The sequence below is a fragment of the Podarcis erhardii genome (assembly GCF_964252035.2).
Source record: "Podarcis erhardii genome assembly, chromosome: 1".
Lineage (NCBI taxonomy): Eukaryota > Metazoa > Chordata > Lepidosauria > Squamata > Lacertidae > Podarcis > Podarcis erhardii.
Genome location: NC_138497.1, coordinates 52,140,404 through 52,282,832, shown reverse-complemented (window position 1 = coordinate 52,282,832; position 142,429 = coordinate 52,140,404). Strand labels below are relative to the sequence as shown.

Sequence of the window (142,429 nt, the reverse complement as noted above, 5' to 3'; positions counted from 1 at the left end):
CCCTCACTAACAAGCTTAGCCACAATATCTAACATAGCATCTACACACATCTAGTTCTTTTATTGATATAGAATGTAGAGGTAATGGGAAAGTACGCTATTCAATAGGGAAACATTTAAGATATGTAGATAAAGATAGGCATTCTCAGCAGGCTTCAACAATGTTTTCATTGTTCTGCCTTGCATTTCAGCCTGCATTAGGCACTCAGTTGTTCGTATCAGGGCTATTTATCGCAATTGCTCATAAATATCGGACAAAATGCACTATGAAATGAATGTCCTCCAACACTTTTGATAAATTGCTCATGGATGCACAAGTATTGCAAACTGGGGATTGGCTGGCACCCTAAACTTCTTTTAAAAGTTTCTTGCTAGCTGCTGTAACAAATTAAAATAAAGCAAACAATACTGTGCAAGAAAGATGTTTGAGTTCCATTACACATTTTTAGGGGCAATTGACACAGACCATTTTGCTGATGCACAGCTCAGTCATGCTCATTTCTACACCAAAGTAAATGTGGAGAGACACTGGGCCAAGAATGCAAGTTGCATGGATCCATGCAAAATTCAGGGTACGGTAGCCAGTGTGTGCCCAGCAAAGTTCACCTATACTAGGAGTTCCCAAACTGGTCCACAAACTTCAGTCAGGTGGTTTATGGCATGTTTGTGGATTTGCAGTTGAAAACGGAAAGCTGTACATCCACTGTATTAAATAGTCATCTTTATTTTTAATTGTGTGTCAATTTGTTCTTTTATTTCTTATACTGTATTTTATTGTACTATGATTTGAATAAGAAATAAAAGAAATCAGTACGAAATACAATTAAAAACCATACTGCATCTAGCTCAGTGCATTACAACTGCTATAACCAGCATTAAAATCAATTAAGTGGTCTACCAAGACCCACAGTGATTTTCAAGTGGTCAGTGCGGGGAAAGTAGGATCAACTGACCTATACTACACTGCTGCAGTATAGATACAATCTGAGTGTGCAGTGTATCTTTAAAGCACATTCAAAGCACATTCTTTCCCTTAGAGAATACTGGGCACTGCAGCTTGTTAAGGTCTTCTTGGAATTCCAACTCTGCAGGGGGTAAATTACAGTGCCTACAATCCTTTGAAGGAAAGAATGAGCTTTGAATGGGCTTTAAAGTTCTAATGTGTACGCAACCCTATCTTTTCAGCAGTATAAATGCACAGATATAGTAAATGTGGGCTAACGTTCAAGCAAGAGAATGGTGAAATAACCCACTACTAGACGCTGCGTCATAGGTTCCCCACTCCCCCCCCCAAAAAAAATCACATTTGTGACAAAACAGTTTACTTATAGTACCTGACCTTAAGCTTGCTGAAGAAAAGGAAATAAATGGTATAAGATGGACAGAGTATAGTATGCCAGGCAGAGTTGTGGTACCCAGTGGGACAGGGACATGTGTCATCATCACCTAGTTTGAAACATAAAACCAGAGGTTCTTGCATGTTTTGAATTTCCATGTTTGTGTACCTTCTCATGTTTTATTTGATTTATGGAAACCTTGCCTCTGCCAAAGTGCAAAGCACTTTATATACCTGGTTAAGGCACTGTAAGCATACAAAACTGAACATGGTAAACATCCATCCCACTTACCTGGCCACTTGTCTGAAAGAAATCTTGGCAAGACTGTAGCAGAGAATTGTGCAGGAAACAAGCTGTCGGGGTGGGGTGGGGGGAACAGAGAAGATTAAGATACAATGGGACTTTGCATTCTCTAACCTCTGCACTTACATTATGCTAATGAAGGGAAAGGACAATGAAGGGAATTAAATGAAAGATGTGAAAGCAATATCCAACTAGAATGCTATTGTAAGGAACATGGTATTTCTATGAAAGAGAGAAGGCTAGAATGCACTGTTAAAATGCAAACAGATTCATGCCTCCTGCCCACCCACCCGCCCGTCCTAAGCATTTGTTCCAGAGGATCCGTTTGTGAAATTAATGTGACATGTTTCTAGCAGCATACTGTTGGAATGAGAGACTACAGTGGTTAAGAGGGTGCGGTATAAGCCGGTCCCAAACATTAAAGGTGGGGTGGAGAAACGTTTCGTGGACCTCTAGGGCCAATAAGAAGTAGACCAGACCGCCAAGCCCCAAAATGCATTTTTATGTAAATTATGTAAATTAATTTCCCTGTATGGTATGTCTAGGTCTTAGAATCATAGAATTGTAGAGTTGGAAAAGAACCTAAGGGTCATCTAGTCCAACCTCCTGCAATGCAGAAATCTCAACCAAAGCATCAGCAGCAGATGGCCATCCAACCCCTGCTTAAAACCTTTCAATGAAGGAGAGTCCACCACCTTCCAAGGGAGTCAGTTCCACTGTCAAACAGAAGGTTCTTTCGGCCCTCCCCTCCGGAGCAGGAGGAAACAAGTTTGCTCCATCTTCCACGTGACAATGCTCTTTAGATATTGGAAGATGGCTACCCTGTCTCCCCTCAGTCTCCTCTTATTCAGGCTAAACACTTCACCGCATGTAATGCTCTGAAGGAAAATGTAATGAAAATGATATATAGATGGTACATGACCCCAGTTAAACTTGCCAAAATATACCATTCGTCTGATAATAAATGTTGGAAATGTAAAGAAAATGAAGGAACATTCTTTCACCTCTGGTGGACATGCCCTAGGGTGAAGGCCTTCTGGGAAATGATATATAATGAGCTGAAAAAGGTATTTAAGTATACCTTCACTAAGAAACCAGAGGCCTTCCTTCTGGGTATTGTCGGCCAGAAGGTGTTAAAGAAGGACCGAACATTCTTTATGTATGCAACAACGGCAGCAAGGATACTCATCGCAAAAAAATGGAAAACTCAAGATCTACCCACACTGGAAGAGTGGCAGATGCAGCTGATGGACTATATGCAACTGGCCGAGATGACTGGCAGAATCCGAGACCTGGGAGAAGAGAAAATGGAGGAAGACTGGAAGAAATTTAAGATGTATCTACAAAAACATTGTAATTTGGTTGAATGTTAAGAAGGATGCTAGATTATAAAAAATTGGCCACCACTAAATTAGATTTAAATTTGATGATAAGTGAGACTAAAGAAAATATAAAATTTTTTTGGAAGAATTGCTAGATCATATTTGAATGAGTGGATATGAGATTGTAAACAAGTTGATAATTTGTTTGGAAAAAAAACTTTTAATGATGTAAATGGGAGCGGGAGACGTGAGAGAGTCCAAAGAAGTGATGAAACTATGTTTGTGACAGAAGTAAGATTGTTTATTATTTGTGCATTTATATTTAAAAAACTTTAATAAATATTTATATATATAAAAAAAAATATTCAGGCTAAACATACCCAACGCCCTCAAGCGTTCCCCATAAGGCTTGGTTTCCAGATCCTTGATCATCTTGGTTGCCCTCCTCTGAACATGTTCCAGCTTGTTAGGTGGGCAAGTGACACAGCACAGCATAGCCCCATGAACCCTCTGTGCCCGTCTGCCTGGCACTACCAGCGGTGTGGGTTGGGCTTGCGCAGTGGGTTTTGTTTACCCTCCATGCCCAGCCCCTGGTCCCGCCTGGTGCATGTGAGCCCACACACAGTGGGTGCCAGTGAAGGACACAATGCTACTGAGCATTGAGAAGAGTCAATAATGCAGCAGTATAGGAGAGCATTTCTGAAGCAGGAGGAGGAGGTGTAATAATACACATGGAATGTGTATACGCTTGTTGCTGAATACAGCCACTGTAAAAGACCATTCTGGAGGGTGGCCTCATTCTAGATAGGTACACAGAAGGAGTAAAGTGGGGTGACACTACTGGCATTTAAACAACAACAACATACGGATCAGAAACCGGCATGTGTATGAGGCAGGGATGTGGGCCTTCAAAGCTACAAAAGAGTTTCCATCTCAATAGCAAGAACAGATCTGAGCCAAAGATGGAGCTGTTTGGCATTATGGAATGCATATTGTTTTATAACATATATTTGCAAGCTGTGCTGCTTTGTTCTTACAGATGGTGACACCAGTCTGGAACAGCATAACACATTACATATGCATTGTTTTCTTTTGTGCTGCTAAAAGTCACCGTTCCTGCTATGCTTGCCTGCCCTGCTGATTTCATGTAAATGGATGATCTTTGGTTAAGAGACTAGATGGCTCTGCCTGGATTAATCCATACTACTCTGCCTACTGTGGTGTATGGAATTGTTCTGTTATAATAAAAGGGTTGGTGCAAGATGGTTGCAAAATCCTGGATGTGTGCACTGAAGTAAGTCAAAATCTCCAGGCCTGATTCCCTATAAGCATTCTTCAGTCTGTTTGGGGGTTTTGGCTTTTGCAATTCTATTTGCTTTCGTGTCTAAATAAGTAGACTTAGTAGACTAAATAAGTAGCCTAGTAGACCATTTCCCAGCCTGGTACCCTAAATATGATTTAGACTACAACTCCCATCAGCCATGCTGGTTGGGACTGATGGGAGTTGTAGTCCAAAGCATCTGCAGGGCTTCGGGTTAGGAAAGGCTGCATTACTGCAAGACATATGACCTCTGCTGTACGAGCCTTACACGTTCCTCTTGCCTATGAAACCTGCTACTTTGGTGACAAAAGAAGCTGAGCAAAATCCACGCTCCTCCAGCAGTTTATATCTTTCTACTAACCACTTCCTACAGGACGGCTGCCCTCTATGTCACCACTTACCCTTATATGTGGGTAGTAATATCATTATCAGATAGCACTTTCATGCCCCTAGTAGAGATACAGCAGCACCAACCACACAAAGTTAAAGCCCTTTTACTTACATTGTTTAACCAGGTATGTGCCTGGACGGAGTGCAGCTCAGGTGAAAAACTCTGCCTCTTGGTGAGCTTGTGACCTGGTTATACATATAAACAGCAGACTTATAGGTCCTGTATATTTTTGAGCAGACTATTTGGTGTTGCTGGGAATGATCTCTACAGCTTATACCTGCAGCGCCACTGAATAGACAAGGCCCTTATTTATTCGCAATGCCACATGCAGAACACGAAGTTGGTGGAACTGCACCATGTGGTGCCAGGAGTTATGTCTCCTCCAGCATCAATTACCATCTTGTGACCTCTGTAACTGAGAAGGTAACTGTTCCATGTCAGGATGACCTCTTGTGCTATACAGTGGTGCCCCGCAAGACGAACGCCTCCCAAGATGGAAAACCCGCTAGACGAAAGGGCTTTCCGTTTTGGAGGCGCTTCGCAAAACAAATTTCCCTATGGGCTTGCTTCGCAAGACGAAAATGTCTTGCGAGTTCCTGCGGGGTTTTTTTCCCTTTTCCCCCCTTTTTCCTAAGCCCTAAGCCGCTTATCAGCTGATCCGCTAAAAGCCGCTAAACCGCTAATAGCACTAATCCGCTAAGCTGTCAATGGGCTTGCTTCGCAAGACGAAAAAACCGCTATACGAAGAGCCTCACGGAATGGATTAATTTCGTCTTGCGAGGCACCACTGTATTCACTAACCACCGTGCTCCATAGTAAATTGTGCTGTTAATTTACTCTCAAGTCCATCTAACTGTTGTGTGCTGTTCAGACATGTCAAACACTGTGACTTCCTCACAAGAGATATCAATATGTGGCATAATCGAAACTTCCATTTAAAAATGATATTTTTATAGTGATTGTCAGGGAACTGACATCAGAGAGAAAAGCGGAGGCAGGGCTCCAGAGCGATGCCGGAGAGGTAACCAGTCGGGGGGAAGGAATTCAGCGTGACACCAATAGAGAGGAGAGGGAGATGGAGGAATCGGTGTCAGGGCTCCGAGACCCTTCAACCGAGACCAGCGGAGAGAGCGCTGGCACGCCCTTGCCGTCCCCTTACCTGCGCAGACGCGTTCCGCGCAGGGAACATAGGCGGAGACTTGGGGTCAAACAGCTTTTATGATGGAAGAGATTCAAGAAACGCCCACTGACGGATTCTGCAAGTGACTAACAGGTCACAGAGGGCGAGCTCTAACCCTTAACATGGTTGAGCAAACGATCTAACTGAAGTGGAGGCAGTTTACACACGAGTAACCCACCCATAACCATCACAGTTATCATAGTGAACAGCAAACTGTCCATGTGTGTGTGTGTGTGTGTTGCCTGATTCTGGAAGAAAAATAAAAGGAGACTAAAAAGGATAAGAAGCAAAAGGGAGAATCATCATCACCTCCTTAGAAGAAAAGATGATACATAAAATATATGTAAAATATATAAAATAAAACAAATGAATGCACTGTGCAAGAGATCACGCCCAATCTGTCTCACTTCCTTTGCTGCCGTGAGCTCTGCTGCCAGTCATCAAGGTCCCGGAGGCAAGGGATTTGAACTGCAAGCTAAATTGGATATAAAGAACATGAAGCCCTCCAAATGTCTCTGCCCCATCATCCCTGACCGTTGGCCATGCTGCCTGGGGCTGATGAGAGTCTCACCACATCTGGAGGGCTACAGGTTTTGCCATCCATGCTATAAATTACAACAGAGGTCCTTGCTATCCCTGCTTATTATATATCTTGGGGGGGGGGGTGCTATTTGTAAGCAAACAGAGGTATATTTTGAGTAGAACAGGATCTAGATAAGTAGAAGGGACATGTGTTCATAATAAAAAATTATAATCTATGGAATTCATTAATACCAGATGTGGTGATATTGTTGATTTGCTGCTGCTGTTTTTCTTTTTTAAAAAGTTTAGACAAATATATGAAGAAGTGCTTCAATAGCCATCAGGAACCATAGATAAGTGGAACCTCCAAACTCAGAGATTCGATGTGGAGGGGAAAATAAACAAATAGGGAGTGGCCTCCTATCTTTACATCCTACCCTACTTGCAAGCTTCCCAGAGGAATCTGGCTTTCCACAGCTGGAGGCAGAATGCTGGGTTAGGCAAGGTGGGGAACCCCAGGTCCCAGAGCCTCTGTCCAGCCTTTGGGACTCTTCTCAGGCCACACCCCTCTCTGGTCCAGATCTACATCCTTGCTTAGCTGGTTTTTTGCTAATGTGGAATGTGTCACTGAACTGTGATCATGCCTCTTGTTTGTCTGAGTAGAGAAATGTGTGTGGGAGGGTGACACGTCTGGAATGCAGCCTGCTGCATGAGTCACATCTATTGCTCCATCCACTTTTTGCATCTGGCCCTGGCCTCTGGATTGTGGCCCATGAGGGAATGTCGCCCTGGGGCCAAAAAAGATTCCTTATCCCATCCCGAGCGAGGTGGACCCATGGCATAATGCAGAAGGGCTAACATGCATTCGTAAGACAACGGTATATCAGAAATTCCAGCCCTGCAAATAAGAGCTCAGTTTACACTATGCTGCACTCGTGATCCTACTTTCCTTGACTCAAGCTGCAATCCTGTGCTCATTTTTCTTGGAATAAGGAATGCAGTGGTGTTACCTCCAAGTGAGTGCATGCAGAACCAGGCTGCCACTCTTCTGAAACTTTCCCCCACCTCCTCTCCCTCCATCCTCAAATCTTCAGTGTGGTGTAGTGGTTAAGAGCGGTAGTCTCGTAATCTGGGGAACCGGGTTCGCGTCTCCGCTCCTCCACATGCAGCTGCTGGGTGACCTTGGGCCAGTCACACTTCTTTGGAGTCTCTCAGCCTCACTCACCTCACAGAGTGTTTGTTGTGGGGGAGGAAGGGAAAGGGGAATGTTAGCCGCTTTGAGACTCCTTCGGGTAGTGATAAAGCGGGATGTCAAATCCAAACTCTTCTTCTTCTTCTTCACACTGGCACTTACATCCTTTTCTGCGTAGGACATAGATGCACTGAAGAGATAGAAGGAGACGGGGAAATGTTTCAGTTAGCCGAACTGTGTCAATGTGTGTTCCTTGCTGGGGAAGGTCATTAGGGATTTGGAGTTTGGTGTCATCCACAGGCAGATGATACCCAGCTCGCTCTCCTTTCCATCTTTTTCTAAGGTCCTGAACTGATGCCTGGAGATGGCAATCGACTGGATGTGGGCAAACAAAATGAAGTACAATCCAGACAAGACAAAGATGCTCAATGTCAGTAGAGCATCAGCCTAATTCTCCATGAACTGATCTTTTAAAGGCATCCAAGTTGGTAGCCATCGCTGCCTTCTGCGAGGATTAACCAGTGCATACTTGGGAGTTCATCTGGATTCAACCTTGACACTAAATGCCCAGGTATTGACTGCGACCAAGAGTGCCTTTGCTCAATGGAGACCAGTGTGCCAACCGTACCATTCCTGGAGAACTCATACCTGGCCATGGTGACATGTACCAAGCCAGAGTCACATCATGTCTGGAGTATTGCAATGCATTCTACACAGGCCTGCCTTTGACAAGTACCCAGGTTGGCCCAGAATGTGTTGGTCAGATTTTTAAGGGGTTGCATATGGGGAGCATATGGTTCTGTTACTGAAATAGCTGCACTGCCTTCCCATTTATTTCTTAGCACACTTCAAAGTGCTGGCGATGACCTATAAAAGCCCTAAATGATTTAGGACTGCCTTCGCCCTGTTGAGACTGCCTGGCTACTGAGATCATATTTAAGTTTTTGCATTACTACTGTATTTCTGGATTTTGATTATGTAAGCCACCTTGAGAGCTGCACTCAGAAAGGCAGTCAATAAATACTTCAACTAAATAAAATATTCCGAGGCACTTCTACGTGTCTCCATCTTCCCTGTGATATGCTTGGTTGGAACCAGGGAGACCCGGTCCTCTTCAACCAGGCCTTTGGCTGACTAATATTCTATGGCCATTTAAAGGTGCTTGTGGGAGGTGAAGTTATTGTTTTGGTTCTAACTATTTATTTGTGCTTTTATCCTGTATTTTTATCTTGTGAACCACCCTGATATCGTCAGATGAAGGGCAGTATATAAATTAAATAAATAAATAAATAAAAATACTGAGAAGAAACTCCCAGTGAATTTAGCGAGATTTGTATCCAAACAGGTGTGCTTAGAATTGTAGCCTTAGGCTAACTTCCGACAGGAGAAAAAAAACATAACAAATAAATGTGTGTGTGCTTTCCACCAGCAGGGGGCAGCATGTGGCAAGCACCACAACTGCAGCCAGCTCTAAAATGCCTTTGTCAATGGCAGATATTTATTAGAATTCTGAAGTTAATAGCCTATCTGAAACCCATGAACCCATGATGGTAGTGCAGTATATCTTAAGGATATAGATAACCAAAGGTTCAACTAGTCCATGAAAGACATGATCAGAATACCGTATATTGTAAAAGTCAATAATGTATTTAAAAGCATGCAAGGGATTAGATGGATAAATAAATGAATGAAAGCACTGAACCATTAACAGCCATTAGCTTTGGTGGCTAGGAAGATGCAGCCATGGTGTGCATGTATCCAACTAGTAATCTGAACGGACTTGCCAAGTAATAAGGAAGTAAGTAGTAAGCTTCCGGTTTGCCACTGCTTGCTCACTTGCCAGTTTGCTCACTTACTGTCACGTACAATCTATCCTGTTTAAGGGTTGAAAATGGGGACTATGAATGTGAACACAGAATTGTGGCAACATTGCTATACAGTGGTATCTCTGGTTATGAACTTAATTTATTCCGGAAGTCTGTTCTTAACCCAAAACCGTTCTTAACCTGAGGTACCACTTTAGCTAATGGGGCCTCCCACTGCTGCCGTGCCACCGCCACGTGATTTCTGTTTTCATCCTGGGGCAAAGTTATTACCATAATAAAGGACAAAAGTGGAAAGGACCTAACAGAAGCAGAAGACATCAAGAAGAGGTGGCAAGAATACACAGAGGAATTATACCAGAAAGATATGGATGGCTCGTACACCCCAGGTAGTGTGGTTGCTGACCTTGAGCCAGATATCCTGGAGAGTGAAGTCAAATGGGCCTTAGAAAGCACTGCAAATAACAAGGCCAGTGGAAGTGATGATATTCCAGCTGAACTATTTAAAATTTTAAAAGATGATGCTGTTATGGTGCTACACTCAATATGCCAGCAAGTTTGGAAAACTCAACAGTGGCCAGAGGATTGAAGAAGATCAGTCTACATCCCAATCCCAAAGAAGGGCAGTGCCAAAGAATGCTCCAACTACCGCACAATTGCACTCATTTCACATGCTAGCAAGGTTATGCTTAAAATTCTAAAAGACAGGCTTAAGCAGTATGTGGACCAAGAATTCCCAGAAGTGCAAGCTGGATTTTCAAGGGGCAGAGGAACCAGAGACCAAATTGCAAACATGTGCTGGATTATGGAGAAAACTAGAGAGTTCCAGAAAGACATCTACTTCTGCTTCATTGACTATGCAAAAGCCTTTGACTGTGTTGACCACAGCAAACTATGGCACGTTCTTAAAGAAATGGGAGTGCCTGATCACCTCATCTGTCTCCTGAGAAACCTCTATGTGGGACAAGAAGCTACAGTTAGAACTGGATATGGAACAACTGATTGGTTCAAAATTGGGAAAGGAGTATGACAAGGCTGTATATTGTCTCCCTGCTTATTTAACTTATATGCAGAATTCATCATGCGAAAGGCTGGGCTGGATGAATCCCAAGCCAGAATTAAGATTGCCAGAAGAAATATCAACAACCTCAGATATGCAGATGACACAACCTTGATGGCAGAAAGTGAGGAGGAATTAAGGAACCTTTTAATGAGGCTGAAAGAGAAGAGTGCAAAATATGGTCTGAAGCTCAACATAAAAAAAACTAAGATCATGGCCACTGGTCCCATCACCTCCTGGCAAACAGAAGGGGAAGAAATGGAGGCAGTGAGAGATTTTACTTTCTTGGGCTCCATGATCACTGCAGATGGTGACAGCAGTCACAAAATTAAAAGACGCCTGCTTCTTGGGAGAAAAGCAATGACAAACCTAGACAGCATCTTAAAAAGCATAGACATCACCTTGCCAACAAAGGCCTGTATAGTTAAAGCTATGGTTTTCCCAGTAGTGATGTACGGAAGTGAGAGCTGGACCATAAAGAAGGTTGATCGCCGAAGAATTGATGCTTTTGAATTATGGTGCTGGAGGAGACTCTTGAGAGTCCCATGGACTGCAAGAAGATCAAACCTCTCCATTCTTAAGGAAATCAGCCCTGAGTGCTCACTGGAAGGACAGATCCTGAAGCTGGGGCACCAATACTTTGGCCACCTCATGAGAAGAGAAGACTCCCTGGAAAAGACCCTGATGTTGGGAAAGATTGAGGGCACAAGGAGAAGGGGACAACAGAGGACGAGATGGTTGGACAGTGTTCTCGAAGCTACCAGCATGAGTTTGACCAAACTGTGGGAGGCCGTGGAAGACAGGAGTGCCTAGCGTGCTCTGGTCCATGGGCTCACAAAGAGTCGGACACGACTAAACGACTAAACAACAACAATACTACTTCCGGGTTAGCGGAGTTTGTAACCCGAAATGTTTGTAACCTGAGGTACCAGGTTGTAGTATGCTGGAGGCTGAGATGTTGGTTAACTGTTACACTGGTTTGCAGGGGTGCCAACTTGAATAAAATATGGGGGGGGCAGGTAAGCCCCACCGTGCATGATTGATCACATCACAGAGTATGCACACCATTTGAATGGCAATGTCCATTAACTTTGGTATTTTATTAGGAGGGGGTAAAGGGATGAAAGGTGGGATATAACTGTACTAAATGAAAATAAGTTGAATTAAACAATAGCAGCTGAAAGAGAGAGGGGAGAAGCAAGGTTACAAAACATAATTTCTAGCAGAGCTCATGCTGTCTTTGAAGGCTGCTAGAGAAATTCAGCATGTGGACCCTTTCCAGGTGGGGTTGCAGTGATGGAAAAAGCTGTAGCTGCTGGTTTTCCTGCCTGCATAGCCAAAATATTGTTGGTGCCACATGAGCATTTTTCATTGATGGGTGGTACCAAAAGCTAGATAAGGAAGCAAGCAAACATCTGATCCAGGAAGTACAGGTTGTTGTTGCAAGAAGGCAGAAGAGCTGCTTGCTGCTTAAGTGAGAGGTGAGTGAAGGGCTGTCTGGGGAGTGGGTGTTTAATAGCTGCTGTGCCCTCCCCCCCCCCCCATACACAGTCTCCCCTCCTTGTCAGAGGGAGGTGGCAGAGGTGCCACTCAAAGCAGGGAAGCAAGTGCTAGTTGCAAGGAGCAGCAATCAGCTGTGATTCCTACATTGCAAGGGGTTGAGCTAGACGACCCTCAGGGTCACTTCCAATTCTACAATTGTATGTTGCCATTGGGTGCAATTCTCATGGCTGCATCGCTCTAGACAGCACAAGTGGAACGTCCTAGCTGCAGCACCGCCCAGGAAGACAGAGAGAAGAGGGAAATGAGAGGGTCAAGAGGAGCAAATAGGCATGGACACAGGAAGATACCCAGACCATTACTCTGTATGGTCCACACCAGGGTGGGGAACCTGTGGCCTTCACGACCTTGCATGATCCCTGAACACTGGCCATGGTGGCTGGGGCTACTGGGAATTATAGTTCAGCAACATCGGGTGGGCCACCGGTTCTCCACCGGGAGATGCAACTGAGTGCCCTTCTGCACTCAAGGCAACTGGTCCAAGAGCTGCGGCTCTTCTCAAACTCCCTCCTCTGTCCGTTTGCCATGCGGGAGCCTTGGCCGTAGCACCGTCCGAAGGGGGTCCTAACCGCTGTCGACCGGGAGGCACCGAGTCGAGGCAGCCTTGGGCAGGCGAGCAGCGGCGAGGTTGCAAAGAGCTGCTGGCCCGAGCTCTCTCTCCCCGTGCTTGGAATCGGGCCCACGGGCGGGGGAAGCGGGATCGGGAAGGCGTATCAAAGGGACATTGGCCCGCGCGGAAGGTGCCACCGGCGTCGCTCGGATGTTTCCCGATCTTGCGACAGGCGCCATCGCGACACGTCAGCTGCCTCGGTAAATCCGGAGCGCTCGGCGCCTTTAAGCCGGGGCCGGCCCCTCGCAGGCGGAGCCGAGCTCGGGGACTGGTGGGCTCCAGCAGAGAGGAAGTGAGCGAACGGGCGTCCCCTTCCCGGCTCCGGGGGTGAGCGCAACCTTTACCTAGGAAGGCCGGAGCCCTGCGCGTTGCTTGGAGGCGTGTCCCATTGATCGATTGCAATGGGTCCTCTTTGCAAGTAAAGTACGCTTAAGACGGCTGCCTGCCTTGCCTTTTCTCGCCGGCGCCGCCAGATCCTTTCAGCGATCCCCGAGATTGCCCCGCGGCTTCCTGCTCTCAGCGCGGGGATCTCGTCCATGAACCTGCCGGCGCTGCCCTTTGCTGGCTGCGGGGCCGTCGGGGCGCGAGTGGCCGCGGGCACCTCTTCCTCGTTCCTCCCTTGAGCTTCTTCCCCCCCTTCTTTTCCGCCATGAACAGGGTGCAGCTGAAGCGCTCGGCGATCCTCAAGATGGCCCTCAGCGGATCCTCGGACCCGCTGCTCCAGCAGCAGCACCCGGAGGGGGAGGACGGCGGCGGCGGCGGCAAGCAGCCTCCGTTCGTAATCCGGGCGCTGCGCATCGCCACGGTGGTCTCCCTCTACTGGTTCATCTCCATCACCATGGTGTTCCTCAACAAGTACCTGTTGGGCAGCCCTTCGCTGCGCTTCGAAGCGCCGCTCTTCGTCACCTTCTACCAGTGCCTTGTCACCGTCCTCATCTGCAAGGTCCTGAGCCTCGTGGCCTCCTGCTGCCCGGCGGGCGTCGTGGACTTCCCCTCCATCCGCATGGACCTCAAGGTGTCCCGCAGCGTCCTGCCCCTCTCGGTGGTCTTCATCGGCATGATCACCTTCAACAACCTGTGCCTCAAGTTCGTCGACGTGGCCTTCTACAACGTGGGGCGCTCCCTCACCACCGTCTTCAATGTGCTTCTCTCCTACCTGCTCCTGAAGCAGACCACTTCTCTGTACGCCCTGCTGGCCTGCGGGGTCATCATAGGTGAGTAGGGTCTAATGGTATGGCAGAGAAGCAACTTGGGGTGGTATGTTCTAGTAAGGTGGAATTTGCAAATGGAGAAGTGGGGGAAATAGAACAATTTTGGAGTGGGGGAAACTGGTTTCCTCCCCACCCCCAAAGTGGAAGAAACCCCAGGGTTTCCCCCGTTTTCTCCCAAACCAGCAGGGGAAAACTGGGTTCATGTTCCTAACTTCTCCCATTCCCTCCCTGCCCCCCAAGCCTTTACTTCTCTACAAATAACTGTGTCCAGTGCCTTTTGAGCCTATGCACTCTCACTTAGAAGCCCCCTTGAATCCCACTGGGATTTAATCCAAGAAAACAGGCCTAGAATTGCAGCCTTAGGGCAAGGATGGACAGAAGAGTCTATGGATGATTTGCAGTATGGTTTCTAACTTTCAGTTGTTTATCAATAGCAACTGAGGCCTGCCTTGGAAGTTTTGCTGCCTGAAAGACAATATGCCCCCCCGCCCCCAATTCGCTTCTCGGTCAGACCACATGCAGAAGTTTAATAGACTGGTAGTTGAATCTTGTTTCAATACTGGGATAGCATTCTCCACTACTCCTCTCAGCAGCAGTCTAGTGTGGGGCTGCAGAGCAGGTGGTGTGGTGTCCTCTATAACACACAGAGAGAGAAACTTGTTTAATACCTTTAGGACTAACTTTTTTGGAGCTTTTTGTTGTTGTTATTTTGTTTAAAAATAAAGCTTTCATAAGTGACAATCTAATTTGTCAGGTGCTGTCTTAGAACTGGGGAAGGTAAGGCAGAAAAGTCTGCTGAAAGTTGACCAGAAGGAAATATTCTGTAGTTCTTAAAGGAACAGTAATGAAGATCAATTCTTCATGGCGTGCAAAGGAACCATAGCCTTTGTTAAGACCTTAAGTTTCCGAATGAACTCCTGTTCGTCCCTGTGCATTCCATGATCACTCATGGGTCCCTTAGTGCTTTGTTCTTTATCTGATTTGTTACTGTGCCTAAAAAGGATAGGCCCTTTTGTTCAATGCAAACTGCTGTTGGACAATGTGGCATTAAGTACATCACAGGTGTAAGTGGCATGGGTATGATGGATGGTACTATTGGTTTCACTCACAGTATTACTTGTAAGGATTAGAGGGAACACTTGATGTTTAGGTCTGTTACAAGCTGAGAGATGCTTGCCTATTCTAATCTGGTAGGTAGTAATAGCATGTAAATTTCTAATCTCCATTAGTGATGGGGGTGATCATACAGTACTTATGGAAGATACATGCATACGTTTCAGTGGCTTGCACATAAACTTTTATTTTTCCACATAAAACTTTTAAGCTCTTATATTTATACAGAAAAACTTAGCAACATATGGTCACCGTCTGAGGAAAGAATTGGTAAGAAGTTGACTTGAGCTGAGTGAGGGAATACTGAGCAAAGATGTTGGTGTCAAAGCTAGAAGCTTGAGCAATTTCAGAGCTTATTATTTCTCTACAATTACCATTTCTTGCCCCACAAGTCCCATCTCCTCTTCCCACTACAAAGGTATTTATTTGTTCAAAAATATTATATGTCTTAATATAATAAAAATATCTAAGTGGCTTACATAAAAACACAACAACACTCAATAACATTTCCTAGAAACAAAATAAAAACGAAACACAATTGCCTCTCCCAAATAAAATTGAAGAGTTTAGAAAACAGAATTAAAAATCAAGAGTCAGAGCCCAATAAGAATCAGAATTACAGTAAGGGAGGGCAGCTGATTGAGCCAGCCCTAAAGATATTTAGCAGCAAAATGCTTACTCAAATGCAATATTGTGTTGAAATTTTGGACTTTCCATTAAAGTTTTAGAAACAAAAACACATTTCCTTGTAATCAGTGCTCTGTGGGAGTTCCCAGTTCTCCTTTTCAATGATCCCCAGAAGAATCAGGACAGTCTTGATGTGCCTCCACAAATCTCCAAAGATAAACAACACTAAGGGAGTAGAAACTGCTCTCCCCTCCTGAGTTGTCAAAGTCTCGCATCTTAAGGATTAAGTTGCTAATTCTGAGGCTCTTCTTGTGCTTTTCTTGCCTGGCCAGTATGTCACCAGTCTTCTTTGCTTCGCAGGCGGCTTCTGGCTCGGTATAGACCAGGAGGGAGCTGAAGGCACATTGTCCTGGGCTGGCATAGTTTTCGGAATCCTGGCCAGCCTCTGCGTCTCGCTCAATGCCATTTACACTAAAAAAGTGCTGCCTGCTGTGGATAGCAGCATCTGGCGCCTGACGTTCTATAACAACATCAATGCCTGTATCTTGTTCCTGCCGCTCATGTTGTTCTCTGGTGAGTTCCATACACTCTACTACTTTGATAAACTGGGGAGCCTCAACTTCTGGGGCATGATGACTCTGAGCGGGGTGTTTGGCTTCGCTATCGGCTATGTGACAGGACTTCAGATCAAATTTACCAGCCCGCTCACTCACAATGTCTCCGGGACTGCGAAAGCATGTGCTCAGACCGTGCTTGCCGTCGGCTATTACGAAGAAACCAAGAGCTTCCTATGGTGGACTAGTAACATGATGGTTCTCGGGGGCTCCTTTGCTTACACCTGGGTGAAAGGGCTGGAGATGAAGAAGGTGCAGGAGGAAACTATTCCCAAAGCAAACGAGAAAAATGAGACTGGTGTCTAAACTCGCCCCAGGCTGTACCTTCACTGTCTGCACTTGCAGCCTGAGTGCATAGATTCAGTGGAGCTTGGCTGAGGAGAGAGCCAGGGCTTGGCGTCTGCAAGGCTGGGAAATCCTGTGGCTGCAAATATGTGGGAGGTGGAAATTGGCGGGCGAACCAGATTCCTCCACAGATACAGTTTGCTGTGGTAATCGTGGTCAAGGGGGGATTTTCACAATTGGTTTTCTATCACGGAGGTGACAAGGGTTGGTGGTGGGGCTGGGGAGCTCAGATAAGGGACTTGTGGTCAGTCAAGTTGCTCCTGAAAAAATGGCTACTATCACTACTAGCTACTTGCCTTTGTGCGCCTTGCTTTTCCCTTGGTAAAAGGAAGGTGTGTGTGTTCTGTTAAAGGACCAATGGAAGAAGACTTGAAAGGAATAAGAGTAGAGGGATTCTGCCTATGTTTGTCCCAAGGGGAGTGGGCTTTCTGTGAAGGTGCATCTCTACATTGTCTTCCCACACAATGCAATCTGGTGTGCTTGCTGAAGGACTAACCTCTTGGTCATTAACCCCTTTTGCCCCCGTGGGGCAAATATGCACCAAGAAATAAGAGGGCACCGCCTTCCAACGGTGAGTGGAAATACCCCCAAGACACCAAAGAATATGCATTTGGGTTTAGTGAGGGTTGCGGAGGATTTCGAACAGCGCCATTTGTTCATCAAGTTCATTTCTAAGTGGAGTGTCATTGGGCCTCAGGGCTGACTCACGAGAAGGGGAGTTGAGCCTAAGGAGTTTTGAAAAGTGGTGGTCTGGCCTTCCCACAATTCCTTGAGAAATTCCAGCTCTTAACTGAGTAGCGGTCATGGTAGACCCGACTCGTCTCCCCAGGATCACTGATAAAAGAAAGTATGTCAGTGGCCGGCCTGACCTGCATTTAATGGGCTCTGAAGAAACTAAAATGGCAGCATGCCCACTGCTCTTCAGAGAGATAGGATTTAATGATACGTATGCACTCCTTTACTGAGTGACCCTCCCATGGGCCCCAAGAGCCCACGTCTCATTGGAATGTTTCACACATTTGCCTTGTTGCCTTTTTCTCATGTCTGTGCCCCCCCCCAATCTTCTATGATTTTGTATTGGGAAACGAATCTTCCACTGTGGAACTTTGATTGTTACACTTATTTAATAAAAGTATGGTTTACCATTATTATTTTGAGTGGCTTGACTGCTTCCTGGACAATGGTAAGGTGAATGGGATAAAAAGTGAAAGGAGGCCACGGATGGCTCCAAGCAGAGGATTTCATGTAAACTAAACCCTAGGCTTTTTTTTTCTTTTTCAAGTCTTAACTCACTTCTAGCCTACTGGTGCTAGCATATGTTATCTCAAGGATCGTGAAAGTGACCCCTTGCTGCTGGCACCAGTTTCTCCTTGCCCAAAATCTGCAGTGCAGGAGAGACTGTTTGCTCTTCCTGTTCAGCTCCTGCTTGAACCAGCACTGCCTCTCCTATACTGAACACACATCCTTTAAACATGCCCATATTTCATTGGATGCCAGAGAATTGATGCAAAGAGCTTCTCTCAGTGCCCAAGTGTGGTGGTGTCCGAATTAATTGGAGGAGGGGAAATGCCTGCACTTGTGTTTTTTTTTGGGGGGGGGGGTTGACCCTGTCTTTTTTCCTGCTCTTTTGAATGTAGCAGTCATTTTGTGCCAAGTCATGCCCTCCCCCCATTGGACGTCCTCAAAATTCCAAATGTTGGTGACCCCCTTTTAACATGTGTACCTACTAGGGCATTGAGAGTCCTGCCAGTGGAAGCCATGCACGAGAACTTCTGAGCCGTATGTTGATAGACCAGTGCCACACCTGAGTCAGAGCAAGGCCACTGACACTTCTGGAAGAGTCACATGAGTCCAACTCCCTAAAATCATAGCTCAGAAAAGCTCACGACATTTTGAACTTCTAATCAAATGACAGTAGGGATTCTTGAAATGGACATCCAGGGAAGTGAGATGTTGGAAGATGTTGGGATGTTGGTTACCTACAGGCATCTGGGAGAACAGGATGCTGCACCAGATGGGTCATTTGGCCTGATCCAACAGGCTCTTCTTATGTTCCTAAATCTTTCTTGTAGGTCTTAGAAACAACGTTCAAGAGACCTGTCATAAATTGGCAAACACTGTTCACTGGCCAGCGTCACTTGAGACAGCATTTTTCCACAGAAGGAATTAATGCAGATCAAATCTTTACACAGACTGTGCCTTTATACTATCCCACCCCACTTTCAAGCCCATCGTTAAGTAAGCATATAGCCATTATTTATTAGTTATTTACTTAAATCAACTTGCTTATATTTGCATATTGCCAAAACTCAATATAAGTTCCTTTTTGAGTGTAGGGAGAATTTACAATATCATGGCAGACATTCATACAAGGAAAAAGCATATTTAATATTTTTAACAGTAACACCAAAATCACCTTAAAATAATTAAAAAAATCTACATGCTGCAGATTCAGCTCTTCCCTACAGTATTATGTATTTGTTCTACTTTCTAAAAGAGTGTAGTGGCAAACCTACATACCAGAGTGCAGTGGAAAAACTACATACCAGAGGCAAAAGCAGATGAAGTAATGAATGCAAATTTTATCTTGGAACAGTAGACACACACCTCTAGCCTCTATCCAGGCAAGCAAGAGGCATGTTCAGACTTTAAGGAAACATCCCAGTTGGGTAAAAACACTCAGGGTGTGATCTGGGGGGTGTTTTGAGTGGCAAGAGGAGCACTTTCGTTCCCCATGCCTAAGGCTCCCTGGCCTAGGAGGGACCCACTGAGTAACCTCTGTAGCAGAACAGATACTTCCCTCTGTGCCCCTCTGCTTCCCTGAATTATTGGATGTGCCCCCTAAACTAGTCTGTGTGTAGTGGGTCAGTGTTCAAGTGAGGCTCAGCTGCTGGTGGGCTTCTGTGAATGGAGAGTGGGTGACAGCCTGTCCTTTGCCTCCGGCAGCAAAATTGCTTTCTGCTGGCTCTGGGTGCAGCTATGTATATCACCTGGGTGTATCTCATGTACGATGTTGTGTTCCTTGACATCAGGAATAAGGCTGGCAATTTTTGGAGTGGAGGCTGGAAGAGATCCTGCACCTTTAAGAAGGATGGGACAATCTGGCGTGTGATTACCTCACTACAACTTGTTGTGCAGCAGTTAAAGGTCCAACCCTACATTAGGAAGGGAATCCCTTTAGTTCCCATAGCTCAGACACTGCCTTGAATAGAACTCCTTTGCAATGACTCCTTGTTTTGCTGGAAGGAGAAGGTGCTACTCCCTGTTTTAAATGAGCCCGTATCACCATAGGAACAGATTACAGGTTACCAAACCAAAGGCTTAAGTAACCTATAACTTTGCTGGCAAATCACTGAAAGCCACTGGGTCCAGCCTCCAATCCTGAGGCAGGATCTTCCTTGGATTAGTTCCTGCATGGACTAGCACACATAACTCACACATGTGCCAAATCACGTGTTCACTAAACTAGTTTTCCTAACTTTTCAGACTGTCACTGCTTTTACTGTTTTTAAAAGCAGCTGGATGGACAGATATCAATAGGCAATAATGTTTCTCTCCATGCTGTGAAAAACTTCACCAGCTGATTCTGCACACAGAGTTCCTGTTGAAGTCACAAGAGCAAGCCAGGCAATTTGTTTTTGCTTTTTTTTCCTCTGGTCAGTCAGCAACCCAACATAAAGTAAATGGCTCCAGTTGCCTTAATTAAGCACATTAAGCTACTGGAGAAGACGAAAACCAAACTATTTTGAAAGACACTACAAAGTTTAAAGGCTTAAAATTGCAACCTAACAGTGTCAGCCTACACATGTATATTCAAGAAATAAGATGTGTTGATTTAAACGAGACTTATTCCCAGTGAAGTAGATCTAGGATGGCAATCACAACAAGCACAGGTCAGACCAAAAGGAGGGTATTTTTATATTTTTGTATTCACCATTAATATTTAGTTTGAAGTAAATTTCACTGGGATCAACTCCCAAAAAAGTGTATACGACAGGAAGACAGCCTTACTGTTAATGTGAAAAATGCCCTTAATATTCCAATCTAATTATATGCAAGTTTATCTGGAAGTAAAATATATATATATATATTTGTTTCATTAACTTTCAAAAAATTATGCATAGATCTCAGATATAACTATTTTCTTATGCCTTTCCTAGATACTGTTTTCTCCCCCCCCCCCAGCTCTGCACCCTTCCCTGTCCACATAAGGTACTGCACTCAGTGGCATAGCGTGGGGGGTGCAGGGGGGGCCGGCCGCACTGGGCACAACATCTGGGGGGCCGCACTCGCACTCGCAGCTCTCTGCCCCTACCTGGCTCACTCAGGGTTAGGGGGCGCAAATTACTTGCCTTGCCCCGGGTGCTGACAACCCACGCTACGCCACTGACTGCACTGATCACAGGAGTGCTACAGGATGTTGTGGTGACCTTATAACCAGCGTTTAAAGATTGCATAAATGCACGGACAGACCTGCTGCAGGCAACGAGCCAATGCTAATAGCTGGGAGCATAACCTCCATGTGTCAACAGTGTGCCTTTGAAGACCAGATGCCGGAGACAAACAGCAGTTAGACTGCTTTGCTTGTGTGCCTTTCCCCAGTTTTAGACTGTACACATGCAGACAGCGTTAGGCGCGCCCGCTTTAAGCACACCTCAGAACAGAAAGGAACTGAAAGGAGAAATGAATCAGCGAGGCACTTTCATGGGTTGCCTCATTTGTGGAAAAACACGCCGGTCTGTTGTTGAATCATAGAACTTTAGAGTTGGAAGGTACCCCAGGGGTCATCTAGTCCAACCCCCTGCAATGGCTAACACGGGGCTCGAATCCACGACCCTGAGATTAAGCGTCTTATGCTCTACCGACTGAACTATCCCGTAGGATGGATATTAATTCTGTGTCCGGGGCACGTTTTCACACACAAAACCGGCCCGATTTTCAACCCACCCATAGCTGTCAACCTTCCCTTTTTTTGCGGGAAATTCCCTTATTCCAGCGCCGTTTCCCGCTGCTATCCCGGATTGTTAGATATCCCGTAGACTGTCCCCGGCACAGGTGAGGCTGCTGAGATACCTTATTTTCGAGACTGCTGATCCCTTATTTTCAAATCTGAAAGTTGACAGCTATGTTTCAACCAGCGCTTCAGCTCGAAAAGCACGTAGAGTTCGGGATCTTGGAGGGGCTGCCCCACCTGCCTGCCCCGCCTGCCCTTTGGTAAGGTTCTCCCTTGTGCGGCGCGGCCTCCGCCCCCGGCCGCTACACGCCGCAGAAACGTGCCGCGCCGCATCCCTGGAACGTGTAGAGGGGGCCTGACCATGTTATGCAGCACGGGCGACCAATGGGCTTCGCGGGGCGGAGCTTCTGCGCGCGAGCTCCGGGCGGGAGGGGCCGCGCCAAGTGTGGCGGTTGGGAACCGGGCGGGGCACAGCGCGCCTGACAGACGCGGGCGGCGGTTGTGCTTCCTCTGGCGGCTGCGTTGCTTGACGGAATGGCGACTGCTTTCCCAATGGGCTCGGGCTCTCGGACCTCGGGCGGCCGCGACGCCCGCACCACCGGCGGCTGCTCCGTGCACTGGTTCCGCCGCGGCTTGCGGCTCCACGACAACCCCGCGCTGCAGGCGGCCATCCGGGAGGGCGGCCCCGTGCGCTGCATCTACATCTTGGACCCCTGGTTCGCGGCCTCCTCGGCTGTGGGCATCAACCGCTGGCGGTGAGCGAGCGAGGGGAGGGGGAGGCATCGCGAGGGGGCGCGCGGGGTTCGCGGGGCGGGGGGGAGTTGGGGGGGGAGAATTGGCGCGAGCTGGGGCGCGAGGGCTTAGGAGGAGGAGGGGGGAGGCTGCCTCGCACCCCCGTGCCCCGACGCGGAGGGTGTTGGCAGACGTGCCCAGGGGGGTGTAAAGTTTTGAGAAACAGGAGAGCGGGCTCCAGAAAAGGTGACGCTCCGCCCGTCAGTGGCCTAAAATACAGTGGTACCTCAGGTTAAGTACTTAATTCGTTCCGGAGGTCCGTACGTAACCTGAAACTGTTCTTAACCTGAAGCACCACTTTATCTAATGGAGCCTCCCGCTGCCGCCGCGCCGCCGGAGCACGATTTCTGTTCTCATCCTGAAGCAAAGTTCTTAACCTGAAGCACTATTTCTGGGTTAGCGGAGTGTGTGACCTGAAGCGTATGTAACCTGAGGTACCACTGTAAAACGCCCCAGACTTAGCTGGACTACAAGGCCCCCCTGCAGGTTAACTCGGTCGCCTTGCTGACGTGGAGCCCGTGGGAGTAATTGATAACTTAAGCGGCGCGAGAACTGCGCGGCAGGGCGCAGAGAATCGATAGGGGGCGCCGTGGGGGGGGGGGGTTAAGCCCAGTGGGGACGAGGCTTGAGCTTGGGTTCGGCTCCGGCCTGCTGGTGTTAGGAGCCGCGTAGGAGGCTCGCAGCGATGCCCGGCGCCCGGTTAAATAATAGGCGCGCGGAGTGTGTCGCTGCAGGCGGGCTCGTGAAAGACGTCAGAAAAATCGGAGGAAGGGAAGAAGGAGCAGAAAATGAGGGAAAACCAGCTGATGAAACAAAAGGAGTGTCAGCGCTGCATCTGTTTTCATGCGTCTGTTACGTGTGTGTGTTGGGGGGGGGGAGTGGGTGGCTCAGTGGTTTAGATTGGGCCTGCTAGTAGGAAGGTCGGCGGTTCGAATCCCCGCGACAGGATGAGCTCCCGTTGCTCTGTCCCTGCTCCTGCCAGCCTAGCAATTCGAAAGCACGCCAGTGCGAGTAGATGTTGCAACAGAAGCGGGTTACTCATGCTGGCCACATGACCCGGAGAGCTGTCTGTTGACAAACTTCGGCTCCCTCAGCCTGAAAGCAAGACAAGTGCTGCAACCCCCTAGTTGCCTTTGAACTTAACCATGGGGGCGAGGAGTGTTGTTGTAAAGATGACATCACAAGTACAGTATCCAATAGGATTTTCTGGTGTTTACACTTTGGATTTCTTGCATCATGTTCTTTTCTGGATTTCAACAAGTAAATTGGAGCATCCAAAGACTCTGTTCTTTTGCCATAGAGTACAGTGGTACCTCGGGTTACATACACTTCAGGTTACAGACTCCGCTAACCCAGAAATAGTACCTCGGGCTAAGAACTTTGCTTCAGGATGAGAACAGAGATTTACGGTGGCAGCACAGCAGCAGTGGGAGGCCCCATTAGCTAAACTGGTGCTTCAGGTTAAGAACAGTTTCAGGTTAAGAACTGACCTTCAGAATGAATTTAGTACTTAACCCAAGGTACCATTGTATTCTGTTTATTTCCAAAGGTAATATGCCTTGCGTCTGTTAAGGAAGGCCTCACTGCCCAAAGACTGTAGTCAGGTTATTGGAGCATGCTTGAAAATAAGCTCACAAAAGTTACTTGCAGGTTAAAAAAAATTACTAGCCATTTTGTGGGATTGGCAGCAGGGAAAGATGGAGCTGCATTGCTGTGTTGGGCCTGGGGAAAAGGGCTTTCCTTGTCCAGCAGCATGCTTTGTTTTTGTCCAGGACATGGATGAAGGACAAAGTGCTCTTGTCCTCTGCCAGCCCACTCACCTGCATGGAATTCAAAGCACTCATCTGCATGGAATTTCTAGTTGCCTGTAGCTACTAGGCTAGTGCCTAAATATAAGGCTGTTATTGAATGAATACTATTTCACTGATGCTGCCTAAAGAGAAGCTCGCCCCATCCCACCCCCCACAATTATGGAAACCAACTAAGGGAAGCACCTTACTTGCCCCTTCGATTGCCACTACCCTAAGGACAAGGATGTCTCTCCTCCCCACAACTGAATCATATCTGGCATCCTTTCTGACTGCCTAAATACATCAAAAGACATTTGGAGCAATATTTAAGCAACCATGGAGGCTATTAATCTTTTTATAACATATGACAGCAACAAAACAAGTTGAAACTAGGGGTGGGATTTGCCTAATGATACCCTTTAACAGAAACCCTGTCTTGTGCAAGGACTTCCCCTTGAGCTCCAGGGCACCCCCCTTCTCCCCCCCCCCAGCATCCTCCAAAATTGTATCAGAGGGTAAAGAGAACACCCAGAACAGCACATGGGGGAAAGGGGAGGTTGTTCCATTTGGCAGGCTGAAATGCTTGCAGGGGTGGGAAGTTTGTAATAGTACAACAATGAATCCTACCCTTGATACTTTTATTTTGCTTGTGCTTTTAAAGGAAAGCAAATATTATCATCTAAAAATGCCTTTTCACTGTACTAGCTGCTATGTTGTGTGGCTTTGTTTAAATTTCATTTAATCTTGAAAACAGGGAGCTTGTTAGGGTCGCAATACACAAAATACATCTCTGGAATAAATGGAACATAAACTAATTCTCTCCATACGTGCTGTAAGTTCAGTAGGCCATACCCATGTAAAATAATTTAGGCTGTTTGTAATTTGAGAGTAGTTTTGTGAGTAATTCCTATGTTACGTTTGTGTCCCCCTGTGTACTTCTAACAGAATAATACACTTTGAAAACCACCACTTAGCTGTGAATATGTTCACCCTCTAAAAAAATATGGAAAAAATGAGATTGCTGGAGCAGCTGTAAAAGGGAGTAAATCTGTTGTTGGCAGCTGGCATAGCTGCTGGAATGATGCTGTCATTTTAGGATAGGCTGCACCTTGTCTAATAAGACATTCTTGTTCTACTAGTTTGGAAATACCTGCAGTGTATACTTAATGTAGTTTCAACATACAGAACCCTAGGTGAAGAAGCTGGGAAAGCCCTGTTATGGCATGCTTAGTTTGGCTCAGGATTATTCTATGTTTAAGTCAGAGAAATACCTTGTGAGACTTGACATGTAATTTGGCTACTTTAAGAGAGTTCACTTGGGGCAGAAGAATATCACTTGCAACAGATACATAGCTAACATTTTGGACATACTCTTTTACATGTACATCATTAATATAGAAAGAGGCTTACCTGTCTTCCAGAATTTTTTACATAGTTTTTGAAGGTAAAAATTACACCCTGGCACAGTTTTTCCTCCAGATTTATTTTCTAACTAACAGCGAAAGGCTATCCCTGAAGCCTTTGGAGCGCAGCGGGAACTCGCGCTGCGCTCCAAAGGCTTTGGGTTCCTTTCACTGAAGCCAGGAGAGCAAGACTCTCCTGGCTTCAGCAGAGAGGGAGAGCTGCACAGCGCCCCTTCAGCGAAGCGGGAGGAGAAATGGAAGGGGCTCCGTTTCTCCTGCCGCTTCGCTGAAAGGCCGCTGAGCAGAGAGGGGGGAGAAATTTTTTTTCTTGTTCTCCCCCTCTAAAACAAGGTGCGTCCTATGGTCAGGTGCATCCTATGGAGCGAAAAATACGGTATATGCTGTGCTGCAAAATAAATTTTAAAACTCTCTAAGAAGATTAAATAATATAAAATAGTCATAGGAAAATACCCATAAAATCAAACTTAAAAACAAGTATACATAATAAAATATAGCTAAAATCAAGTCACAACAAATGTATATAATAAAAATACATGTTTTCATTTGATTGCGTGAGCAGAACTTTAGCAGCTATTAAGAAAGGTGCAATGAATGGGCCTTCCTAATATTAAAAGTTCCAGAGAGCAGGTTCTTCACACTAAAGGATAGATTCCTCAAAAAGCAAAATGAGTATTATATGGTACTTATAAAAGCACTAGTTCCGTAGATTAAAATGGTCAAGCAATTGGGCAAGGTGATCCTTCAAGTAAACTGATCCCAAGTTTTTGACAACTTTGTAACCTAACACCTTGAATTTGGCCCAGTAACAAATGGGAAGGTAGTGCAGGTCTCACTCCTGTTAGCAATTTGGTTCAGCATTCTATGCTAACTGCAGGTTTTGGACCAACCAGAGGGGAAGCCAGTGCCTGGACTATTGTAGTCAAACTGTCTTTGTCCAGGAAGGACTGTGGCTTATGTATGAGTCGAAGCTGATAAAAGGTGCTCCTAGTTACTGGGGCCACCTCCAGTGACAAAGCTGGATTCATAAGCCATCCCAAAATGCATACTTGCTCCTTCAGGTGGATGTAAACTGACCAATTTCTTGGATGCAGGAACCATTCACTCACCGTGTCTTAGTCTTGTCAGGATTCAAGCTCAGTTAATTTCCTTCATTCCTCTCACCACTCTATCCAGGCATTGTGTAATCCAGAGCCCTCATGGCCTCTTCTGATTCACATGTTACAACGAAATAGTGTGTAATCAGCATACTAATGCCACAAATTTCCTGGTGTCTGCTCCCAACATTGGGGATAAAATAATGCCCTGCATAACTGCCAGAGCGTCAGAAAGCACTCTCCCAATGCTATTCACTGAATTGTGCCACATAGGAAAGAATGGAGCCACTGCAACACAGTTCCGCCAATTCCTATCCCATTAAGCCAGGCCAAGGCGATACCATGGTTGCCGATAGTGAAAACTATAGAAAGATCAAGAAGCAGGAGCAAGGTTGTATTCCCCTTGACCCGCTGTCAACACTGGCCATCCTTCAATGCAACCAAGGGCAGCTTTGTCCCATTGCCACGTCTGAGCCCAAATTGGAATGGGTGTAGATTTCATCCGAGAGTGCCTGCAGTTGCCTTGCCATAACCATCTCTACTTCCCAGAATGGGGAATATTTGTACTGTAGTTGATCCAAAACATCAGCTTCAAGGAGTGGCCATACGACCACCTTTTTCAAGGTGCGTGCAACAACCAGTTACACAGTGAATTGTTACTCATGGTTCAGATACAGTCATGCTAGCTTGGGACAGGGGACAAGAAGACATATGGTCTGGTGTAGCCCTGCAAGCTGCTTGTCAACACCATTATTAATATTTTTTATTTATTGAATGTGTATACTGCCTTTCATCCAAAGATCACAGGGCAGTTCACACAAAAAAATACAAAATGAGAACATAAAATACACAATAAAACAAAATCAAACCAATAACCCCCCTACAAACACGATGCCCTGTTAGGAGACACTCTGTCCTAACTAGCACTGTCATTTTTAGAGGCAGCCCCACAAAATCTAGCTCTTGCCAAGATAATCTGCAGTTTATTTTTATCCTCAAAGTGCACACCCAGTTGATCACAACAAGGTCCTTAAGATTGGTATTGGTTTGGGGACATTTTACTACTCTAATAGCCATTGGAATGTAGGTTGGTAGAAAATAATATTTTGGTTAAGATTTTTATAGGCCTGGGTTGGTGTTAATGGCTTTATCAATGCTTCAAGCAGCAATCATGTGGATCTGACTGACCTTGCTTCTGCAAGTCTGTGAGGCAGAAAATCAATTAAGCATAATATCCAGTTAAAACACCTTCCCAAGATCTTGCTTTTGGCATAATGTTATATATTCTAGCATTTACAAGACCAGTTACCACCTGGGCTGCTGCCTTCTACTTTATTTAAATGTTTTACAATTTTATTTTAAGCTAAGAGGTGCATATTTCACCCTTTTAATTGCACGTGTTTACCTAGGATTAAAGTGCTGAATTTCTTCTATGTCTTTTAGCCCCATGTGCATGTACATACCATTGTTCTGTTCTATGATCTGATTTACAGAGAAAAGCCTAAATTAATACCAGTAGTTGGACTTTTCCACTCGAATACAAGGAAGATATGTGATGTGATTCTGAAATTCAGTGCTTGTGTATAGAGTTAGAACATGCATTCTAGCAAAGAGTCTTGCATTTCTACATTTTGTAATGTAAAATGTCAAAAATTAAACTGTTTATATTCTCTGTTTTGGTTTTAAGTGGAAAAATTCACCTCTACAGTGATAGATGTATGCAAAAGTGGCAGTTCGTGTGTGTGTGTGTGTGTGAAGTACATACTTCATTCCTGATTTAGGTATGCAAGGATTGAGAGCAAATTGTCACAGGGATCATTTCTTAGATGTAGCAATGGGAAAGAAGAACATAAACTTCTGATTCCACAACCTGGTATTTCTGATTGGTATTTCTGCCATATGGTTTTTTTCTTCTTAAGGAGAAGAAAATATAAAATGTAAGTGTTGGCAAAGGACTGCCAAGCACTGATAGATAAGGAGCTGAATTCTTTGCTTTGGAGTTTGAGGACCCTTAACTACTTGACCCAACAGCTGCTGATGCCATCTTATTTCTTCTTCTCCATAGGTTTTTACTCCAGTCCCTGGAAGATTTGGATAACAGTTTACGAAAACTCAACTCGCGCTTGTTTGTAGTAAGAGGGCAGCCTACTGATGTTTTCCCAAGACTCTTTAAGGTAAGAAAATTTCTCTGTGTGAAAAGCTTTTAAAGCAGGCTTCCTCAAACTCGGCCCTCCAGATGTTTTTGGCCTACAACTCCCATGATCCCTAGCTATCAGGACCAGTGGTCAGGGATGATGGGAATTGTATTCTCAAAATATCTGGAGGGCCAAGTTTGAGGAAGCCTATTTTAAAGGAAAGTCAATTTTCCTGTAAATTAGGTTTGTATTAAATGGAGCACTGAGGTGAGTGTTATGTTGACACATGGATTTCTCCTTGTGTGACAGAATGTTCTCCTGCACATTCCCTAAATCTGTTTTGGGGGTACCACCAACTCTCCAGAGCAAAGCTCGCGTGGGGGGGAGGGAATCTGCTTGCACTGCTGTTAATCCAGGAGCTACCTCAAAAAGTTGAATACCACCCTAAAATCCCATGCCTCATTCAGCTGCTTCTGACTAACATTGATATTTACATTGATTGTAGCCAGGCAAAAACATTTAAGGAGGGTTGAAATCAGGGCTTAGGGAGAGCCTTGGGGGCCAGATAGAAGGGCCTGGAGGGCCACTTTGGCCCCTGGATGATGTATAAATGTTTGGAAGTGATGGGAGAGCATGCAGCTGCTGTGCCTTCCATTCCTCCACTGATCACATCTCTGCTGCCTATTTTAGCAAGCAGGGTTCTAGTTTTGCCACATAAGAAACTAGACAGGGTGGGGGAACAGGGCACAACATCTGCATCTTTTGCTTTCTCAGTACTTTTCAAATTGTCAGTTGGAAATCTGCATCAAAACTACAACTATTTCTATCCTGATTTTGGCTGCTTAACCTAGTTCATTGATATCTTAACATCTTATCCCTAAGGGCTTATTCAGGGAACTGAAGTAACTTTTTTGAGGGCTTATGCCATTTCTGTGGTTGTAAATTTTATGTGGAGCAGAAAGTATCCATCTTTTGTCTACTGGTTATGCTGAAATTCAGTGTAGTGTACCATTCTGTTCTTAAGTTGTATATGTATATAGCGACATAGCATGATGAATGGGAAAGATCATGCATAATTTTGCATGCAGAATAGAGAAACCTTGCTTTTTTCAAGTTGAGGATTTACATGATAACTTTTATCCCAAATGGTTATATAAAGCAAATACGCGTTGGACTCAATTCCAAATAGTCTGTGCACCTGTTTGCCAAAGTTTCCACCTTATGCTTTTATCTTGATTGTACCTAGATCTTGATTTGTGTGAAGCAGAGTTTTCTGCATCATACACACTTCCCTTTGTCATATTTTTAGTATGCTTGCTGTGGCAACCAATTACATCTAACACATTTTGTCAGAGAAAATAGGCCATGTTTTTGAAGAGCAAGATGCTGCAAAAAGGTGTAGCTAAGGTTCTAAAGGTGCCTGAATTCTTTATCTTGTCCTTTCCAGTGCATTAACCATTCAGCTTATGATTTATTCATGATCTATCTAGTAACATTCAACTTTCATGTTTTAAAAAACTGGTCTTGTGAATAGACTGAAGGGGCTGCATCACACTCTGGGTATAAATTCTTGTACTTCTGTCTGTTCTGGGATGTTTGCTGGGTGCTTCATCCAATAATTTTCTAGGTTGTCTGTATATTTGCAGGGCCATGGGTCATATCCAGTGCTGCAGCTCCTTTTGCAGAACAGCTTCCTCTTCCTTTTCCTCTCCACTCCAGCTCACACTTGCCCTCAGAAGGGGGGAAGAAAGGGAACAGAAGTCTTGTTGCACCAGCTGAACTACACATGCAGAGCATTCGATGCAACACAAGCTTCTCAATAACTTAATCTGTCCAGTTGGGGACCTACAATATCAGAGTGGGGGCTCTTGTAGCCTCTTGATCCTTCTTTTATCTCTTAACTTGTAGTGTGGCCACTGTAATTAGATGTAGAACTTTACATATCTTGTAGGCAATTTTTTTAAAGAATTGTGACTTTATTTGGCTGACTAGAATAGGGGTTGCCAACCCAGCACATTCAAACGCTTTCATTGGTGCCCTTGGCAGGTTCCTCAGGATCTGAGTTTTCATTTTAAAAAGAAGTCAGTCTCTGGCTCTCCTAGAAAGAAAGGCATGGGGCATGTGAAATGAAAGTGAGTGTGATATGACTACCTTGCATATTTTTCCTGGTACTGAGGGGTACTCCCTGTTGTTGTTAGACAGCAACACCATCAGCGTGTACCTCTGTTTGTATATATAATCAGTATTGTGTGATTTCCACAATCAGTACATAGCTGACTTCCTATGGTAAGCATAAGGTTGTCTGGGTGGTTATCTCTCAAATTTTGTATTATGCCACACTTTCCATGGAAGCCATTTTGTGACTGGCACCCCAGCACTCTCCAAAATTTGGTATATTAAAATTTTAAAGCATGAGATCCTCAATTTCTTGTTAGATTCTGTGAAGCTGTCATTATATCCTCTGACTACTTTTTCTTGGCCTGAAACCTGTTCTCCTTTTCACTGGTGGAATCTTCTGCATGTGAAGCATAGGCTTTCCCTTGTGGTGTTTTCTATGGTTGATGCAAAGTCCTATATTGTGTTACTAGATTGGTCATAGATGGTGTTCAATATGCAAGTACAGTTGTACCTTGGTTGTCGAACGGAATCCATTCTAGAAGTCCATTCAACTTCCAAAAACATTTGACAACCAAGGCACGGCTTCCGATTGGCTGCAGGAGCTTCCTGCACTCAAGCTGAAGCTGCGTCGGACGGTCAGGTTCCAAAGAACACTCGCTTCCGGGTTTGCAGCATTCGGGAGCCAAAACGTTGGAGTCTCAAGGTGTTCGGAAGCCAAGGTACGACTGTACTGTGGTTTCACAATTTGATACATAATACATATTATTAACATGAACATGCAACTGGGAGCTGCAACCATGTTGCAGTGTTTCATTATCCCATAAAGGGAGTGTTCTGGTTCAGGTGTCTAGTTACCCTAGAACAGGTGGCTTATAGTGCTGTTTGGGATACACAGAGGCAGACTGGAATTATTTAAATAATGATTTGAACTGGCAAGAAAAAAGGTCAATTTAATCAAGTTTCTCGTTACTATGATTGTAATTAAACAATGTTGTGTGTCCTGATGTTTGTACATACGTATACAGAGAGGCGCACAAACACACACTCACACACCAGAAAGTCAGCAGCAAACCAAAGAGTTCCTATTTTTGATATTCAGTGAGGATAGCAAGGGAAGTGACCTGAAAGTAGACACTAAGAAACTACTCTTAAAAAGCAAAGTTTTTTTAATGCATTGTGAGAACAGCTGTTGTTAGTGGATTATCTTTTGTTTGTATGTGTTAATGCTTATTGTTTAAAATGGGATCCTTTCCCTAAATCTGTCTTTGGATTTTAGCCTCCCTTTAAAGTGTTAGTTCTCAGACTTCTATGGTGAGCTAAGAGTGTCATTTCATATTTGTAGTGGGGTAATATTGTGTGGTTTCTTGCAGGAATGGGGAGTGACACGTCTTACCTTTGAATATGACTCTGAGCCCTTTGGAAAAGAGAGAGATGCAGCTATAGTGAAGCTGGCTAAAGAAGCTGGAGTATCAGTGATAATGGAGAACTCACATACCCTTTACGATCTGGACAGGTAAGATATAGATCTGCTTAAGGAGATGCTAAGGTATTATGGTATCTGAGGAAAAATAAAACGCATCTGGTGATGATGTGGGAGAGAATATTTAGGATTTATTAACTGATCAGGGTTTCAATTCGTCCTATTGTACTACTATAGGATTAAAACATCTCAAGTTTCATACTGAATTCCACCTTTTGGTGTGGGAATTGGGGAAAGAGTTTATAAATTATGAGCTTATTATATTGCTGCTACTGCAAAGTGCTATGGAATAAGATCATTATTGCTGCAGGTTTACAATCTACTGAAGACAAAACATTAGGAAACAGATTCAGCTAACAAGTCCCACTAGCAGAAGCGAGGGCTTCTGCTAGCACAACAGGGCTTTTCTCCCCTTGCCTCCCCACAATTGGTGGTGGTGGGGTTTCCAGAAGAACCCATAGAACAGTACATGGAGGGGACCTGGCAAGCTGAAATGATTTCAGTGATAGAATGATTGCCATAGCACAACTTTGAATTCTTCCCTAGGGAAGGAGCTGAAGGTATACTTTGAATGGTGAGACTGGGAGAAGGTGCATGGGATATGTATGCATTCTGTCGGAGGGACAATGGAGCAAAGAGACTGTGAAACTGGTTGCATGAGACTGTTCAGTACTTCATTCACTATTGCTCTGTGTTTGTTCTTAAATGAAACATGATTCATTCTCTCACACACCTGTATTCTCTTGTGGCAAGGCAGCAGCACTTAACATCTATATTACGGTCACAGTTGTACAGGTTTGAATATAGGTGTTAAGCTGCATTGTATTGTTTAAGTGTGCAAATATGTTGTTAGTAATTGCAAATTTAAATTAAAACAGAAGTATCTTTGGTGTGGCACATCCTTTCTTATTATGATGGTAACTTAAATCCTGACATGCCCTTTACCCAGTCAGGTTCTGTTTTGTCAATGTCTTCCAGAGTCTGTCCAGCTTTGTAATTCTTGAGAGGGGAAGCTATTTGTTCTGCAGATGGAATTTTATGCAGTGCTTGCCCATTAATCATTATGCACAATCTTCATGTGGAATTCCATGCCCTGTTCTTCCAACTGTTCCATCTGTGCAAACATTGCAGCTTACCAAATGGGACACTTCCCCCCCCCCTTTCTCTCATGTGCAATTGTGGAGGTTGTTCTAGCTCCCCGATTGGGGATAGGGAGAGGAGTGGGGAAAGCCCTGTTGCATGAGTGGAAGTGCATGTACAAGACCTCTGATAGGACTGGTTTTATTTAAAGGTTTTGTACATGTTGCAGAAAATGCTTTTTTCTGGCCCTGCCTGTACACTTCTGAGCATTTCTGAGCATTTTAATTTTTAAAATTCTTTAGAAGTTTTATATTCTCCTTTGTGTCATGCATGTACTTATCTACCTACTGTATTTTTAAGTGCAAAACAGCAGCAGAGCTCTACCATATTGGTGCCTTGACATTAGGTGTCTTTTAGAGGCTATGTTCTTTGGAGGCCCATCTCTAGCCACTGTATTTTAAAAGGAATAATCTCAGGAAGCCACATTTGCTCTCTCCTCCTTCACGACCCCCTCCCCCAGCTTAGAAGCATGCTAGGCATACTGCTACTTGGGATCTATATAGTCATAGCACTCCCCTCCCCACAGTCTTGTGGCTGATGGACTGCCTGGTATTAGAAAAATCTGAAAAGCTGGGGCAGTAGCTAATTACCATATTAGCAAATGTGCTAGTTTTCCTGGTTTTATGTTATTTCATTCAGAGTGGCTGGGTTTGGATATAATGATAAGCTGGCTTTTATTATAAAGGAAACGGGACTAGGTAAGCCTTGGGCTTGCATTTCCTTGCAACCACACCAGAGTGGTAGTGTTGGAAGGGACATGTTAAGACCAAAGCTCACCAGGATTCTTTCCAATGATGAAAAAATATGGTTATTGTTATGCCCCTCCCCCAACACTTGGGATTTTCCCCTCCCATCCAGTATTAGTTCAGTGTTGTGTTTCAGGCAGTAAACATTTTACATCAATTCAGTGTTAGGTAATTTCAGTTCAGTTTTTTAGGAATTAAATTTTAGTGTGGATATGTGTGTATTTGCAGTATTGTTGTTAGACTTTAAACATAAGTATGCTATATGCCTATGCTGTGTATGAATTGGACAGTGGCTTGAACTGTTTTGTAGCTTGAATTGTTTGTGGATAAAGTAGCCAAAATAATTCTGCAATCACAGGATGTTTACATTTTTAAAGTATTTAAACTGCTTCCTAGTTTACTGCTGTTAGGAAGAGCCTCTTTCCTTTAGAATCTAGACATTTTATTCTTGGTAGACTGAAGGGTCTGAAATATAGGGCTGACTGAGATGCCCTCAGCAAATTCTGCAACCTGGTGTATTACTCAGAATTGTAACGTCTAGTCATTACTAAACATTCAGATACAATCAGGGAACTTCCTGTAATTAATGAGGATGAGTGAGCTTATTTCATCTGTTGCTGAGAAGCTGCTTAAAATGCTTATAAAAGAGCGTAAAAATATAATTTCCCCCACTATTTAAATGCAGAATTTCTATTGATGGGGAAATAATTGCTTATAAGGGCAGAAAGCTAATGGTGGAGGAAGAAAAACATTTATATGAACTACAGAGTTTGACCGTTTTGGAAAGGGGGAAATCATATGTTGTATGGCCTTCACTTTCTGTCTTTTAATGCTAAAAAGGTCAAATTTTCCTAACTATTTCTTCTCTAAAGAGCATATTTAATTTTAGAGCTCTATTTCAATTTAAAACTTATTTGCTGTTGTTGACTCATTCATCCTCACACAACATGTGAAAATAAGACATTCACATCTCTATAGTTAAGCTGGGGGAACTTGAGCTGGAGATTTATGTCCAAGTTCTGCTATTGAGCATGGCTGAGCCAGGGGGGTTGACCTTCTGTGTTCCTCCTGACAGCTGGACTATGCTGACTCAGTATTTGATCCTCTTGCACTGACCCAGTCAATTTTTGGAACCCTCACACTTACTCTTCACTCTTGGCTTTCTGGTTCACACAGTTTCATTTGCACAGTTCCTTTTGCTTCAATACGTAAGAGGGGATTGGTTTGTTGCTTGGATTCAATAGGTAGAGATATCGTAAGGCAAGGAGCTGCCTTCCGTTTTGCGGCTGTTGTGCATTGTTGGGAAGCTAGGTCACGGAGCCATGCATGTGAGTGTAGCTCTGTAAAAGCCTGGATGGCGTGGAGCTCCTCCCCTTTACACGTGCAGATGCCAGGGGAAAGGCAGGCACATGGCTTATGCTGAAACATTAGACTGAAAGCCCAACCCTTTTGCGTAAGTTGTTGACTGGGAGGACGTGGCTGCTGCTCTTGTAACTCCTAGTACACAAGCTGAGCAGGAAGCTGCTTTGGCTTTATATAAGCTTGCAACTTGGCTCTCTCACTGCCTCTTTAACTCTTTGCATTCTGGCTTTTGAGAGTCTTTAGTTATTTCTGTTCTGGAGGCTTTGTTTCACCAGAGAAAAGATCTGTTGCTTCAGGATCTTCTTAGCTAGGTGTTAACTTCTTTAATACAGAGGGTTCCCTTTTAGAATTGTACAGTATAAAGCAACTAAATGAATTCAGATCGCTTCTGTGTTCAAGCATAGCCTGAATCATTGGTGGGTGCCTGGATCAGAGACTGTCTGAACAGCATGCTCTGTGTGTTGTATGACTTTCAGGAAACCATTCTGTTTTTCTGGGAAACTTAAAGCATCTTCATCTGCATTTTACACCCTGCAGAGGCATTTTGGGTTCATCTTTAAGTTACATTGGTGGCATGACTGACACTGAGAGCATAAACAGTGTGGACTCCTAAACCACATATGAAATAATTATTTTAGTGGTGGAGATCTCTGCACAGTGTTTAGGCATTCTTAACCACATCAGTAAATTTCTTTTTAAGGCAGTCTTGCAGCTGTGATTGAAACTACCTAAGCACGAAACTTTCACAAAAAATAAGTTCTTGACAACAACCAAACCACAAGTTTGTGTTTCTCAGCCTCAGTTGGAACTAGAAAAGTGTCACCAGTATGCTGATGACACTTGGCTCTGACTCTCTTAAACAGCTGAACTAGGAATGGCTGTGCAAGGCCTGGATTCGTGTCTGGACATGCAAGTGAACTGAATGGGGCCAGTAAGCTGAAGCTGAATCCTAATAAGACATACATACCGTATGCAAGTGATTTCAGTGTCTGGGAGATAGATCAATTACCTGGCAGGATTGTGCTCACTTTGAAGAAGCAGGTTCATAGTCGGGATATTCCTGGATCCATCAACATCACTTGAAACCCAGGTGTCCTTAGTGACCAACTTTGCCTTGTTAAATAAATGCAACTGTTTTAGGGGCAGAATAACTTGACCAAAGTCAGTCTTGTGTTGGTAACCTCAAGCCTTTATTACTGTCTGGGTCTGCATTCTGGCTTGGTCCAGAAGTTGCAGTTGGTGCAGAGACACCTAGCCTCTTAACTGGAGTGACTTATTGGCAATACAATAGCACCTGTGCACTGGGATCTGCACTGCCTGCCAATATGTTACTGGAACAGATTCAATGTTTTAGTTTTCTTTTTTAAATCCTTTAACAACTTTTAACCAAGAGACCTGAGAAGTCTCCTTACCCCTTGAATACTGGTGCAGTCATCAGGGGACTGCTTCTTGTAGGGTTGCACATTCCCAAGGTCTGTTTTCTGGTGACATGGAGCAGGGTTTTTAGTGTAGCAGCCCCATGGTTGGGTATTGAGCTGCTGCTGACCCTTTTGGGATTTTGGCACCTGTTAAGGCATTTTTTATTCCACCAGACTTGCCCAGAAGGATAATTCTAGTCTGCCAACTGTTAATTTAGGAACAGTATGATTTTATAGATTATTATTAATGTATTTATTTTGGTCTGGTACATTGCTCTTGTGGGGTGGGGCTTCCAGGCCATAGATGTCATGAAGAAGAGTACTGAGGAATACTTAGAATCATAGAATTATAGAGTTACAAAGTACCCCAAGGGTCATCTAGTCCAACTCCATGCAATGCAGGATTCTCAAGTAAAGCAATCATGATAGATGGCCATCCAACCTCTGCTTAAAAACCTCCAGTGAAGGAGAGCCCCAATCTCCGGAGTTCGTTCCGCTGTCGAACAGCTATTACTGTCAGAAAGTTCTTCTGAATGTTTAGTCGGAATCTTCTTTTTTGTAACTTGAACCCATTGGCTTGTGTTCTATCTTCCAGAGCAGGAGAAAACAAGCTTACTCCCTCTTCAATGTGACTATCCTTTAGATATGGGAAGATGGCTCTCATATCTCCTCTCAGTCTTCTCTTATCCCGGCTAAACATACCCAGCTTCCTCAACCATTCCCAATAAAGCTTGGTTTACAGACCCTTCAGCTTCTTGGTCGCCCCCCTCTGCACACATTCCAACTTGTCAGTACCCTTCTTAGATTCTGGTGCCCAGAAGTGGACACAGTACTCTGGGAGTGGCCTGACCAAGGTCAAATGGAGTGATATTATTACTTCCCTAGACCCTGGACACTAGACTTCTATTGCTGCAGCCTAGAATAGCATTAGCTTTTTTTGCTGCTGCATCACACTGTTGACTCATGTTAAGCTTGTGGTCTACTAAGACCCCTGGATCTTTTTCACATGTTCCCCATCTTATATTTGTGCAGCTAGTTCTGCCTGCCTAAGTGTAGAACCTTACATTTGCCCCTATTGAAATTCATTTTGTTAGTTTTGGCCCAGTTCTCCAATCTCTTAAGGTCATACCAATTCTGTCTTCTGTGGCATTAGCTACTTGTTAGTGGCTAAAACTGGAAATGTGAGAGAATAGGATTGCAGTGCCTGTTTTGTGAGTTTTAGCCCTCCCACAAAATATCTAAAAGAGTGACTGATCCTAAATGTATTGAGGGAAATGCTACTTCCCTACACAACTTATGGCAGCAAAACTTTTAAAACTACTTCTTTCTCCAATCTGCAGGATAATTGAATTGAATGGGCATAAACCTCCGCTGACGTACAAGCGTTTCCAGGCCATCATTAGTCGCATGGACCTGCCCAAGAAGCCAGTTGCCACAGTTACAAATCAACAGATGGAGATATGCAGGACTGAGATCCAAGAAAATCATGACGAAACTTATGGCGTTCCATCCCTGGAGGAGCTTGGTACGTTGCAGAACTGCAGGACAGCTACACCAGCTTTCAATGGGCTTGGAACAGATGGACTGTAGTACTCTTCTTGCCTGGCCTGTTCTGGTTCTGTCTTTAGAAACAAATTTGAGATTATCAGTGCACCTTGGGAAAATCAGTGGATTAGCTGTGGATACTATGGGTACTATACCTTGTGTTGGGTCATTGTGATTATTTTTTACTGTAAGAAATTACTAATTACAGGCTGGTAATTGAAATAATTTATATATTGAAAATTGTGTCTAGAAAATAGAACATAGTCTTTCTTCTGTCCATGCTTTGTACCTTGGTTCCATACTAGTCCCCTAATATTGTTCCTAACCCATCTATGTCAGTCATTTCTTTATGAGCAGGCAGAAATCAGAGTGTTAATCTTTAACACACTAGATTGGACTGAAAATTTTGTTGCTAAGCAGGTTGTTTAACTTTAGAAATGAGCAAGTGGAAACGACTCCTCCATTATATCAGCTCTCTGGAAGTGCTCCAAGCTACATGGCTGTTGTTTTATTGAATTTTCTACACACTCTCTCTCTTCCCACCCCCCTCCATTTCAGTTTGAGGGTTGGTTTTCAAGGGTTATAATCAATAGTTTTGCAGAAAAATAAGTACTTAGGTTTTCCTAGGTTTTTTAGCATATGCTGCAGGGGTGTGTACCTTATGAAAACCTTTATTCAAAGGTGCCCTCTGCTGGTTGTCAGTGGTCATTTCATGCTGTATAGTGCAGAACACATTTAGTTAATACACTGCACAAGATTGAATTAAAGCCATATCTGTTGACTGAGTTCTATATTAACACCCTCTTCCATTCTCTTTCAGGCTTCCCCACTGAGGGTCTTGCTCCAGCTGTTTGGCAAGGAGGAGAGACTGAAGCATTAACTCGTCTGGATAAGCACCTGGAAAGAAAGGTAACCTTATAATCTGTATTGCAAAATAATGCATCAGGGAAGGAAGAGTACCCTTTGCTGTGCTATTACCAGTGTATTAAGTGAATCTAGAAAAACCAATCTCTTTGCTGCTCTGGTGTCTGAGACGTGTTGCAAGCCAAAGGTTGTCTTAGTTTCTAATGCTTTCACCCTGCTGAAACTAATAATGAAATACCAAATCATTTCATACTTTCTTGCCTTAATCTAGATCTTACGTGTTCTTTTCTTACTCTTGTAAATGCATACACATTTTATATCCCAGTATTGTTGTCTGGTGTGCACCAATGAACTGTGATTGAAATAAAGTCAAGTTTGTGTACAGTCCACTTACATTTTCCTTTTTTTAATATTAGCCTATTATATACTTCAGTTTCTGACACACTGGTGTGGTGTCTGGTATATTGACCTATATCCCTTGCTTTCTTTGGTAGTGATTAATTGTACTGGAAGAAAGCCAGCCTTAATGGACACTCTTAGTGGTGAATTCCCTTAACTAGTAACAGTCAGAGTTTGAAAGTTAGGAAAATAAAGTGTGGTACACATGACACTGGCAAGTCATGACAAGATGTGCCTCCCTGCAACTGGTAGATTGTTAGTAGCATCAAATAACACTTGTTTATAGAATTTCACAGAAGGTTGTTTTAAGGTCCATGACGGTTTTCTTTTCTCCCTTTACTTGAATCCTTCAAGGCATGGGTTGCGAATTACGAGAGGCCAAGGATGAACGCCAATTCACTGTTGGCCAGTCCCACAGGGCTCAGCCCCTACCTTCGGTTTGGGTGCTTGTCTTGCCGCTTATTCTACTACCGGCTCTGGGAACTATACAGAAAGGTAAGAATCAGAAAGAATCTTCCTTCAACAAGATATCTTAAGTCCGGGAATAAAAATGAATCTGAGTATTTAGTGAGATGTTAATTCTCTTCATGTCTCTAGTAGACCTTATATCTGTAATAATTTCCAACATCTTGACGTAGTCATTGAAATGTATTAATTTGCATTTCAACCTCCTAGGTGTCTGCACTTCCCAGGGAATATTGGAATATTATAAGTTTGTTTATACTGCCTTACATGCATATTGCAAGGGCATCTTACAAAGGAACAGACAAAATTATAAAAACAGCACAGGTCAGGAGATTATAATTGCATCTAAAAAGGTGTTTGCTTGGTGGCAAAAGGGCAATCAAGTGCATGCCACCTGAATCCTTCTGTAGAGAGAAAACCACAATCAAAATGATAAGGTGATGGAGCAACTCCCCTGTGAGGAAAGGTTACAGCATTTGGAGGAAGAGGTTGCTGGATTAGATAGCTATTGGCCAGGTCCAACAGGCTCTTCTTATAAGAGTATTCCACAGCTCGGATGTCATCACTAAGAAAACCTCTCTGCTGTTTTATAGCTGGGACTGATTACAAAGGAATAACACATTGCTTGAGTTACATTTTTCTGAACATATTTTCAGTAGATGGTTCCCTCACACTGGCTGCCTTAATTTTGCCCTTTTAAGGCCTTTCTGTGGATTTTGTATACAAGCAAAGTTTAAAGCAAATATTCTGACCTTAGGTAATTATTTTTAGTAAAGGTATGCTTGGGAACAGGTGTTTTAAAAGCTTACTGCCTTGATCTCGTAGTAGAAGTTTACTGAAGCTATAACCCTAATTAGAGTGCAGAATCTATTGGTATGTCAAAAAACTCTGATACTATCTTATTGGTATTTACCCTGGCCAGATTAAACGTTTTGCCCTCTGCCCTGCTGTTAGGCAGATATGAGGGCAAACCATATGAGTCACGTGTTTGCCCATGTGGCTCATCGGAAGTGGAAACAAGTTTGCATGTATTGCTGCACTGTAGCTATTACGAGGATCTACGCCTGACCTTTATTGCCCCAGTTCTACAAAAGCTTAAAAATGAATCAGAACTTCAATGTATGAGAGCCTTGGTAGAAGATAAGGTTCCTGTAATTACGATCAATGTTGCTAAATTCTGTGCAGCCGCTATCAGGCGCAGAAAACAAGAGCTTTCCAATGTCAACATGCAGGCGAAGGCAAATACTTAATCTTATTCATGCTGTCCAATCTTAAATTGTTGTTATGGCCTAATCTGTATTGAAATTGTCCTTTGTTTTTTCTGGTGTTATGTTTCGCTGACTAGCTGTACGAACCAATCTGGTCTGTGACCGTTTAATAAAATTTGATTTGATCTTATTGGTATATGTCTCTTTCTTCCTGTCATCTCTAGGTGAAGCGGAATAGCACTCCACCATTGTCGTTATATGGCCAGTTACTCTGGAGAGAATTTTTTTATACAGCTGCCACAAACAATCCCCAATTTGACCGTATGGAGGGGAACCCAATTTGTATTCAGATCCCATGGGACAGGAATCCTGAAGCCTTGGCAAAGTGGGCAGAAGGCAAGACAGGCTTCCCCTGGATTGATGCTATCATGACGCAATTGAGACAGGAGGGTTGGATTCATCACCTGGCCCGGCATGCTGTAGCCTGCTTTCTGACCAGAGGAGACCTTTGGATCAGCTGGGAGTCAGGCGTAAGGGTGAGTAACGAAGAAAAGAGACAGAAAGTATATGTTGGCAGTAAAGAGCTGTGAAACAGCTCTATAGGCAGCACAGCACTACCATAGGTCACTGAAATGAGCCTCCCATTCTAAGGAACCTCTTGAAATGTAATACACGATAAGCACATTCGATTCTTGGGATCTGTTGGAAAGTCCCTGAAATGCAGCATTATTACCCCACCCATCTGACTGGGTTGCCCCAGCCACTACTATATTAACATGGTAGTAATCCTGTTCCATAAGAGCAAATACTGGAAACTTAAGTGACAATATCCCAGAAATCAAATTCAACTGGACTACCTGACAGTAGCATAGCTTTGTTTTTTGTTGCCATTGTGCATGGAGAACATAGCAGTGGTAACTTCAAATAGAAAAAAAATGTGCTTTTCCTGTCTGAGCAGGCAAGCTTCCACAAACTGTATCTTGCTGGCTAGTTTCTCTTATTTTTTTCATTCTCCCATGGTCTGGGTTCACTGAATATTACAAAATGATCAGTGATGTTGTAGGTGATAGTTGGCTTCACATCATCCCTGCCCCCTGTCACTGAGACTTTACTGAAGGACTTTCCTCACTGAGTTCACCCCTCTTTATTCCAGGTATTTGATGAGCTGCTGCTAGATGCAGATTTCAGTGTGAATTCAGGCAGCTGGATGTGGCTTTCGTGCAGTGCTTTTTTCCAACAGTTCTTCCACTGCTACTGCCCTGTTGGTTTTGGACGTCGAACAGATCCCAGTGGTGACTTCATCAGGTGAGCAAAGTGTCCCGTTATGTCACTGGAGCTTGTCAGTTCAGTCAAGCTGCAGCCGAGAGAGAGATGGAAACACAATCATTCCACTAGCTCTTCTGAGAGACTGGATACCACTGGTGTTTCCATTGTGGCTGGTCATTAGAATCATAGAATTGTAGAGTTCGAAGGGATCCCAAGGGTCATCTATCCAACCCCCTGCAATGCAGAACTATTTTTGTATTTTTATTTTTGTTTGTATTTTTGTTTTTAGCTTGATGGTTTTCCTCTTCCCTCCTCATCCCCTTTTTGTGTGCTGTCTTTTAGTGATTATCTTGTTTTTATTGATCTTATGTAAGTTGCTCTTGGAGCCTTTTTGGCTGAAGAGTGAGGACAATGCTGAAAGTAAGATGCAGACCTGCCTCCTTTTGTGATTGGGGCAGTTGATTGTTTACAGTACTAAGTGAAGGTCTCACTCAATTTATGTTGCAGGCGATATCTTCCCAAGTTGAAAGGTTTTCCCTCGCGCTACATCTATGAGCCATGGAATGCTCCTGAGTCGGTGCAGAAGGCAGCAAAATGTATCATTGGGGTAGACTATCCCAAACCCATGGTGAACCATGCAGAGGCCAGCCGAATGAACATAGAGCGCATGAAACAGATCTACCAGCAGCTCTCACGCTACAGAGGCCTTTGTAAGTACTGAGTACTACATAATACATTTGGGTTTTACTAAACCATCTAAGCTGATCAAATGTCATCCAGTCTTTACAAGGAAGAAATGGCTTCTACGAGGTGTTAGGGTTTGTGCTCCTAGCAGACCAGGAATTGCTCTGTAAGTAGTGTGTAATGTTTGAAAAAGCAGGAGACAGAACTTCTTCAGAACTGAAACCAAACACAAAGACACTTGGGGACCCATTATATGTAACACACATTGGAATAGAGAGGCATAAGCAATGAAGAATTAAGATTCTGACTTTATGCTGTGACCACTGCTCATCACAATATAGCTGTAAGAGAAAACATAAAACACAACAATATAAACCAACTTGCATGACAATAAATAAAATGCCTAAGATACAGAATAAAAGATCCTTCGAGGAAAACAAAGGATATCATTAGTTGGTCACTTTTACAGCTCACAGCTGTAAAGGTATCTGTAGATATCTACTGCAGCAAAGAAGGCCACTCTGAATATTATTAAACATACCTGTTTACAGGTAGAACATATTTTGTAAGCGGACCAGCCCCTGTGAAGCACAAATAAACTATCTGGAGCTGTTACGAAGGAACCATATAAAACGTAAGGCTAAGTATATGATCAGAATTGTGCAGCAAGTATTATAATATACCAGTGCTGGGATCTTGGTTACTCTCCTCATCAAATATTCTGCCAGCTTGACAGGCTTCCTATTATTACTATTACATTTAAATAAAACTGCCCTCTAGCTGTAAACAGATGGTCTTGTAGCTGAAAATTAAACTGGAATGTTATGAATTGGATACCTTTGGCAACTTAATGTTTAAGTGGCTTCTATTGTGATTGTTAATTTCCAAAATAGGAAATCTTCATCTCATGTTTCATTGGATTAATATGTGGGATGGGAATTAGTGGCAGTGGAGTCTAGTGATTCTGCTCCTGCCTGCAGGACCGTTCCCTGGGAATGGCTTAGAGTTGCTGTCTGTTGGCCCCCTGACATTGTGCTGCACCTTCAGATGTATATACAGACATGTTAAAAGACGTTACATTCAGGAATCAACATTGCAGCACATGTAGATTCCCTGACACTTTATAGTAGTCTTTCTTCTTCCCTCAGTATCTTGGAACCCTGTTGCCTTTGCAGTCAGACAAGCGTCCATAATCTTAATATTTCTCCACCTGCTGAAAACATTTCTAGACAATTAATTTGATTCTGTGTTGGTTAGTTGTTTTGTATTTCATGATGTTTTAATGCTTATATTGTATGTCACCATGATGCCTTTTACAGAAGTTGGCAGTTTTGGAGTACTGTACTAGTATAAATCAGTAAATAATGAAAAGTTGCCTGTTCTTTAATGGAACCATTAACTTTTTGCAGGTTTATTGGCCTCTGTCCCTTCCAGCATGGAAGACCTCAGCGCCCCCGTTACAGACCCTTCTGCAAGCCAAGGTAGCTGCACAAGTGAGTAGGCATTATTTGCATATTTTATGAACCTTTTAATAGGAACTTGGGAAATCATAAATAACTGTAAGATTAGTTCCACAAGGAATGTAGGTGGTGGAGTCTAGTTTAGGAGTTTTGTTTAAGAGTTGATGTGTCTCTCCTAGAATTTTTGTAAGACTGAAGTGAATCAGCAAACATATTCTATTCTGTACCTGAAGCCTGCCTAAGCATGAGATGGCTTGAAAGAAAAGCTGGAATGAACAACTGACAAGAATCTTCTGATCCTTACTCTGGTCTGAAGGAGAAAATATCAGTACTTGCTTCAGTGCCAAAATATGAACTGAAATCATGAAGGGAATCTTTGCAATATAATAAAGGGTCTTTAGCAATTTTCCCTCTCAGCTGCTGCCTGTATTTTCCATCCAGTGTTGCAAATAGTTTGATAGTCTATAATATTTGAGTTTCTTGAGAGAAGTGTCCTAGTAATTCTTCTTTAACATTTTGTAGTGCCAAGGCAGTCACACTATGGCCAGACATCTCCAAAACGGAAGCTTAATGTTGTAGAAGAACACAATGAAGAGCTGTACAAACGGGCCAAGGTGATGCCCGCGCAAATTCCAAAGAACCTACGACAAGAAATTGTACATGTGAGTAGCTAGCATATACTTGAAACATGAGCCCTTTAAGTTACCTACATTTTTGCTCCATGACTGCTATTCAGCCATCACTACACCTGTCAGTTCAGGACAGGCATCAGCACCTAGCACCTGGCATCCACAGCCAGCTGCTGAGGACCCATGACCCCAGCAGGGCCCACCATTGATGCCTGCCCTCAACCTTCTTCCTTTAAGACAAGGTGGTTTTTTCTGGCCTAGCACTCCAAACAGCACCAGGCAGCTGAATTTAGCCTCCCATTTTAATTTCTCATAGCTACCAGATGCAGTGCTGCTTAAGAGTATTGCTGTAGTACCCACCACTGCAGTTCCTTGGTGATCTATCTTAGGTCACCTTCCATTTATCTTATCCTAATTAACCCTTCTCTGCCCAAAACCTCTATGCTGCTGCTTCTGGTCTAGCTCCATATTGTCATATCCCTAGATAGCTTTCTGCTACCTTCTCCTAAAAATGAGCTACTTGTCTGTTGTCTTTTTCTGTCTGTACCCTTTTTTCCTTTTCTCTCCCTCTCGGGAATGCTTTTGTTCTTCATGTTTCCCTGGGTACAGAACCTTAAAATCCTTGCAACTCTCCTGGCCTTTCTTTTATTTGACCTGCTATAAAAACTTGATGTTTCCAATCTTTAAAAATGGCTACAACTTTGCATTTTTATCTCTTTCTATTGCAAAGACATGACTTATTCTTATTGGCATCCATTTTTCACCTGCTCCTTTTTTAACTTTGCTGTTCATTTAGTGGTGGTAGTTTTTCTCTCTCTACCTTGTTTTGCCCCCATTCCTCATTACACTTCCTTCATTGACTTCTTTCTTCTTATTGGATCCAGTTTATTACTACTATTGATTTTCAATCTCTGCATCATTTGTATCCTTATCTAGCTTGTCTGTCCTCTATTTCCTTTTTCATCTCTAGTCTGCCAATACTCTCAGACTGCAGCTCACTGCCTTCCAATACCTGTACTTTGTTCTTCTTGCAATAGTTTAAGCTATGCCTTAAAACATTTCTCACAAACCTCTGTATATCTGCAAATGGGCTTGTTTCCGAGGGAGAAAACTAACCTGTGGGCTCTTTTATTTCTTTACAGCCTGAAATGAGAAACTGACAAGGCAAAAGTCAGGTTCTGGAATAGGCACTTCAGTAGCAGAGAAGGATTTTTGCCAGAAGGATCAGAACATTGACCAACAACTTTACCCATCAAGTGTGTTAATGTGTAACACAGATTCCACACCAGGCCTCTTAAACTCCTGTGCAGGATGCAGTGAGCAAGCTTCATCAATAACCAAAAGCCCTGGAGAACAAATCTCTGGCTTTCCTGAGATACAGTTGGAGTCTGCTAAGAAACGACATTGAATAAGACTTGCTCATTCCTAAATATATACCTGTTACTTCAGGTGGGATCCATTTGTTGCTCCATTTAGAGCATCCCTTAGTGTTCACTCATCACTTACTAGCAGGTTACCGAGGTGAACCATGCAAAATATTTAATGGTGCTTACCATAGTTCCAGGAGCTGCATCTATTAAACACTCCAAATACTGTCTCTGCCATTCAAACTAGAGCAACACCGTGCACCCAGGTGTGCACATCAACAAAAATACGTAGACTGCCAAAACGGTGGCATGTATTGATACAAAAGAGAACAGTGCAGTAACAGCAATGACCAGTTTGACTTAGGACAGCAATAGTAAGTAAGATGGATGGCCAGAATGGCAATAACTATTCAAAACAAAACAAATTCCTTCCAGTAGCACCTTAAAGACCAACTAAGTCAGTTCTTGGTATGAGCTTTCGTTTGCATGCACACTTCTTCAGATACCTGAAGAAGTATCTGGTATCTGAAGGTATCTGAAGAAGTGTGCATGCACACGAAAGCTCATACCAAGAACTGACTTAGTTGGTCTTTAAGGTGCTACTGGAAGGAATTTGTTTTGTTTTGACTATGGCAGACCAACACGGCTACCTATCTGTAATAACTATTCAGTTAGGTGTGAAAATCCACTATGGCTCTCCAACACATAGTGTTCATGTTTCTATTCATTGATGCTGAAAAGAGGTATCTTAGACTGGAATACAGTTCTGCAAGAGTGCAGAATATAATACTGGCCACAGAACTTTGCTTCCATTAAAAATGCTGATTTCGGTTTTTACAAAAGCAAGTTTCTAGTCCTTATGGTTGCAAAGACATGCTTGGAGCGTGTGCATATTGTTCCTGCTGACCTCTCAGAAGCTTGATGAACTGCTGAGTGAGATTTCCTGTGGTCAGAAGGTATAGCTTCTTGCCTCTCTCCACAATTAGCAGAAGTGGAGTAAATCAGGCAAAATAAAAGACCAAATGTACTTTATTTGCATAATTTACACAGTTCAGAAAGCTGAGTTTCTCAGCAAAATCAGATTACTATAGCATTTTTTTAAAAAATACTATAACAGTCCTGCTTGTGTGAACTTGCTTTTTTGAGTACCTCAGAAATCGTGCCAGTTTCTCCTTTTACTGCAATCAGTTCATGGAATGGATTGAATCATGTCTATTGTGACTTATGTGGAGTTAATGTGGCATTGGGAGTAAGAGAGATGGAAAATACCTCTTCTGTGCAGATTTTCCTAGCAATCTCCTTCCAATGTAGTTGGTCCCTTTTCCCCCGGCTGTAGGTTGCAGTGCATTTGCATCTCTTTTTTCTTGAAGTACTCCTCAAGTCCTGCACTGCATGCATTGGCTTCACCTTATGGAGTACTTGGAATTCTAGCCAGATAACATCATAGCGCCTTCAGATTATTGATCACGCTTTCTTGATTTGTTTTCAGTGTAACCTTGGCAGGGTTTATTCTGCCCCACCGTCCAGTCCAGTCTCAGATCAGTGGGAAATACTGAGTTTGTGATCTTGAGAAGAGATTGTTTTATATAGCAGGTCTCATATAGTAACATGAGCTGTTCCGAGTAATATTTTTTCCTGTGTGAAGCACTTCAATCGTGTTAGAAGTTAGAGTCTAAGAAGCTTATCACAGATGGATTCTCAGCCGTATATGAAGCTATATAATGCCCTAATGGTTTACTCTCTTTTTACAACATTAACTCTGTCAAAATGGGTGACCTAGACTTTTTGAATGTTGAGACAGTGAAGGACAGCCTTGATGACACCTTGAAGACATGGGGAAACCATCATTCTAATTGGGAAGCATGTGAAAACCATTTTCAGTAACACTTCTCTGAAAGCTTAACCACTACACTTGTTCATTGAAACTCTTGGACACACTTCACAAACAAACTAGGTTACTTATTCAGGCCTCTTGTTGGATGTCCTGACTTCCTAAGCCATCATTTCTGGCTCCTCCCTAGCAGAAAGACAAGTATAATCCATATTATCTGGTGTTCTGTCTCCAGAATGCTTAGTGGAACTGAAAGTAGTGATGAAGGAGTGAGCCCTATTTCCTACTTCAGAGGAAAGAAATGCACTTTCTTAATTTCAAATTCAAACTGTGACTTCAGTTCCTTAAAATGTATTCCTGCTTTTACAGTTGTGTTGTAACTATTAACTTGTTTTATAAATGTCTTTATCCCCGAATTTCTTGTCTTGGTTAATTTGAATTGTTAATAAATCCAGCAAATCCAGGACTGGTTGCCTTGTATTTGATGTCTGGAAATGGAGTGCACAATTCTGGAACAACATATAGTGCTTCTGTTCTTCCCCTTTACCAGGAGTGGCTAATTTGTTGCCCTCCAGATGTTGTTGAAGCACAACTTCCATCATTCCTGACAATTGGCCATGCTGACTGGGGCTGATGGGAGTGGAGTCCCAAAAACATCTGGAGGGACCTATGGTTTAAATATTGGTGGCAAAATGTGCCCAGGAACATTCCTGATGCATTCTCCAAAAAAGTTCAGATTTTGCTTTTAAATAAAAATGCAGGAAAAATAGTTTTGGAAGGCTTAAGACAAAAGCGGTTTGCCTTCCATGAGGCAAAGGTCAATAACAGAAAAACCATGCTAGTAACATAGATCAGTTAATAAAAGTGCCAACGGTGCTTTACCAAATACAAGTGAACAAATCTGCCCAAGGTGTTTACAACCTAAAATATAACACACAGGAAGTGGATTCAGGGACAAACAGAGAAGGATTGTGGTGGTTTGAGTAAACTACTACAAAATGGACGTGTGCTGTAGCCCTGAGGTACAATAATCAGCTTTCATTTACACTTGTGCAGTTCCTGTAGTGCAAGAAGATTGAAAATCTGCAGAGGTTGGTTCTTAATTAAACTGAATCAAAAAGAGCTCTATGTTGTACTATATACAGTTCAGTTCCTGTCCAGGCCCTGTAGTCTCAGCCCAGTTCTCTTCTCCAATATTTACTGTTTTCAGATTTCTCAACAGTAATCACAAATTATTTAAGCAGACCATACTTTAAGTTGAAAAATCAATTTCTTCTCCATGTTATTTATGGATTTTGTTGCATGCTCTAATAATATTCTCCCCGCTATCCTGAAAGAGGTTGAAATTCAAACATGGAAATAATGAATGCCCCTTAAATTCATTCAAGCATGCAGATCACTTCCTTAGTTGCCCACAGCCTGCATACTGACTGCTGTTAATATTAATCCTTATAAGAAATTCTGGGAGCTATTCAGTTCTATCCAAGACATTGGATTTTTGTCACTTCCCTTGGAGGCTGCAAATTGTATTTTCAAAGGATGACGTACTTGTGCTGGGGATACAGAAGCAACAAGTAGCAACCTGTGAGCATCAAAAAATTGTGCCGCAGTGTTAACTGGCTGCTCAGCTGTGGGTAGAAAGAAAACAATAACACTTGCTGCTGCTAATTAGTCCCTTACCATGGGGTAACAGTTATATCAGCAGTGATATTTAATCTTTCTGGAATGGACTGCAAATGAATAGGCACCCAGTATTGCAAATAAGACAACGCTACTGAACTTGCACAACTACTATCTCTTCTAGGTCATTCTGAAGTAGCAAATTGATTAGTTATATGCAACACAGCTGCTGCGTGGCAGATGAAAGGGGTTTTGGATGTTTTTAAGGGTTTAGCCTGTTCTTTCAAAAATCCATCAGGGTTCAAATAAACAGGCTTGAGAAACTCCTTGGATAAATAGTTCTTACAGAAGAAGACCAGGGTACTTTTTAATCATCTGTAAGATAAGTTGAGCAGAGGATATCGATAAATCAATGCTAAAGGGAAAGCAAAAACACTAGCTGAAATCAAATAAGTGCTGTATATATTTTCTGCATGTAGAGCAGAAAATCAGAATGGCTGTGGAAGTTTCAGCTGAAATTAGGCAAGTCCCTTCCTTGATGAACTTCAGGCACACGGCCATGACTTTGCTGTTCTAGCAGGCATTTCAAAGGAGTGGTTAGTTTTTTGATTCCCCCCCCCCCCCCATTTTCTGTCAATTGTTTTAATGTACACTACTTAGAAATATTAATATTTAAGTGGTGTATAAATGGCTTAGATAAAATAACAATGAGTGTTTAGAGGAGAAAGCAGGCAGATGGGGGGAATTATACTGAACCTTATATTCATCGAAGAAGATAAACTTGCTTGTTTTCTCCTTTCTGGGCAGCTATTAAAATTGCCAAAGAGCCCTTCACAGCTAGAACTATTGGCCAACTTACAGAGTGAGTATGAAGCAAGTATGGGGATGCAAAATACTTCACAACCTACACTTGTTATTATATAAACTGGTGGTGGTAGGACAATATCTGTGCTGTCAAGGACCACATTCCATCAGGAGTAAAGGGTGGGGTGTTGCTTACTAGTGGACAAAAGTCATTGGTGGGTTGGGTCACCCTTCTCTCTCCTTTTTCTTCTCTGCCCACGAGGTTGCCTAGAGAGGACAGGTTGCTCTTGCTAGATATCTGAAGGGATTGACTTCGGTCCTACCACCCTCACCGGTACACTCGGTAGTGCTATGGGAGAGGGCCTTCTTGGTGGCTGCTCCCAGACTATACAAATCCCTAGAGAAGCTGGACTGGAGTTCTCATATTCCTTCTTTTGGCAAGTGAAGACTTTCTTGTTCCAAGTCTTTTGGGAACTGACTGCTTTTAGTGGAAGAGCTGGTGCTGTGCTGTTCTGTTTCATCATTATTAGCATGGTTTTAATAGATTCTATATATACATATAGTTTCGATTCAATGTTTAATTGGTTTTTAAATGATTTTTCCCTATGTTTTTAGTGGTTCTTTTATCTGTAAGTTGCCCTGAGGTCCTGCCAGGGAAAAGGGGATAGATAGATAGATAGATATCATCCTGAAGCAAAGTTCTTAACCCGAGGTACTATTTCTGGGTTAGTGGAGTCTGTATCCTGAAGCGTATGTAACCTGAAGTGTATGTAACCTGAGGTACCACTGTAATAATAATAATAATTGCTTGCCAGAGGCAAGCGTTGTGAGATTCTAGGAGTTCCAGGCACATGCCCAGGGTTCGTATTTCTTTCACAATGAAGTGCAGCAGAGACTGGTGTATTTATGATATATGGTTTATTTACACATATATACAACCTGAATTTACAACGGAGAGATTCACAGCATTAACACTCCAAAAATTCATTGCTTATCCCAGCATTGAATTCAAACAGAAATCAATCACGGCTCTCACTCTCTGGTTCCCAGATTGCAGCTTTTCTTCCAATGTCTAGCTTCCAGGTCGCATAACTTTCAACTCTTGCCTTTGGATATCTAACTACCAGCTGCTTGAGGGAGGGGGCCCCTCATTTGCCATCTAGCACAAAACCACTCCATTTAATGGTCTAGGCCAGAGCTTTCCAAACTGTGTTGCAACACATTAGTGTGTCGGCTGCAATGCGTAGGTGTGTTGTGTCAATGCTGCCCATGCTCCTCCCAGGGCTAGAAAGGAGTACGTTTAACCTCCAGTTTGCTAGTAAAACACAATTACTGTGTCGCGAAATGATGCATGTCTAAAAAGTGTGTCACCAACATGAAAAGTTTTGAAAGCTCTGGTCTAGGCTATCGCCTCACCATGAATTTGAATCCTTGCTTATATTTTAACACTTGATGGACCCAGGGATTAGAACAGTCTTGGCCTATAGCTTACTCCCTGTCCAAACTGCTAACAATATAAATTCAATGAAAGAGAAAGGTCCCACAAAAACCACCTTTGCCAACATTGCCAGCATATAGTGAAAGCTGTACAATTAAGTTGCTAAATGCACCTGTTTGGAGGGAGTTCCACAAATGAGGGGCTGCCACAGCCCTCTCCTGGACCCACCATACATCCGAGTGTACTACCTCTGCAGATCTTAAAAAAGACAGCCATGTTCAGCAGTCTTCCAACTATTTGGGGCCTAAGTCATTTGGGGCTTCAAACACTAACATGAGCACCTTGAATTGAACCTGGAAATGAAATGCCAACCAGTGCAGCTGTTTTAAAATGGAAGTTATATGAGCTCTAAAGGGGACCCTTTTTGATCCACTGCATTTTTGATCCACTGACATTTCTAAATGCTCTTCATTGCAACAAATACGTGCTCCTTTTCAGTGAAAATTGTGACCTAATTACTGTGGGCACCTCCAGACTGATGGGCTTTTGCTGCAGGTGTATTCTGTAATTTTTGTGTGGATACAATAATAGCACATTAGAGGTAGATTTATACAGGACCATCTACATCCCATTCTACGTTATTAGCTGTTCCATGCTGCTTCCCCAATGTTACAGCATCATTACCACCTGGAAGGGGCTAAATGTCAACAAAAGTGGGACAAAAAAATAACAACACCCAGCAAAACATTTGTGGCATTAAAAGTTACGGGAAGGCAGCAGGAAGTTATGGGAAGCGAAGCAGTATGTCTGCCCCAAACCTTTTTGCATTGCAGGTGTAAATACTATTGAAATTGCGATCGTGTATAACCACCCAACCCATACTGTCACGAGCACCAATGGTCATGGGAGCACAACAAGATCGTCTGGAAGAGCTGCCTGCCTCCTCAAATGAGACCTAAATGCCAGTCGATTTCCTCACATTCTTGCCTGGTTGTTCGCGTTTCCGCACGTCTGTCGCCCTCCTGCCCTGTCCGAATTTAGACTGTGACTGTAAGCTCTGTGGGGGCAGAGACTGGTCTCTGCAATGAACGTGCAACGAATGTACGTGCGCTGGTGGCGCTGTACTTACGGGATTTCCGAGCGAAACTTACAGGCCGCCCTTTACTACAAAGAAAACGCCACGCAGTCAAGGGGGGATTCTCTCTGCACACATAAAGCACGCGTACACGAATACGCACGCAAAGATCTAGAGCAGCTTCAGATACAGATCCCAGGACCGGCTTCTTCTACGCGCAGCGCGCAGCCGCCTCTTTGGCTCGGGCGACTCCTCTCCCGCTCCCACCTGCTTCCCAGCCACTCCCGGCGAGCTCCTCCTCCGGCTTCCCCTCCCTGCAAACCCCACCCCAGAGGCCTGAGGCCCGCCTTTGCGCCGCTTGCTTTTCCCCAGGCGCCCTTTGGCTCTGCCGCCGCGCAGGCCGCCCGCCTGAGCCTGGTGGGGGCGGCCCGCTTCACCTGCTGCTGCTGCTGCTGCTGCTGCAGCTCCCCCTGGCAAGAGGAGGCGGGAAGCGGGTGGTGGTGGGTGGGCTTGGCCGGCCTGCTGCATCCAGCCGTGGGGTGGGGTGGCGACGACATCTGCCTTGCAGCTGCCGCCGCCGCCACAGAGGTGGGAACCTGCTTGGGCTCGGAGGAGCATCAGCGGCAGCGCCTCTTCGCGCTCACGCGCTTCTACCTCCACCGGCTTCCTCCTCCTGATCCTTCCGCACCTCGCTCACCCCCTTCCCCGCCACCCACCCGCCGCCGTCGCCCTCCTCGCCGGTAAATAATCGCTGTCTGGTTGCCCCGCTGAGCCCTCCCTCCGCCGTGCCTGCCTGCCTGCCTGCCAGCCTCGGCATCCCCCTCCCCCTCGCCTCCCGCCTGCATGGAGAGGGAGAATGGCGGAGAGAGAGAAAGGAGCCACGTCCCCGACCGGATCCTCCCCGTTCTTGGGGCTGCACCTCGCCTCGCCCCCCAATTTCAGGTACCGGAGCTCCCCCAGTCCCCATCTCGACCGCCCTTTGCAACGGGAGATGCTTCGCCGCCAGGGGAGGTTGGGGGGCAATAGGCACTGCTCTACCCTACCCTGCCCTGCCACCCCTTGCCCACCGCCTGCGTTTCAGTTCAAGGGCCCCTCAACACGATCCCCCCGGCCCCGATGGCCCTTCTCCCTCCCCTTTTGTGTGGGGTGGTTGCTAAAGAGCGAGGCTCTCGTCATCCTCAGTTGTATCCGCCAGCTATTCCATCCTAGGGATCTGGGTAAACAGATCCTTCCTATCCCCAGCACAGAAGGTGAATTGGGTGTGTGGAGGGGGTGTTGAGTAGGTGAGGAAGATAATAGAGAAAATGGGAGATCCTCTTCCATCTCCCCCACTTCGTGCCCATCCATACAGAGGCAGCCGACAGAAATTTGGGGGGGGGGGGCTTTATTTCTTGCTCCTCAAGACTGTGACATGGCAAGCCGTGGACCAGCAGGTGGGTGCCAATAGCGTGTCTCCCTCCCGCTGTTCCTTCTTCTGGAACAGGTGGGGTAGCTGCCTATGGCTAGCGCATGACTCTTGGAAGGGGGAAAGGGAGGCAAGCTGCCTTTGGAACACCAGCCGCTCACGCAGAAAGGAGGACAAGGTGTTTTTTCCTGCTGGGGAAAAGCCTGCTGGCTTCCTCTTTCCACTTCCCTGAATATGATTGATAATGGGATCTGCAGAGATTCCTACCTCGGTAAGCTACAGATTGCACCATCTCCCTCTGGCGCTGTCTCCTTCCCACAGCACGACACACACGCACTCCCCACAATATACACACAGCCCCAACTAAAGCTTCTCACGCTGTTCCCGACCTTCCATTTGCACAAATTTCCCTCACGCTGTTCCACATAAAGCTTCCCTACTCCTGAAAGATCAATACTTCCTTCCTACGCAAATCTCCTTAGAGAAAAGTGTTGTCTTAAATATGCACACCTACAAAACCGCCATTCTCCCACTGTATCAGAACCACCCAACGCAGAAGGTTTGGGAAAGATTTGTAGCTGGCTGATGAGAGGGTTTAGGTATCTGCGAGACCATTTTGGGTTTGAATTGTGAGCTGAAATACCATGCCTATAACGTATGAGCAACAACTGAAAAGGCAGTTGGGGAAACCTTGAACCACCTGTCTATGATTACATAGACTGGTTATGATGCCTCCTTGGCATCTACAGCCCTGCTCTTGAAGGTGTTTGGTGCATCTAGGTAATTGGTCAGTTCCTCCATATTTGTTAATACAATTGTTTGTATCTGGCTTCGTATTGGTTTTTGGTTTTTTTGGTTTCTAATAATTACATCAGCTGGTTTCTAATAATTAGATCCATTTCCTGATTGGTATGCATTGCAGAGTGAAATGCTTTCTGACCTGGAAGGGAAGCCAAAATCTGTGATAAATTCTTCATGTTGCAAGATTTCATAGTGTCTTTTGATATGAACTGCTTGCGAGAAAATGTTTGATCAGGGGCTCATAATGGAGGGAAATGAACTCTGATGTAACTATTTTACAAGATGTTTTGGACACTGTAAAGGTCAGGTTTTCTGTGTTACTTACACATCCTGTTTTGTGCATAACTGTTTTATTGAAATGTTAGAGCTAGAAGGGTCCAGAAAAATTATAACGTTGTCCTTGGGACAGGATTATTTATGTATAAACCATCCCCTCTCTTGCTGTAAACAGCAAGAGGTAAGCAAGCTTCCTTCAAATTAAAATCATGAAACTGGAAGTAATGATGCTAGTGGATGAAGTATGTAACAGCATAGGGATTTCATATTTCTTATTTATTACTTTGAGGTTTCCAAAGACAAGTATTTAAGGACAGCTTTTTACAAGTGGTCATAAACTTTGTGTTACGTATAGCTTTCCAAATGAGAAAAAAAGGATGCTTTTGCATTCTAGTTCAGATCCAGCACTGGCAGAGCAACATCCACTGCCCCACACAGTAGCCAGTCTGTGTGTGTCACTTAAAAAAATATAGAGGGGGAGGCATCTAGATCTGCACAGGAAAGAGACCATCTTGAACACAATTTAGAGAAACAAAAGGAGGAGGGAAAGGTCACAAATTGCCATAATGTCTTCACCGGGCTGAGCCTCAGACCTTTCATCAAGAACTAAACAGCAGCCCTGCTTGGATGAAGCCAAAGGTCCACCTAGTCTGGTGCCATAACTCTTAACAGTGGCCAGCCATATATTTCTAGATTGAAGAAGTACTTATTTTTATCTGTTGTGAAATGGATCAATTCCATTGGGTTATCCTGAGTTCTGGTATTACATGAAAGGGAAAGAAAAAACCCCATATATATCCCTTTCTGCACACCTCTCAGAACTTTATAAAGGTCACTCATGCCTTGCCTGCCCCACAAGGTGTGTGTGTGTGGCAGTTAAAAAGCCTAGATTAATTCTAGCCTTTCCCCATAGGTGAAGAAGCTCTAGGTCTTAAATAGTAGCCACACTGATATTTTTTTTAAAAAAGATATTGTGCTACTGACCTTTGAATTATCCATCACTTTCTGAATTAGCCTGAACTTACAGTTTGTCTTTTTAAAAAATAGTGCTGAATATTATTTTTCAATGAGTTATTCAGCATGAATGGCCCCATATCCTCTTGGAAAGGCATAATCTGTTCAAACCCCCTCATTGCTTTTACCACAGTGTGCATCACTTTGTACTTACTCACTCTGCAGCTTACTTGCCATCTTACTGCCCATTCATCTAGTTTGGAGAGATTTATTTGGGGCTACTTGAAGTCTGCTTGGATTTGCATCATCCCAAATAATTTTGTGTTTATCTGTAAACGTGACTGCCTTGATGTTCGCTCTGTCGTCTGCTCATTTATAAATGAATTAAATAGCATTACAGCTCTTGAGGTAACCCCACTTCTTAATTCCCTCTATTTTTAAAGGCTACCCGAGTGTTCCTGTATTCAGCAAAGTCCAGATTTTTAAAAAAGGTGATCCAAGCATATTTAAGCACCTTGAAGCTCCATTGACTTCTGTGGGACAGTTCAGCATGTGCTCTAATTTCCACAGTTAAAATCAATGGAACTTCACAAAGTGCTTAACTGTGTAGCTCAGCACTGCCCAGTAGTGAGCAAAATGGCAGATCCCTCAGAAACCTGCTGTGAAAAGGTTTGCAAAGCACTTTGAAGGCAAAGCTGCTTGCATCTGCTCTGAACATGAGGGCACAGCTACTGCAGGTCGTTCTGAAGCACCCAGAGCACTTTGGAGATGGGTTGGCTGGGATCAGTTTCAGTTGTTGCAGCATGAGGGTGCGGACAGGACTTGCAGAGGTCTGGCCAACCACATGCCCTCTTGAGCCTTGTTTGTCATGTCTTACAAGATGGATGGGTCCAGCAGGTTGTTAATACCTTGCTCTGAGGGGGTGTAATGCTCGCTGCCCTGAAGGAGGTGACCTGGCCCTTAAGATGCCCTCCCAGGACCTAGAGGTTTTGGACAACTACTGCCCTGTCACTGATGTCCCCTTCTTTGGCAAGGTGATAAAAGTGATGGTGCCTAAAGGAAAATGATTTTCTAGACCTAATTCAATCAAGCTTCTAGCCTGGCTTTGGCAATGAAATCGCTTGGACCACCCTGATTGATGACTTACATTGGGAAAACGTAAGTCATTTTGCAGCCCTGTTGCAAAATGTAAATCAGGAATGCAGCCCTGTTGATCTTCCTTGATCTTTCAGCAGCTTTCAATATCATTGACTACTACAGTATCATTCTGGAGGGGTTCTGCAGTTTAGAAGCTGCGGGCATCATTTTATGGCTGTTCCAGTGCTACTTGCAGAATTGCAACCAGAGAGTAGCATTAGGAGGCTTCTGCTTGGCCCCTTTGCTTTGGGGATATAGGGATCTGCAGGGCTCCATATGAAGCCACTGGGAGAAGCCTTCCAGGGATTTGAACTATAGAGTCATCAGTATGTGACTGACACCCAACTCCGTCATGTGAATCAGGAGAGGCTGTTCAGTTGCTGGAGGCAGTAACGAGCTTGACCAATGAACTTTGGCAAAAGAAATGCAAGCAGGCAAACAGGTTATATATTATATATGAATGAATGGATTCCAGGGGCACATTGTAGAAAATATAAAGGCCAACAACAACAAAATTAGAAACAGGAAACTGGACAGGGATGCGGTTGGATCTTTGAATGACGTAGTCACAGGTGTGCTATAAAAATAAAAGAACATTTCAAGCTGAATTAATTCTTTGAATCCATTAACACAGCTGAAGATGCAGGGCAGGTTAGTGTGCCTGAAATAACTTTCTCAGGAGGTGATTCTGGGGAACTGGGGATAAGAGATGAAGTTTGAGACCTCACTGACAAATTTAGAAAGAATAAATAAATTACCAGGTCCAGATGACATCCGCCTGAGGGTTTTTTGAAGAACTCACAACTGTTGATATTGTAATACAAATATGTAACCTGCTAGAAAAAGCTCAGAAAAGAATCAAGAGGCTGGAGCAATTCCCCTATGAGGAAAGGTTATGTTTTCCTTTACTCATTTAGGAAAAAATGATAGAGATGTATAAAATTATGCATGGTGTATAGAAAGCGGCAGAGAATTTTTATTTCCTACCTCATAATGCTAGAACTTGAGTCATCCAATGAAGCTGAACATTGGCAGATTTGGGTGAGGCAATGTATTCACACAGTGCATAGTTAAATTTGGTCTTCTCATTGTTGAAAAAGATGTTGGACTAGATGGGTCTTTGATGTATCAAGTTTCTTATGTTGTTATGAGTTGTACTCTCGCTGAAGGCTCATCAGGGCCAGCCCACACTTGAGGCAAGGTGAGGCAGTCGCCTAAGCCTGCAGGATACACAGGAGCAGCAGATCTGGCCTCCAACGAATGTGTTGCTCGCTGCTGCATGATCCTTGGAGGCTGGATCTGCCACCTCCTGGACAGCTCTGCCTCCCAGTGCCACCTCTACAGCAGCCTCTTGACAAGTAGGAGGTGCTTCTCATCTTCTTGTACCACTTGATAGGAAATAGTGGGGGCTGCCTTCTGGGGTCTCTTGGGTTCTGCTCCCACCTGGGTGATTCAGAGAGGGCCCCTTCCATCCTCCCATGGTGGAGGAGGTTCCATTTTGTGGCCCGCATCAGGTGCCAAAATGTCTTGGGCCAGCCCTGAAGTTCATAGCTGTTTGCTCTCCTAAGCTTGTTGGGTCTGCAACAAAATATGGCAGCATGGGGTGCTCCCATGCATTATATCTCCCCCCCCCCCCAGTCATTCAGCATTTTGTCGCTGCTCAGCACACTCGGTTCTCATTCGACTGTTTGGGGTTTTCTTCTTAGAGTTATTTTTAAAAGAGATTTTTTGTACTTCTGCAAACCCCTGGTTTTCCCAGGTATGCTGTTTTCTCCCTCTTGTGTATAGATAGTGCTTTTTTGGCTTTGTAAGCAATGATACTCATACCTGCAGATTCCATTTAGCTATTGATTTGTTCTCTGTAAATGTGTCCTAATTTAATTTTAACGCCATCTAAGCCGGTGGCCAACTTGGCATCCTGCGGCAGTGAATTCCATAAGTTAGGCCTCTGTTGCATGAAGCAGTACTTTTCTGTCTGGAGCGTACAACTAATGAATTTAATTGGGTGAGACAGGGTTCTAGTATTATCAGTAAAGGGGTTAAAAAAAATATTTCCCCCTCTACACTGTAAAATTTTATATCTTCTGGCACATCCCTGCTTAGTAATTTCTTTTCTAATTTAAATTATGATAAGGAAGTGTATTTTCCCAGTCTCAAAATATTGGTATTTGAGTGCCAGAGGAAAGTGCAGCTTTCCTGAAAAAGGAATATTGCTTTTGAGGAAAGCCGTCTGAATGTCTTGGCCATTTATATATCATGATATGGTGAGTTCCAAAGATCAGTGGTGAATGTTGAAATTATTTATTTTCAACTTGATGCTTATTAATATCATCAGGTATTTTCTACTTCTGGAATGGACGAAGATAATAAATATCATATAGGTCTGATGTTCTCATATACAACTTTATGTCCTTTGTGTTCTGGTGGGTCTAGTCATCAGCCACCGTGATTAGGAAAGCTTGCCAGAGAATGGACAGGGTGATTCTCACACTTGAGACTTAAATTTGGCATTCTTTAAATCTACTAATGCAGTTGTAAAACCATCATTGCCTAGAGTATGTTCTCCAGTTTTTCTTTGCTCTCACATTAACAACAAATTTGGTCTTACATTAACAGCATTCTCACAGTACAGCTGAGATTCACATGTACTTTGTGGTGTCATGTAGAAAGATACTAGTTCTCTGGTTATATAATATACAGTGCTACCTTGGTTCTCAGACTTAATCCTTTCCAGAAATCTATTCCAAAACGAAAGCATTCCACGACCAAGGCGCGCTTTCCCATGGAAAGTAATGCAAAATGGATTAATTCGTTCCAGATTTTTAAAAGCAACCCCTAAAACAGCAATTTAACATGAATTTTACTATCTAACAAGACCACTGATCCATAAAATGAGAGCAATAAACAATGTACTTGCAGTCACACAGTCAATAAATCAGTAGCTGAACTGGGTTCCACACAGTGACAAAAACATAACAAAAAAGCCGCAAAAACAAAACCACAAAATAAATAGCAAAAACAAACAGACCTCAGCATAACACCCAAAACGGAAGTGTGGCACTCAAAATGGAAGCGTAACACTCAAATCGGAAGCTTAATACTCAAAGCGGAGCATGTTCGGATTCCGAAAAAAGTTCGCAAACCGGAACACTTATTTCCGGGTTTACATTGTTGGGTTCCAAGTTGTTTGAGTACCAAGTCATTTGAGAACCAAGATGTTTGAGAACCAAGGTACTACTGTATGTCTTTAATTATGAGAAAGGGCACAATACTAAGGCTAGATCTACCAAGATGTGTGGTGTTAGGATCCAGCAGGTACAGTGGTGCCTCGCAAGACGAAATTAATTCGTTCCGCAAGTTTTTTCTTCTTGCGAGTTTTTCGTCTTGCGAAGCACGGTTTCCCATAGGAATGCATTGAAAATCAATTAATGCGTTCCTAGGGAGACCGCCTTCAGACCAGGTCCGGGGACAGTCTGTCCCCGGACCTCTTCTGAGGGCTGGCGGGGGGAGAAGGACTTTTCTCCCCACCGCCAGCCTTCAGAACAGCCTTCTGAAGGCTGGCAGTGGGAAGAAAAGCCCTTCTCCCACTGCCAGCCTTCAGAAGAGTTCCTGCAGGGCTGCCTAGGCTGCGGATAGCAGCCTGCTGCCCGGCGCGAGGGGCGCTCTGAAGCAGAGCGCCCCTCGCGCGGGGCAGACATTCGCAGCTTGGGGAGCCCTGCAGGACTTCCCCGCAGGGCTCTCCAAGCTGCGGATAGCAGGCTGCTGCCCCGCACGAGGGGTGCTCTGCTTCAGAGCGCCCCTCGCGCGGGGCAGACATTCGCAGCTTGGGGAGCCCTGCAGGACTTCCCCACAGGGCTCTCCAAGCTGCGGATAGGGGCAGCAGGCTGCTATCCGCAGCTTGGAGAACTCTTCTGCGGGGAACTCTTCTGAAGGCTGGCGGGGGAGAAGGGCTTTTCTTCCCACCGCCAGCCTTCAGAACAGCCTTCTGAATGTTGGCGGTGGGGAGGAAAACCTTCCTCCAACCGCAAGTCTTCAAGACAGGTCCGGGAACAGAGGAGAAGCGCTGTCGCCTTCCCCTCTGTTCCCGGACCTGTCCTGAAGGCTTGCGGTGGGAGGAGGGCTTTCCTCCCCACCGCCAACATTCAGAATGCTGTTCTGAATGTTGGCGGTGCGGAGGAAAAACCCTCCTCCCACCGCAAGCCCCGGGAACAGAGGAGAAGCGCTGCGCGCCTTCTCCTCTGTTCCCGGACCTCCCACCGCAAGCCTTCAGGACAGGTCCAGGAACAGAGGAGAAGGCGCGCTGCGCTTCCCCGCTGTCCCCGGAGATTTCCCTATGGGCTTTCGTCTTGCGAAGCAAGCCCATAGGGAAATTCGTCTTGCGAAGCCGCTAAAAAATCGGAAAACCCTTTCGTCTTGCGGGTTTTTCGTTTAGCGAGGCATTCGTCTTGCGGGGCACCACTGTATCTGGCTCAACTTGGCTACACCAGTGAAAGTACCCAGCACTGACTCAGCTGGCTGATGTCACATCCTGACTCACTTGGGACCCAGCAGGGGGACTTAGCTTGGATCCTAAGCCAGTTCAGCATAGTCATGTGACCTGGAAACATAGTGTAAGTTAACCTAACAGAAAGGTGGTGTCACCCAAACTCCATTTTACAGGCTGGCTTTTTGTCTGCCAGGCTTTGTCCAGCTCAGCCAATAGCAGAAGTCCTCCTGAATGGAGTTTGGATCTGGCGTACTTTATGCCAGTTTAATTTAAGAAAGCATAACTTATGCTGGCTTCCCATACTTAACAATTGCTCCCTAATTAGCTAGCCCAAGGTCCATCATTCCCAGTGGGCATTCTGTTCTCGTGCTCTTAAAAATAATATTCAAAGAATGGCTTCATTTTTACAAGATCCTTATTAGGAGCCTTGAGAAAGTAAAGTACCGGTTACATACCAGTGGCTGGGAACCTTAGGAGGGACGAGTGATGTTTTGCTTTGCATAGGTACCTGGTTGACTGCTGTATGAACAGGAAGCTGGACTAGATAGGCAGATGATCCAGCAGGCTGTTTTTGTGTTCTTTTGAGAGTCCCCCAAGGGCCAGCTAAAGAAGTCTGAAGGGCCACATTCAGGCTCTGGGGCAGGGATCAGCAAACTTTTTCAGCAAGGGGCCGGTCCACTGTCCCTCAGACCTTGTGTGGGGCCAGACTGTATTTTGAAAAAATAAATGAATGAATTCCTATGCCCCGCAAATAACCCAGAGATGCATTTTAAATAAAAGTACACATTCTACTCATGTAAAAACATGCTGATTCCCAGACCGTCCGTGGGCCGGATTTAGAAGGCCATTGGGCTGGATCCTTAGTTTGAGCCTTAGTTTGCCTACCCATGCCCTGGGGCTACCATTCGCCAGCCCTGCTCCAAAGTCTGATTTTTAAGGTCTGGCTTCATATGGATGCTTGCAGCTCTGTAGTTGTTCCTTTGAACAACTGTGTAAGGCAAAAACAAGCTGTTTCAATTTATCAGCGTTTTCTAAAAGCCTTCAAGTTTTTAGGCTTTGTCATAAACATGAATAAGGTGTGGGTTGCTCTCTGCTCTTTTGTGAAGATGGATCTCTTTTCTAGCTCTAAAATTATTTGCTGGATTTGCTGAAAATTATTTCAATGTGGCTGAATTATGTTTTTAAAAACCTACTAACCAAGCAATTATAGCTGGCCCAGAAAAGACAAATATTGGAGAAGTGGCTCAGTTAACAGAACTGGCTAACTCAAGACTAGTAGTAGAGATCATCCTGGTCCCATGTTAGTCTGGCTATGAATTGTTGTCCTAGATACAGCATTTGTCTCCTGGGCTCTTTGTGCGTTAATGTAAACAGCAGCATCTAAAAATGGAAGAATGACTATCAGGCCCAGATCTCCCAATGTAGAGCTCCATTCAGACTTAATGATCCAGATAATAATAGATTTTGCTAGAAAAGTTAACAGGAAGAATTCAGGAGACTCTCTAAGACAGGTGTAGGCAACCTAAGGCCCGTGGGCCGGATGCGGCCCAATCGCCTTCTCAATCCGGCCCGTGGATGGTCCGGGAATCAGCGTGTTTTTATATGAGTAGAATGTGTCCTTTTATTTTAAATGCATCTCTGGGTTATTTGTGGGGCATAGGAATTCGTTCATTCCCCCCCCCAAAAAAATATAGTCCAGCCCCCCACATGGTCTGAGGGACGGTGGACTGGCCTATGGCTGAAAAAGGTTGCTGACCCCTGCTCTAAGATCTAGGTAAAATAAAAATAAGTTCCATTTGCCAAAATATGGGAATCCTCAGATCTGTGAGGATTAAGAAAAACTTTGCAGACTGTAGACTGTGAGAGGGCATCCAAAGATTGCTCCTTAAACGAAAGCAATTGAGTGACTTGTGACACTCTAAAGACTTAACAATGTTATTGTGGCACAGGTGGTTGCTGGCCAGCAGAGGCGGAGCTACCTGCCCGCGGCAGCATCTTCCCTAGTGGTCCGCTGCCCACACAGTGAGCGTGGGTGTGGCGTGACGATGTCACCTGCCCTCATGGCTGACACCCGGTGCGCACTGCACCCCCCGCACCCGCCTTCCTCTGCCAGTGCTGGCCAGAACATACATCTGATGAGGCAGGTTTGCCTACCAAAGCTCATGCTGAGAATTATTTAATCTCTCAGGTGCCCCAAGACTTCTACAGTGTTTCTCAAACTTGGGTCCCCAGCTGTTGTTGGACTACAACTCCCATCATCCCTGACCACTGGTCCTGCTAGCTAGGGATGATGGGAGATGTAGTCCAACAGCAGCTGGAGACCCAGGTTTAAGAAACACTTCCCTTGGGTTTGTTGCAACAGGGTTAGCATGCTGCTTAAATGTTTTCCATTTTTTTAAAGATGTGCAAATCTGAAATTTCTGAAAATTGTGCCACTGAAGGATTCAGCCCCATTAGCCAACTATCCTTATATACTGAGCTGCACTTCAGCATCTGTGAGCAAAAGGGGCTGCCCTTTTCTCAGGGTTTCTGTTGTTCTAGGCTGTAAAGCAAGCAGAAATTGCTGTCAGCCCTTTTTACAATGACCTAGTTTCAGTTCACTCCCTGCTCCCATCACAAGGTGAAGCCTGAGCAACTGCGCTTTGATGTTAAGTGGCATCTAAGCAGAGGTGACACATGTGCAATGGTGCAAGTCTGATCTGACTAGGACTTGGAGAACAAAAAGTTGTTTGGGTGCAGGATGGCGTTTGCCTTTCTTGAAGGTGAATTTTCCTCCTTGCTGCTTTTTTGTTCATGGGGCACTGCATTTCTCTACTGACCTTTGAAGACTTCGTGGCCCATAATGATTTGATGACTGGCTGAAAAATAAAACAGTCCTTCATCAAACGCATGCACCTCCTTCTTTTTTGTGGGGACTTCACCCAGAGCCCACTGAGTGGGGAGTCAGTTCCTTTCAGTCTACAAACCATTGTTCAGCATTTGTACTCTTGACTACAAGGGGTCCCACAGCTATGGCTTCCTGCATCTCAATCATGGTTATCATAGCCCTTGGAACATGCACCAGCTCAACCAGCCTTCCTTAGGTTGTAAAGAATCCTGAAATGAGAAAGAAAAGTCTTTGCTTTGTGCCGAAAAATGGTAAAAGCAGGCCCCAGGCAGGCTTCCCTGGATAAAGTGTTAGTCCTTGGCACGTTGAATCTTTGGCCGTGTCTTATCTTAGTGCTGCTCAAAATAACTTATCTCCAGATAAGCAATAGAGCATGTGTGACTTGGAACCTGATAAGAGACACAACCATGCCTCGTTTCCTTTGCAATTAATCTCTGCAGTTGACTGCTGTCACAAGTTCAGACAAATATTACTTTAAAACATAAAATATGACAATACAGTAGGACTGCATGGCATCACACGATGCAGGCTAGAACTTTCGCCAGCTTGCATAGTTCTTGTCTCATTACATATATTTAAACAGAGTTTTGAAATTCGACTGGCTGTCCTGGATTAAAACAGCGTCTCCTGGTGGGTGCAGTTCTCTAATACTACCTGTCACATAGGAAGTTGCCTCCTGCTAGGTGAGATTATTTGTCCACCTAACCCATTTTTACTACTCTGACTTGCAGTAACTTTTGGGTCTCATTAGATATATTTCCTGACACTTGTTAGCTAAATGATCCCTTTAACTGAAGATGTCTGGGATTGAATCTGGTACCTTCTGCATGCAGAGCACATGCTCTCTCGCTGAGCATGCCCTGAGTTGATATATGCAACACCAGAAATGAACTGGAAAGGTCCAGAAAACAAGAGAGGATCAGGTGGGTTGGGAACTGTCTCTTTCCTGTAGTTGGGCATTAATGTCTAGGCAGCCATTCCTTATTTTTTTATAGTTATCTTGGGTAATCTTGGAAATACCATGATTCTGAATCCAAATAGGAATATAGGACATCTAACAAATCCCAGAACAGTTCGTGTACTGCACTATACACAATTCAAAATCTTTTTTTCAGTCTTGCCCCTAGTTTGGGGCACAGTCACATTCACAATCTTCCAAATCTATTTTTGCAGTATGTCTCTATTCTTGCAATGCTTCCACTTTCATTTCTGGAAGAGAGCCAGTAAAACCTTTCTCTCCTCTCGTCCCTCCCCGGCAATATGTATCCTGCTAATATAGATATGCAGGAAGGAGAAAGGGAATTATATACATCTCGGTGCAATTAACACCCCTGCAGCTAGGCAAATGAACAGAGGTCAGGAATTCTGGAAGGTTTAATGCAATGAAACCAGTACAGCATAAATACTGTTTTTAAGCATCTGAATTTGTCACCCTCCTTTGGTGGACAAAGTGGCAGCTGGAGATGGGGTATTGAATGGGATAGTTCAGTGCTAAGGAGAACTTTCTCAGAAAAGAGATTTGACTGGAGGTACCCGCCTGCATATTGTGTGTCTACCTGGTTTATGAAAGCATTTTTATCCAGTTCACAAATACAAGCAAGAAGCTAAAACTCAAAATTCCTCTTGCTTGCCTGAAGTGCAGGAATAGACCTCAAAATCTTAAAGGGTGAGCTTTTGCATCCCTGAGGAGTTGTGTCCTGAGAACTACAAACATTGGAGCAATTTGTATCAGACCATAGTCTGAAATGAAACTGCCAGCGCTTTGGGTCAATTTGTGTTCATTGAGCACACCTACATACTTTTACCTAGGAGGTCTCATAAGCAGGGTCTCATGAGAAGCCACTAGGTTTCACTTTGCACCAGGTGCTACTATTCCCAAAAGGATTTGAATTCAGAACTCCTGAAACAAAAATAGGAACAAAATATCAAGTGATAATGTGCACATGTGAACGAGCCGTTACAGATCTAATGCCAAAAGTCAGAGCTCCTATATCAACTGGCATCACCTCAGTTAAAACACTTTTCATCGAAGGCCATTCACCTGCGAATCATTGAGTGATGAAGTCATTTACTAATGAGATATTGAGCGGTCAACATGCTTGTACAGCCTCTGTTCTCTCATACTCTTAACTCAGGAAGATACGCTGATCAAGCACCTTCTTCAGTGAGGAATGTGTGAACTACTTTTAAATACATCAAAATGGCTAATCGAGTAAGAAGGCGGAATAGATCAAGGAGAAAGTAAAACAACTATGAATGGCTATAAGCTGTCCATCAGATTCAGTTGAGCAATCAGAAAAGCAAGATTTCTAACAAATTAAACCAGATTCTGGAATATGTGCTATGCATCGTGTGTTGCAGCAAATAATGTGTTTTAAAGCAGAGCAGGTAAAATTCATGGATATATATGTAATAGCAGAAATTCAAGGCTGTAGGGGCAGGGTACAGTACAGATCCTGTGGGTTAGAAGCACGTTGGACTACAACCACAGAGAAGACAGACATGGTCTGCTTTGCTTATCATAGAGGTTGGCCAAATAAGTGGGGGACTTAGGTTGTTAAGGTGTTCAATAAGTTCGCCTGCTGAGTGAGGCGTGACAAGATAGTTCTGATTGACCCATGTGAGGACAGGATGCTGGACTAGATGGAACATGGGCCTGATCCAGGAGTTTTTATGTACTAGGAGATGGCCTTTTCAGTAGTGGCACCCTGTTTGTACAATACTATTCCCAAGATGCTTTCTTTGTTCCTGCTTTGAGGTCTCCTCAGTGCCTTTTTATTCTGCAAGCTTTAATTTATTTTCTTAAACTTTCAGTAATTTAAAATTATTTGTGTTTTTTAGATATGTTCCGAAATATTAAAGGGCTGTTTCAATATCATTTGTGCTGTTGGGAGCCCTGCTGTTTTGGTTTTAATACTTCCTGCTGAGTTTTTATGCTGCATTGTATATTTTGGTTTCATGGTTTCGACTGTATTTTATTATTTTGTTGCTGGGTGGTGTGTGTGTGTGTGTGTGTGTGTGTGTGTGTGTGTATTTGTCAATAGCAATAAATAATCATGCATTCAATGTTGTCACCTTGGATCTGAGGCTCACCCTACTTCCAGCAAGGCACTTGAAGCTTGGAAGTTGCTGCAGCTGATAAAATGCAGAGCCACTAGCAACAAGCCTGAAGGTAATGAGCTGATTTTTCCAACCCACGGGAGCCCATGCATTTGCAGGAAGGGGCCTTCCTGGCTGCTTGTTGCTCACGCAACATGCAGTCTTCGGCTACGGAAAGGGTCTGTGTATCCCTGGAGACTTCTAATAGCTTTTTCTGAGCCTGTGTAAATCCCCATAGGAACTAAAGAAGCGGAGGAAGGGGTGGTTAGTTTTTCAGCCGTTGAGCACCATGGACAGGGATTTGCTTTAGAAAATGCTGTGGCAGAATGGAGAGAGAATTAGCATGCTAATCTGCTTGTGATGATATTAATTTTAGACAAAGACTGTTTCAATGCCTGCAGTTAGCCCGAATAATCATAAAAAACAGCCCATGGAATTCTAAGCATTACCCACAACCACTTGGGCAAGCACAGGAAGGAAAGAGCCCACTTCAGTGTAATAAATTGCTGCATGCATATAACACAGTCTTGGTGAGGATGCCGCTGACAATCTCTGCAAATGCATTGTCACAATCAATAACAAGGAGAAAATATGGTTAATAAACACAGAGCTAAACTGAGGAAGCAGAAGCAAGGAGAGAAGGGCAGGCAATGATGAATGCTTCTTTGTGAAAGCAATGGGGCCGTTGAGACTGCATGGGTAGCAGTGGCACAGGGACTTGGGGAAGGGGACTGTGTCCCTAACAGAAGGATTCTCCCTGCATGTGCTTGAGTAGAACCACATAATGGAGTTCAGTAATGTGCTCTAGTCATGGGCCATTTCAAGTCCATATGGAGCATCCCTGTGTAACATCTGCCAGGGTTGGTTTCTGTCTCCCCTGCTTTAGCTGTTGCCCAAATGTACCTTCCTATATAATGGCAGTTTCAAGTTATTGATTATAGTGCATACTGAGCAATGGAGAGAAGCTGTTACTATTTTATCCAATGCCCAGCAAGCTCAGATTTCATGAAATGGCAGCAGCTAAGGTGCCAAATGATATTCTTCTGGTCCCAGACTGTTAGGTTTGGGAATCTACATTGCTTGACCTAATCCAGGTTCAGAAATAATGACAAGGCACACCTTCAGTTGTGGATCAAAATCAGGTGCTTGGGATTGTGGTGGTCTGAGTGTTTCTTTGTGTCAATCCCAAATGCAGGCTTAGTGCATAACCTTTTGTACAGCACAGGGATTTCTCGATTGCTCTGGCTGCAACTGGCATGATGGAGATAGCTATCCCATTCTGCCTCATTCAAGAGTTTGGCATCTTCCTCTGAGCAACCTGAGCTTGGGCTGATGTCAGAGAGAGGATATTGAGCTAGATGGTCCATGAACCTAATTCAGTTTGGCAGCCCCAATGGGAAAAAGCAAGGCTGAAAACGAAAGACGGTCAGGAAAGAGAAAAAGGTGATGTAGCAAAAATGGGAAGAAGGAAGCAGCACAAGACAGCATGCACCAGGTTCTGTGAAAGCAAATAAAATGACATCAGAGGTGGGGGTGGAGGCAAAAAAATCAAAGAGAGATAAAATGTTGAACAAAGGCATTTTGGTTATGTGGAGCTCAAGTAATTAAAATGGTATTAACATTCACAACAAATGCAATGACGTTGAAGGCAGTGCCCATTAAAATTGAATTTCTCATCTCCCTCTCTTGTAAAATCATGGGAGTTGCGTTTTGGGGACACAACAGTATGCATCATGCTTTTGTGAGCTGGCAGTCCTTTGTCTAATTCATTTGGAGGAACATTACGATAGCCCAGCAACTGTTCTCCTTGTGTAACGTTAGCATGAATTACCTGGACTGATGCTCGGGGGTTCTCTCTGTGCCTCTAGGATTGCCTCCCCCCGGTTGTTGCCCTGCAGATGCCATTGAACTACACGTTCCCTAATCCTTGACTGTTGGCTACACTGACCGGGAGTGATGGGCGTTGCAGTCTAAAATATCTGGAAGGCCCCAGCCTGCGGAAGGCTTCTCTCTAGAGGCTTTGCTGTGGTGGTGTTTTAAAAGCATAATGCTCCTTACAGCCTGATCCTCAGAGTGCTGTGCTGCTGGAGGTCCCAGTGAAGTGAATGAGGCAGGCATGTACCTTTATAGAGTATTTTGGAAGAGCAGACTGTCTGTCTTCTGGGCCAGCTCCTTAATGGGGTGGCTCCAGCTGGCTTCTGTGGTTTAAATTAAGCTCCAGCCAGAATCCCTTAATGAACATGCAGTTGCTGCTGTTGACCTAACTCCCTCTCCACAAATGTTCTTAAAAGCTTTCAATCCACCTGGGTTTTGGAATTGTCCCCAGCAGAGATCCTTGGGCAACTTGCATAGCCGCCTCTGTGTGCCTGAGAGCCAATCTGGATGCGAAGGGTTGCTCGGGGAGCTCTAGGGTTAAGTGCTTTGCACCTGCTGTTCCGCTCTCTTCTCCATGTCATTCAAAATAGACTTAGTGCTCCTCTCACATATATTCTCCCAGCCCAGAACAAGGGGGATATGTGAGCCCCTAATGTAGAATTCACTTGTTTATCACCCACCAGCAGGTGATAGAGATGGTGATAATCTTTCAGATGCTGTGGAGCAACTGGAAGTGTGCAGTGTGCACGTTTTGCTCTGCATCCCTTCCATATCAGAAGCTGCTCCGTGTTCCTCCTTCCTAGTAATAAGGCTAATAGTGCTTCACTGCCCTTGAGGGTGATGGTGGTAAACACTATAATAAAGACTGGGAATCACTTAAGACTGTGATAAAGGACCCTTCACATAAATTGACTGCCACGTGGAGGCCATTTGAAATGGTGCCTGCATGGCAACTTCTCCAGGGAGCAAGCTGTTTAGGGACAGTGGCTCACCTGGGCCAGTGGACTGCAGGCCTGCCGAAAAAGGGGAAAGGTGGCATTGCAGCACCTGGTCCAAAGCCAGCAGGAGGTTTAGACCCTGAGGTCCCATTTTAAAATTAAATGCAGTAAGTCTGCAGCTTTCACGCATTTAACTTGTGTACATTCAGCTTTATGTGTGCAGCAAAAATGAAAATAAAAATAAATGGAAAGGGAGTGGAGCTCTGGGGGGGAAATGACTTGGGCAATCGCACCCGCCATTGAACCCAATGTGTTTGGGCTATACACTATTTGGGCTTTAGGCGCTATCCCCAGAACATAACGCCAGCATAAGTTGAGTGTATGGTACATGAGGGATGGGGAACCTGTAGCTCTCCAGAAGTTGAAAGACTCCAACTCCTATCAGCCTCAGCCACCGTGGTCAATAATCAGAGATGGTGGGAGTTGTAGTCCAGTGACATTGGGCAGCCACAGGTCCCCACTGCTATAGACTACAATAGGCTTGCTGTCCCACCAGAGTAAACACTGGCCTGTGAATCACCCAGGTGAGTTAACAAGGAGGATGTAGCTGAACAGCCCTGGGGTTCCTTACTTTGGTAAGTACCTTGATGGTATAAGCAAGCTCTGCCTCTGCCCTGTGCTAGCCATTTTAGATTCCTTGTGTAACAATATTCCTCTCCCTGAATAACGGAGATGGCTGGGTCGTCCTCTGGCACTTGGGGACTGGTCCCATGCAGCCTTGTTAGGCAGAGGCATTGCAAGGTCAAGGGGAAGGATGGCTTGGCAGAGCTTAGTGCCACTGATGTGGTAACTCGATTCCCCACTTTTCCCCTTGACTGCAGCTGATGGGGAGGGGAGCAGAGATGCGACTTGATCAGAAGCCTGCCTGGCTGAGGGAAGCAGCAGACCAGGCAGAGTGCAGGGCTTGGCACCATCTCAGCCCAGAGGGTTATTTCCCCCCACCCACCCCAGACAGCTGAGTCCATTTATTTTTAATGAGCTCCCTTAGAATGCGCAGTGAGAAGGAGAGAGCAGCGCGAGCGGCAGATTCTCCCCAGCCGGGACAGGCAGAGGAGACGGCACATACACAACTCTCCTTTTCCTTAAGGGGGGAGGCCTCCCTTCAACTGCGGCCGCTGCTCCTCTCCCCCTGAGGCGGGGATCCTCTTAAATGAAGTTTGAACTTAAAATGCAGTCGAGCACAGAGGAGGAGAGCTGGCTTGAGGATCAGTGGGAGAAATGGTATGTCTGGGGGCAGGAGGGGCGTGGGGGGTGGGGGGAACAGAGCCGATCTTGTGCACCTGTACAGCATTTTTACATTTTTTAAAAAAGCAGTTCTGCTTGGCTTTATACCAGCCCATTTATTTAACCGGTGAAGCCTGTCTTGCTAAAAGCCCTGTTTGAGCAAGGTGTCTGCATAGCAGCTGTGGCCTCTATGTGCAGACTTGGTTGCAAACTTCTATCTGCTGCGAAATGGGATTGAAAGGCAGTCAGGGCAGGGCAAAGAAACCAGACCATTTGGGTAGAGCTCTGCTAGTCTCTCTCTGGCATGGCTGGCTTTGAGCCCAAATGGGACTCCTTAGTTGCCAAAAGGAAAATATTGGTCTGTCAAGAGAGTTTTCTTTCTTGGTGCTAAGAAGCCGTCTGCAGGAGACCTTTGCTGTAGGGGAGGTCAGGATCATGTAGATATTGTGGTGAATAAGTGGCGTGGGGAGGGCAGGAGTAGATCTCCCAGTGCCCTGGCATGAGCCTGTAAGTTGCCACTTGCTGTCACTGATGGATCAAACTCTTTCAGCACACCCCAGAACTGAATATGTGGGGCTCACTGCAGGGAAAATCCCCCAGCCTATCATACAATTGGTGCTTTCTTCAGTTCCACTTTCAGTGAGAAAGTATGGCAGTCCCTTTATGTCAGACAGGAGCAGATTCAATACTGCTGTTAGCTGGGAGTGACAAACCAAAGGCTTTGCAGGGCTCTTCTGAGTGGGTATAGGTAATTGGAAAAAATGCTCCTGCTGGGCTATTGTGGTAATTGCCCATTCGTTAGCTTCCCAGTGACAGGGACAGATATTTGCATGCAATAGAACAAGTATTAACAGAAGAGATTTCCTGACCCCTGTGACCTCTCTGGAACAGGAGAGGGAATCAATTAATGCTTTGGCAGCCCATCATATAGACTCTCCATCCTTCTCCTAATATTCCTCTCTTCTTTCTTCCCTTCCTGTGTGGTGTAGTGGTTCCTGAGAGCCAGTGTGGTGTAGTGGTTAAGAGCAGTAGACTCGTAATCTGGGGAACCAGGTTCGATTCCCCGCTCCTCCACATGCAGCTGCTGGGTGACCTTGGGCTAGTCACACTTCTCTGAAGTCTCTCAGCCCCACTCACCTCACAGAGTGTTTGTTGTGGGGGAGGAAGGGAAAGGAGAATGTTAGCCGCTTTGAGACTCCTTTGGGTAGTAATAAAGCAGGATATCAAATCCAAACTCTTCTACTCTTCTTCTGTGTGCAGCCCCTCAGAGGCGTACAGGTTTCATGTCAAATGCCCCACCCCCTTGTTAATTCAGATGGGCAATTCAATTACAGCCCTCCTACGAATCCATTCCCTAACTCAAGCTGCATGCAACTTTCTCTGTAGCTCTGGAAATCCCCAGTCCCAATATCACTGTGCCAATGCAGGGGAGAATGGAAGACAAGGCACCACGCTACTTGATGGGTATCTTTTGCCTCCTTTGCAGTGTAAAGTACATGCCAGAGAATTGCAGTTCAAAATGGTATAATAATTTATAATATTAATAATTTATTATTTATACCCCGCCCATCTGGATGGTAACCTCTTACACGTGCTATGCCTCCCAGTGTGACTGGTAATGCCCAGTGGGAACAGGAGAAGGGGGGGGGAGTTTCCTCCCTCCGTGAGTAATAAAGCTAAGGATTCAGCTGGGAGCTGCTGGGAAAGCGATGGCTTCTCTGCTGAACCCTGCTCTGTGCAGCAGGCTGCGCTTCAACCAGCAACAAATTTCTCTGTGCAAAGACTTGCCCTTGGCAAAATGTCCCCAAATGTTCCCTGCTGTTCTCCTGTGAATTGATCTCAAGCAAAAGCCATTGACTGTATATCAGAGGGGCTGCAGAAAGCACTTTGGCAGGGTTTCAGAGGAAGGAATTAGAATCCATATTGATAAGATGCATTGAGATGATCTGTGGATGATTCATTATTTCCTTTCTTGATGTCTCCCTTACTGCCTTTTTCTTACCTCCACGGGGAACAGATAGGCTGACGTGTCTACTCTGGTTCTTAAGGCTAAATGCAGTCTCTTCTCTTGAGGATATTGTCAGTGTTGGGGAAGGGCATTTCCTCTTCTATGGGGAAAGGACACCTGAGGGTGGGAGGAGAACATAAAAGGCTCTTTCTGCCTCTTGGTAGATCCCTGGATATTAGGGGGCAACTGAGGTTTTCATTTGGAGGAAGCTGATTGGGCAAAGGCCAGCAGTAAATCGCTAGATATTGTGTATGTTTCTGCTCATACAGTTTTGTTTTAGAGTTGATTTATAAAACTATTGGATTGAATTTCTGTGTATTTTATACTTTGATATCTGTGCTGTAAACTGCTTTGGAACACAACTAATGAAGAGCAGTTTAGAAATTAATTCAATAAATGTACTTCAAAGGATTAAAGAAGGGAGAGTCCTATTGTTGCCAAATGTTCTTGGTAGGTTTTCTCACTCTTTCTGTCTGAACTGCCTGGAAGCCTGGACAGCTTCCATAAAATACCAAGGTGGTGTACAACAATATAAACAGGTACAATAAAGCAGAAGATGCCACAAAACAATACAAAATAACTGGCTCATCTTGGGGGGGAAATTAAGCAACTGAATAGACTTGTTATCATGGAAATGTGAAGAGTTATAAACGGAATCTTCTTTAGTCAAAAGCCTACTTTTCTCATGCTCTGTCCCCACTTCTTAGTTTCCTTTTCATATTGATGGTTTCTTTATGATGAGACGTACATATGGTGCCACACAATTGGGTCAATTCTGCAGATGTTCTTGAATAATTCAGGCCAGACAGAGAATTTGGGTTGAATCCTGACAGTTATAGGATCCTAACATTTTAAGACCAAGTTCAGCCTAAAAAGGAGTTGACAGCGAGCTAGAAAGGTATCCATTGGTTCTGCCACATGTTGCTGTAGTGTACAGTATTATGTTGACAAGGTTAATTTTTCACTATTAAAATGCTGTTTTGAGATATCTGGCCTCATTTCCATTTCATAATGCGTATTTTCTGAAGAAGTCAAAACATTCGGAGTTGGGAAAGAAGTTAGATGAGGGATGAGAACTCTTAAGTTACTTACGGATTGTAACTATCTTGCTGGAGTGATTCAAATTTAGGTTTGTGCAGTTGAAGCGGTTTTACCTAGGAATTGTGAGATAGCAATTAATCGACAGGGAGCTGTTATAACCTCTGTGCAAACAGTTCAGGATTAATGTTTAATAAATAGCCATGGGGGAATGTGAGTATAAAGTCTGTTGGCTAATTTGGCTAAAATCTATGCAAAGTGGTAAGGAAAATGAAATTGAGCGAAACTGTTTATCAGTGGAGACTTCAGCATTAGGGGTTAAAGGTAGAGCCCTCCCAATCAAAAGGGACATTATTAAAGACAACTAAACCATCTCAACAGGTTGAGTTTTTGCATCCTGACCCCCTGCTCTGTCTTATGAAACTGAGCAGCCAGAACCCACAGTGCCACTCTGGGTGACCACTTGTACAGTGCATCACCAAAAGGAAAAAAAGAAAAAAGAACAGATTTGCATTTATAAAGGCAAATTCAGAAATAATTTAATCAGAAGAACGTCTCAGCGTAGAGTAGGGAGACTGTGCCCTGAGAACCCGCTCTGTCTCTCTGCTAGGCAGTCTTTGAGGACTATCTTCTACAAAGTAGGAATCTTGTCCACCCTGCTGTCACCTGGGATGAAATAGATTATCGTTCATCTTTATTGTTTAAATTGGTCTTTTGGAGGAGGGGGATATTGGGTGGGGGCAAGCAAGATGCTGATTTTGCAGCAATGAAAATTTGCATCTCAAGGCGGCTTGGATGTTGCAGTGATTGACAGGAAAAATGGAGATGTGGTACCAAAAGAAATAAGCCAAAAAAAGCAGGGGCAGGAGTGATGCAAAGCCTCACAAAGATGCTTAAATGTGTTTGTTTTAAAAGCCATACAAATATAGTATGCCTAGTATGTTTTGCTGCCTTCAGGGGCAGAAATATTGCTAAAAGCTTTAAACCACAGGTGTGCAATGTAGGGAATGCTTGCAGCCCCCAACAGCACCTGAAACTGCCTAATTCCTTCCGCCCTCTTAGAGTTTCTTCCATCTCCATTGTTTCCTCTCCACCCCACTAGTTTTAAAAATTATTTCCCCCTCTTTCTTCATAGTTTCAGAGGAACTGATTTTAAAAATGGTAGATTTCTGCTACATTAAAGTATATACATATAAAGTATATTGCACATTAAAGTCAGGAATTACTTTTACTTGTTTTTCAGAACAGTAGCAGTATTGGTCTGATTGTATTAAAAACACCCTTTGTATTTGAGAACGACCCCCTTAAACTCAATGGGGTTTACTTTTATTCTGAGTCAACCTGCATAGATTTGAGGATTCTTATCTGAGTAGCCATAATAAAAATTGAAAGCACAGCAGTATTTATACAATATTAGCTATTTTTTATTTACATATTTTCTTACATTTATATCCTACTCTTCTTCCATCATGGAACCCAAGGCAACATACATATGATTTCCCAGAGGTCTCCCAGTCCAGGCACTGACCAGCCCTAGTCCTGCTTAACTTCAGGGAGATGATGACCTCAAGTACCTTCAGACCATACTCTGAGACCATTCTCAAACACTTTCATCTCTGGCCCATCATTGACTTTGGCTTCCATAACTGCCAACATGCAGCCCCTGAGAGAATTTTTTTCTTCTTGACAGGGGGTGGGGAGGGGGGGAATTCCCCCCCCCTGTGGTTTTAAGTGAACTATATCAATGAGAGATTTTTGCCCCTAAAGAAAACAACACAGCAAAGCACATTGGGTAGAATTATTATTATTATTATTTATTTATTAGTATTATACCCAGCCCATCTGGCTGGGTTTTCCTGGCCATTCTGGACCGCTTACAACATAATCTAAAAACGTAATAAAAGCATCAATCCTTAAAAACTTCCCTAAACACAGCTGCCTTCAGATGTCTTCTGAAAGTCAGATAGTTGTTTATTTCCTTGACATCTGAAGGGAGGGCATTCCACAAGGTGGGCGCCACTACCGAGAAGGCCCTCTGCCTGTTTTCCTGTAACTTCACTTCTCACAGTGAGGGAACCAGCAGAAGACCCTTGGAGGAGGACCTCAGTGTCGGGGCTGAGCGATGGGGTTGGAGGCCATTTAGGGGTTTAAAGGTCAGCACCAACACTTTGAATTGTGCTTTGAAACGTACTGGATCCTGGACTATATGGGATTGGCGGAAATGACTGGCAGAATCCGAGACCAGGGAGAAGAGTCGGTGGAGGAAGACTGGAGGAAATTTAAAGACTATCTACAGAAACATTGTAAAATTAATATTTGTTAGAAGGATGTTGGAATAATAATATATGATTTTAGCAGGAATGATATAAAGGATTTGGGAATAACTGACTGTTAAATGGTGAAAGGAGGTAAAGTAAAATTACATTATATTAAGACAATTTACAGGACAAAAATTTTAAAAGATGGAAAGGATTTGCTGAAATAGATAATCGACATAGAATACAAAAAAGGGAGGTGTGAGGAGGTCAAGGAAATAAGCTAATGAAAGAATAGAAAGGAGATTTGATGCTTTTTCTTTTTTCTAATTTTGTTTTAGTTTAATGGGTTTTATTTTTCTGGTTTTTTCCCCCTTTTTTCCTTTTTTCATATTGTGGTGTGTTGCTTGGTTTTTGTTTAACGTGGTATGTTCATTTTTTCTTTTGTAATTCTTGAAACTTTAATAAATATCATTTTTTAAAAAATGAAACGTACTGGATCCAAATGGTCTGCATCCTCCAGGCGTGCCTGGAGTTGTTCAGCAACCACTCGCTCAGTCACCTTGCCCAAGAATGGAAGATCTGAGACTGGGCGATAGTTGGCCATATTGGTCGGGTCCAAAGATGGCCTTTAAGAAGCAGTTTAATAACCACCTCTTTCAGCGGGTCTGGGAAGGCTCCCTCACAGAGGGAAACATTCACCAGCCCACGGAGCCCATCACCTAGCTCTTCCTGCTTTTATAAGCCAGGATGGGCAAGGATCAAGGAGACAGGCGGCCGGTTTCACTCGTCCAAGCAGCCTGTCCACATCCTCGGAGGTAACAGATTGGAATCGATCCCTTACAATATGACCAGACAGGACCCTAGCACTCTTCTGCTCTGGCCCTGCTCCCATGGTGGAATCTACATCTTTCCGATTCTGAGCGACTTTATCTGCAAAGAACTTTGCAAAACCATTGTGGGAGATCTTGGGGTTATCACCAGGCCCCGATGGGGGAGGTGGTTCCGTTAGATATATAATATATATCATATTTTAAAAAATCAAGCTTCATTTTGAAGTTTTACCTCATCCTTTTTTTCTTTTTTCTTTTTTTTTTTTTTTTTGCACCTACACTCCATTTCTACCCTGCCAGCACAAGCATGCACACACCACCCAAAGCTGGAAGTTGGTCTCCCTAACCCCAGATATATGGGACTTAGTTGTGATTACCCAGTAATGAGGAGCCCTCTCATGACCAGAGGTTATTTCTTCACATTTTCAGGTCTGAGTTATGCTGCTGAAAATAGCTTCCAGTTCTGTGTTGCAGTGGGCTGCATCTCAAATTAAACCATTAACGTTGGCCTTGTGGGCTGAAACAACTTTAAACCCCTTTTTTCCTATGCTCATATAACATTTATATAAAAAAAAATGCCTTTAAATATGTTCTTTCAGTTTTAGGAAATGTAGCGGTTTGGTTTGGTTTTTGAGAGGCTGAGAGGGTTTAAAAATAAAAAGCTTCATGGAGCTAGAGGCGAGTGTGTTACGGGACACTGTAAACACTTTGATTATTTTGGTTGGTTGGCAACAGGTATGTATGTTATAGATAGATAGATAGATAGATAGATATATAGATAGATAGATAGATAGCTTATGCCTTTCCACACACCCCTCCCATAGGGAAAGGCTGGGGAATCTCTGGCTCCCCAAATGTTGTTGGACTCCCAGCTCCTATCAGCCCCAGTGAGCATGGTCCATGGTCAGGGATGATGGGACCTGGATTCCAGTGTGCAGGTTCCTACCCCTGGTATAGGGAGTACCATATTTTTCGCTCTATAAGACGCATCAGAGCACAAGATGCACCTAGTTTTTGGAGGGGGGAAACAAGAAAAAAAAAATATTCTGAACCTCAGAAGCCAGAACAGCAAGAGGGATCACTGCGCAGTGAAAGCAGTAATCCCTCTTGCTGTTCTGGCTTCTGTGATGGCTGTGCAGCCTGCATTCGCTCCATAAGACGCACACACATTTCCCCTTACTTTTTAGGAGGGAAAAAGTGAGTCTTATAGAGCAAAAAATACGGTAATTGATGTTTCTGCACATCTTTGAGAACATTATTTCCTTTTGTATGCCCTAGTGTTGGGAAAGGAGGGGCTCAAAATAGTGCCTCCCCCAACTCTCTCACCAGCTACCACCACGCGAGACCAGCCTCTGTGTTCTGGGCTGCAGGGAATGTTGAAAATACTGCAGCAGAAAGAACAGAAGAATCAGGGAAACTCTCAGATAACCAGCACAGTAGAAGGTAAAATTCCTTTGGAGTCTCTACTCAGTGGATTATCTAATATAATTGTTAATTTAGCTTGGCAGGCAATTAACCTCTTCTCTCTTTCGGATCCAGGCCTGGGGCTATAACATTGCCCCAAGCATCACCGTGTGTGTTGTATTTCCTTTTTGGCTAGCTTTCCTTGATGGATAACCTCACGCTCTTTGCCTTAACTTAGGCTCACCCATGACATCAGCCTGGAGGAGTTTGAGGATGAAGATCTCTCTGAAATCACGGATGAGTGTGGAATCAGCCTGCACTGCAAGGACAGTTTGGCCTCACGGGTAAGGAAATCAGTGCTTCCTTAATTACTGCTAACGAAACACCCATTCCCACCCAATAGGCAGGTAAGGGATGCGGTAATTGTTTCTTGGCAGGTCAAGCCACAGCCATTTACACACACACACACACACACACAGAGAGAGAGAGAGAGAGAGAGAGAGAGAGAGAGAGAGAGATGTACTTTCTCAATTTGAACCCCCTTCTATCTCCACCCTTTGGATCTGCTTAAGCCTTACTCATTCTCCCCAGTAAAGAAGAGGACTAGTTTGGTTCTTACCGTAGGGGACCAGACATTTTTATGATTCTTTTCTGGACGTCCTTAGACCAGCCTTCCCCAGTCTGGTGCATCACTGTGCTGGCTGGGGCTGATGGGGGTTGTTCTTTAAAATACCCAAAGAGCAGCTGGTTGGGGGAAGCTGGCAGGCAGTAATGGTTCGCCTGTCTCTCTGTGGTTTGTATTTAAGTGTTCAGTTCTCTTTATGCTGCATCCTGGGTCTGGGTCACCCTGAGGCAACGTCACTGCAGTGCACTGTGTCTTGACTGCACCTGGAGGAGCACCCAGGCCTGAAGCAAATGCAGGTGCCGCTGCTTTTGTGTGCTTATTAAGCAATCCTTCTTGCGTGAGGCTCTAGACTGGGACTCATTCCCAGCTGCAGATCAGTGGGGGTCGGACTTGATCTATGAAGTATTAACTGTTCTCAGCCTTCGAGAAACTTTCCTCAGCATTTATGAGATCTGAGGGCACTTAAATGAAGGACATCTTGTGTGGAGAGTTTTGCTAAGCGAATGGGAATTGGCATCATCCTTAGCTATCCTGCAATAATCTCAACTTTTGATTGGCAGAGCCTTCAGTCTATATTGCACTGAAGGTTCATTTACTTTTATGAGGCTTCATTTTAAAAGCTCCTCCCTTTATTCCAGAGCATCTTGCATGTCTTTTTATGCCCACATCTCACACTCCCATAGCACATGAGGGATGGTTTTTATTTCCTGTTTGGGGAATTGTTTAATGTTTGATGTTTTATTGTGTTTTTAAGATTCTGTTGGGATCCACCCGGAGTGGCTGGGGAAACCAACCAACCAACCAACCAATCAATCAAATTATTATTCCCATAGCTAATTGCTAACACTAGAGCTGCTGAGGTTCAAGCCTCAATGACAGCCAAATCCTTTTGTATAGAAGCCTTTCTCCCTAATCCCAGATATATACGAAGTGGTTATGGTTAATCGGTGATTAGGAAAGGAGCTCAGCACATGCTTGGAGGCATTCTTCTCTATGTTTACATCACACAGACCCGAGCATCAAAGCTGTTGTCTGGAAAGAACTTGTGATTCTACCCAAAGTCTGGTTTTGTAGATGAAACCTTCTGTTTGGATTGGGTTTTTTCCCCCATGGAAACATTTCCTCATGTGAAACTTAAGGAGATATAATGGCCATGTGAGAATTGTACCACCACAGTGTGTTAGGTACCACCTTAGATCTGAATCTGCTGAAATGCACTTTAAATGAGCCCACAAGGGCTGCAGGGTGACTTGGTAGTGGCTCTAGCAGTACTATGTCGCTAGCGCTGCAGTGCTGATTGAAAGCAAACACAACCAAATAATCCAGCACTGTATCATGTACCTCAGCAAGGGAGGGGCATGTTAGCCCATTGGGTATCCCTTCTCCAGGATCCCAACCAGCCTTCCTGGTTTTGCTGGCACCAGAGCATTCAACCTGCCAGAACATGAATGGGACCTACCATGGGGAAGGGCCATAGCTCAGATCTGCTTTGCATGCAGAGGATCCCAGGTCCAGTCTCTGGCATCTCCAGGTCAAGCTAGGAGAAATCCCTGCCTGAGACCCTGGGGAGATGCTGCCAATCAGTGTGGACAGCATTGAGCTAGATGGACCAATGGTCTGACTCAGTATAAGGCAGTTTCCTATGCTCCTAATAGCAGTAAGGCAGGCATGGCCAAACTTGGCCCTCCAGATGTTTTGGGACTACAATTCCCATCATCCCTGACCACTGGTCCTGTTAACTAGGGATGATGGGAGTTGTAGTCCCAAAAACATCTGGAGGGCCACGTTTGGCCATGCCTGTAGTAAGGGAAACAGATGAAATAAAATTGCTTTTCCCACCCCTTTCTGGCACCTCTCCCTTGACAAAAGCACATCTTTCCCACCAGCCTTGAAGGTTGCATGTTGAAGAAGTCGGGAAAGATTCAGACGGCAATTTGAGCTGTCTGTGAAAGCCATGGGAGCTTGTAAAATGGTGGAGTTTCAAAACTGCATGCTTTTCTGACAACAGAGGCAGAGGTGTGATGCATTTATTATGTATGCCATGCTAGAGGGAAGAAAGCTGCGGAGATGTAAAGAAAAGCTGAGAGGGTTCTCTGTCGCCAGAGGAAGTGCGTTCTCTACAAATGAGATATAGAACATTTCAGGCTCCGGGGGGAAAGGACTTAATGGGCGACTTCCAATTAACCACTCTGAACTTCAACGTTTGGAACATGCTGGCTGTGACTGAGCCACGTAGTTTTGAGGTGAAGCTCAAAAAGGTGCTTGAAGAAGAATAAAGGGATAGAAAACCTAGAAGAGATATTTTTCTTTTCTTTCTTTTTGTAAATGAGAAGTAATTTTTAAAGAATAAACTCTGGTTATGTTACAGCTGGGCAGAGTACACGGACACTGATCAAAACAAATACGTTGTGTATCCAGGCACTTTGCAGAGACATACTGAGAAAGGAGCTAAAAGGAGAGAGAGTGATCACAGCCAGGAAAAAAAAAATGCCTAAGACACAAAATTCTGAAAGAAGCTAAAATATGACTTAATGGTTTATATGGAACTGACAAAAATTCCCCCAAGGGGCATCACTTATGGGGGGGGGAAGAGAGAGAGAGAGAGATTGAATACCCTGAGCTGAGGTTTCTATATACCGTATTTTTCCATGTATAAGACTAGATTTTTTCCCTAAAAAATAATGTCCAAAATTTGGGGGTGTCTTATACACGGATAGATCTCCCCCCATTTTCTTAAATTGGAGTCCCCCCCCCAAATTGGGGCGTCTTATACATGCAGGCATCTTATAGACAGAAAAATATGGTAATTGTTTGAAACCAGTTTTGATTGTGCAGACTGTAGTCATTCAAAATCAGAGCACCATTTGCAGAAAATAATGGGGGCTTGCTCATAAAGTCAGGAGTGTGTTGGGTTTTCTACCTCCTTACAGTTGTGTCGCTGGACTGGGTACCGCATAACATTTCCGTTTACAAGGGCAGCTGCTGTAGATTCTTCTGGTGCTTCTTCCACCACAAATGTTGCAGTAAAGAAGCCTTATTATGACTATTCCTTTTCCAGCATAGCAGGAAGGAATGCAGTTCCATGCCCTGCCTTTCCACCTGTCCAAATCCCTGCCCTCCTCCCATATCTTCTCTGGGATACAGACTAAAGCCTGTTTGCTGCTGCTGCTGTTGCAGTCAGTGAGGTGGATGGGGAAAGTTGCCACTTCAGCAGGAGCCACAGCAATTAGTTCTGTTGCTTCAGAGCTTTTCAAAGAAAATGCATGTTCTCTGGACTAACAGGTGGCAAGTGCAGAGAGGAAAGCTATATAGAAGGATCATTTGCTGTAACAAAACCTGTGCCCTGTTCCATCGTCTACCAATTAAGAGTAACTTTATGGAGCATGGCATCACCCATTTTTGTCTGATGGAATTTAGTTCTGCTGCACTTCTATTGCATGGGGTAGAAGATGGCATTTTGAAACATCTTGCGTTATGTATAGGAAGTGTCTGTTTCACTCTAAAGCGCTGATAGTTTCTCAGATAAGATGTGCCGAAGGATTCTGGTCAGCCTGACAGCCCTGTTCTCTGATAGCAGGGGGTTAATACTGAGAAGGAAGCTCTCCACACATGCTCAGTGGTACTGTTCATATTTATGTCACAAGGCCCAAGGCTTAGTGCTTGCATATGATTCTGGGGCCAGTCTCTGGTTTGCTGCAACTCAAATTAAGCTTCATGTAAATGGATCATGAGTAGCTTATAGAAAAAGGCATCCTGCACTGCTTCAGAGTGAAATAGACATCAGATAGGAAGAAACTGGACATGGGCTGCATTTTTTAAAAAAATTGTAAGAGTGCTGCATTGCAGGGGGTTGGACTCGATGGCCATTCCAACTCCACAATTCTATGATTCCATGAGTGCAAATAACAGATGTCAGCAACCTCAAACCCTGCCTGGAAATTCATGAACTAAAGACTTTAAAGCAATGCATTTCAGCAAGAACTGAAGGCTAGAAAAGCACATCTGAGCAAGTTCATGCAAGGTAAAATTAAGATATTGTATTTGTTCACCAAGAAGAGCACCCAAGCTTAAATGTACACATACACAGCCGCAGTCATAGCTGCTTTAATCAGAAGTTTGCATGCCAGAGAGCATGTGGAAGAATGCAAACAAAACATTTCTGCTCTGAGATAGGACATGAAAAAAGTGCTCCAGGGAAAGTATAGATGCTGTTCTGCAAAGTGTGGGTTTTGTTGCATGTAGCCAACATGTGTGGTCCAGAACCCTCAGGGTCTATGCTAGGAAGAGACATCCATCTGTCCATCTCTTTGACTAAAGCTGTCTGACAGTGGAACAGGCTGCCACAGAAGCTGGTGGACTCTTTTCATTAGAAGCTTTGAAGCAGAGGCCAGAAAGCCACCTCTGAGGGATGTTGTCGTGGTGCCGTTCCTGCATTGGTAGCGGGTTAGACTGGATGACCATTGGGTTCCTTTCGAGGACTGATCCTATGGTTGCACACACACACTAACCTGCTTGTAGCACAAATATGTTTTTCTCAATCTGGAATCGTTCATGTTTGCTCTCAACATGCTGTTTTCAATTTAGGTTGATTCTAGATACTACCATCTTACTAGGGTGGCTGTGGTTACTTGATATTAAAACCCTCTCCCTGATTACATCATCCATGCTTTTCCTTTCTACACATGCTCCAGGTGAATGAAGAAGGAAATGGTGATTGCCACCTTACTGCAATGAACTTTTATTTTCAGAATGACAGTTTTCCAGTGAGCACTTTTCAGGAGCAAAATATATACACGATAGATCTGGTTTGTGTGCGGACTGTGTAGGGAAAACAACCCAGTCTATGTAAAGAAAACCATGTAGGGAAAACAACTCGGTCTCCATTGATTCTAGAATAAAATTTTGGGTGTACACAGCCTAAGATTCTTACATGTGATCATCTTGCCAAAGAAAAACCCTTTGCTAAAATGCCCAGTAAGCCTGAATGCCAGAATGTGACAGCTGATGGATTAGTTTCAACACACACTGACATCTGCACTAGAGCCACATTGCTTTGACACCCTTTCAGAGTTCAAGCCCACTACAGATGTTCTGAAGGAGACTTGGGACAGAATGGCTGTTTGAAACATATGCTAACAGAATTGGGACAGACGGTGTCAGGCAGACGAAGGGATGGTAGGTTTTCAAATGGTTGACTAGAAATTTATGACCTTCTGCGGTTGCAGTAGCAGAGCTGAAAGGGATGGCTAGCACCAGTAGGCTTTTGTCTACTTTCAACAGTGTGCTTTGCTCTGTATAAATGTGTGTTCTTAAAAATCCACGTGTGACAAGTTGAGGCTCGGGAAGGTGGGTTAGGAGAAATGGGCTTTAAAGGAGGGGAGCAATGGAGAGAGGTATCTCAGAGGTTCCCCATTGCTGCTATAGCTGGATGTATAGGTAAATAATCCTGAGCACTGCCCATATCAAACTATACAGTTGCCAATTTTTAGGGCCTTGTTTTGTCTAACATTGTTTTACTGCCTCTCACAATGGAAGCTAGTTTGTGAGGTTGTGGAGCCACTCTGTCATACTGCAGCGCAAAGTACCGGTAAGTTTGAATAGTTTGCCATGCTAGTGAAAAGAAGTGAAATGCTGGGGTGTTAATCGTTGTGCCACATTTTAAACCTTCAATTTTGTTTATACCAGTTAATCGGGAAGGACCACAAAATAATTACAATGCAGTTTTGAAAGCGATTCATTATTGCATATAGCCTGTTCTCCTCTCTTGGCACACACACTCCTTTCCAGGCCTCCAACATTACTGGATAATGGATCTCTCCAGACAGGAACTTGATGCTGCTCTGTCTATTACTTCATAGTGCACCTGCCATTCTTAAGTGCACCATGTAAAGTAGACAGCTTGATGATCCCCAGCCCAGCTCCCCAGAGGCAAGCGGTGACTGCTCATGCATATGAATGCTCTAAAGATGTGTGCTGTATCATCAGGAATAAATAGGGGTTTGGAAGAGGAGGAAGAACTGAGAATGGAACTCGGATCTATTTACGTAAAGACTGAACTTTTCCACTGATATGATTCCAACATAGTATCAGGAACTCAGGCAAAAATAAGGAGATGTTCTCAGTGAAAAATACTCAGAATTGTATTCTGATTAAAGATAAATGGTGCTATGGAAGGATGGTGAAGCTAGAGTGATAGGGCTAAGCACACACAAAAAAGTTCGTGAAGAACCTTGAGTTGTAGTATTTTGTTGGCCTTGCTATGCCATTAAACCCCAGGGAGGAGAAGGAGAAGAAAAGTCTGAATGATCTGTTGTCCATGGAAATCATGATGCAGCAATTCTTAGTGCAGCTTCAGTGAGCTGCATATTATTAAATCTATACTTACGAAGAACATAAATCTGGAAAATGGATCACAAATCAAGGCCTGGCAATTGAGAGAAAAGTGCAGCTCTCATCATAAGGCAAACTGGGAATGGCACAAAAGCAAGCATTTATAATAGGGATGGAGAACCTGTGTGCCTCCGAATGTTGGGCTCCAGCTTCCATCAGCGTCACCTAGCAAAGTAGCCAGGGATGATGGGAGTTGGAGTCCAACAACATCTGGAAGGCACACAGATTTCCCTTCTGTAATTTGAGAGATTATGTAGTCTATAGTATGCCTGCATCTTACACACATTTAACATGTGCAATTTCACCTATACACAGGCAGGGAGGAGTTTCTCTCACAAGAGCTTGTGGGATGTCCTGCAAGATTTTGTGAGAGCTTCCCTATCATTCCCAGAGCCAGAGTGGGCCTTGCTGAGAAGGAAGGCCAAGAGCTTAAAATCTCTTTTTTGCATGGGGAACCCCAAGCATACCAAGAGCTTTTAAGTTCTCAGCCTTGCTTCCTAAGAGTGTTTGGGGGAGACAAATCATGAGTCTGTGAATTAACTCAGGATAGCGCAGCAGGCGAAGGAGGATCAGGGGAGAAGCGAAGCAGCCAAGCTTTTCTTTCTAGGTACCCACACATTTTCTTGTGCTCTCTAAAATCATGGTTTGGTTGAGCATTATATGCAAATGAAGCCATTGTGTGGCTATAGCTTTGCAGTGCAGTAAGTGGTCTTTCGGAATATGTGGTGGATAACTTTGGCTCATTTCTTAGCTAGTAAACATATTGATGATAGAAAGAAATTTCCCTCAAGATCAGTGTGGCTATTGACCCAGAAGGAATGGGATTGTCTTCCAGCATATTATGGGGCTTGGCTCACTTGCTTGAATTACCTGGATCTATGTCTTCCGCAAAGACTTTTCTGTGGAGCACATGCTCCCTTCATCTGCCACCTTATGTGTTCTGAACAGTGTCAGGAGTGTTGTGACGTGGGGTTTGTGATTTCAGCTCTCTTGACATAATATGCTGGAGACAGTTCTCTAGTAACACTTCTTTATTAAAAGCAACAAGACTAAAACCTGAGGAGGGGAGAGCTACATTTATAGGGACAGGGAACAAGCTAGAAGGGATACATTTTGGAGGGAACAATATCAGGCAATCACAGTCCTGCCTTTTGGAGGCAACCAATAAGACAGAGGATCCAAATACAGCAGCTTAAATGAACCAATAGTAGCTGTACCCTCTGGAACCAAAAGGCAGTTACTTTACCCTAATTCAATTACAGACAATAAAAATACAGATATAAAATCCTTTGACTCAATACACAACACCCCTCCCCCCCCCCCAGTGAGCACAGCAGACGTAATCTCTCAGGTACTGTGGGGTCCTACAACTTCTACTTGATCTCCTGACAACAGGTGTTGCCGGTTCTGGATTGGGTGTCACCAGTGGTAGGGGGGCTGCTATAGGGGTTTCGTCAGGAACAGATGGAGTCCCAGACATCTCAGGGTCCCCTCCCTGTACCTCGTCATCCTGAGGACTAGCAGACCCTGGTTCATTTGCTGAAGCCCCTGGTGATTGCACCTCTGGGCCATTTTCACTCTGGTCTTGTAGCTCTGCGTCGTTAGCCAGGGATGAATTATCAGACTCCTCCCTGCTGAACGCCCGGCGCCTCAGCTGATCTATATGTCTCTTCCAAACTTGCCCATTTTCCAAGGTCACATAATAGGACACAGGTCCACTAGCCCGGGTGACCACACCAGCCACCCACCGCGAACCTCATGAATAGTTCCTCACCCAGACCTGATCTTCAGGGGCGAAATACCTTGTTGTGTCAGTCTCAGCCTGGGGGTTTGCTCTTGAATTACGGTTTGGCATTTTATCCGGGTGGACATAATCCAACACCGTTACCAATCTTCTACCCAAGAGCAGCTCAGCTGGCGACTTGCCCGTCGCAGTACACGGCGTCGCATGCTGCAAAAATAACATTCGTGCGATGCGAGCTGACCAGTTACCCTCCATTAAGCGCGCAATGGATTCTTTGGCTGTTCTTACCATGCGCTCCGCCTGCCCATTGGAGGATGGGTGAAAGGGTGCGGATGTGACCCCCCTTATGAAGTTATCAGCCAAGAATGCCCTGAATTCCTGGGATACAAAAGCTGCCCCATTATCTGATACAATGGTCTCAGGTAACCCATGGGTTGCAAACAGCTGCCTCAACACCTTGATTATGGCAGCTGATGCCATGCTAGGGACCATCGCCACTTCTAACCATTTGGAATATGCATCGACGATAACCAAAAAGACCTTCCCCTGGAATGGCCCAGCAAAATCTAAGTGCAGCCGGCTCCAGGGAGATCTGGACTGCTCCCACCAGTGAACTGGTGCTCTGGCCACTTCTGGCCGCACCTCTTGGCATGCCTTGCATGTTCGTACCCATTGTTCTATGTTCTGGTCCATTCCAGGCCACCACACATAACATCGTGCTAGCGACTTCATACTGACCATTCCCGGGTGTCCCATGTGAAGCGTCTCAAGAACCCTGTTTCTCAGTGGTGCTGGGATGATCACCCTATCTCCCCACAGGAGACAACCCTTATGCATGGATAACTCGTGCTGCCTTGTCGCATAAGGCCTGAATTTGTCTTCATGCGGACCACCTGGCCACCCCCTCCCCACCCAAGTGAGCACACGGGAGAGAACAGCATCTTTCTTCGTTTTCTCAGCAATATCAGTAGCCGTTGCAGGAGCCCCCGGAAGTGTTTCCAGCATCATTATGTGCTCCGCTGGAGCAGGATCCTCATTGCTCCCGCCAGGAAGGGGCAATCGACTCAGCGCATCAGCGTGGCACAACCGTTTTCCTGGCACATGGGTCAAGGTGTACTGGAACCCGTTCAGGAATATAGACCAACGCAACATTCTGGGGGAGAGAATTTGTGGCATTTGTTTGTTCGGGTTGAACAACCCCAACAGTGGTTTGTGGTCCGTTTCAATGGAGAAATGGCGACCGTACACATAATCATGGAACTTTTTGATTCCTGCCACAATTGCAAGCGCCTCTTTGTCAATTTGAGCATAGTTGCGCTCCATGGGCGACAACGTACGGGAATAGAAAGAGATGGGCTTTTCCGACCCATCCGGTTCCCTATGACTCAGCACCGCCCCCAGGCCGTATTGAGAGGCATCACATGCCAGGACCAGCGGCTTCGATTCATCATAATGAGCAAGGACGCTCTTGCTACTCAGCATTCCTCGCAAGGAGTCAAAAGCCTTCTGCTGCTCCTGCCCCCATCGCCACACATTCTTTTTCTGCAACAGTCTATGTACTGGTTCAGCTACCGAAGCTTTCTGGGGTAAGAACGAATGATAAAAGTTAATAAGTCCCAGGAATGACTGCAACTCCGTCTTGTTCTGTGGTCGTGGTGCCTCGATGATGGCCTTAACCTTAGCATCTGTGGGGTGGATGCCTGATGCATCAATTTTAAACCCCAAGAATTCCACAGTTGGCACCCCAAAACTGCATTTTTCCTTTTTTAGTTGCAACCCCGCCTCCTTGAACTTGAGCAACACTGCACGGACACGCGCAACCAGTTCCTGTGGGTCTTTTCCAGCAATCAAAACGTCATCAAAAAATGGCAAGACCCCCGGCAGACCTCTCAACAGGCGTTCCATGAGCCCTTGAAAAATCCCTGGGGCCACACAAACTCCAAATTGTAATCTGTTAACTCTGAACGCCCCTTTATGTGTGACAATAGTCTGTGCTTCCGCTGATTGTGGGGTTACTGGCAGCTGTTGGTAAGCTTGTGCCAGGTCAATTTTGGCGAACACCTTGCCCCCAGCCAGTTTAGCCAACAGATGTGATACGACTGGAATGGGGTATGAGTTTCCCCTGAGTGCCTTATTGATAGTACATTTGTAATCAGCACAGATCCTGACTTCCCCATTTGCTTTAAGGGGCGTGACGATTGGAGTCTCCCACTTAGCGGAGTCCACGGGTGAGAGAAATCCCTGCTTGACCAATTTATCCAGCTCTGCTTCAATCTTGGGTTGCAGTGCAAATGGCACTCGCCTTGGTTTGAGTCGGATTGGGGCCACCCCAGGGTCCAATTCGAAGTCAACTGGGGGCCCTTTATAACAACCCAGTTTTCCATTAAAGAGACCAGCAAATTCTTTGCATAATGCCTCGCTCATCTCAGGGCAGGTTTGGATTGAATTAAGCCCTGATATACTCAGTCCCAGGGCGGGGAACCAGTCAGTGCCCAGGAGACTGGGGCGACTGCCCTTCGCAATCACCAGTTTCAGTACCGCCTGTTTGTCCCGGAACTGTACTCTCACGGCACACATTCCCATGACATGGATGCGGCCCGCTGAGTATGACTGCAAAGTTGCCAGGAAGGGCTCCAGAGGGGGCAACTTACCCCTGGGGAAGAATGTCCTCGCGGTCTGGTCCGACACGATAGTGAATCCAGATCCGGAGTCCACCTCCATGTCGCACAGCTGACCCTCAATCTTCACCTTGATGTGTGCCTTGCCTTGCGCTGGAAACTGCACGACCCTCCCGTTGATCTCCGTTACGTAGTGGCAGTCCTTTAGAACATGGTTTGCTGTGGGCGATCTGCGATGCTCCAGTCTAGGTGCTCCTGTCGCTCCCAACGCCGCCGATCTACAGACCCTGGCGATGTGACCTGTCTTTCCGCACGTCCGGCACATAGCATCCCGGAAACTACAACTCTTCCGCTCATGGTTTCCGCCACAACCAGGGCACCTGCCTCGGTGATCTTTGTGCACTGTGCAGGCCTGACGCACTGACTCGACCCCACGGACTGGGCTCTGGCTTGGAGTAGCCTCTAGCTCGTCCATGGCATGTGCAACTTCTATCTGTGGCTTAGGGGCCCTGCGACTGGCATCAAGCTCCTCTCTTTCATAATTCTCCGTGGCAGTGGCCTCCTTCAAGGCTGAAGCAAGGGTAACCTCTTCTTTAGCCACGATGCGTCTTCTGGCTTTCTTGCTGCTCAGACCACCGACAAACCGATCCAGGAGAGTCTCTTCCAGATCTTGGAAGTCGCAGTGCTGAGCGAGCTTGCCGGGCCATCTTGGTCTCAGTAGGCGCTAAATGGCTTGTTAGGCAGGCAAGAATATCTTTGAGAGATGTCTCACTTAGCTTCGCTGGGGCAAGCAATGCCTTGGCCAGCTTGAAGGTCTCAGGCCCACAGTAGCTCAGGAATGTGGCCCTTCTTTTGCTGGCATCGGTGATCCCTTGAGCCACTGCGAAGAACTCGAAGCGTTTGACGTAGTCTTCCCACGTGTGGGGCTCTGATGGCTGGAAGGGCTCCAATACCCTTGGACTCTCCATTGTCCTGTGGGCAGGGTCGTCTTCTCAGCCGGCCAGTGAGTCTTGTTCTTAGCTACAATCCGGACTCTGAGGCAGGGCTGCGTTTAACCGCTCCTCAGCATTCCGGATCCCACCTTCGTCGCCAGTTGTTGTGACGTGGGGTTTGTGATTTCAGCTCTCTTGACATAATATGCTGGAGACAGTTCTCTAGTAACACTTCTTTATTAAAAGCAACAAGACTAAAACCTGAGGAGGGGAGAGCTACATTTATAGGGACAGGGAACAAGCTAGAAGGGATACATTTTGGAGGGAACAATATCAGGCAATCACAGTCCTGCCTTTTGGAGGCAACCAATAAGACAGAGGATCCAAATACAGCAGCTTAAATGAACCAATAGTAGCTGTACCCTCTGGAACCAAAAGGCAGTTACTTTACCCTAATTCAATTACAGACAATAAAAATACAGATATAAAATCCTTTGACTCAATACACAACAAGGAGATGAAGTGTACGGGTGTAGTCTGGGTATGTTTGGTTCCAACAGTTAAAATCCGTGTATCCGTGTATCCGTGTATCCGTCTCCTTTCAGCTCTTTGGTTTTATGACACTCTGGAGCTTTTAAAAAATGGTTGTACAGCTGTACAAATGGTTTCTTTCTTGTTAACTTAAAGCTCTTGTTACCTTAAAGACTTGAAGATTCCTCATTTACCACAGAAAGGCATTGAGAAAGATATTTCCTGTGTCATAGAGCGACCCAGTGCATAATATTTACATTTTCAGAATGATCCATAGGCATTTCAGTGGAGACACTTTGGGGATTTGGTTTTGCTTACCACTGAATTCCTTATGAGTTCTAACAAGAGTTAGGAAAAATTGCCATGCCCAGATTGCCTTGGCGTTACTTCCTTAAGCTATTCATATTCATTAGATTACTGCAACATGTTGGGCTGCCTCTGAAGACTGTTCAGAAACTTCAGCTGGTGCAGAATTTGGCAGCTAGGTTCCTCATCCTGCCCCGACTGCACTGGCTGCCAATTAGTTTCCAGGCCCAATTCAAAGTGTTGTTTTTTGCTTATAAAGCCTTGAACAGCTTAGGACTGCAATACCTCAAGGACCGCCTTTCCCCATATGAACTGATATGGATCCAGAGCTCACCATCTGAGGCCCTTATTTGTGTGCCTGCTCCATGAAAGTTCCAGATGGTGGCAACACGAGAACGGGCCTTTTCTGCGTTTGTGGAATGCTCACCCCGGGAGGCTCGCCTGGCATCTTCATTACATATCGTTAGTCACCAAGTGAAAGCGTTTCTCTATAACCAGGCCTTTGGCTGATTAACATTCTGTGGCCCGTTAAATGTGTTTGCGGGAGGGGGAGTTATTGGTTTTATTATGTATTTGGTGTTCTTATTTTGTATTTTTATGTTGCAAACTGCCCTGTGATTGCCAGATGAAGGACAGTATAGAAAATTAATACAGTCGTACCTTGGATCCCGAATGCCTTGTGTCTCGAACATTTTGGCTCCTGAATGCCACAAACTCAGAAGTGAGTGTTCCGGTTTGTGAACGTTCTTTTGGAAGTTGAATGGACTTCTGGAACGGATTCCGTTCGACTTCCAAGGTACGACTGTACATTGATTGATTAAATATGGAACTACTAGGCACTCTCCAGTAGGTGGCAGCTGAGGTCAGGACCAGTTTTTTGTTTTTCTAGAACTTGCCCTCTGCACCAGGGATAGGCAAGCTATGACCCTCCAAATGTTTCTGGCTTACAGCTCCCATCATCCTTGATGGGAGTTGGAGCATCTAGAAGGTTACAGTTTTCCCCTTCCTAATCTACCCAAAACCCAAGTTTGGAATGCTTAGTTGCTAGAATTGTGACAGAATAGCAAGAGCATCCGTAGCTAAATTTTGGAAAACTTTTTGTTTGGGCAACCTAGGCTGTCGGTAAGTCAGAAGTCTGGCAAGTAGCCTTAGTTTAAAAGATTTCACATGAGCAAGGAGGTTCATGGTCGAATGACTCCCTCATTGTATACAGTATGCACTTTAAACTTGTGCACATTCTGCTGTATTTACTTGGCAAATTTGTTGTTAAAAATTAAAAAGGGGGTGGAAAGGGGGCAAGCGCCCAGGAAAAAAAGACTTTGGCGATTGTACCCAATCTCTGCATACAGAAAACCAAGCATAGGACTGAGAAGGCTACGTCAGAACCCTTTCCTCGATATCTAGTTTTCTTTACTCAGGGGTTCTTTGGATGAAGAAGCAGTCCCATCACGTGATCCTCTGCCTGCATCCCAAAATGGGGCAGTCCAGGCACAGGCTTACCACCTGAAATCTTTTATCTGTATTTCCCCAACTTTGTCCTGCAGAAATTATCTGTTACACAGTAAACAGAGGGGGTGGGAGTACGGTGTCCCAATTATTTGTTAGGGCTGCTGCAAGGAGTGGTTTGTAAGAGCTTTTGATAGGGTGACAAGTCAACAGCTTCTCTTCTAGGTGGCTTTGATTTGGAGCTTTGATGCCCTTTCACAAGGAGACGCTTGCTGCTGATGAATTGCGACTGCCTGACCCCCCCTCCTCCGCTTCCTAGCCTTATTACTGCTCTCATTCTTTCTCTCCCTCCCTCTCTCCCTCCCTCCACCCCTGTTTTATATCCTGGCAGAGCCATGTGAATCTGCAGACCAGTAGCGTTCTGGGAGTGGGTGGAGGGGAGGCCAGCCGGCTCCAGGCAGAGATGCTTCAGCTAGACCTGATTGATGCTACTGGGGACACCCCAGGCGATGAAAGGACGGCTCCTGAGCCGATCAAGAAGGAGCCCCCGCCAGTGACCATGGACACCTACAGACCCAAGCGGCCCACGACGCTCAATCTCTTCCCACAGGTGCCTCGGACGCAGGTGAGTCCCTCGAGCGAGAAAGGGGGTGAGGTGGGTAGGGATCTGCAGGAGAGGGCAGGGCAGGAATTAGACAAGCGCTGTGTCTTGGATCTGAATAGACGTGTTTTGGATTGCTCTGTGATCGTTCCCAGTCACTGTCAAGCAGAAGATGAGAGCTGATAGTTTCCCCCTGCAGAAATAAGTCAGTGTCTGCAAAGCAAAGAAAGCATGTTCACCTCCCTGAACTCAAACCTCACATTTCCCCCCCCCACCCCCATAGTTGTGTTGCTTATGGGCAAGAATGTGGTCTAATTGGTGGGGAAAGCTGCCAGAGAGCCTTTGGGGTGTCTTGGAGCTCTGCATGCTTTATCTTTCCATGAAGATTGTGAGAGTCAGTGGTAGATTCTGGGATTAGAAGGTGGCAGGGGTGGGGAGACTGGGTTTCAGTGCTTGATTTCTGAATTGAGATGTTCTGGGGCTCAAACCACTGTAGACATTATAGTCTTTAAGTAGGAAATGCTGCTGTACAATCCCAAGATTGTGTGGTGTGTGCACATGTGTGTGGGGAGAGGGGGAACCTGTTAGCTGTGAGAGGAATGTACTCTGAACATGCTCAGAGTTTAACATTATTTCTGTTCAAAATATGTTCTGAGTCTGATAGCTGACAGACTGTGGATTAGAATAAGTTTTAGTGAGTTAAGAAGGCAGGGAATCCATTTTGGAATGGACACTGTTTTGGGGAAGCGAGAATTACCTCCCCAGAAATGAGACCATAGGGATAACATCCTGGAAGTGGTTAATCCCTTTACCGGGAGACGTTTGGCTGGGATAACAGCTCTGCTGATGAAGGGAGACTCTGTGCAGTGTTTGTGTGTGCAAGAGGGAGTGGGTGGAAAGAAAGGAACAGCTCATTCTCCTGCATGCTCAGTGGGGCTTACCCCCAGGTAAGGAAGTTAACACTTCCATATCCTTTTGCCTGGGAAATATCAAACCGTCCCACAACATCTCTTCTGTGCATTCCCGTCCTCAAATGAGTCACGCAGATGATAAATGCCAAGTTTCCTCTAGAAATTCTTGGCGTGTATACTGGTGCCTTGTTGTTTAATTTATCCTGCGTCGAAATGGTTTATAATGCATTCAGTCCATGGTGACCTTCTCTTCTGTTGAATGGCTATAGAATTGTGCATTGTTTTGTGCCTAAGGAATGAAGCTCTAAAAAGCACCAAGATTCTGGACTTGGCCCAGAGAATTGTGAGGCCATCTTTGACCACACCAGAGTTGTCTGTAACCTGTTGCACCCTAGGAACCATTGTCAGGAAAGATATACCCCCTGAACAAGATTAGACGCCTAGCTGGGGATACTGTTCACAGCCTAGCCACCTGCAATCTCTTTATCTGCCTCTCTGTTGTTTAGTCTATAAAGCAAGTAGGGTTCCACATGCTACAAGAGGCTATTTTTAATCGTATGCTGTTCTGGGATATTGGCTCCACTTACTATATAAGAAGATTTTCCCAGTGACGTTAGCAATGGAAAGTGCACCGAAAGGCAGGTGCTGCTCTGTGCAGCAGATGGTGAAGACTGCATGTCTCTCTCTCTCTGTGTGTGTGTGTGTGTGTGTGTGTGTGTGTGTGTGTGTAGGTGGGGGCTGGGAATTGGTACCATTATGCAATTGACAATAGAGGCTATTAAAGCTCCAGCTGAAGAGCTGAATGGCTTGGGCTGGAGAAAAAGGGGACAAGGATAGAGCCCTCTTATCCAGCTTTTGCCAACCTGGTGTAACTCCCAGCTTGGCCATACTGGCTGGGGCTGATGGGACTTGTAGTCCAGAATACCTGGAAAGTACCAGGTCGGCCAAAGCCACTCTCATCATAGCTGCGCCTCCAACTTCCATAGGAGAGTAAAATTGGAAAACACCTACTGTCATAGTCTCATGCACCCTGCAACATTCCCTCTGGCGCCCAGGACCATGTGTAACTCGACTGTACCCTGAAATTTCTGCAAGAGATACCCCATTTGTTGGCTTTAGCACTCAATGCCAGCAGTTTTGAGCTCTGTCTTAGAACCAAACAAGATGAGATTGAAGAATAGCCATGTTTGGATTTTCACAGCAGATGCACCTGCGGAGACAGCCATTATGATGAAGACCACAATGCTGGGTGAAAGATTAATCCTTGAGCAGGACCTACTGGGAAAGGTGCCCTAACAAGTATTGATAGTATACAGGCACCCAGTGCAATTCCCAAAGAATAGTTGTCTCCACTTTGGGATCCCATACAGCTGCTGAGCTGTTGCATTTTGCACTATCTGTAGCTTCTGGACCCTCTTCGATGGCAGCCCCGTGTCGAGGGCATTGCAGTAATTCAGTCAGTAGTCTACCAGAGCATGAATAACGGTAGTTAAGTTATCCCAGTTCAGGAACAGCCATAGGTGGTGAACCAGCTGTGGTGGGGTGCATAGGTGCTGGGGGGGGGACAAGCTCCCCCAGTATTTCTGATGGAAGGACCAGGAACCCACAAATTTCTGTGGTGACACGCATGCACACCATGGGGTGTGCTTGCATCATGCACTCAAGTCACGGGGTGCCCACACCTTGGGGCATGCGCGAATGACACCAGCACACCGCGAGGCGTGTACGCACACTACAAGCACACCGTGGGGCATGCTGATGTCACGGGGCCCTGGGGTCCCTCAATTATGGGGTCAAGGTGGAAGCCCTGGCTGGGCATGTTCATACCTTGCCTTCCTGGACATCCAGTCTCAACTTAGAATCAAGGAGCACTGCCTGCTCCATATCAGTGAGTGTGAATCCCTCAAGAACCAGTTGCTTACCCTGTTCCTGGACATAGGAACCACCTCCCATCTTGTCAGGATTCAGCTCCAGTTTATTGGTTCTCATCCAGCCCTTGACGGCTGCCAGACTTTGGGCTTCACCTGACTCAGATGGTATAAACAAATAGAGCTGGGTGCCATCCACAAATGACTGGATCCTCTCACCTAGCAGTTTCATGTGTGTTTGAAAAGTGTGGGGGAACAAGGTAGGTGCTTGATGATGACCCAAAAATTACTCTGCAGATAGCAGAACCATCACAGTACAGTGCTCCCAACTCTCAGTTTGCAGGGCTGTTCCAGGAAGATACCATGGTCTCTGGTATCTAAAGCTGCTGAGAGATCCAGGAGAACCAACAGGGATCCACCTCCCCTGGTATAGGGGCTGAGGAAGGGACTAATCTGACTGATCCCTTCATGATGGATGAAGGAGCTGATCTGGCTTGCTTTACCAAGACTTGGGTGAATGAGCTGGGTGGCCCTGTCTGGGTACTTGGTACAGCACCAGACTGAGGCGAGTGTGTTGTTGTTGTTGTTGTTGTTGTTGTTGTTGTTGTTGTTGTCCACAAAAGCACAATCTCCATTTCCAGAAACCTCTTGATCTTGGGATGGGGTTCAAAGGTCTGCCCCTGGTGTTGGGCCAGAGAGACAGTATGTTTAAAGGAGACAAAAATACTATTCTTGCGGTTTGTGCATGCATACTATCCCTCAAACACATACTGATGTATTATATTTATTTCTTTTCAATAGAGGGGAGGTGGGATTTCCAGTCCGAGATGCTGAATCACCAGAGTAATGTTAATACAAGCTTACTGCCGCAGGAGAATGAGAGTGGTCTTGGGGAGCAAAAACAGCAGGGGGGTGAGGGTTATGATGCTGCTCACTGAGAGTGTGTGAGAAAAGGGTTTTTTTTAGGCCAAGGCAGGCCAAAAACATAATGCAGTCCTCTAAGGTGAGTCCCCTACTCTCCTACTAGATAAGAAATGCTTTCTGATTCCAACTCTTCCCTTGGAGAAGGAGTTTCAAGTTTGGGTGCAGGAAGAGGGTTGTGTGGGGAGGGCAGTCCTCACAGGTGTGGGTGTGATGAGTGATTTTGACTTGTCCGTGTTTCACTTCTGCATGTGGGAGTGGATAGGTAGAAGAATTCACAGAAGGCTATGTATGGCAGGTACAAACAGCCATAGGTGTTGGGGGAATAATGAAAATTAAATAGCTGTAGGGGTGTTTATGAACTAGGTGAGTAATATTCATAGAAGTTAAATATGGCCTGGAGTAAGCGGTGATCTCACTTGATACCCTCCCCATACACCTAGTGCCAGGAAGAGCCAACAGAAATGAGTAATTTCCCAGATAATAAAGGTGGCAATTTACATCATGGGCTCTTCCTCAGCCAGGCTGCCCTGAGCAGGCTCTGTGGGTACCTTGACTTGCTGTTTTAATGTACTTTTCCCTGAAAGGGAAAGCTGATTATGTCTCCAGACTGACTTAAACTCTCCTTTTATCCTGTTGGTTTTGCCTGTTCAGGAGCAACAATAATGGCAAAATCTGGATGCTAAGATTGTCCGTTTCCAAAGGAACAGGCAGGAGTTTCCAGGGCACTTAGCTATGTCAGCAGCAGACCTCTCTCCAAGCTATTTCTGCTGCTCTGTCAGTCCAGCTATATATCTGATGGGGGGCGGGGGTGCAAAGGCTGGCACTGAGAGCTGGAGTCTGCAAGTAACCCTTTCAGGCCTGGAATTTCCTGAAAAGGCCTATAAGAGCTGTAACGCAGATCACAAGATCTTATTCTGATCTGGGCAGAGTCTCACTTTGCCAACTACCGTTTTCTTCTTCACACATGGGTTGGAGGAATATGACATTAATTTCGGCAAGGAGAGATAGAAACAGCCATGGTCCAAACTGTAACATTTCAAAGCTAGTTCCAGTGCAGTGCTCTGCATTCATGAGACTTCCCCAGATCTGGCTTCCGGACATAGCATCATCAGTCAGCAATATGTATGACTGATCTGTTCAGACAAAATACTTTCAGGCATGGCAGTCGGTGCTGGAATAATCCAGTGGAGAGAAATCCTAGTTCCAATTTCATTCATTTATTTAGATCTATCCTTTAACCTTGTTTACACACTTTATGGGCCAATATTGCTGATATGCTTATCGTCCCAGCATCCAATAAAAAGGAATGTGTTCTTAACACGTTTATATCTTTGCTGTCTTCTGTACTGTACCTGCACCTGTTTAGTGCATTTTTAGAATTAACAATAATTTCCCCGATTCCATAGCACCAGTCAGATTGGTTCTGCTATAAGAAAGCATGTTTTATTTTATTATTCTAAAGCATTTAGAAACTGCTTAATATTTTTAAAATCTCAAAGCAGTATGCAACTTAAAAACAACATCATTAAAAGAAAAATACTGCATATTTGTCCTGTGAACCTCCCTAAGACCTCCAGGTAAAGGGCAGTATATACATAAAATAAATAATGATTAGTAATAATAATAATAATAATAATAATAATAATAATACCAGTGAAACTGTAGTATAAAATGAAGAATTAAGGCTAATGAAGACAGGGTCAAATAAGTTAGAGAAAGCCTGGAAAAAGGTCCACCTTTGTCTGAAGCGAATGATGGTTGCTGCTTCACATATGGCAGAGAGAAGAAGCCCTAAGGAAACATCAGATGAAAGATGTGTTCATACAGAGGTTTCTTTCTCAGTCGGCTAGAATTGCTCATTCTCATTACAGTCCCCTTTTCACATTAATAATAATCATCTGTTCACCTCCTACATTGCAATTCTTGGGTGCTGCATTTGTCTCCTCCAAAGTCCCTTTCAAGTAATCTAATAAATCAGAAAGATCACAACAGATATCTTTGTTTTCTAATGTATGTGCAAAGTTTTATCTCCAACATTCCCTGTGTGGTGTTTCATAGACTTTATCTCATGTCAGCTACCATTGATAATTGTACCATTAAATCCAAATCTCTCTCCCTGCTAGAGACACTCAGTTGCTCCAAAGGAGTATGTTTGCTGGGCAGTGTGTCAAAATGTCCTGGTGCAGTAAGGATCTTTTGACACTGCATCAGAAGCATCACTGTGTTGCAGTGCAGAGCAACTGGATTGTCAAAAGGGCATAAGGATAAGCATCCAGCTTCCAGCTCATCCCTTTCCCTCAGACGTTACAGCACTGCTCTTGCGCTGATTGCAAAACCCAGCTCACTTCCTCCTTCTCCATAGCATCAAGCTCCTACATCATTATGCATCTGCCATTTTGAGGGACATTCTTTGTGTTGCTGTGGTTTGGTGACCAAAAACCTTGACGGTTGTCGCAGGAATGGACAGCTTTGCGGAGGACAGTGAATGTGATTCCCCTTTTAGTAGTTCCCTGTCATGAAACCAGACGCCGTGTCTTCTTCTTCCAGCAACTCTTGGCCAATGTTCCTATCTCCAAACATACCCAACAAGCTGCAGCAGAAATTGCAGAGTCAGCAAGGGCAGGCTGAGTGAAGGACCTTTTACCACTAGTGTCAAGTATCATGGGTGGAGGAATAGCTATGTTACAAGCTCTTCAGGAACCAGGGAGCCCTACCCCTCTCCAGATCATGAGATCTTCGAGTCTTTTGTCTGTGGCACATCATGCAGAATGCCCTCAATCACCATATTGAGATGGTTGCATAATGCCTCCAAATTGCTCTGTTGATTCTTGTCACAAGTGTATGATCTCATAATCCCATTCTCTGGTCATCTGACGTGTGTGTGTGTGTGTGTGTGTGTGTGTGTGTGTGTGTGTTGGGGGAGAAGTTGCTTCCTTTTCTGCTAGCCCCTCCTCTGGACATGCATTGGCAGAAATGGTTGCTGTTCAGGCAGCTTGAAGCCTGTACAGTTGCCACCGGGAGCCACGCAGAGGCAGATGGGGACATGGGCTCCTTTGCCCCAGCACAAGAGCAGCTTTCAAAGCTACGTTGGCAGCTAGTGGCAGCCTCTCTCTTTCATTGGCTGCAGAGAGGACAGTCTCTTGGGACAGTACATCCCACTGCCCTCCCTTCTCTTCCTGCCTCTATGTACTGCTTCATGCAGGTCCCGGGGCATTCCTTTCATACTGCAATCCAGCAGCACACTAGGGAACCAAAGTGGCTAGGAAACAGTGCTTTAAGTCTCCAAGGCCTAGGAAGCTTCTAGCTGCAGGTTTAGTTTTATTTTGGGGGGATATTGGGAGGAGCAAATGAAGGATTCCAAAGGACTGCAGAGGGAAGTTAGGCTTGGGCAAATGCAGCTGAGGAAATAATTTAACATAGAAAAAGATAATAATCTAATTTCAGCAAATTCAGCAAAATGGGAACTGGGAGCAGCAAATAAACAAGGGGACATATTAAATGGCTTTTAGAGAAATTTGGGGGTGTTGTTCTGGAGTCCATCAGAAGTTTGCTTTTATGTTCATTGTTTTTGTTCAGAAAGTATGCATGCCTTTTGTTAACCATTGGTGCAAGTATGTTTCCTTGCCCCTGCCTCTCCCATTGTACATATAGTAGTTTTCTTACTTGAATCCATTTAGAAATGTTTTATGCTGCCTTTCTACAAGCTTAGCGTTCAATGTGCACCTTTCTTCTGCTTGGCCTGTGAGGCCCTGGGGGCCTGTTTAAGATACCCTTTTGCAGGAGACAGTGCTTTTTAACTTAGCAGCAGAGGAAGAGCCTTCTCTGAAGTTGCTTCCTGTAACATTCTCCTCCACTTCTGCCCTGGGAAAGCAAGGACTTCCCTGGTAGAGAAATGGGCAGAAAGTCTGGTGGTACCAGGGCTGAAGCACGAGTGGGTGAGCCAAAGCAGCCTCTGGGAGTAGCTCCCTGAGAGACACAAAAGGGACTGAGGCAGCTGGAGGATGGGTTAGGGGAGAGACCCTGCTTGCCTCTGACACAGCACATGGCAGCATCACTGGACACAGACTTTCCAGAATCCTTTAATTCATGATAGCCAAGGAATTATGATAGTCATATTCAAATATCTGAAGGGCTGTCACATGGATGATGGAGCAAAATTGTTTTCTACTGCTACCAGGGGGACTCAAACTGATGGATTCAGATTACAAGAAAGGCGACTTCAACTAAACATAAGGAGAAACTTTCTCACAGTAAGAGCTGCACTCAACAGGTGGACTCTCCTTCATTGGAGATTTGTAAACAGAGGTTGGGTGGCCATCTGTCAGGGATTCTTTAGCTGTGATTCCTGCATTGCAGGGGGTTGGACAACATGGCCCTTGGCTCCTTTCCAACTCTAGAATTATAGGATTCTATGCTTCATAGGCTGTGCACCTTTAAAAAGCATACACCCTTCTCATAAAAGTGTGCTTTAATGTCTGGTACTCCAGTGAATGTCTTGCTCCATGGTCTTATCCAAGTAATATTATTATTTTTGATAGGATCTCTTTGTGAAATACAATGGATACATGGTTACTGCCAACCTGTGTCCCTCCTCCCACCCAGAAACTGAATCCTGATTAATTGGCTACTGGATTGATAGTGAACATGGTGCCTTCCAGATGTTGTTGGGACTCCCAAGTCTCATCATTCAACTAACATGGCTAAGCGATAAGAGATAATAGGAGTTGTCATCCAGCAACCTCTGCAGAGCACCACCTTGACTCACTCTGGGCTGCTGCTTTGGAGGGGATGGAGAAATGCCAGGAGCTACGCTGTAAAATGCAGCTCAGCCCATTGTGGCAGCAGTGTGTTAGAATGCCTGAAATTCTTTGACTAATGGGAACAATGGCTCATCCACATTTACATTTGCCCTGCCACTTCCCCCTGGGAAAACCTGTGATTCAGCTCTGAATCGGAACAAACAGCAGTCAGCTTTTCTGCAGAGTGCTGTTTGCTCTGATTTAGCACTAAAGAGAGAGTTTTCCAGGGCAAAGGCAAAACCACTTGGAAAGAGAGAGCATTTGTGTGATTCAGTCTCCCTGCAGCAGTGAAGCACAAGTGAATGGTACCCGGAAATGTGACATTTTGCTTCTTTCTGACGAAGGCTTGGGGGGTACTTTCTCTCCCCGACCCCAGTCCCCATGCCTTGCTCCATCTCCTCTACTTTTTCCCTTTTCTCTCAACTGCTTCATTGTGGATCTGAACTACAGTGGTTCTGGCATCTGCGGCTGCAGCAGCAACAGATGGATTTAGCTGTTGAATCCCTATGAATGCACACAGACAATAGCCGGCTGGGGGAGGGGGAAGCAGCAGGGCCATAGGCTGGAGTTTGGGGGGGTTGATGGGGCCCCCTTTGTGCCATGCGCCGTTTACCCTTGCAGCTACAAGGCCGCTTTGTTCTTTTGCTCAGGACACTCTGAATAACAACTCTCTGGGGAAAAAGCACAGTTGGCAGGAGCGAGTGTCCCGGTCGTCATCCCCTCTGAAAACTGGTGAGTTCATCTCTGTACAGCAACCGGTTCTCTATCTTTTTCCTCCCCCTTTTTGCATGATGGTACATTCTCTGGCGCTTGGACCTTCTCACTACATCCTTCTAATGTGTTTTCACTTTGGCCTGCATCTTGAAACGGATGCTATAGTTTTATTAATTGACTGGTGGCACACGAGGCATGGGGGGGTGGGTTTGACTTTTCCTGCCTGCTCTCCTTCAGAACAGGCTTATTCTAAAAATCCAAGGCCAACTCACAACATGGCTCTTGTTACATCAAGACAATCTGTGGCAGAAGAGCTAGTGTGATAAAGTTGGGTGCAAGTGCTGGAATTGGGTTCAAAAAGCCCCGTCAGACAAGGCACTCAATAGATGGTCTGAGAAATTAACTCTCTCAGTGCAACTTTCCTCACAGGGTTGTGAAGTGAAAGCAACATGAACAGCATTCTGGGGTCCTTGAAGTAAGGGAAGATATCAATTTAATAACAACACTTGGGGAGGAATCCAGTGTCCTGCTAAAACTAAGTTCTGTCAGTGAGAGCATTTCTGCTTGCCCAGTGGAATGATCTGCCCCCTCATCTTCCTCTGTGCTGTTCTGCTTGATGGACATACCAATCTCTCCTCTGCTTCTGCTGAATGCTGTTCTGAGGGTTTTCCTGAGCAGATTTAGGGAACATGGGGAGGAGAGTTCTGTTGAACTAGCAGGACACGTTGTGCTGGCTTCTGCTTGCACAATAATTTAGTTGAATCTGGCCCTGAGGGCAAGATTTAACTAATGAGCCCTGCGAGCGGAAACCTGGGCAAGGACTTCCACTAGTGCAACGGAGCTTCCCTCCCTTCCTCACTCCCACAAAATTGGCTGTGTGGAAGTCAGGAGAAAACCTCTGGAACCAGAGGCGTAGGAAGGTCAGGTGGTACTTGGTGCAGAAAGTTTCTTGAAAAAAAAATTGCCTGCAAAAATCGTTTTACGTTATTTCCTATTTTCTTACAAAGGAATAATAATAAGTAATAATAATAATTAACTTTTATTTATATCCCACCCTCCCCAGCCGAAGTTGGGCTCAGGGTGGCTATCATCAGATACATAACATTGGTATAAAATCAAACAATAATTAAATTACCTCCTAAAAACATGTCAAAATCAAATTAAAGTCTAATTAGATGGCTTTTCAGGGTTAGGGTTGGGAACAGTAAGTGCACCACTGAATTGAAATTTCAGCCTTCACGACATAGGAAAACAGCCAAGCAAACAGCTATTTTCATGGAGGAGGGTCAAGATATTAACTGATATGCATGAAATTTCATATACAGTATAGCTATATAATCCCTAGTGTAGTAAGATAAGACCTTTGGAGCAGGCATTTAAAAAAAAAAAAAGTTTTTTATGAACCGCCCTAGTAGGGCAGTAATTGTTCCTTGATAATTTGTCACCCCCTTCCATGATGGAATCTGGGCACCCCGCCCCCCTTCTTACGCCCCTGTCTGGAACAGGTCATGGGAGAAGGAGAAAGCAGATCTTCCATCAGGCAAGCAGAAAGGCTTGTGCTGACAGAGCAATCTTCCTAGTGTGCTACATTTAATTCCTTCCTCTCATAATATCCTTGTGGCCCCTGGAAACTAGTTCCTTTGCTATTCGTTCCAGTTTTGAACTTACTAATTCCAAACATTGGTCATTCCAGTTAGAAGGTTTTATAACAACTTTGGGATGTGAATGCTAATACTTAGGACTTGGTATACCAACTCTGCTTATTATTGTCCCTGACTATTGTAATGTTCCACAGGCCCCACCAAGTGAAACAGCTCCTCTCAGCTCCTTAGATTCAGTCCCTAGGGTGACTGGCCTTCACAACAGCTGCTTTTGCCACCATTCTGAATTAACTGTGCTGAGATGTACCCAGACACTGTTGCCCTCGTTCCTTTGGCTGACCTAAACCTCTAACCCCACCTTACCCACCCTTAGGTGAGCAGACCCCTCCCCATGACCACGTTTGCCTGAGTGATGAGGTCACTCACCAAAACAGCACAACCTCCACCAAAGATCGGGGCACATCCACGGAAAGCCCGTGCCGGCGTACGGCTGCTACACAGATCGCTCCAGCCTGTGTTGCCTCGTCCCGGGCACCGGAAAAACAGCAGGTTGCCAACCGCCCCCCACCACAGAACCCCACCGTTGTAGTAGTGACACGGGGGCCAGAAGCTTATCGGGACCGCATTCGCTACCAGACAGATGTAAGGCTGGAGGCTACTGAGGAGATTTACCTCACACCAGTGCAAAAGAATTCTGACCCTCTGGAGTCTGAGAAGCCATTCATGTCACAGTCCAGTGATAACCGGATGTCCATCAGCTCTGACATAGACACTTCCAGCTACCCACAACTGGCAGGAAAACCTAACACCTCAATCAGCGAGGAGGATGAAGTGCTGGACTACCTGTCCTCACCTGACAAAATGAACGCACCAAGGACTGTGTATGGCAGCAGCAGCAATGGCGGCTACCGGCCCTGCCATAGCCGCCAGAGGGCGTCTGTGAGCTCCGACACCAGTGCCCTCTCCTACGATTCGGTCAAATACACTCTTGTGGTAGACGAGGACGTGCAGCTGGAACTCGTAAGCCTGAAACAGTGTTACTCGGGTTACAGCGACGAGAGCGATTCAGCCACTGTCTACGACAACTGTGTCTCCTCACCCTATGAGTCAGCCATTGGGGAGGAGTATGAGGAGGACGCCCTGAAACGTGACTCTGTCTGTCTCTCTGAGGACTCCACCCCTGAGGCAGACATCCATTTCTCCAAGAAGTTCCTCAACGTCTTCATGAGCGGACGGTCACGCTCCTCCAGTGAGTGCTGGGGCAAATTCCAGTATGAGCATTGGTATTGAGGGGGGGGGACCTGTAATTTCACAGCATAACATAGCAGATTTCACTTGCTCAGGCATTAAAACCCAATGCCTTGCGGGGGGGGGGGTACAAGGAAGTTGTTGGTCAATACAAGAGACAGTTCTATGAAAAATAATCTGGTTAAGACCAAAGGTGACCTCAGAAGACCTTAGAGCAACTTGGATGTGTAGTTCAAGAAAATGTCAAATATGTTCAGGAGCAGCTTTTGCCAACTGGGTTTCCCTCCAAACACTTTAGACTATGACTTGGTTGTGATGGGAGCTATAGTCCAAAACATCTGGAGAGAACTGGATTGGTGAAGGTTGATTTACAGTCTCATGCTGGTGTCTGAATGGGTTGAGGAACAAAATCTCCCTAAACATAAGTGTATGGCCATGGCATAATACTTTCTCAGAACTCAGTAGATCAAGATTGTTAGAGGCAATTTATTGAAAGGAATATGACATGGGTATTGTTGCCATACATGTTTCTTTTGTCCCACTATCACCTCTGGCAAGCAGGGTTTTAGAAACATTTCAACGCCCCGAGAAACCTGACAGGGAGAGGAGTATACACACTATGGGGAACAATCCAATCCTCATATCACCTCCAACACTTAAGGAAAAGAAGTATGTCTCCAGTCCTTTTATCTGCTCCACAAGAAGCTACCAGCTTAGTCAATCGGTTGTTTTCATGTAGATGCCCATTAAGAAGCCAAAATATGCTAGACCTTTTTGACTGGCTTTTTCTCTAGTGGATTCCTGCAGGAAATCCTTGGGCTACTGTCACATGTTGTTGCCTCCATTTTATCTTACATTATATTGAATTGAGGCTTACATTATGTTGAGTTTTGGAACACATCAATTTCTGCCACATTTGCAGGAAGTGTGGTGAGGCTGCAGGGTAAAGCTTTGGCTAACTTTATTGAGAGCACAACACCATGTTGTTCTCCCAACTGGATATGCTGTGAAATAGTGGCTCCTGTCAGAACTTACAACAATGAAACACACCCACCCAGAATGTTATCATTGGTCAGGTTATTCCTCTCTGTATCACATTGTCCCATTGAGGATACCTACATGAAAGCAGCTACTCATGCATAGAATTCCCACTCCTCACAGAGAATCTTTGCTCACCAATTGAAATTAGGAAGCTGTGCAGTTAAGATGATTGTTGGGCACTTCTGATTTGGCAAAACAGGTTCCAGAAAACAGTTGACTTCATTGCTTGAAGATGAGAGTTATTAGGTGCCTATAGTATTTTCCCCCACTTCATTTCCAGGTGCTGAATCATTTGGTCTCTTCTCTTGTATTATCAATGGGGAGGAGCAAGAGCAGACACACCGAGCAGTTTTCAGGTGAGTGCAGATAAAACCTTTTGCCCCAGAATCCTTCCATCCACCCAAACCGTGGTGTTTTCCAACCTGTGACCACCTGAATTGCAGAGATGCCATCTAAGGCATAAGGTGTCTTCAGTGGCCTTGATCTATGGATCTCAGCTTGTGGTACAGATAGAAAAACATACTTGGAACTGGGTTCTCACCCATGGAAGGTTTTCAATTAAACATCCAGTGTTGCCTATATTGGACACTGGTTGTGAGGATTTGTTAAGCCAGGGGAGAAATTGTTTTTCAGAGCTTACGTATACAAATAACATATCCCTGTTAGCTTGATAGGGTGCAAAAGAGTTGCCAAAAGCACACAAAACTCCATTCATAATGTTAGGCTTTGAAAGTTACTGGACTGGACCAATACCCAAAATCCATTATGCCTGGTTGAGTCACCAAGAAGTCTTCCTCACAGTGGCCCTCATCATTGCAAAGCTGAATCCAGAGAATAAACACGGCTCCTCTAACATTCATTCCCTTGGTTATATCAAAGGATTGATTATTCCTTAGATTTATTGAGCCTTTCTCACCAATAACTCCAACCAGGCATAAACCAAAAGAAAAGTTTGACGATTCTTGAAATATTCTAGGTAGGTGGTTTGTAACGACCCTTGCCTTAACTTGTGGTTCTTGGCATGGGCTACTTGTTCCAGAAACATGGCCTGCATGTCAAGTTTTCACATACATGAGGTAGCTGCTTAGCAACAAGATGGAGTTAACCTTGTTCTGTACCCTAGGATTGTGTGGCTAGCTTAGGATACAGCCAACTAACATTGCACATTCATTATGGCGTCTTCAGTGGGGTAGCAGCTGAGGAACAGCATATGGCAGTTTGAAGTAGATACTTTTGCGGGGGGAGGGAGTTAACTATGGAGAAGTAGCTCCTTCAGTCTTCCAGGAGCAGCTCCTCTGAGGTGGCACCACTCATGTGAGAAGTTATTTGCTAAGCCAAGCCTAGAGAAATAACATCTGTGCCAACATGCAGGCACTTTTCGTCTAGTGTGCTAGCAGTGAGAGTTTAGGCCGTTACCTTTTGACCCCCAATACATAATTTTTTGCAGGTCTCTTTCTTGAACCTTACAATGGGCTTGTATCTTCAGAGCTTTGGTTAGATAAGTTGCATGGTTTTCTCTTCAGGTTTGTGCCTCGTCATGAAGATGAACTGGAATTGGAGGTCGATGACCCTCTGCTGGTGGAGGTTCAGGCTGAAGACTATTGGTATGAGGCTTATAATATGAGGACCGGGGACCGGGGCATCTTCCCTGCTTACTACGCAATTGAGGTCACCAAGGATCCAGATCATATGACAGGTACTTAACCCATCAATAATAATAATAATAATAATAATAATAATAATAATAATAATAATTTATTTGTACCCCGCCCATCTGGCTGGGTTTCCCCAGCCACTCTGGGCGGCTTCCAACAAAGATGAAAAATACACTAAAATGTCACATATTAAAAACTTCCCTGAAGTCTTCTGAATGTCAGGTAGTTGTTCTTCTCTTTGACATCTGGTGGGTGGGCTTTCCAAAGGGCGGGTGTCACTACTGAGAAGGCCCTCTGCCTGGTTCCCTGTAACTTGGCCTCTTGCAGTGAGGGAACAGCCAGAAGGCCCTCGGAGCTGGACCTCAGTGTCCGGGCAGAACGATGGGGGAGGAGACACTCCTTCAGATATACTGGACCGAGGCCGTTTAGGGCTTTAAAGGTCAACACCAACACTTCAATGTTCTGCTACCCACACATATCTGGCCGCTTGTACCCATTCCTGCTCTGTGCTCATGCACTTCAGTCCTGGCTCAGAGCTGTCTTGTAAACCAGGACTTTTCCTGAGAAAATGCTGAGACTTCAGACACTCTTCAAAGTGGAAGGGGAAAGGACAAAGCTGGTGCACGAATTATCACTCATATGAAGGAGTGTAGATGTTCACGACTTGTGTCCCATCCCTGACAGCTATGTCAGTAGTTAGAGCAACCAGAAGCCTGTTCCCTCCTAACTTTATGCCATGTAGGATATCTATGTGAATCGGATTCTTCTCACCTACCTTGAACTTCTGATTTTTAGATTCAAGCAAGAGTAGCGATTGGGTGGACCAGTACCGGGTGAAGTTTCTCGGCTCAGTCCAGGTTCCATATCATAAAGGAAATGATGTGCTGTGCGCAGCTATGCAGAAGGTACTGTCCCTGCCCATCCCTGCTAAGCCATGGTTTTCCCACGGGACATTTTCTTTGGTGGGAGGGAAAATGTGATGTCATTTTGTTTAGAAAATGTATATTGTGCCTTTCAATGCAACTATTGAAAATACAACTATTCTCAAGGCAGAGAAGATCAAACCAACATATGATTAAGATGCCAAGAAAACTGTCAGAGGGAGGTGTGTGGGTGTGTTAAGTTACCAAATTGGCACATTAACCATAAAAAGCTTCTTGGGTAAATAAACTTGCTTTTAGTGCCTACTTAAAAAGGCAAAGTCCTGAATCTGGAAGATCTCTGTAGGCAATTGGTTCTGCAGTCTGTGGGCCTCCAGCCAGAAGGAACTTTTGTGGTGGCTACCAATTCAATAGAAAATAGAACCACAAGGAGATTAGCTGCATTGTATCTTTAGGAAGGAGAATATACATATGCAGATGGTCCCCATAGATATTCCAGGCCCAGGCTGTGAGTGACATTAAGATGTCCATACCAGCATCTTGGCCTGGAACCAACTGGCTGCTGTTGGAGCTCACATAGGATTGGTTTTAACTGCTCCCCGTGGCTGTTGGTAGAAATCAGTCTGGTGTTTGCATTCTAGACCAGTTGCAGCTTCTGAATAACCTTCAGGAGCAGCCATGTGGAGAGTATGTTGCAGCTGTCTAGGTGGGAGGGTGCCAAGGCATGGCACCACAGTGACCAGATCTCTATCTTCTAGGAAGGGGTGCAGTTGGCAAATTGGTGGCGGCTGATAAAACATACACTTAACCACTGCTTTGGACATAGAGTCCAGGAGGAGGCCTAGATTAAAGAGGCACACACTCTACTTTGCAAACCTGCTCTTTCTGGGGTAGCCTCATTCTGAATAGGCTTTATGTCTTTCTGGGGTAACTTCATTCTGAATAGGCTTTTTGTCACTCTGCTGGCATCTACGCTGCCCACTATATGCAAGTCCATCCTGAATGGATAAAGCTTCCATTGGTTCACCCTGATCCTGTACATTAGCAACATCTGAAAGTTGAAAGCAACATCTGGAATCTTTTATCAAGATTCCTTGATAACGCCATACTAGTTCAGATGGAAGTGGAGGAACGAGAGCTAAAACATAGAAGGAATTAAGCAGCAGGCAAGTTTGAAAACACACTCCTCATCATTTGTTGCTGTTGTTATCTTCCTCCCTACAGAGCCCAGAGCAGCTTGCAACAATAAAACCACATCATAAAACAACAAAATCAGTGTAAAATAATGTATCAATTAAAAAAGTTGAAATACCAAACACCATACCTAATGCAGCAGAGAAGATTAATGAGTCATCCATACCCTCTTCGCCCTTCATCAAAGGCATGAATAAGCCGGTGTGCTTCTAACTGTCGGAGAAAGGATGTCAGTGTTGGGGACAAGTGCAATAACTTGATTTAGTGGGAATTCCAGAACTGAGGTGCAGCCACAGAGAAGGTCCTGCTCATTTTATAGCCAGACAAGCCATGCTCATTGGCAGAACCATGAGCAGGGCCTCCTCCACAACACTTAAAGCACTATCCAGGTGGTATCAGGGAACGCACTCCTGCACTCCACCAAAAGCTATCATGGGTTATAAATATTAACACACTTAGTATAGTATGGCGTAGTGGTTAAGAGCGGTAGTCTCGTAATCTGGTGAACCGGGTTCGCGTCTCCGCTCCTCCACCTGCAGCTGCTGAGTGACCTTGGGCCAGTCACACTTCTTTGAAGTCTCTCAGCCCCACTCACCTCACAGAGTGTTTGTTGTGGGGGAGGAAGGGAAAGGAGAATGTTAGCCACTTTGAGACACCTTCGGGTAGTGATAAAGCGGGATATCAAATCCAAACTCCTCTTCTTGTTGTTGTTGTTTCCCAGCTAAGCTTCAAAAAAAAAGCAGTTCTCTTGGTATTTGATGTGGGAAAGATACCTGTGGAGGTTGCTTATTGACCAATGCCAGTGATATCACCGATGCCCCTCCTTATTCGCCGTCCATATAGCAGTTCTGCAACTAATGTTAATACTTTGCAATTTTTAAATAATGTGAAGAATGAATTTAGCATATATTAATGTGGAGTGTGGGTGTGTATGTATATGTATGGCTATATATACAGCAATCTTGGGACATTATGTCTACTTTCAACCCTTGTCTCCTCCTACTCCCAAAACAGATCACCCATCTTCTGGTTTCAGGTACTTTGAAGTCAATGTTTCTTGAAACTGCCAACCTGGGAGGAGGAATGGGGACCCCAGTTTTATATCAAATGGAGGGGGGGTGATATTTTCCATGAGAAGAGCAGTGTCACCACAAACTCCAGATAGTTTGTGTGACAGCTGGTGCAAATTTTCTGTTTTGGCACAGATTGCCACTACTCGCCGCCTCACCGTGCACTTTAACCCGCCCTCCAGCTGCGTCCTGGAGATCAGCATGAGAGGAGTCAAGATTGCTGTGAAAGGCGATGACTCTAAGGATCCCAACAAGGTAGGCTTGACCACATGTGTAGCTCTGCTGCCAGTACTGTTCCTGGGTTCTGTGCTCTCTGTGGCTCATTATTATTACATCTTCCAGCAGCAGCTCAGTGCTACCCCTTGGCCAATAAACAAAAGAGAGCATGCAAACGAGAGTGATTTGCATATGTCCTGGCTGGCGGTTCCTCCTGTCTTTTCCTGAAGGAGTCTATTGGAGATTGGATAACAGGGCAGAGTCACATTCATGCCCTGAAGTCCAGATGCAAAAGTACATGCTCCCAGGCTGTAGGTATATTAATGCACTGGAAGGTCTGTTTGCTAAGCTGCTCCGATAATCTACGAAGCATTGCTAAACCCGTCTGCTACTATTTTAACCGGTGTCCTGTGGATCTGTGCAGTAAAGCCTCTCTGCATAAGTAGCTCACATGGAGCTTTCAAGAGGAAGGAGCAAAGCCATTCAGAAAGTGCATTCTGTTCACAATGGAAATGCCCTACTAGAGTCAATCAAGGGCAGTGGACCTGAAAGCAGAAAGACTGGGAGAAATATATATGATAGTGTGTTAATTAATTATCTGAGCTTGGGCTGCGTTTAATCAACACAGCTGGCTTCAATTTATTTTGCTTGAACAAAACATTTGTTTGAATGTATTACTATTTTTCAAATGTGTGTAACCAACTGTCCCATTATTTTGTGCACTAACGCTAAAGTAGAATCCATTCAATTCTACCTCATGAAATGATTGTAACAGAGCCAAGACCTTTCATTTATTGAAGGTTAATTGACACACAATGTAAAGGCTGGGACGTTTTGTAGCTGGTACAAGAATACTGCTTGACTCTGATACTGCTGCAGCCTTCCTGTAATCCTGAACCTGAAATCCCCTCTGTCGTATTCCTGCATAAGACCCTTTAGGAGGGAGTAAGAAGCTTATGATCTGGAACTAGTGATGCCAACAGGGTTTTCTGGACTCAGGACACTTGTATGTGAATTAGACCCTCTGCCCCACTCACAAAAAGAGGATACAGATTTGCATATGCTTTGTGTCATACGGAAATTTATATAATCTTTTGTGAGTGGGAGGAAGAGCCCAAAAATAGATAAGGAGCTGCACATCAGTAATAATATGTCTGAGAGGCAGAATGTTAGCGGGGGAAGCTTGCTCTGTATTTATTTTTCCATACTAGAATAGGTTTAACCCAGGGGTCTGCAACCCGCGGCTCCGGAGCCGCATGTGGCTCCTTTACACCTTTGCCGCAGCTCCGGGGCGGATACTAGCGAGGGGAGGAGGCGCATTGTGCGCCCCGAGACTCCTCACTGTGGCGGGCGCTGTACTGGCTGTGACGTCGCATGGGGGCGGTGCGTGCGTTAGTCACGCACCGTCCCGACGTCACCTTCCTGCCCGCCTGCCCGCTACATTGTAGGGGGCATGTACGCTGGTCACTGCATTGAAAGGAGGCATGTACGCTGGTCCCTGTTTTGAAGGGGAGTGAAGAACACACACGCACAAAAGGGTAACTTGTTAATTTAACGTTTATTTCTATGAGGAGGAGTAATTCTGAGGGGTCAAACAAAGAAATAATAAAAAAGTGACAAAAAAGTTATTTTTATAATGACGAGTTTTGCGGCTCCCAGTTTTTTTTTCTTCGGAAACGGGTCCAAGTGGCTCTTTTTGTCTTAAAGGTTGCAGACCCCTGGTTTAACCTGTTAAATATCTGCCTGTCACACAGCTGTTAAAGGCACAAGGCCATGGCTGTCCTCCAGTACCAACCCTAAACCGTGCAAAAAACTCCTGTTCCCTGAGTTGTTAACCTGTTACGTTACGCTTCATCAATTGATCTTAGGTTGGCATTACTATATTCATTTCAAGACCAGACACGATATTTCAGTTGGTAGGAGAGGGTGTGTACCAAAAGTGGCATAAGAAAAACAGCGACTGAGGTTTAAATGCTCATGGCTGGATGAATTCAAGATTGAATGCAGTGTATTCTAGCAGCATTTGCTGTGGTTAGTTATTGTTTTTATTCCTTAACAACTAGAACAGTGTTATTAGCACAGGACAAACAGACACCCTTTTCTTTTTCTTGACCAACAGTAAGTAACTGGGAACAAGAAGCTGCTTCCAATAATTCCCCTATTTTCTCCACTCTTTGGTTGAAAAAGCAATTAATTCAGTTGACAATCCACTTAATGACACCCTCAACTGCATTTCCCTAAGAAGAAACCAACGCACCAAGGGGCTATTCAGCCCCTCCCTGACAGGCCTGAATATAGCAAGCTAGGGCTACTTTGTAGGGTTGATGTAACCCGCATAGCTCTCTCAGTTGCAGTACCCCCCTGTGATATGTATTTTGCATTAGCAGGATTTTTTAAAAAATAAAATCACATAATATTGGAAAAAGCTCTTTTCTTGCATGAAATTAATTCTGAGTTAGAAAGAGCAGGAATTACTTACTGTCCTAGCTGCTAATTTTGCTTTTGGGTAGACATGCTACTGCCCAATTACAGCTACACTAAAATCCTGCATTTTTCAGTTATTGTCTCTGGTCAACAATCCCATTTCTACCAGGGAAAGCCAAAGGAAGAGAAAAGCCTGGAAGATCCTTCAGAATAAATCAGGCAGTTCTTTCTCCATCTAGAAAAAAAATCACACATACAGCAAGGAAGACAGTAAAATGGCTTAAAACTGAACCAGGCTGATGCTTTTCTCAAGTGTTTGGAGAAAGGACTTCCTTGGTCATTTTGGAGCTGTTTATGGGTCTCCTCTGATGTGTGTGTAACATAGCACCTGTCAATCACAGCTGTGACTTCACTCATTGACTAAAATTGCTAAAAGATGGGAATAGGCTCATATCACACAAAATAGTCTATGCACGTTTTCCTTCCTAACTTTCCTTCTACAAGGGCTAAGGATCTAAGTAATTTAAAATGGACAAATCAGGAGTCTGGGGGCCCTACTTCCTCTGACTCCCATGACTTAATTTTCCTTCTCATCAGCCCTGCCTGGAATTTCTCCTGTACTTCCTACCATACAAGCTTTTGCAGTGCACAGATAAACTGTTGCGAGTTTTACAATGGAATATCCTTTCCCCAAAACACAGCATGAGGTCCTTTTAATTTGTGACTTGGATCTCCCAAGGGTGAGGGATCCGAACACATTTTAATTTCCCTTTCCTTCAATAAATGGCTCTGGTTCCTCAACGGTCCTAACTCTTACCCAAGCCTAACATTTTGCTCTCTCTGTCCTGCAGGGGAATAAATGTAGCCACTTTTTCCAGTTGAAGAACATTTCATTCTGTGGATACCACCCAAAGAACAACAAGTAAGTCACGGCGGATGGTCAAAATGAATTCATGGCAAAGGAGACACATAGCTCTTCCTCCTTGCACTATCCTGCAGTGTATCCTAGGCAATTTGGGGGCTTTGAAGTGTAACTTGTATAGGAAGTTCCTGTGTGGCAATCTTCTTAATCCCTGCTAAATAATATGCTTAATAAAGGTGGGATGGGCTAATGTATTGTGTTTTCTCTTTCAGGTATTTTGGGTTCATCACCAAGCACCCAGCTGACCACAGATTTGCGTGCCATGTCTTTGTTGCAGAGGAGTCCACCAAACCACTTGCAGAGTCTGTAGGGTGAGTTTCAGACTACATCCTGAAAATTCCTGCTATTTACAAAGATCCCAGTCTACCTGGATCTAAGAGAGGGGTGTGTCGGTTGCAGATGGGTACTGGAGATGTCAGCAGAAGCATTAGTGGCCAGGGATCAGCCACTTTTCACCCAGCTCCCAACCCTCCTAGACAGTTCAGAAGGATACCATGGGTATCTGAAGAAGTGTGCATGCACACGAAAGCTCATACCTAGAACTAACTCAGTTGGTCTTTAAGGTGCTACTGGAAGGAATTTTTTTATTTTGTTTTGACCATGGCAGACCAACACGGCTACCTATCTGTAACAGTATCAAAAGTTGCTGAGAGATCCAGCAGAACCAGGAAACAGCTTTGACCTCTGTCTCTAGCCCACCAGAGGTCATCAACCAGTGCAACCAAGGTGGTTTCAGTCTCATGATGGGACCTGAATCCCAGCTGAAAGGGATCCAAATGGTACGCGTCCTCCAGATGTGCCTGGAATTGTTCAATGACCACCCGCTCAATCACCTTGCCCAGGAATGGTAAATCTGAGACTGGGTGATAATTGGCCATAATGGCCGGGTCCATAGATGTGTTTAAAGGAGTGGTTTAAAAACAGCTTCTTTAAGGGGGTCCAGGAAGACTCTCTCACTGAGAGAAGCATTCACCACCCCACTGAGCCCATTGCCCAGCCCTACCCAGCTCACTTTGATGGGCCAGGATCTAGGAGACAGGTGGTAGGTTTCACTCGTCTAAGCAGCCTGTCCACATCATCAGAGGTAGCAGATTGGACTTGATCCCATACAACCTGACTAGGCAGAGCTTTGGCACTCTCCCGTCCCAGCCTTGCTCCCATGATTGAATCTACCTCTTTCCAAATACTGTTTTCTGCAGATGCAGTAGAGGTGGCAAATAAGGTCCTCTTGGTAGGCTCAGTGTTGAGCTCTAACTTGTTGCTTTGCCTGTTCTGTGGAAGAATCCCAGCTCCCAATTTCGTTCCATTTCATGTTTTCTTTTTGCAGGAGAGCCTTCCATCAGTTCTACAAGGAATGTGTGGAATATACGTGCCCCACAGAGGACATCTACCTAGAGTAGGGGCCGGGGCAGCCCCCGCCCTCCTGTACAGACAAGGGCCATTCCCCCCATTGTGCATGGACAAGCTGCTTTGAGATGGAAGGAGGAGTGGGTGTGGGAACAGTGTTCCTCAGTGCGCAGAGCCCCACCTCTTTCAATGCACCTCCTCTTTCCTTGGGCTGGGGGTTTGGGATGGGTGGGGTGGGTGGACCAAAAAAAAGGGTTTATTATCAGAAGAAGAAATATGCTTTTCCGTTCGTTTGTTTATCCGAAATAAAGCACCACCAGCGGAAGCAGGTGTTGCTGCCGCTGGTACAGGAGGAGAGTGGGCATGGGCACTGGGAGTGCCCACTTGAATGGGCTGCCTTGGTGCTACTGCGAGAGAGAGGGCTCCACGAGTTCTGCTCGAGTCTGTTTGGGGCCTGCTCTAGTTCTAGCTGCCGTGTTCAGCCCTTCACATTGGGAGTTTAGTAAGATGGGAATGCTGCTCTTCCACTGCAGAAGAAGGAATAGCTAATAAGCTTAGGGGTGGTTGCAAGTAGTGAGCCCAGTCCTTGGCTGGGAATGGTGGGGTTGGGGAATAGTGGAGTAGGAGACAGAGAATGGGGGTGGTGGCCATTTGCCCCACCAATTCCCAAGACATAGCATCCAAGTCTCTTATCCTGTGCCTGCAAAAAATCCGGGAACCACTGGAGGAACACTGGTGCCTATCCTAGCCCCTCCCAGTTTGAAGGCATGTAGATAGCCAGGGAGGGCCCATGCCCTGGGAATCTGCTGATGGAAAGAGCTCCTCCACTCCGACCCTTGCTCTAAATCTCCCTTCCCTCCATACCCGCTCTCCAGCTGCAGGTTCTGCATTCACGGAGGGAATCTGGACCCTGCACAGAACATGAGAGCCAGGGTTCATCTGATTCATCTGCATCAAGGGGCTTGAGAGGAGCTCCAGCCATAAGCACAAAATTGATTCAGGAAGGGCTTGGTCCCACGGAGAAGAAGCAAAGCTGGGAGAATAGCATGAGTGACTAGGGGCTAATAAGAGCTGCAGAAAGGTGTGCCTTTGCCCTTCTCCCCCCTCCCCCCCAAAAAGCAGGGGGCTCTGTGCTTCTGCTCTAATGACAACAATGATTAAACGTTGATGTTTCAAAGAGCCTGCGTTGCTGTTGTTTTGTTGCCCAAGGAGACTCAGGCCTCTAAGCAAACTGCTGTTTTCCTGGGAATTGCAAGAGCCAAATTTGACATTCTGCTAGCCTTCCTTGGGGAGCCACACCAGCTGCAGCATAGCAACATTCCAGGTTCTGCAACCCCCATTTTGAAACCAAATTATAGTACATCAGATTTCCAGGGAAATGTCACACATCTTCAGTTTTCAAAAGTACAGGTATAAACCTTGCATAGGCTTATAAAAGTTTGGAAAGGTCCCACTGAATCCAATAGTGTCGAATAACTATGTTGGGTATTATGAAACAACTCTCTCTTGTAGATCTCGTTCTTCTCGGAATAGCTTGGCTTTCAGGTGGGGTGGGGAGCATGACACTCCTCCATTGTCTCCCAAGACAGATGGATGCCAACTCCCTCCCATTTCCATTGAGGTTCCATATATTTGTGAACCTTGGTGTTGTGCGCGTGTCTTTTTTTTGCTTTCAGATACAATGGGGAGGGGGCTTAATTTGTTATTGACAATCATTGAGAAGTCTTGCTAGAGTTTACCCAGCTGTTGGCCCCCTGCAACCTCCAGAATTGTGTCACATTCCCCTATTCTGGTTAAAAGCTTTGAGATGTCAGAATCCCAGGACCTCAATGGACTCTGCCACAAAATCTTCTAATCTACTAGCCTCTTCTCTAGCTAAATATAGATTGTATGTTGGCAGCTCTGTTGTTGCCAGTTAAGGAAAGTAGCCAATTATTAAGTGGCATTCAAAGGGTTTTGGGTCTGCATTTCTACCAGATGTTGGGGAGACCCTAAAATAGGGATGGGGAACCTGTTGCCCTTCAGATGCTGTTGGACACTAATAAACGTTGATTATGGGAATTGTCGTCCAGTATCTGGAGAGCCATTGAGGCACTTAACTTCTGCTTTTCTCAAAACAAAAACACTTAATTATACACCAAAAAAGCCCTAAATGAAATCAGTTTTGTCAAATATGGAACTGTATATATATATATACATTATACAATTCAACTCATAGTAGTCAGCTTCCATAGAATCTGGAATTTTATTGTGCGGCGGGAGCAAAGAATAGAAGAATTGGCAAGCAGGGAAGTAATATTGGACCCACAATAAGAAGAGTCATGACAGGGGTGGCAAGGGAGAGAATGGCAACAGAAAGCTGTGGCCAACTCAATCCCAGCCTCTGCATCAAAAAAACACACACAAAAACCCCACCCATCTCTGGCCCTCATCAAATGTTTTCAAGCTTTGCTCAACACCCATAAGAGTGAAAACATGAGATGTGAGCCAAAACCTTGCAACTGCCCTGCTGAGTGCCAAGTGCCATGCCTGTAGGATGGATGCATAGAGCACACAGAACTGGGGGGATGGGAGAGAGGCAAGCAAGTGTGAAACAGCAAAGGAAGGGGAAGATCTCGCTTCTTACATTACTAGGTGATTTGGGTTTGAGGGGCTTTTGCTGCCTGTGACAGATCAATTAGTTGGTGCAAGTACACTTCAGAGGTGGCACCTCTATTTGCATTTGCCTAAGAGACTCAAAGGAGGTCGTCGTAATAATACTCCTCAAAATTTGGCTCATCCCGCTTGCTTTTGTGTGCTTTTTGCAGCTTTTCCGATTCCTTCCGCTGTATCCGTCTCCGGAAGTTGGGCATCTTTGGTTTAATGCCATAATCTGTGAAGACAGGAGCTAGTAAGAGAAGTGTGTGGCAATGGCAGGGCAGGAAGAGAAAAAAATCACATAGGAGGATGTGGAAGCGAAGGCTCACATGGCCTTAAGAGGGGCATATTATGGGATCCTCGAGGCAGTTAACTAGAAGGCAGGGTTGGGGAAACTGGAGGAGGGATTCACTTACTGAACACTGCCAGAAGAAGCTCTGTGCAAAGACTTCTGCCTGCACAATAGGGCTCTCCCCTCTCCTCCCCCACATGCATCCTGAAATTGGATCGTAAGAACCTCATGCAAGCTGAGGAGAGGGAGGGTGGTTCAACTGGCACACCAAAATGCTTGCAGTGATAAGAGCGGCACATGGGGTTCCTCCACTGTTGTTAGACTCCAGCTCCCATAAGCCCCAGCCAGCATGGCCAGTGGTCAGGGATGATAGGTGCTGTGGTCTGGCAACATTTCAAGGGCACCACGTTGCCCACCGGTGCTCTAAGGATTGACTTATTTGAACCAACAGGGTATCTTGTTGGTTCATGCTTAAGGCACATGGTTGTCATGTTTGCTAGTGAGTTTAGACTTCTTGGCTTAATAAGCAACAGTGGTGGTATTCAGAGGTGTTGTGTCAAAAGTCAATCAAGAGTCTTGCCTTATCCACTTCCGCCCACCTCTCCCTACAGAACCACATTCAAATTGCTTCCATTCCATACAAACTCAAATGAGGGGCTGAAATTGATAGAGGGGTGCTTTTTCTTTCTTTCTCTTGAATCCAGAAAATAGATGGTGCAGCTAGTCATGGAAGAAAACCCAAGTGATCTGATACAGCTGAGTTTTGTTGTGGGCGATGATTATTATATGATATGATAACAATAATACTTATTAGTTGCTCTCTCTTTTACAAAAAGTCAACTCAAAATTTTGTTTTTATTAAATTTGTATACCATCCTTCATCTGTAGATCTCAAGGAGGTTCATAGCATGAAAATACAAGATGAAAATACATAATAAAAAGAAACGAAGCAATAAAAAGCCCTCCCACAAACACATTTAAAAGGATGTTAATCAGCCAAAGGCCTGGTTGAAGAGTAACATTTTTGCCTGGTGCCTAAAGGTGTATAATGAGCCTCCCTGTGTAATGAGCATTCCACAAATAGGGGGCCACTGCAGAAAAGGCCCCTTCTCATGTTGCTGCCCTCCAGATTTCTCGTGGAGGAGGCACACGAAGAAGGGCTTCAGATTATGATCGCAAGGTCTAGGTCGGTTCGTATCCCATGCACTAAAGGAGGAAACAGTATCTAAAACTCTCCAAGTTAAAGGCCTGGCTGAATGGCAATGTTTTTGCCTGGTTCCTAAAAGTAGCCAGTGGCAGTACTAGGCATAAGCAGGGAGCCACCACTGAAAATGACCATTCTTGTGTTGCCACCCACCTCACTTTCCTTGGAGAGGGCACACAGAGGACAATCCCAAATCACATATGGAGGATCTAGGTTGGTTCATGTTAGGGAGAAGCAGTCCTTGAGCTGCATAAGGCTTTGAATTAAGTTCAGAAACTTGGTAGCCGAAACAGTGACGTCATAATAGGTTTGAAATGCTCAGACCATCTTGCAGTGGTCAGAAATGCCTCTACTGCAGCTTTCCCTACCAACAGATCCCCAAGATGTTGGATTACGACTCCCACCAATCCCCTATGATTACTTCTGCTGGCCAGGAATAACTGGGCTGTAGTGCAATGACAGCTGGGGACCAAAAATTGGGAAAAGTTTCTCTGCTGATAACCTGGAAGGGACTTTTTTTTTCAGCTGGTGCCTATATATTGACAATCCCTTTGCCCAGAGGTAAGGACTACAACTCCCATCAGCCCCAGCAAGCATAGGCAAGGGTCAGGGATGGTGGGAACTGTAGTCCAACATCTGGAGGGCAACACATTGGCTCTCCTTGCCCTATGCTGTTGCGTAGTAGGAACTGGAAGGAATACATGCCATCCACCAGGCCAAAGTGCTGCTGCTGGAGCTCCAGGGGTGCAGAGAATTCCTCTGGGACAGACGGACTGAGCCTGCTGCAGAAGAGGACAAGGTCAGGAACTGCAATGGTTGCTACCTAAAGCCCTGATCTTATGGACTATCAGTGCGGAGGGAGTTCCCCACGTGGTTATTTCAAAACACCTTCCCAGCCAAATAATAATTTATAAAACAAAGCACAGAGCACTAACCCAAATGTGCAATTAAAAAAAGTGCAAGTGCCTAAATAAATCCTCCGTAGTTAAAAAACTTGCCTCCAAACCTTAACATATCCTCTTGGATCAAGGAATTATAGATGTAATCAAATCACATTTTGAAAATGCAACTATTTAAAACCTTATTAATTAATCTTATCTGTTTATTACATCACTTTCCATTTATAATGTTTGAAAAGCATGTACAGACCCAAAAGATGGTGGATAACTGTGCAGTATTTATTGAAGATCTTATTTTCATATCGCCTGTGGCCCCATTTCCGCCCCCCCCCCCCATCTTTCTTCAGGACATCCAGCAATGCAGTGATTTCAAGCATTTATCATAATCAAGGGGGTTGCATTAAAATCTAAATTCTCCAAAGAAATGAGACTTGATACATAGGGGTACATCTTTGAAGTGGTTCACTATACCAAAACAGTGATGGCCATTACACTAAAATGGAACATGAAAATCATGCTCTGATTCAGCCCAGTGCTGTTTGGTGGTTACGACTTTTAACCCTGGTGAAATTCTGTCTAATGATACCCTTTGAGGCCTCCCTTCCTTTGTTTGATCCCCCAACACACCCTGAAGAATAAGCATAAGCCACATATTGCGATTTTCTTTTCTTAGTGCCAGCAGGAGCAAAATATCCCTAAAATGTGCCTGCTGACAATTTCAATAGGAATTAGGGCATGTGAGATGGGTTGATCTACCCAGATGTTGAGCCTTTGGAATATAATCCTACTGCTAGCTGTTGTTTTATATTTGGCACGAGTTTCCTTTGAGAAGGGGTCATGCACTGAGACTTAATGGCTATCTCTGATTTAATCTGCTGCCATGATTCCTTAATAAAGTGTGCCTGATTCCTAAAGAAAGGCAGGCAAGTGGCTTTCATTTCAAATGACCCACTTTTCTTCACCCTCATTCCTTGCTACATCTGGGTGGCAAGAGTCAGGTATACAATTTGTCATACACATTTATTTTACCTTTGAAGACTTGGCATGGACAGCCCTCTCTCTGTGAGGAGAAGCAACAGAAGCAGGAATCCCATCCAGCCAGTCAAATCCAACAATGGGTTCCTACTCTTACTGGCTTTCAGCAATGGAACTTAAGACAGCTCCCAGTGCCTACAATGCCATCACAAAGGGTAAAGAACACACAGCATTCTAACTCTTAGGTAATGGGCCTGCCCAATGGGGGCCAGCTTAAGAATGAAACTTGTGCAGCCCCTTTGGAAAAAGTGTCCTCTCAGGCAAAGTTGCATGCTTCTACAACTCTTCTAGCTGAGCCCCATTTCAGAGAAACAAGCTTCATCCCACATGATGTACTTTCTCATCAGGCATAGTTGATCCTATGCCCACTTTCTTCCCATGAAGTCACATTCTCTAGGAACAAGAGGAGAGCCCCAGCTTATGCGCCAGCCAGGCTTCAGTAACACAGCATCAAAGTAACTAGCACAGGCATAGGCAAACTCGGCCCTCCAGATGTTTTGGGACTACAACTCCAATCACCCCTAGCTAACAGGACCAGTAGTAAGGGGTGATGGGAATTGTAGTCTCAAAACATTCGGAGGGCAGAGTTTGCCTATACCTGAACTAGTGAGTTAGGTAGCTGTAACAACTGGTAGAAATACTAGCTAAATGAGGGGGCTATCAAAGGTGCTGTTCTGTATAATAGATGTGTGACTATCTGCCTGCTGGACATTATGTCCTTGGTACACTGAGCTTGTGGCCCGCAGGGGACAAATTATTCTCTTGAGAATCAGAGAAGTTGGTGGATGAGGCCCTCAGGGACATAATAGGAGAATCTCACACTCTCCAGCTTTCACAGAGAAGGGGAATCTGTCAGTTGCTTGCATTAAGGTGTCACAACAGGCATACAGTGTATGTTTGGTCCTGTTTTAAACTGCCCTGAACCATGGGGTTCAACTTATAGGGCCAGTCTTCATCAGATGGAGACTAGAAACCCAATTGTAACTTTTCTCTCTCACCTACCCTTTCTTTAAATTCAAATTCTCCATCTCTCTCACTTTAGTTTTTATTTATGCTTTATTTTGAAGACTGGTGAGTTAGTGAAAATGGGTTTCCAATCAGTCTAGCTACTGGTCGCTGCTACAAAACTGTGGAGTAGGAAAGAAGGAAATTAAACAAAGGCCTCTTGCCAGTAGTGACTGCGGTAGTCTATCGTTTCACCCATAAATCCCTCCAAGGACCCTCCATAAGGAGGTGACGGCACCTCCCAATTACAGGGAGAAGGTAGGAAAGATGGGGACAAGACGCCAACTTCCAACAAATTTAAGTTTGTGTGGCATCTGAAAACAGGACAGATTTTCCTTTATCAGCAAGCTTGCTGAAATGACTGATAGTCATCCTCTACTAAACAAATTGTTCTAGGTCCTTTCCCTGGGATTGAGAACATTTATTTCCTATGGGTTTGGTTTTGCAGGAAAATTGTACTACACACCAGAAAACGGAGGGCAGTTTCCCCCACCTGTCTGTTGCAGGGAGGCTATTGCTAGCTTTGGGAAAATAAATATACAAGCTGAGCATTCTCCATACTGCCTTCTGAACCTGGTGGGCCCTGATTCATGGCAAGCCCTTCCAAGTATTCAGCCTACCACTTCAGAAACAGACTGAAGATGCTGGGAAGTGGCCTATCAGTAAATGCAGCCTTAGCAAGAAGGAAAAACAGACCGTGCCAGTAAGTAACCGAGGAGGTAGGCAGCACAAGCACTTTGCGCTCCATCTGCTGCTTTATGGGTGGAGAGAGTTGATGAAGCACTCGATTATTTACTTCTTGGACGCCTTGCATAGGGCAACCATTCTGATTTATTTGACCTAGGCATTGGCTCAGGCCTTTATGTTTCATTTGCTGGGAACTCAGTTCTGCAGACACCAACCAATTTGCCGGGGCCTTTGGCCCTGCTTGCCAGCACCTCCGCAACCGGCAGTTCAGCAAAGCCCTGCAGCACACACTAGCTGTTATCCAGACAGTCTGCAAGCTGTGGAGCTGCATATCCTCAAGGGCAGGGCAGGAAATTAAGCAGGCTGGCAGAGAAGACCAGCAGCCACAGCCCCTGGCAGACCAGGCTCCAGCCGAGCAGCATATGGACCACTGGAAATAAGCCAAGGAAAAAAGCATACCCAAGAGCATTCTTGGCTTGCTGCCTGAGCTGGCCCAAGGGGTGCTCAGTTCCCTGCCAACCACAGCACCAAACTGCATATGTTTTTACTGTGAAAGATGGGGTGGGGTGGGGAATAAGCCTGGCTGTATAGGAAGAAAAGGGTAATGGGTTTGTGCAAAGAGCAGCAATAGCTTATTGTGAGTCTGGAAGCGGCTTTTCAGTGATGACTCTGGATTATGAGCCAGATAATAACATTAAGAAAATGGTTTGTAGCACATATCCTCACAGGGTTAATTCCAACGATCCAATCCTACCCTTTGCATCTGAGAATGGGGTGCATGTGTGCATGTGCGCAAGGGGAAACAGTTCCAGGCTGGTTTGAATGCTAATCGCTGTCTCACCTTGGAAACAAAGCACTGGAAGCGTCTGCAAAACTCTCTGCCTTCCATCCCAGCTGGCCAGAAAGCAAGAGACCTTACTCCTCCTGCGGTGCACGTCCCCAATATTCAAGAGAACAGACCAAATTAGCCCAAAAGCACTGCCGACTCCCGGCTTTATTCATTCATAGCCATAGAAAATACATACCAAAAAAAAAGGGTCCCCCTCCATAAGCCCCATAAGATCCAAAACCATATATCAGAATGGAGAGAAGAGTAGCAAAGGAACCTTAAGACCTACTCTTTGTAGCATTCTTAGTTCACAGGGAGATACATTTTTAAAAAAAGATGTCAGAAGAGCCCTTACTCTTCTCTCGGTAATCATTAGCATAAGCCATAGAAAGACACATGTTGTGTTGCTGCTGCTGCTGCTGTTCTTTAAAGTCTCAAGGCTGCCTCCCGCTGTATAAAGTCATCCTACCACCACAAGCTTCTGCTTTTAGCCTGAGCGCCCTCTGGCTGCAATAACCTGAGCTGAGGCCAAATCAACCCCAGTTGTAGAAATAAATTTTCTGCCAGGCTGGCAAGTAGTCCATCAGTGGCCCTGTAATGAAGAAGGGAGAAAAAGACCTTAAAGCAACATGTGAGAAATTAACTTGCCAACATTTGCTTCCACAACTGCCCCTTCCCAGCCAACATCCTGAGTTCTGAAATCACAGGTGGGGCATATGAAAGAAAGGATGTGGAGGGCGATTCATAAGGCAAGAAGAGAGATCTAATATTCATATATCTAAAGGAAGGACTGATATGAAATAGATCTCAGGAAGGGGTCCCTTGCATAGACCCCCTTTGTCTTGACAGAAAAGATGTTTTGGAGAAGGAAAACCGACCAATAATAATAACTGCTATTCCTGTGTTGCTCAACAGTCTGGATTCTGCACAGAATCGTCATTGTCAACTCCTAAAAGTTGCTATTTATTCAGACAATTTGTAAGCCATGCCTTCATCCAAAATATGTACATTTTTTTAAAAGCAAGTATCAAAACAGTGAGCAGCATTCAATGTAGCACGGAGATGCTTTGGTCAGACAAGCAGAATTGCTTACACTGAAGGAACAATCTCGTCCTCCTCCCACCACATACTGCTCTGATGGTTCCCTGACTGCCCCCCCCCCCACCACCACTGTACTAATACTAGGAGGAGATTTTAATGAAATATTAGATCCCAAGCTAGATATAAACAGGGAAGGAAACAATCACCAAATATATGGAAGATTGATGTATCCTACTAAAAGAGAAGATACATTTTATTCAAATGTGCACCAGCATCTTTTTAGGCTGTGGAGATACGTATGTGACAATAGCAGACAATGGCAGCAAAGCATTTTTAGTAGCCACACCTAAAGTCTTTGAAGAGACATTTCAGCTTCACAGATCCTAGTGCCAACTTTTCAAATGTGGAGATCTTCTAGCCCTGCTGCTATCCTTGAATACCACTCATCTAAGCACGTGCTGAGTAGAAAGCCCCTTGAACTGGTTATCCCAAAACCAATGGAGGATTCTCTCCTACGGTCTCCTTAACCTTTATCAGCTTCCTTTAAAAAGACCAATCACAGCAGTCAGCTACTTACGAGTGACTAAGCCAACTCCAGGGACGTAATCTGCCAGCAGGCGCAGCAGAAAGAGGATCCTGCCCCTGAAGAAACAGAGAGAGAGAGAAAGAGAAAAAACACCTCAGATGAGCCCATGAGAATGGCTTCCTTCCCAATGGGAAAGGGACTCTTGGAATGGAGCTTACAGACAAAACCCGTTTGGGTGCTGAATGCTCACAAGCCACGGGTTTCTCTTTTAGAGATCCAGAGGTCTCCTGATGGGGGTGGGGATTTTAATATGGTTGAAAAGAAGCCAGCCAGGCAGCCTTACTCAGAGTATCTATCATAGAAAGGAGATCTCAGCAGGTAGTACAGCAGCAGGAGAGTCCGACGCCTCAGCTCCACACGCTCGCGCTTGTTGAGATCTTTCATGTCACTCAGTAAACTCAAACTGCAGAAGGGAAAGCAGAGAAATCACAAGGGGCTGGATATGTATGTGTGTGTGTGTGTGTGTGTGTGTGTGTGTGTGTGTGTGTGGAGTGCCAAGCTATTCTCCCAATCATTTTTTAAAAAATGATTCTCCTAATCATTTTTTTAAAGACAAGAGCGCAACTGGGCCTCAAGCCTGCCTGAGAGTAGTTGACCTGTTGACCTGAATGATATTCCTCCTAATCTAAGTGATGAGGAATTTGACAAACACACACTCACTCCCTCTGTTTCTCACTCTCCCCTTCCCACTTTTATGCTCCAAAGTTGAGTCCTGCTGTTGAAAATGAGTTCCAGAGGTGCACCCTGGTTCAAAGGAAGCCTGGTACCATCTCTCAGAGAGCAGGGCCTGTAAGACAGAGTTGTTCTGCCTGGCCTTTGGCTTGGAATCAGCCTGATCCCCTCCCCGTCTTTCCTTTTCCTTCTGTGATGGAACCCCTAATTGGGGACTTCCCTGGCTTTTTTGCTTTTTTCTGGCCCACATAGGACCAGTCTGGATAGTTGGCCTTGGTGAAGATTTGACGTTTTCTCCCCCCAAACAGTTTTTGATCTGGGCTTCCACAGAAATGAGGCTGCATTTTAAGTTGTATTTTAATCCTGTTTTTAAGTTGTATTTTAATCAATTGTTTTTATACTTGATGTTAGCCGCCCTGAGCCTGGTCTTGGTGGGGGGGCGGGGTATAGGTAAAAATAAACAAACACACAAACAAACAAACAAATGGAACAGGAGGACAACCCGGCAGCCTATGCCACGAAAGATAAAGCCCTCCTTTTCCCGCCAGCTCCTCACAGCGGGGCTGCTTCTCCCCTTGAAGCTGCAAAGAGGCACACCACTAGTGTAATCATCATGTTACAAAAAATTTAAGGTGAAATAAAATTGATCCAGGACGATGAAATGCTTTTATCCCAACTGACCTTGAGATATCCAAGACTGCTGAAAGGAGCCAGGGTCTCCAAGATCTCTGTCCCCATAAGCCTACGCTCACCACTATGTGCAAGAGTTAAGGAACTGAACAGACAAGAGGCAAAAAACTTCCCAGCCGTCTCATGAACCCAAGTGGGCTACAGTAGCAAAAATTAAAGCAGGATCAGAATAACAGGGGACATTAATTGGAGCAGATCTTCAGGCCCACTGACTGAAGCAAAGCCTCCAAGTGTTTGCCCAGGAGTCAAGACCCACTCAGCATTAAGGGCCATGATGCTCCACACTGGGGCTGCAGCTCTCTCTGGTGGCGCACAGGATACACTGCAGGGAGGATACAGTGGAGCAACGGGCGGGTAATGTAGATGGACTCAGCAACCGTTTCCTGGGCGCTCAAAGGGGTTGGCAGCTGGTCTGTCTCCATTGCTCTTCGGTTCTGCTTCTCCTCCCTTTGCTGAGGCGCTCCCCAATGTCTGGAGTGCAGGGATGGGGCTAAAATTAAAAAGGAAGAAAGAAAAAGACTCAGCTTTTCATGGATATCATACTTTGGATGAGTAACAACAACAACAATTTATTATTTATACCCTGCCCATCTGGCTGGGTTTCCCCAGCCACTCTGGGCAGCTTCCAACAAAATATTAAAATACAATGGTCTGTTAAACATTAAAAGCTTCCCTAAACAGGGCTGTCTTCAGCCACCAGCAGAATGTCTGCACTCTCTGTACTTGTGCATCAATTTATTTAATTTCTATCCTAACCTTCCTCCCAAAGACCCCAGGGCAGCCAGCCATCAATCTGTTAAAACAATACAATTTAAAATAATTTAAACTATCTAAACATGTTTTGTACCGGTATGTCGAAAACTGCTGCCGTTTATGGAGATGCCCTTGTGTGTCTGAGTACATGTATACATGTGCACACTTTACATTTGCGACCTGGCAACATATGCAGAAACCTAGTTCTACAGTAGGTGTAACATGGGAGACAAACGAGAAAGATACTCACTGCTATCGAGAGATCTCACAACACGGCTACAGCGCTTCCCCACATATATCCGCTCCTTCCCTATTGAGTTTACCTCCATATCTGTCAGGAGACAGGTAAATAAGACCACAGTAAGGGGCAGGGGGAAAGCCCTCCTCCACTCCAGTTCTTGGTTTGTTCAGGCTAGCACATTCATTGAAACAGAACAGCAGACTCACAGGCATGAGGATACATTAAGTCTGAGGAGAAATGTGACCCTCTGCAGACTGCTGACACTAAAGAAAAGCCTGGACAGGGCACCAGAAAATGCTCTTCAAATTTTCTAACATTGGCCTCCCTGCAGGGAGGAAGACTGCAAGCCCCAACCACAGCATGCCACAAGCTAAAGCCTAAAAACAGGGATAGCCAAAGAAATGCCCTCTAGATGTTTTTGGGCTATAATCTCTCATCATCCCTGACCAATGGGCTATGCTGGCTGGGGCTGATGTGAGTCCAGCAACAGCTAAAGGGCCGCAGGGAGTTCAACCGTCTGTGAAAGAGTCTGCAAAAACTGAGATGAACAGCTGGTGAAATGACAAAGATTTTCTGCTGCTCAGGTTACACAAACCCTTCCTTTTCTCAAACCTAGTCAATCAGTTGGCCGGCATTCGGAACTTCCTTCCTGACTAAAGCCAAAGTGGTTGCAATCCACCATGCACTTGACTCACCTTTCTGCTGCAATGACTGCCTTCTGTCTAGAGGCACAATAGGAGGAGATGTCTGGATGCCAGTTTTGTACCACAGCAGGAGCAGGAGGCGCAAGATGGCCCTGTGGGTTAGAAAAAATCAAGGGCTATAAATGCCAGGCGCACACTAGACGCTTCACCACCAAGGCGGTAGAAAGATATAGCTCTCCGATTTGCCATCACAGGACCATTCACGCAACCTTGCATTTGCAACCCTGTTCAGTGATGTGAGTGCAGTGAGGTTCCTGTCAGGTTGCTGCTGTTACCAGAAGTTCCAGCTACAATCACTGGAGGAGAAGGAAGAGTTAAGACAGCAATCAGGTGAGGGATGCAGATGGGGAGCTGTAACTGGAGGAATCCCAAAGGCATACAGCTCCTTGGGCAGGCCCAGTTGGAACAAGGTGCTATCTGAGTACAATGACCCAATCCAGTCCCATGATGGAACACTGCAACTAGGGAACATTGTAAAACTAGAACAGTGCTCTCAGTGTCATGCAAGAAGTGCCCAACCTAGAGTACAGTGGTACCTCTGGTTACGAACTTAATTCATTCCAGAGGTCTCTTCTTAAGCTGAAACTGTTCTTATCCTGAGGCATGCTTTCGCTAATGGGGCCTCTCGCTGCCCGCATGCCAGAGGTGCGCGATTTCCGTTTACATCCTGGGGCAAAGTTCACAAGCAGCTACTTCTGGGTTAGCGGAGCTCGTAACCTGAAGCATTTGTAACCAGAGGTACCACTTTATTGTGGCACATTAACCCTAACAATCAAGGTTCCAACAAGAGTCTCTTTCCCCCGCCTCCCACCAAAGGATTCACATTTACACCCTTGGGATTCACAAGGTGCAATAGTTCCTCTCCGTTGAACACTCACTTGGCCAGCTGGATGAGGACAATGATGGCCCACCGGCCAGTCTCGCCCCACACCTTGGCAGCCCCCATCTCGGCAAAGACCTCCACGCATTCGATGACACTCAGCCATGTCAACAGTTTCTGCTGGGGAAGCGCCTGCAAAGCAAGAGGCAAGTGAGAGACAACATGATGCGACTGGCTTCAAGGCATAGCCAAAGTTCTCCTCTTAAACCATAGCAAGGTGATTCTGCAGGGGGCTGAGAGGGGGAATGGGTCAAGAGTCCCTCATACAAAGGAAAGTAAGGGACCCAGCTGGATTCCAGTGGCCCTACCAGCTTTAAATACCCTCAGACAGGCTCATCAATCACACAACAACATAGATCTGTGTGCCACAGTTGTGTTTGCCTGCAGGGAGAGAGGTTAGCTGAACTCAAGCTTTCCTGACAAATAAGTCAGCAAAATGTCTCTTGGGACACATGGTGGGGGTAAGTAACAGAGGATGGCTACCTTTCTCATTCCCTGCTTGCAGATCTCTGTTGGGAAGTCACTGTTGTATTTACAACATTGGATCAAATCAGCCTTCACCAATCTGGGGCAGGTCATGTGCCGACTAGGGCTGGTCCAAAACATCTGAAGAGCCTCAGGTTGGCAAAGGCTGAATTAGCTGGATCTTTAATCAGCAACCTCTTTCTCGTGACCATAAGAAGTGGAACAGTAAGAGCCATTTATGTTGGGAGAAGAGTTCTGCATTCAGTGTTAATAATGCCTTTCTGCAAACTGCCTACATTTACTTAGGCTGCAATCTTAAGGAAGACTGGGGAGTAAGCTCTCTTGAACACAGCAGAACCTGTGATGTGGGTTTTTCAGAAAATTTCAAGATGGGAAAAACATATACAAATTAATGTAATTTGCATAAAAAATAGTTGGCACTGGAAAATTTTCTCATGCCCTAGAGAGCGATCTAATTTAGCGTGTTTATTCCACTTGTGCTTAGTAAACAAAACACACTGAAACTGCCAAGTTTGCCTTATACTATATTTGTAATTGGCATCCATTTAATCATTAATAATGAGTTTATGAAAATAGAAAGCTTTCCACAGAAAAATGGACTGGGGAAAAATTCCATCCCACAACACTGAACAGCACTGCTTGGTGAGTCAAAATGCTCAGGACTGCACAACTGAGCTACACAAATTCTTATAATCACAGGAGTATAAATAATAAAATTATTAATTATTATCATCATCATTTATTTTGTCAGCCCCCCGATGGCTGAACAACCTGCTCCCTTTGTCTCCAAACCTCCAATGCTACCCCATGTCCTCAAACTTTCCTTTAAACTCAGCAGTGCCTAATGCTTTCTGTTCTACCACCACAATTGAAATGGAAGAAGATCCTAAAGAATATATTGATTTCAGTGAAAGATCAATTGGGCTCCTTCACCCGCACCCCCACCCAATCCTCAAAGGGAATGACACAGAGGCCAGAGTTCATGTGGTGCACACCAGGTAAAGAAAGAGTTGGATTTTGAATGGCTCAGGAAACTGGTGTCACTCACAGTATAAGCCAGCAGTACTCCTGGAGGCCACTGTAACTTTCATCAACCTTCCAGAATGTTGTGGCGCAAGCAGACAAGGGCTGGCAGATGCCCAAGATTCAACCAGATAGCAGCAGCTTCAGAATCTATTGCCAACAGGATAAAATCCAGGAGCGACATTCTAGGCCTTGGCATGGGAGACAGGGATTGTACCCCACCTGCCTCTTCTCTTGCATAGAAAAGATTCTTACCGCAGAAAGAGGGGGCTGCAGCTCTTTCCGAAGGATCCAGTCATTCAACAGCACCAGCAAATTGGAGGCAGAATAAACTGAGAAAGGAAAAGGTAGAAAAGGCACAGGAAGAATTACTGCTTATAACCAGGAAAAGAATAAAGGACACTGATTAGAAGAGGACACTGATTTAATCAAACAACCTTTTTTTTGAAGGAGAGGCAACATGAAGGTAAAGTGAGCATTGCCATCTCTGGGCAGGTCTTCACAATTATGCAACTTTCTCAGTTGCACATAGGTAGCCAAGCCCTCTTCCATAATCTGGTGCAATGAGTGTGTGTGGTAAACAGGTCCATTCATTCTTGCCCTTGGTATGATGCTATCAGATGGTATATCTTTATCACCACACATGCTATTTCAGAATGGATGTTTGCTTATAGTCTTCAGAATACCTTTGACCTGAGCTAGGCTGCTAGCACCTGGCAAATATTCTGGCCTTATTGAAGTAGGATGGCTGTTGCAAGAAAGAATGAGCAGAAGCAAATCAGATACAAAACAGACAGTAATTTGCTTGTTGTTTTTAATTAGATATAAATGACTTAGACATACAGGATCTGAACATCAACTTAATGGAGTGAAACTAGCCATTTGCTGGCAGTTGCCTAGGGCATCAGAAAACATTCACCATTACCATTTATTTATTTAATGTATTTATACACTGACTTGAGAGTGAACTGAAACCCAACAAGATGAAAGCACTGTTGGTAGGCAGTTATTGTGTCTGGGAGTTGCAGAGAAAACCTCTTCTAGATGAAGTCACAGAGATGATTGGTAGTTTGTGAGTACTCCTTGTTCCAACTGCTTGAGCCCCAGAGTTCTGGATGAGTCACCAAGTGTCCCCCTTCCTGGATTAGGATAGCTTGGGCACAGCGAACTCAAGAACAAATTGTTGTAATGCACTCTACTTGGGGATCCCATTGAAAATGGCCTGAAAATTGCAGCGTGTACAAATTATATCTAGCCTTCAGGAACTATGCTGGCTGCCTCTGGTACCACACCCAATTTGTAATGTTAGCCTGTAAGGCCCTAGATGACTCAAGACCAAAATACTTAAAGGACCACCTCCTCTTTTTGAGTTTAGAGGTTCTACTATATTGTACACTGTCCTGAAATCCTTCTGGATGAAGAGCAGTCTAGAAAAACTATTAACTAACTCTTTCAAGATGGCTTACCGGTACATTAAAACACAAAATTACAATAAAATAAGGATGAATTACTGGGAAACTAGTAACTAATAAATGTCCACCGAGCATTACTAAAATGTCATCAAAACCAGCAGCAATAATGGTATGATAATTTTTAAAACCCTCAAGTGAAAAAAGTGAGCCTTCAGATCATTCTGAAAGGTCTATAGTGTGGCAGTCTAATGGAGCAATGAATTTTAAACCCTGGGGTCGCTACAGTGAACACCCTCTGCCTCATAACTGTGTGTGTGCCTCCCCGCCCACATTATTATCATTTCCCTTTGGGTCAATAGGCTTTCATAAAAAAAAGTGTCCCCCCCCCCAGTCCAAGCTCATTTACTCTGCACCAAAACTTTCAGCAACCACTGGGAAATCTTGGCTATGCATTAAATCTTTCTCCTTAAGACATCTTTCTCCCTAATACAACCATTGAAGGAAGTCTGCAATGAAATATTGGAAGGGAAAAGAGCACCAGAGTCATGGAAGGAAGCTTACATCACACTTATACCGAAAACAGAGACTAAAAAGACACAACTTAAGAATTACCGCCCCATATCGCTGCTTAATGTGGATTACAAAATTTTTGCAGATATTTTGGCTAAGAAATTAAAAAAGGTGCTTGTAGAAGAAATTCATAAAGATCAAGCGGGCTTTCTCCCGGGCAGACATTTGTCTGATAACACGAGGAGCATAATTAATATTTTAGAAAAATTACAAGTGAATATTAATACTAAAGCAGTTCTGATATTTGTGGACGCGGAGAAAGCCTTTGACAATATTTCTTGGAGTTTTATGAAGAAGAACTTACAGGGGATGGGGGTAGGTCAAGGTTTTGAAAATGGTATAGGTGCAATTTATTCAGAACAAAAGGTAAAATTAATTGTGAACAATGTAGTGACAGAAGAGTTCAAGACTGAGAAAGGGGCACGACAAGGTTGCCCAATCTCCATTACTTTTTATATCGGTCCTGGAGGTTCTGCTAAATATGATTAGAAAGGACCAATTGGTTAAAGGTATACAAGTGGGAGCTAAACAGTACAAACTGAAAGCTTTTGCTGACAATTTGGTATTGACTTTACAGGAGCCAGAATCTAGTACTAAAAGGGTATTAGAATTGATTCAAGAATTTGGTCAGGTAGCAGGTTTTAAGTTGAACAAGACAAAAACTAAGGTTTTAGAGAAAAATCTAACTGTGATTGAGAGAGATAAGTTTCAGAAGGAGACAGGATTAACATTGGTTAAGAAAGTGAAATACTTAGGGGTAAACATGACTGCTAAGAATGTGAATCTATTTAAGGATAACTATGAAAAATGTTGGATTGAAGTGAAAAAGGATTTAGAAATATGGTCAAATTCGAAATTATCATTGTTAGGCCGAATTGCAGTGATAAAGATGAATGTATTGCTGGCTGAAAGAATGGCTGCTTCTTGAAAACACTGATGTGCTGGATCTGGAAGGTTTTAACAATGTATTTGGTTGGCATGCATATTTGTGGTACGACAAGGTCAAAGCACACAAAGTGTTTAAAAACCATATTGTCAGGAAAGCACTGTTCAATGTTTGGATGAGATATAAGGATTTGCTTGAAAATAAAACTCCAAGGTGGTTGTCACCAATGGAAGCGAAGGCTCAGAAAAAACTCAATATGGAGGCCAAATGGCCGAAATATTGGGAAATTCTGGAACAAGATGGAGACAGAATAAAATTGCATATTTTTGAAAAATTAAAAAAATAGAGTGCGAGATTGGCTCCATTACTACCAAATAATGGAGGTATATAACAGATAAAAAACTGGGCTTCCAGGTGGAAAAATCAAAATTGGAAACAGAATTGTTAGATCCCAAAACTAAGAACTTGTCAAGAATGTATAACTTGCTGTTGAAATGGAACACTCAGGATGAAATGGTGAAATCTGCTATGATTAAATGGGCACAAGATGTTGGACATAACATTATGATGGCTGACTGGGAACAGTTATGGACCACAGGTATGAAATTTACGGCATGTAATGCCCTAAGAGAGAATTTAATGAAAATGATTTACAGGTGGTACATGACACCAGTCAAGCTTGCAAAAATTTATCATTTGCCCAAAAACAAATGTTGGAAATGTAATGAGACTGAAGGTACATTCTTTCACCTTTGGTGGACATGCCCAAGGATTAAGACATTCTGGGAGATGATTTATAATGAAATGAAAAAGGTATTTAAATATACTTTCCTGAAGAAACCAGAGGCCTTTCTCCTGGGCATGGTCGGCCAATTGGTGCCAAAGAAGGATAGAACATTTTTTATGTATGCAACAACAGCAGCAAGAATACTCATCGCAAAGTATTGGAAGACTCAAGATTTACCCACCCGGGAGGAGTGGCAGTTGAAGTTGATGGACTACATGGAATTGGCGGAAATGACTGGCAGAATCTGAGACGAGGGAGAAGAGATGGTGGAATAAGATTGGAAGAAATTTAAAGATTATCTACAGAAATACTGTAAAATTAAGGAATGTTAGAAAGATGTTGGAATGAAGTTACATGGCTTTAGCAGAAATGTTATAAAGAATTAAGTACAATAGAGTGTAAATGGATTAAAGGAAAAAATAATGTTAGAATTTGTCAAGTTAAATGATAGGACAGAAAATTGAGGAAGATGGAAAGGATTTGCTGAAACAATTAATCGAAGTGGAATACAAAAAAAGGGAGGTGTGAGGAGGTCGCTGAAACAAGTAAAAGAAAGTCAATAACATTGAAAGTATTGGATGTGTTTGTTTTTGTTGGTTTTTAAATTGTTTTTGTTTTATTTTTGTTATGTATATGTAGTATTTTTGTCTTTGTATTGTATTGTATGGTTTTGTTATGTTTAATTCTTTTTCTTTTTTTCTGTAACTTTCAAAACTTTAATAAATATTATTTAAAAAAAAAAAAAGACAAGGCCTCCTTCAGGTCATCTTCTCCCAACAAAGCATGACATTATTTGCAAAACATAGCATAGGTCTGGGACCCCACAGCCAATCTCCAGCTCTACTTACCCAGCTCAGACAGTTCATGAGAGTCAGAAAACCGACCTGGAAAATAAGCATAAGGAAGACATGAGCCAATATTCCACACTCTTTTGAAAACAGTCCAAACAGGTCTTCTGAGGGAAAGGCTTTGATGCAATTCTTACACAAATATGCTACCCTGTTGCTCAATCAGCCTGCAGGTTAAAATTTCCCACAGAAGCCTACATCTACTCTGCATCTTCTTAACCAATACAGAGCTGCACTACAGTTTCATCAACAAGAGGAGACACGTCCTATAGGTAAATGACAGATGACAATTCTCCAATTTGAGTCTTTTTGCCATAGCATTGTAGGAATGTAATCCCAGATTTTCCTTTATATTTGACAGACACTGGGGCCACTGTAAATTATGGTTTAAACAATATAGTCATAATTAGGTTTAAAATATTGTTTTTTCTGATGAACAATGAGCAAATTATTTTATTTTTGTTTCAGATGTTCTCTTGACCAGGTATACTGCAACTTATAGTCAGGTGATGGTTATCATTTGGTTCCATCACCACCCTAACTGATAAAATATGGAAGTATGGAACCAGAGGACTGGTCCACTTGTGGAATGGGAAATGGTGCAAGAATAGGAAGCAGATGGTAGGAACAACAGTTGTCACAAGAGAGAGGCTCTCCAAGCATCTGAACTGGGATAAGTATTGGGAACTTTAACTTATTTATATATTATCTAACGAGGCAGCCAAGATGATAGCAAATTATTCAAGTGTGGTGAAAAGTCAAACAGACCATGAAAAACTCCAAAATGATTTGTCCACAACAGAAAACAAAATGGCAAAGGAAATGCAGCGCAAATAGTTATAAAGTGATAGACATTGAGGCAATATGGGATCTGGTCTGCCTATGTCTACCTAACAAAGGTACCTTGGGATTTTGCTACTATGTCAACATAAGTGAAAAATTAAGATTATTTTTTTGGTTTGGGATTAATAGGTTTAACAGAAAATGTTAAGGTATTATAACGACTTTATACAAACAAATAGTGCTTTCAATTCAGGAACACTGTTCTTTGTATCCAGACTTAAGAAGGGCATGGCAGAGGGGCAACCAAAAATATTAAAGTGTTGGAATACCTTCCCTTCAAGGATAAGTCAAAGTATTTGAAGTTTTTAGTCTAGAAAAAAGGCAACTAAAGCTTATCAAATGATAAATAGTACACAGAGAGTAGATACTTCCTCACCCCATCTCATAATGCAAGGAGGTAAAGGTCAGGCAGTGAAACTGATTGGTAGTAAATTCAGGGCAAAGGAGAGTAGTTTTTCCAACGATACACAATTAACTAATGAAATTTACTTTCCCAAGATGTGGTGATGAGCCACTGGCTGATCAGTTATTGATTTAAAGCACTTTCACTCGACTCTTTGGCCAAAAGAGATAAATAACATGCAAGATAACTCCTGCCCTCAAGTTTGCAACATAAAAGGCAGGGGGGGGGAGAGAAAGGAGCGGGCGTGAAGGGCTTCCTTCCAGGGAATGAATTTGCCTGGTCACCACTGGAAACAAAATAATGGACCAGATGGACTCTGGGTATGATCTAGCAGAGCTCTTACGGATTGGAAAGTAACTGCCCTGCAGCTACCCAAGGTTGCAACAGAAGTCACCAACAAGGTGAGCTATCTTGGAGCATCGAGTGTGACCTGGGCGCTTTCAAACAGGAGGTTATCAAACCGGTGATTGAAACCGGCTGCAGGCACTGAAACAGGCAGGTCCCCCAAACGGGAAGTGGCAGAGGGCTGCCTGAAGAACACAATTAAAAAAATTAGGGTACAGTACTCTTAGCAAGATGCAAAGTAAAGGGATTCATTCGAGCAGATCCCCCTCCAAATCCGAGTCCAAAGGTCTGGAGGATTTGGAGAAGGGACACACACACACCCCAGTCATTTATTTCCTCTCTCGCTTGGGGCTGCCACCTTCCGACCTGGCACAGCTCCCGCTCCTCTAACAGCTGCTGGGGGAAACTTCACCTGCCGGACTTCTGCCGGCCGCGCAGCTCTGAAGCCGCGCCCACACCATCTTCTGCCGGGGGGGGGGGGTAAATGGCAAACCTTTCCCCGCGGCGACTCTGCGTTGGAGAAAGGGAGCTGGGATTCCTCACCGCCCCCCCCCCGCGGGTTTCGGTCTCCCCGGCTCGCCCCCCGCCTACCTGGCAACAGGTAAGAGAGGCCGCGCACGGTGCTCTCCAGCTGAGCCGTGGCCGCCGGGTGTCGCTTCACGTAGTCCTGGTAGCGGCCGCACAGGTGCCGCAACCTCCCTAGCGGCCCCTGCGCGGATCCTGCCATGGTGGAGCCAGAGACGGGTGCGCGCCTGCGTGCGTGCGTGCCCCCGCAGCACAGCCGCCCCCCACTCCCCGCCTTTCCCCGCAGCAGCCGGCGACCCACGAACCCGCCCCGAGAACGCCTGACTAAGCACGCATGCGCGCGCGCTTCCGGGTCGGACTTTGCTTTTGGGGGGACACGCCTCCTCCGTCTCCCGACTCTGCTCTTTTATTTCTCCCCCCGCCCCCACACTTGCTCCGCGCCTGCGCAGCTCCTGACCCTGCGATGGAGAGAGAAACGAACCAATCGAGCGCCGAGCGAAAGAACCGGGGTGGTGGGGAGGCGAGTGAGTCGAGCGAGGAGCGGCTCGGAGGAGCAGGTGCCGGCTTGGAGGAGGAGGAGAGTTGGAAGGAAGGGTTGGACTGGAGAGCGAGGCGAGGAGGGCGCGAGCGCGGCTCGGTCAGGCTGCGCGCATCTTGCGTGGTGGAGAAGCGGGCGCGCATTACCACAGGCGCAGAGGGTTGAGGAGGCATCCCTTCCCTTCAGGGAGAGACCCCTCGCGAGCAGCTCAGCGCGGGCAGGTGCTCAGCGCTCCCTTGCCCGGAGAGGCTGCCTTGGCTGCGCCTTGCAGGTGCGTCGTGAAGACGGTGCCCGCCGTCAGCGGGTCCCTCTTTTGGGGGAAATATGAGTTGTGTGGGGAAATTGCATGAATCTGGGCAAGGGGACGACGAGCTGCTGCTGGCGGCAGGTGCGTTGCCCGCCCGGCGCCTCCCCTTTGTCCCGCTTTATTGCTTGGCGGAGGCAACGGCAGCAGGTGGCCGACAGCACAGCACCTGGGATGTGGGGCAGCAGCCTTCGGGGCGCGCGGTCTGAACGGGGAGCTGGGAAAGTGAGGAGGCTGGAAAAAGAACAGCCCTTTCCCCCTCCGGAGGCACCCTCCTCTCCCTGAAATACACGGCTCCTCACCGCCACCGTAATAATTTTTAAAGCTCCCAAAGGGGCGCCTTCCGTTTCCTCGAGTTATTTTAGCGCCCTAGAGCGCTCGGCTCGCCTTTTGGCCGCCGCATGTGTGAAATCAGAAGTAATAATAACTCGAGCTGTAGTAAGAGTTCTTTGCTAGCAGTAGTAAAAGTTCCTTTGCTTGTTGGTCTGCAAAGGAACTGCTAAGCCTGAAATTATCTCCCTTCTGCGAATTACACCTTCTTCATCATTTAGCGATAGATGTGCGGGGCTGCGATCCGAAACATGCTTTCTTCCAAGTAAATGTGATGGTCTTGCTCCCAAGTTAATACGACCCGGGCCAAACTATATCGAGTCTTTCCCTGCAGTGGTAAATTTCTAATTCGAGATGTGTGAGAACTCTGACCTGTTTGGAAGCTCTGCTGCCTAATTAATATTTGGGTGAATATGTGGTTAATTGGTGGCAATGAAGGAAATGTATTCTCCATATCCTCAGAGAAGGTCATCTTCATATATTTTTATAGCTCACCTATTCAGAGGCTAAGCAGCCCCATGAGCCTGAGAGGCCATGATTCTAGGGAGCTTTTGTAATTGACATGAAATTTGAACCTGTGCAAAGTGAGCCCTATGCATGCTTTGGGTGGAAAAGGGGCATGATCCTCCAAAGAATGCATAGGGGAAA

General features: G+C 44.8%; 5 protein-coding genes across 14 annotated transcripts in view; 3 read left to right on the top strand and 2 right to left on the bottom strand.

The window, feature by feature from the left end:
• SLC35C1 (solute carrier family 35 member C1) overlaps positions 1-17,681 on the top strand; it is a 24,417-nt gene extending 6,736 nt beyond the window's left edge. For 3 of the 7 annotated variants that reach the window (XM_081835835.1, XM_081835836.1, XM_081835834.1), the window contains exons 3-4: positions 13,278-13,834; positions 15,932-17,681. In XM_081835835.1, coding sequence (XP_081691961.1) covers positions 13,309-13,834; positions 15,932-16,491 — 1,086 coding nt within the window. In that variant the 5' untranslated portion in view covers positions 13,278-13,308 and the 3' untranslated portion in view covers positions 16,492-17,681. Of the gene's footprint in view, positions 1-11,590; positions 11,932-12,899; positions 12,948-12,979; positions 13,835-15,931 lie in introns of those variants that run through there. The other 4 variants (XM_081835838.1, XM_081835839.1, XM_081835837.1 and 1 more) reach the window with 4 other exon arrangements.
• Positions 17,682-21,944: 4,263 nt separating this feature from the next.
• Positions 21,945-47,265, top strand: CRY2 (cryptochrome circadian regulator 2). Of its 2 annotated transcripts, none has more exons than XM_081843888.1 (12): positions 21,945-22,239; positions 28,650-28,758; positions 32,208-32,350; positions 38,324-38,508; positions 39,349-39,437; positions 40,146-40,286; positions 41,689-42,000; positions 42,618-42,769; positions 43,238-43,440; positions 44,824-44,895; positions 45,397-45,536; positions 46,646-47,265. In XM_081843888.1, the coding sequence occupies exons 1-12, from the start codon at positions 22,019-22,021 to the stop codon at positions 46,661-46,663; spliced, it is 1,785 nt and encodes a 594-aa protein (XP_081700014.1). In that variant the 5' UTR covers positions 21,945-22,018; the 3' UTR covers positions 46,664-47,265. The 2 variants fall into 2 exon arrangements, with proteins under 2 accessions (XP_081700014.1, XP_081700013.1); XM_081843887.1 differs by having other exon boundaries at positions 44,824-44,907.
• Positions 47,266-54,394: 7,129 nt separating this feature from the next.
• On the top strand, positions 54,395-119,505 carry MAPK8IP1 (mitogen-activated protein kinase 8 interacting protein 1). 3 transcript variants are annotated; one of them, XM_081834873.1, is made up of 13 exons: positions 55,673-55,698; positions 80,193-80,357; positions 80,557-80,662; positions 95,302-95,535; positions 104,664-104,745; positions 106,702-107,577; positions 108,898-108,973; positions 110,141-110,313; positions 111,068-111,177; positions 113,553-113,672; positions 116,909-116,979; positions 117,192-117,290; positions 118,307-119,505. In XM_081834873.1, the coding sequence occupies exons 1-13, from the start codon at positions 55,688-55,690 to the stop codon at positions 118,377-118,379; spliced, it is 2,196 nt and encodes a 731-aa protein (XP_081690999.1). In that variant the 5' UTR covers positions 55,673-55,687; the 3' UTR covers positions 118,380-119,505. The 3 variants fall into 3 exon arrangements, with proteins under 3 accessions (XP_081691000.1, XP_081690999.1, XP_081691001.1); XM_081834874.1 differs by lacking the exons at positions 55,673-55,698; positions 80,193-80,357 and adding an exon at positions 54,395-54,580; XM_081834875.1 differs by lacking the exons at positions 55,673-55,698; positions 80,193-80,357 and adding an exon at positions 72,624-72,777.
• A 1,042-nt stretch (positions 119,506-120,547) lies between these two features.
• On the bottom strand, positions 120,548-124,917 carry FREY1 (Frey regulator of sperm-oocyte fusion 1). The gene is made up of 3 exons (XM_081857010.1): positions 124,388-124,917; positions 123,165-123,238; positions 120,548-121,198 (listed from the first exon to the last, which is right to left on the bottom strand). The coding sequence occupies exons 1-3, from the start codon at positions 124,450-124,452 to the stop codon at positions 121,062-121,064; spliced, it is 276 nt and encodes a 91-aa protein (XP_081713136.1). The 5' UTR covers positions 124,453-124,917; the 3' UTR covers positions 120,548-121,061.
• Positions 124,918-127,049: 2,132 nt separating this feature from the next.
• PEX16 (peroxisomal biogenesis factor 16) lies at positions 127,050-140,907 on the bottom strand. The gene is made up of 11 exons (XM_081835976.1): positions 140,676-140,907; positions 138,494-138,529; positions 134,246-134,322; positions 132,480-132,613; positions 131,593-131,693; positions 130,907-130,987; positions 130,241-130,393; positions 129,895-129,967; positions 128,825-128,944; positions 128,533-128,597; positions 127,050-127,506 (listed from the first exon to the last, which is right to left on the bottom strand). Exons 1-11 carry the CDS (start codon positions 140,809-140,811, stop codon positions 127,448-127,450), a joined length of 1,035 nt encoding a protein of 344 aa, XP_081692102.1. The 5' UTR covers positions 140,812-140,907; the 3' UTR covers positions 127,050-127,447.
• Between the last annotated feature and the right edge of the window lie 1,522 nt (positions 140,908-142,429).

What these genes read in the sequence shown, in the direction of transcription:
- CRY2 (XM_081843887.1), top strand. Translation starts at nt 22,019, where the DNA reads ATGGCGACTGCTTTCCCAATGGGCTCGGGCTCTCGGACCTCGGGCGGC. An exon ending in TCCATCCCTGGAGGAGCTTG is followed by an intron (nt 38,509 to 39,348) that starts GTACGTTGCAGA and finishes ATTCTCTTTCAG; the next exon opens with GCTTCCCCACTGAGGGTCTT. An exon ending in TCTGGGAACTATACAGAAAG is followed by an intron (nt 40,287 to 41,688) that starts GTAAGAATCAGA and finishes TGTCATCTCTAG; the next exon opens with GTGAAGCGGAATAGCACTCC.
- FREY1 (XM_081857010.1), bottom strand. Translation starts at nt 124,452, where the DNA reads ATGGGATTCCTGCTTCTGTTGCTTCTCCTCACAGAGAGAGGGCTGTCC. An exon ending in TCCATGCCAAGTCTTCAAAG is followed by an intron (nt 123,239 to 124,387) that starts GTAAAATAAATG and finishes CTTCTGCAGCAG; the next exon opens with GCTCAGTCCGTCTGTCCCAG. An exon ending in GCACTTTGGCCTGGTGGATG is followed by an intron (nt 121,199 to 123,164) that starts GCATGTATTCCT and finishes CTGTCTTCACAG; the next exon opens with ATTATGGCATTAAACCAAAG.
- MAPK8IP1 (XM_081834873.1), top strand. An exon ending in GATAACCAGCACAGTAGAAG is followed by an intron (nt 80,358 to 80,556) that starts GTAAAATTCCTT and finishes GCCTTAACTTAG; the next exon opens with GCTCACCCATGACATCAGCC. An exon ending in CGGACGGTCACGCTCCTCCA is followed by an intron (nt 107,578 to 108,897) that starts GTGAGTGCTGGG and finishes CTTCATTTCCAG; the next exon opens with GTGCTGAATCATTTGGTCTC.
- PEX16 (XM_081835976.1), bottom strand. Translation starts at nt 140,811, where the DNA reads ATGGCAGGATCCGCGCAGGGGCCGCTAGGGAGGTTGCGGCACCTGTGC. An exon ending in TACCCGCCCGTTGCTCCACT is followed by an intron (nt 129,968 to 130,240) that starts GTATCCTCCCTG and finishes TCTTGCACATAG; the next exon opens with TGGTGAGCGTAGGCTTATGG. An exon ending in GCAGTCTTGGATATCTCAAG is followed by an intron (nt 128,945 to 129,894) that starts GTCAGTTGGGAT and finishes TCCCTTCTGCAG; the next exon opens with TTTGAGTTTACTGAGTGACA.